Source organism: Gymnogyps californianus, chromosome 3, assembly GCF_018139145.2.
Source record: "Gymnogyps californianus isolate 813 chromosome 3, ASM1813914v2, whole genome shotgun sequence".
NCBI classification, from domain to species: domain Eukaryota; kingdom Metazoa; phylum Chordata; class Aves; order Accipitriformes; family Cathartidae; genus Gymnogyps; species Gymnogyps californianus.
The window spans coordinates 53,828,928-53,973,106 of record NC_059473.1 but is presented as its reverse complement, the minus strand read 5'-3'; the positions used below and the strand labels follow the sequence as shown (position 1 = coordinate 53,973,106).

Sequence of the window (144,179 nt, the reverse complement as noted above, 5' to 3'; positions counted from 1 at the left end):
GACAAAAGCACTGCAACACCCTATGTAATGAATACTTTTGCAGCAGGTTGATCTCAGCCAGCCACAGAGTATACTCCACTGTGGTGAGAATAAGCAGCACAGCAAACTTCACCTGTCCCACAGAAGACATTTCCAATAAGAGGCAGTTGCGAAAACCAGTGACTGTCTACATGGATTCTCCCCAGCAATTTGTATAATTGCCTGCTGAGCAGATGAAATGACTTTGCTTGGCTGCTGTGAGTCATGGAGCCAATCCCTACCGTCTTCTGGACTTCACTTGGCTAGATGATTACTTCCTGATCCTATAATCAAACCTACGAAGTAAAAAAAAGGGCCTGTCCTCAGGATCAAGGCAGATCAAGGCTGTAGTATAAGGGTGGGGCAAACCTGAGAGTGCTTATTATAGGAAGAGCTGGCAACGATGCCTCATATTAAGGTCATCTTATGCTTTGTCTTACATACCTAACATGAAAATGATGGGTTACATCTTTCTTTCATGTTCTTTTATTTTTAGAGGAAAAAAAGGTAAGAACCTTCTAAGCAGCTAACTGTCCAAACTTGCAACAGCCACATCTTTTACTTACTCCCCACCGAACTTGGGTTAAGTGCTAAGAGATTTAGAGAATCTATTTGGCTTGCTCTTAAACATCTACCACCTCTCTCAAACAGAAGTCTACACAGATGGCAGGGAAATAAGGTCTTTGGAAACTGGGTGCAGACAAACAAGGTTTTCAACTGGAAGTTTAAAGAAAGAATACGATTTCTTGTGAATTAACAAACTCATCCTCCCAATCTGTATCTTCTGTGGCCACAAAGTATGTTTACACTAGTATGTTCCTTCTGAAAAAAGGGTGTGGCCCAAATAAAATTGCTTTTCTCTCAGGACCACAAGACATGCTGTACCCCCTCAAAGCATGACATGCATATCAGGAGTAAGGACCCTTACACCTTAACACCCTGAATAATTCCTACCTAGCTACAGCCCCCTGAACATTTGGCTTCCATAGCCTGGTGAGCAGAACCCACAAAGGCAGGCTCAACACCCTGCACCTCTGGGAGAAAGTTCAAGTTTCTGTGAAAAAATCCAACACATTTTGCTCAGCGCTCTAGAAGCCTGCAGGGTGACCATCAGCTGAACACACACCAAGAAAGGCGTTAGACAGGCACTACCAATAACACCAAAAGGCCTATTTCAAACTGGCTGGCAGGAAGCATTTTGCCGAGGTGACGGCTTTAGCAAAGCCCACTGCCCAGCGTCCCCCAGCGCCCTAGGCGAGCCGAGGGGCTTGTTTGGACACAAAGCAGCAGCTGCGTTCGGTGTGCCCTCCCCGCCCAGGCCCTGCCCTGCCCACTCCATCGCCTGCAGTGGCGGCCCATTCGGGCTCAGGAAAGTTTCACGAACGGTAACGCCGCTGCCAGGAGACGCTGGCTCCCAGGCAAGCTAGGCGGGGCGGGGCAGGGCAGGCAGGGCAGGCAGGACCCAGGTTCCCCCGAGGGCACCTCTCCCTCACAGGCTGGGCCGGACAGCAGTCCCTCTCGCCCCACACCAACGGCCGCCAGGCCACGCGCACAGACGCGGGCCCGCAGCCTCCTGCGGACGGACTCCGGCCGCCAGCCGCTGCCACCGCCGCGCATGCGCACAGGCGAGAGCGGGGGGGACAGGCAAGCGCGCAACATCCGGGCACTCCGCCCCCGCTCCATGACCCCGCCCCTCCCGGCGAGGCGGACGCGCAGCCGCCAGGGAAGAAAGGCCGTGCCGGCGCCGCGCGCGCTCAGCCCGTTGCCCCGCCCTTCCGCAGCGCCGCGGGGGAGCCCGCGCCCGCCGCCCCGCCCCGCGTGCTCGCCGCCCCGCCCCGCGCGCTCGCCTGCCTGCCCTGGCGCGCGCGCCCGTCCGCGCGGCCGTTGGGGGCGCGGCCGGCAGCGAGGCCGCGCGGGAGCCCGGCAGCCCGGTGGACGGTGAGGCGAGGCGAGGCCAGGCCGGGAGTAGGCGAAGCGAGCGCCGCGGCGGCGAGAGCCCGGCGGGGGAAAGGGCGAGGCGCAGCGCAGTCTCCCGCGCCCTCCTGCCTGCCGAGCGACGGGGACGGGTGAGCCGCAGCTGTCCGCGACCGGCGGGGCGAGCCGGGGCCTGCGCCTCCGGCGGGGCTGCGTCCCGCTCCTGGCCGGCGGCGGCTGCCTGGCAGCCGGGTGGTAAACAAATGGCGGCCCGGCAGGGGCGAGCGCCCTGGGTCGCGGCCGGGCGGGGACGGCCGCGGCCCAGCGCCGGCTGGGTCGCGGCTCCCCGCTGTCCCTGACAGGTCCCGGCCGGGAGTCGGGGGCGGCGCTGCTCGCAGCCCCCGGAGGAGGCCGCGGGGGGTTTGGTGTGCGTGCTTCGCCGGTGTCCCCTCCTCCCTGCCCGCCCCCCGGCTCCCGCAGGGCCCGAAGTGCTGAGTGTGTGCCGGTGGTAACGTGCCATGTAGGGTGGCCGCCGGCCGCCCCGCCCCCGCGCCGGGCCCCGCTGCGGGCCCGCGGCCACCGGGAGCGGTTGGCGGCGGCGGTGGCGGAGCGAGCCCTGCTGCTGCCGCTTCCTCTTACCCCGCGGTGCTGCCAGGGCTATCCGGGGTGTCGCGATAGCACGTGCGAAGGGGTAGGGCCGGGGTCTGCCTGGTGCTGTCGAGACTGCAGTCGGAGACTCTCCTTTCTGCATGGAAGGAGAGGGGAAGAGAGCAAGTAATTCAGAGGTATGGGTGAAATCCTTCTCTAATCCCCCGTGTTCGTGTATTTCGAGGAGCTGTGCTCAGATCATGCAAGAGGTGGTGTTTTGTCTCTTCTCTCAATTCCTTTTATGATGGTTGTTATTGATGGGCACTGGAACCTTTTTTCCCCTCCTTTATGAAGGTAAAAAAGGTTGCGTAGCTGTACTCCTGTAATCCCACAGGTTGGCAATCAGAAGTGTGTAGGGAGATGACAGCAGCTTGTTGAACGGCACGCGCATTGAAACGGTCATGTGGCCTCACTTCCAAAAGTTCTAGTGCCGCTGTTGTTTGCAGCAGGTCTTCTGAATTCTCCAGGGAGAAAACCCGTGGGCTGGAGAGACGGCTTTCTTTTGTTCTGTAAAGTTCTGCTCAGATTTGGTTGAGGAGCTTTTCATAATCCTCCTTTCCCTTTTGCTGATTATGTTGTTAATTTGCCAAAATAAGTGTGTATTAGCATACTGGTCCAAACCCGGGCCTGTGCTGCTGTAGCAACAGCATCACCTTGCTTGTGCTAGCGCTTTAGGCAAGAGATCTCCCTCTGCTTTCTCTAGAATCGGTGTGTGGCACTTGGTGGTTAAGTCCTTTCCCTGGACAGCTGCTGCCTTCTGCTGCGTGTTAATGTCATACACCTTAACTTGTGGTGTGATCTGGAGGGTTAAGGTTCATGCATCCCTGCTGATGAGAATGTTAGTTATGCTTATTTATGATATTCCCCTCTGCACCCCTCTCCCAAAAGTACAAAAATATTATTAAAAGAACTTTGGTTGGTAAGCAAGTTAAATAGCTGGAAGACTGAAAAATACACTGCCAACTTTAATCTGTCTTCCACTCTATATGCATGTAAACATCTGTGCATAAGTTCTCCATAGTGGTCAGGTTTCATCCAGAGAAGAACTAGATTCAAAGGATGAATGGGGGTTGTATTGCAAGCTGAGACTTTTTGTGGGGTCTCTGTCTCATTCTTTTCCAAAGTTAGAAGGTGTTAGAGAACAGGAGAATCCCAGCAGAATGGGCAAAGGCTATGCAAAAGCAGTGGTTTTACTTTGCTTCTTGAATATTCTTTCTTTTGCACTAAATTCTTCTTTTACTCAATTAACTTCTTAAATTTGGATTATATTTCCCTTGCCTCCTGCTTTGATGTTAGAAGTCTAATGGGCAAAATAAGTGCTGAGTTTAACTAGCAATATCTGGTTGGAAACCTTCTGGGCAAGATTTCTGCATGTTTATTGGATAACCACGTTTTTGACCTAGGTCCTAAAGAGTGTCTTGTAGTACCTTTGTGAAGAAGAAAACGTATGGCTATTAGTCTTCAAGTGAGCTCCTGTAGCTGCTGTGGATTTCAGCTTTGTAACAAACCTATGCTTTTTATTCAGTCCAATTGAACTAAAAATCACAAATAAAACTTCCCTCATATTGATAGACCTATTTCTTTGGTGAGCTCTGTCTCAAATGAGGCAAATGCTGTTTGCCTCTGGTAATGAGATCCAGTGGTATAGAGATGGGAGCAGGGAATCATTTATCTAGTGATCATTGTACTGGTGACAATTCTCTTTCAGTTTCCTTATCTGCAAAATAAGAATAAAGATAACTCAAGTATTTGTTGGTGAGATGGTGAGTTTGTATAAGGAGTAAGTATTCCTGAACAAACCACAAATAAACAAGTAGTTACATTACTGAGGGTTACAGAGAAATCCTGTGTAAGCTGTCCTTAGTGTCTGGGCACTATCTAGTATCAATATTGAATGAAGGAAAAAGACTGAAAAATCTTGTAATATAAAGTGGTCTAAAACAGGCCAAGAGAGTTAAAGTCACAGGGGAGCTCTAGATTCTGACTTACTTTGCAAGCTACTGTTTTTAATAGTTTCTGAGGTGACACTTGATGTCTTGTTTTAATTTTATTGTGGTCTGATAATACTACTTGAATCTGCAATACCCTGCAAACCCTTACAGTCTGTAGAACATCTAATTGAGTAGACTGTGCTGTTGTTTATCAAATGCCAAACATTCATCTAAGCTCTTACTGTGAAATCATGATGACAACCTGATAGGTTTAAACTTAAGGCATGAGAACGAGAGGCGCGGTGAGGTAAAATTCTAATTGGTGTAGTTACAGCTCTTCATATAAAACTTAAGGTAGTGGTTCAGGCTGATCGTTGAATAATGATACCTGGTTCAGACTTGGTTACATAGGTGCCAGAAGGTGGGTGGTGTTTTGTTTGTTGAAGTTTAAGCTTTGTATTTGTCTGTTCAGAAGCATCTCTAGTAGAAACCGTAGTTTTCCAAAAGTCCTGTGTGACAGAGAAATTTGTTGGAGTGACAGATTCATTGCAAGTAGGATCTTTTTAGGAGTGTGCTTTATTGACATAGCTGTAATGCTCTTGCAAAACCTTGTTTTAGCTGAGTCACTATTGTTACCGGCTATGGAATGTGTTTGGATGGGAACGTTCAGCTGGAGTCTTTGGGGAAAAAGTAATAGCATCAAACCCGTTGACATTTGGAAAAGGCAATCTAAATGATATTAGACATCAGAAATTGATGACTCATTGTACGTCCTAAAACCCTGCACAAACTTGTAGTGCAGATCTCGGTGTTTTCCAGTTCTTCATTCAAGTTAAAAACATATTGAAAGAGCTGGTATAACATGCTCATTATGAGATATATTCCCAGCTTCCTGTCGTCACCTATTTGAGATAGGTGAGTTTTTGTTTAGAAAATAGTTTTTTTTTAAATTGGATATTTTTTACTAGTTCCATTGGTTTTAAAACCAAGCAGCTTGGAAAGGGAAAAAGTCTAACAGGTGCTGCAAAAAACATCTTTCATTTGATAAGTAAGTGAAGTACCTGAAAATAGAATAGGTTAAAGTTGTTAATACTGTCTCTGTTCTTGTTCTCCTATTCTTTTTGTTCTACTTTTAATTTTCTAAAATATTTTAGGACAAACTTCATCTTTTCTGCTTTAGTATTATCTGGTGCAGTATGTGTGGGGGGGGTCTGTTAAATTTTTTTTGTGTACTATCTACTTTTGCTGTGCAGTGGTCAGGCCGTCATCTACTAACAAGGGTGTATTTTTAATAGAAAAAATAACCTTATATGTACAGAGTACATGACAACTGCATTTCGGTCTGGGATCTTGGAGAGAAGTTGTGTTCACGTTCCATTTACTTTAAAGTTGTTTTCTTATTTTGCTATGGGAACTGGTTAAACTTGTGTAGTAAGACCTGAAACAGTATATTAACAAGATTTTTGGCCTGATCTCTGTAAATATACAGAGGTCAGGAATTCTGCGGCAACATGTATGAATTAAAATATTATGTAAGAAGAAGGATTTATTTTTGGTTTCTTTTGGCTGGCTAAAACTACCTACTGTAATTCAGAATGCATTATTTTTTCCAGTAGTTCTGTTTCTGTTTTCTGAGAAGTGGCTTATTCTCTTTTTTGTTTTTCTGAAGGATTTGTGAGACGATATCTGGGGATATCATTGTTCCTTTGGGTATATCACCTCAGTTCCATCTGTACAGTTTTAGTGATAATCCATGGGTATGAACACATGGAAGAAGCAGCGTGTTGTAGTAAAGAGCTTTTTAATATTAAGCAGTTAAATAAGTTCTCATGTCTGAAGACTGAAGCTGAACAAATTTTAACTAGGCTAAAATGCAGTTTGTAAAAGAATCAAACTTTAAATTTATTTATTTTTTTTAGTTCTCCAGCTGTTGCAATCTTTAATTCAAGTTTGGTTTTTTTTCTTAAGTGGTTCCTGGTGGGCCAAACCAAAGAATTAAGTGAAGTAGGTCAGAATAATAACTTTTAATAATCTCTTCTAGCCTTAAATATAAATAGATAACCATCTAGTGTGACTAACAGCCAGCAGTAAGCTAAAATGACAGAACTTAGGTTGCACTTGCAAAGTCTGTTAAAAACTTGTTTATTTTTCCATAAAACCTGCAAAATATTTCAACATTTGTAGCTCCAGATAGTGTAAGCACACGACCTTTTCAGAGGATTGTACATACGGAAAGCAATCTGTACACCTGAAATGAAACCTTACTTCTGATCTCATTTCTTGCAGAGCCTGCAGCAATCGAGGAGTCGCACTGAGTTCAAGTTCAGAAGTGCTTTACACATGAAATCTACTGGCTCTCTAGCTGATTCTGCCCTGTCACCATCTCAACAGGTAGAGTGCTTTTGTGCCTGAGCCATGCAGCAAGCGTAGCTGTTCCTGGTGTGGTTGTCCTGTGTCAGTGTGTGGCCAAAGGCACATTGAGGCCTTTGGGCTTCTTCTTTGGGGAGTGTGTCAAGGAGACAAGAATGCATGGCAGATCTGTCACAAAAGTACTCTAAGGAAAAGCCTAGTAGTTTTGGTTTTGATTTTTAACACTCGTAGAGTTTAATAGTGATAGAAGAAAATGTTCTATTGTTACATCAGAGCGTCTATTCTAAAATGTAACAAAGCCAGACACATGGGGCATCAGTGGAGCGTCCACTTCAGTCAAAGCAGTGTTTTGCTTTGGGTCATTTTCCCCTTGAATTCTATTTTTTTTGGCTGCAATGATTTGGGAGGAAATATGTCACTTAATTCTCTGAATGGGAGGAAGATGGTTTGCCGCTAGGGAGAAAGGAACTCCTAAAGTGTTACTCAAAAGAAGGCAAAATACAGGTCAGCTCCTGTAATAGGATGTTTGGGGCAGGAGTAGACATGGAAAAGCTTTTCTTTATAAGGTTGACATAAAAAAGTTGCACTTCCTTTATAAGTGCTCACTATTTTTGCTGTAGTTAGAAGTTTCTTTTTGTGTTGGTCTGGTTTGTTTTTGAGGTAGATGGATAACTTTAATTTATGCTTCAAAAGGCAGTTAGTACATACTCCTTCAATGCTAGATCACTGATAAAACTACAATGTTTTGGGAAGTATGTATCCCCCTGAGGTTTTTTTGTTGCAATAAGAAGCCATGTTTTGAGCCTGACCTTTTTCCACCTCTTTTGTGTAATACGTACAAATTGCTGTAGACTATGATGATAATGGTAGAAGTAGCATCCTACTTGTATAGTAGTTTGGGGTTTAGTAATTGAAGCTCCTTCTCATGTGTTCAGTGATTAACAGAAAAATAATGTAGACTCATTCTAGTGTGTCCAATATGTGCAGTCACTACCAGGCAGGGAAGATGCTCCCTTCTTTGTTGTGGATGAATTTATGTTTGAGAATGCAGTGAAAACTCATCTATCCAAATGTTTTGAATATAGTTTTAACTTCTCTGATCTGCCTAGTTGTAACAGAATTCAGAGTTGTCTTGATGAACTTGGGGGTGGGGGTGGGGTAATTTGTATCCCGTAAGGTTGAGATTTCAAGTGTGGCATCTGAAAGGATTCTACTTCCTAAAAGCATGTCTGATGTAAGCTAGTTTGAAGAAATAGAAGGCTTCACAAAGTTCCTGTCAGGACTTTCTCTTTCAAATAGGAAAAACTGTATAAAAGAGAACAATTGCTTAGTATATAAGATATTAAAATATGGCCACATGTACTACTCTATTACCTGTGCAACTGAAGCACATACCTTTAAATTTGTCACCTGTTAGTCATGTTATTTCACGTTAATAACTAGCAGTTTGTAATGTTGTTTGTTTTTCTTTTGAATTTACCATTTTAAAGAGTAGTTGGAAATCAGTGTAGCATTACATTAACTTCGCTGTATGTCCCTGTTTCCTGCCTTCCCAATGCTATGGAGAGACATTTAAGCAGTATTTGAGGTACTCAGCTCCCTAATATGAGGACAATGGCTGCACTGGCTTTGGAGAAGCCTCAGGATGGGACTATTTAACATTAGACTTTGTGGAGTCTTGAGGAGTAGAGTTAGAGCATCCTCAAGCAGGGATTGCAACTAGTGGTGGCACTTGCCATTCTCCAGTTGAAATGGTGTCGAAGACATCTTGCTGAACCTCCAGTTCATGTTTTTAATCAGTTATTTGAAAACTGATGAATCAAAAAAAGACCTCAGACCAACCAACCCAGACACCACCACCCCCAAACCCAAAAAGGGAGCATAACATGCATAGCATGAAAAGTTAATGCGGCCATGCTATTGTAGTAATAGGCTGAGGTGTTGGTTTTTACATACAAAAATTGTTACACTTTTTGTGCAGCATAGGGATGACAAGACAAGAAAAGGTTACCTTCTAGAAGACTGCAAAGCTTGTTTAAAGCATTTGATAGTTAGACCTGTTAGTCAAGGTGAATGATAGTTACTCTCCTATGCATGGTAGGGTATAGAAAAATAAAATAGCTTGTTCAATAACTATCTATAGTACTGCCAGTTCTATTTTGGCAGAATATTCTAAAGCTTTTTTTTTTTTTTTTTTAAATACTGCTCTCTGTCTCTTGCCCTATTTTTCCTTACCTGTTTTCTTTAACCACCTGTCACTTAAATCTCTCTCTCACTTGGCCATTTCCTCTCTGAAAGTTTCTGCATCTTACCAGACTTGTTAGCCAGTCCTTTAGCCAGAGACCTGGGTAAAAGATGGAAGATTCAGAAACATGGCAATCTCTTCTACAATCTCCAAAACAAAAGGGAATTTTTTTTAGAGTGGTTTGCATATATTTGGCTGCTTGTGGGTGGATCTGGATGCTCCTAGGAGTTTAAACCTGTACTACTGCTTGTGTCTCTATTCTTCTACTTCCTTGAACCAGTAATTTAAGAACCTGTTGGCCTATTTAGTTGAATTTGATAGAGGGAAGAGTCTCAAAGATAGTTGAGCTTTATAGGTTTAGTGAATGAAAGGTGGCTGAGTAATGGAGGGTTCCAATAGCAGTGATAGTTGCTGTGATTTCCTATCTTACTGGCACCAAAGAATTCATGTGGGGGAGAGTAAGTAAGCAGACTTTCAGTTTGATAATACTAAGTACAGCTCCTTACACTTTGTAGTGTAGAAGAAAGTGAGAGCTGAAGTATTGTGTGGTGACTGAAACCCTTATTATACTATTTTAATGTTTGTGTTACAACAGCAACTGAAAATCATGTGGCTGTAGCAGCTGAAATTTAAATCCTTTTAATTATGACAGATTTTCAAAGCATGTTCTGGCTGATTTGGTCAGCTGACTGTTTAGTATGTACAATAACATCAAGTGATTGCACAAATTCTGAGGGCAGTGGTCACCTCACTGGAACAGGATGTATTTATAGGTTTCTCTGCTAGTAACAGTCAAGTGTGTATACTTAAGCATCTCATATGAACTGAAGCTAGTTGCTGACACTACACTATCAGAAAAGGACAGCTGTTCGTTCTTGCTGTGGTCATTGATCTGACAGTATCGTCTCACCAAATTGTGGCAAGGAACACAATGGGGTATAAACACTGTAAATATTATTGGTACATGTTTTAATGACAGGTATTTTTCCTCAGGTCAGCAATGACACTCGTTGCTAGCCCTTTCAGTTTTCTGTATCAGAGGAAATGAAAGCACTTTGTTACCTCCAGCAAGAATTTTCTTTATGTCCCCCTTACCCAACAGTTTTTTCCTTTACAAGGCAATGTTTGGGAAGAGCGTGGGTTCTGTTCTCAGTGTAGTACTGGTGATGTATTGGTTATGGTTCTTCAAAGGAAAATGATTGGTATGTGGATGCTCTTAATCAATGAATCAAAGAGGTGCTAAGTTCTGTGGTTCACAAAGTTAGCTTACAAAATGAGTGACCATTTGTTGATTAATGAATGTGCTAATTCTTGAGGTCTTATCCATTTATTTCACCAGTTTGATAGGGTCATTTGGTTTTTTGCCTTTGGACTTAATTTGCAATTTGATAATTGAATTATATCAAAAGCCTTAACTAATTTAAGTAGTCTGGGAACTCATGACTGCCCAAAACAGCTGTTGAGTTTGAAGCCCAGGTATTAAAATTAAAAATGCAGAAAACGACATTTAAGATATATAAAAGGACTTTGTAGTAAGCTATAAATAAAATGTGACATTCTGACTAAATTGAAGTTCTGCAGCAGGTGCTGTGAAGTTAAGGCTTGTAAGCAGGCCACAGAATTTTAGTGAACGTCCTGCTGATGGTCTGCTGATGTCCAAAGAGATTTTAAATTATATATTTAGTTAAGGAGCCAAAGGATTTGAATTTTAAGAGAAATGGCAACTAATATCAAACTTCTTAGTGACCAATAAAATTCTTCTTTATGGAAACTGAGAGAATAGGTTACTTCAGCTATTTAGTTGATCACGTGCATAACTGCTTCTTCATAAAAACAGTTGTAATAATCTGTTACAGAACTAAATTAGCATCTACCTGTTGGTAAAACATAGTATTTTAGTGTCTGCTCTGGCTTTCATATACTGTCTGTTAGTGATATTGGATGTTTTCATCAGGTTTTGTCTTCTTACAGACTTCAAAATTTCATTTGCTTGTATGAAATCATTAGGTTTTGATGAATATTAGCTTATGTGTGAAAGGAGTCCAGGAGCCTGAGAAAAGCCGGTATCATCATGCAACTCGGGTTTCACAATCTGACTTGTAAAGACCAAGATAGTGTGCTAGGGAGGAGGATGTTTTACTGTCTTAATAGAATGTTCTTCTGTGTAAGCTCACATAGGCTATTTAAAGATAGTATTTAATGGTGGTTGACTAATTTAGGGTATGTCTGCACAAATGGTGCAGGCAAACACAAGCTCAGTTTGACTGCGTTCTGAGCTGTCTGCATGGGGGCCAGCTTTGGCCTAGAAGCAATAGAACAGTGGTAGCATAGCAGTGTGTGCTAGTTAACACACCAGCCTTCTGCTCTAGAAGTGGCTCACTTCTGGCCATCTTAAAGTGAGCAGGGTGCATAGCTTTTTGCAAAGTAGGTAAACAATATTTTTTTTTTTATTTTTTTATTTTAAAACATAATTGTGGGTAACTGATTAAATTAAGCCTTGCTGCTAGCAGACTGCTTGTTTTATGGAAGCAAGACTGTGTTTAGATACATGAAGCAAGGGCTGGGCTCTATCAGGGCTCTTGCATTATAAACTAGCAATTGTCTTTTTCAGGGCTGTTTCCATTTTATGTTAAGTGCTTTAAAATATGCACATAACCTGAGAGCTTCCTTTTGATCTCTGCGCACCTGTTGACTTGAGGAAAACTAGAGTTTGGTTTCAGTATTGATGCAAAACTCTGAAATTTTCTTTGGTTTAGCAACAGGTAGGCTGCTGTATTTGGCAGGAATTACTTAGAGAGGGCTTTGCGGGAAGAACTAAAAATATCTCAGAGAAGTCAAATAATTTTCTCTTTTTCATTCTTTACTGAACATGTTTCAGCTCTTTGCAGTAGATGCTATCTGACTTAAGATGCAAGTGGAAAGCAGGTTGTGCGCCAGAAAGGTTTGCTAAAATGTTTAGCAAGTCAGTCAGTCACTGAGTTCAGTGACTGATGCACTAGACAATTTATTCAAAACTTGCTTGTTACTCAGTATATAAATACTAAGGTATGGTGGCGAAAATTCAGCTGTGTTTTGCCTGCTAAGTGTAGCACATATGCTTCTTTGTTAGAAGTGTTCAGGAGAGTGGGTGGCTAAAATATTTGAGTTATCCAGATTACGACGGATGGGGGGATGAGGACTGATTGCTACTTAAAGTTGGCATGAATTTCAAAGCATTAAAAGAATACAAGTGAGTGAAATGTCACATAGATTTCTATTTAAATGCTTTAAATTATTTAAGTGGAGTGTCTAAAAGGCAGTTTTATTTCCTCTCACCTTCAGTTTGAACAAAAGGAATAATACTAAGCAGTTTCATTTCTACAGTTTAGAGTATTTTTAATTTAAAAAGTTCTAATGCGTTAAAACTGAAGTGTTTAGTCTGAAGACAATGCATGAGAGCACTTGTTAGCTAGTAGAATAAGATAAAGAACCATTTCTATTAATCTTAAATTCTGTAAGCATTTTATTTTTCAAGAAAATTGCTGGAGGGTGGGGAGTGAGGAAAAGATGGAACTGAGCAATGTATTTTTGACACAGTATTTTGAGATTTGGCTCTGTGCAAATCATTCTCTGAACTGTAATCCCTAGTGGTATCACTTCTGAGAGGGAGTTTGTTAGAGCATAGGGGAGAGCTTGGTCACTTGCGTGGGCCTGCACCCCAGCTAGTGAGCAGTTCCAGAGCTGCTTGAAGTGTGGTACAAAGACACAAAGTTTACTCTCTTACTTTTTTTTTTCTTTTCTTTTTTTTTCTCCATACCACAACAAAGAGTTGAATTTTTTGTTTTTGTCGATGTGTTATCATAGATTATGCAATGAATTTTATTTGGATTTTTATTGCTGTTTGGCCTTGTTGTAGAAAGTTGTTGTGTTACCCTTACACTTTGAACTGCTGGTATTGTAATCAGGATGGCCATAGGATGCATTAAAAAAATTACCTTTTGTGGGTTGAACTGGCAGTATAGATAGGACCATGTTGGGTAGTAAAGTTTTATGTAAAAGTTTTCAATGAAATAAAAGGACTTAATGTGTAGTATAATTGCTACCCTTGTGCAACAACTACTGTAAAAATAAGGGATGAGCTATAGGCTATAGATGATGAAAAAAAGAAGAGTGAAGAGCTGTTGTAAAGGACTGCTGTCTGTCAGAAGCATGGGGTGGGGGAGAATGGGACACGACAGGGGACTGAGATACACGCTGAGGCCTGCAGATTGCCTTAAACAGAACTGCATGAAGAGGGTGTCAGAAGCTTAGGTGGTAGCAAGCAGCCCAGGGAATAGGTTGCCTCTGTTTAATTTAGAGAACTGGAGATGAGGATGAATCTGTCTTCCTGTATTTTGTCTCTCTGCTCTGTAGAGTTGTATGGTTTATGATTTTAGGTAGTAGGCCATAATCAACGATCATGCTTTGTTTTTCGTTGAATCATCTATTTGCAATGGGCAGGGGAAAAGAGCTATTCCAGAGAGAAGGATTATACAACATTTTTACCTAAGTTGCATATATTATACCTGGTGAATAAATGCATAGACTGTGTCTTGAACTCTGATACAAATGTGTATCTTTAATTTTCAGGTGAACTTTTAAACACCATTTCTTTGAGACAAAATGTCACATACTTGTTCTTTTAAAATGGCTGCTGATCAGTTCAGATTGTGTTAACATGTATCTCTCTGTACACGTAGAGGATGCAAAACTGCAAATAATAGTAAATATTAACAATATTGAGTTAATATTCTATGCTTTTGTCTCCTTTCTCTTCTCTCAGAATTGGATTTACAGTCATGGAGGAGCATCAACAACATTTACACTGTGTGAACTGTGTCAGCCGTCGTTGTATGACCAGACCAGAGCCTGGCATTTCCTGTGATTTGATTGGCTGCCCGTTGGTTTGTGGAGCAGTTTTTCACTCATGTAAAGCTGAGGAACATCGCATGTTATGTCCACTTGAAAGAGTGCCTTGTTTGAATAGTGGCTTTGGATGTCCCTTCATAGTAGCCCGAAATAAAATTGCTGATCATCTAGAAGTTTGTCCAGCAAGTGTAGTGTGTTGTACCATGGAGTGGAATAGATGGCCAGTTAGTTACGCAGACCGAAAATCTTATGAAAACCTGAGTAAAGATGTTGATGAGGTGGAGCAGCTAGATATGGCTTTAGCCCTTCAAGACCAGCGCATGTTATTAGAATCACTTAAGGTAGCAACTATGATGTCAAAAGCAGGTGATCAAATACCAGAATCCAGAGAGCAAACCTCTGTCAAATCAAGTGCCCCAGATACAGTGCATTCAAATGGTTTGATGCCTGTAGATGAAGAGTCCTATGGCGCACTTTATCAAGCTACTGTAGAAACAACGAGGAGTTTAGCTGCTGCTCTGGATATCCTGAACACTGCTACAAGGGACATTAATATGTTAAGTTCAAGGCTCTGCATTTCACCACATGAAATGAAAGAAGATACTGAGATTAAAGAACAAGCTTCTAATGGCATTATTCAGGATAAAAAGTCTGACCTTGAATATCCAGATGAAGATAACATAGGAGCAGTTGGGGGAATTAACTTTGATAGCCTGAGTCAAAATTCACAAATGGAGCAAAATGGTTCTAGTGATATTTGTTATGATGTAGTGCAAAAACATGACTTAAATGTGAACCTCAGTAACTCCTCACTTTTGTGTAATGGCTTTCATGTAGAAAATGAATGTTCAAAGGTATTGGACCAGAATGAAGATCTTGGTGTATCTAATTCAAAACCATCCAGTGTAGCAAATGGTGAATGTACTGCATCTCATGATGATGAAGCATTACAGTCTTGCAGCTCCTTCCCTGTAACAGCACAACTTAAAGAAGTAATACCAGCTGATCACTTAGTTAACGGCAATGTTAATCATGTACTACTTCCCCATAATGCTAACGAAGAAGAAATGTTAGAGAGACAAGTGGAGCAAGAAAGATTGAGAAACGTAGATGCGTTTTCACTTTTACGGCATCGATCATACAAATTCCTTGTTAATCACTATTGGTCTACACCAAAAGAAGACAAAGCTGTTGATACATCAGATTTGGAAATAACAGAAGATCCTATGGGTCTTCAGGGGATTGATCTAATCACTGCAGCTCTGTTGTTTTGCCTAGGAGACTCTCCCGGAGGTAGGGGGATATCAGAAAGTCGCACTGTCGATGTGTATCACGTTGACTTTGGGACCCAAACATTTTCTCTCCCGTCAGCTATATTGGCCACAAATACAATGGTGGGGGAAATAGCTTCAGCTTCTGCATGTGATCATGCCAACCCACAGCTCTCAAATCCAAGTCCATTCCAGACCCTTGGACTGGATTTGGTATTGGAATATGTGGCTAGATACCAAACAAAACAGCGTTCAATGTTTACATTTGTTTGTGGACAGTTGTTTAGGAGGAATGAATTTTCATCACATTTTAAGAATGTGCATGGTGACATTCATGCTGGCCTTAATGGCTGGATGGAGCAGAGATGTCCTTTGGCATATTATGGGTGTACATATTCTCAACGAAGGTTTTGTCCTTCAACACAAGGGGCAAAAATTATTCATGACCGCCACTTACGGTCATTTGGAGTTCAGCCTTGTATATCCACAGTATTAGTAGAACCAGCAAAAAGCTGCTTAATTGGACTACACAATGACCATCTGAGTAGTCTGCCTTTCGAGGTTCTGCAGCACATTGCTAGTTTTCTCGATGGCTTTAGTTTATGTCAGCTTTCAAGAGTGTCACATTTAATGAGAGATGTGTGTGGAAGCTTGCTTCAAGCACGTGGAATGGTGATACTGCTTTGGGAGAAGAGAAAGTACCCAGATGGAAGTTCTTCCTGGCAGATAAAAGAAAAGGTAAGTTATTTTTTATTTTGAAGGTGAAAGGGAAAGTATTAAATTGGTTATGTCTCTGCTTTTTCCCCTTAATATTTTCCCTGATCACTATTGTTATTACTGTTTTTTGGTATAATACCCCTTCAAGAAACAGATTGTCTTATAGAACAACAGTTAGTGAAAATTGCTAGCAGGTTGGTTCAGTCTTCTCCGTACTTGAAGAAGTAGAAGTTGAAGTAGTGTCTGTCTAGTGTTTACTTGATGTAAATAAATTAACCTCTGTTTTTCCCAAGATTTTAAAATATTAAATGATTACTTCATGATTTTCTTTAATATCAATATTCCATGGAAGTGGGAAAGTTGCCTACAAAGTTTGCTTTTCTTGCCTTTATACTGTTTACAGCAATTTTAATTTTTGCTAACCTGTTGAGATCCTATCCATTGCCATGATATTGAGTGCCTTAAGTATGTAAATAATTCTTAAAACCTTTGGGTGACCTTTGTATAGTACAGTTTTCACCATTTCCCAGCCCCGCCCCCCCGCCCCAGAACTGCAGAGTATCTGCAGCAATCATTTGGAATTGCAGAAGTTGATCATTTCAGAAATGGATTGTTGTGACTGGTCATGCAATACCTCGTCATTCAGCTTCTGATTGTATCTACTTTGTAGATGCAAAAAATATTGCCTGTCTTTCTTCCCGGTGTTCAGAGTTGACTTGGAATCTGAATCAGCCTGGGACTGACTATACAAAATTGAGCATTGTATGTTTTTGTCATGTTGATTTTTAGTATGATTTATAGTAGATGCAAAACATTGCCTGAAGGTGTTATAGTACAAACATTTAATTTCCTGCTCTGAGTTCAGGTATCTTAAAACATTTTGAGCCTAAGTGCAACTTATTTTCTAGGTTTGGCGCTTCAGTACAGCCTTCTGTACTGTGAATGAGTGGAAGTTTGCTGACATCGTAAGCATGGCTGACCACTTGAAGAAATGTAGCTATAATGCTGTAGAGAGAAGAGAGGAGGCTGTTCCGCTGCCATGTATGTGTGTAACACGAGAACTCACTAAAGAAGGACGTTCACTGCGCTCTGTTTTGAAACCAGTACTTTAAATATTGCAACCACTCCAATTGCACATACACTCAAGCACCTGATATAACCTCGGTAATATTACATGACACTTTATTAATGTACTAAAGATACTTTCTAGCTAAATCTACTCTGTCACTGTGTATATAAGGTTTGAAGTGACATTTATTTTTTATAATATTGTTTAGCTGGAAAGTAATGAAAGTTGCCTTAACGTCTGAAAAATTCGGAACTTGCTGGACAGGGTAGTTTTATCTAACTTATATAATTTAAGAACAAAATCCTAAGGTGTGTTTTCTGATTCACTGGTGCCCATGTTGCTGTTGACTGATAACATTTCAAAAATGGCCTCTAAATGGTATGCACATTTAGATAGGAAACACTGAACTGTAGTAAGACAAAATCCTGACCAAATGTACCTTCTGTATTTGGTCTATTTTTTTTAACAAATTATAATCCAAATATTTGAAAGATAAGGAGGAATTCAAAACTTTATAGTAGATGTCTCAAACACAGCTTTTAAGCATATCTTTTCTCATTAAATCAGTGTTCTAGTGCTCTTCCTAGTTAACAGGTGATCTAGGATCAGCTTTTTTTAAAAATTTTTTTTTAGGAATGATCTAAGCGGACTGAGATTTACAGCAGCTTCATTTTTAGTACAACTTTCTTTTGACATGTCAACAATGATTATTTTTCTTCTGAACTATTAACAGTTATTTCACTTTTGGGAGCAAAACTTTTAGAGCTAAAAACATGGAATACTAGTTTTTACTCTCGCACCTACAATGACATCGATATAAAATGTTTAAAATGTTTTTCCTTGTCCTGCAGTTGGCTGAGGGTTAAATTGCTTGAGCAGTCAGAAATTCAAAGTATGTGATGAACAGTTATGAATTTATAATGCAGCTAATGAAAGGGCTTTACTTGTTCTATGGTATTGTGAGATGTATTGTCTCCTTTTCTGTTAATTTGTCTATAAAAATGCTGCTTTTTTGAGGAGCATTTTAAATTACTGGTATGTATAGCAAATGTATCATCTTCATAAGATGAGACATGATTTGTTAATTGCATAAGGCATATCAGAAATGTATGTTCAACCACATCCGTTAAACAAACAACTCCAATTTGCTTCCAGTCTTCCATAATAAAAGATCTTACAAAGCATTTGTGAACAGAAAATACATGCTATGAAAAATGGCCTGGTACAGCAAAACTGTAATAACTTGAACTGACTTTCCAACTTGTTTGTATTAATGTCGGTGTCTCTAGCCTGTTGCACTTAGCAACTGTGCCACAAAGCTAAAACAGAAACAGACCAGAGCTTGGAACAGAGAAATACAGTACGTATTTCCATTATAGGAAAAAATAAGAGATTAGTAAGGAGGAGATGTTTACAAAAATAGCTAAATTTATTACTCGTAATTTCTGTACTGGACACTTGTTTATGGCTAGTCTGGCTGCAGTTCACAACTTTTGTATCTGTGCATTTCCCATTCTGGGTCCAGTCCAGCTAAACATTCACTGCCTTTTTCTATCCAGAGTGCTACAGGTGCCCAGAAAAAAATTAAATCTAGTTCTTCAGTGCCATGAGTTGAAATTACAAGAGCTCAAACAGAAGTTCTGCCTGGATCGTCAAACTACATGTTCTCTTTCCACACTTTCTCTTTTTTTGGTTGGAGACAGGAAAGGAGTAAACCCTCTACAGAAGTTAGCAATATTTGCAGTAATTCTTAGCTGTTACCACAGTTATCTGGAAAGGAGAATCTAGATTCATGTACAAATCTGACTATACCAACTGGGTTTTAGGTAGGGATTTTACACACCCCCACCCCCCCCCCCACCCCCATGTTCTCCAAGTGCATTGAAATGCTCATTACCCACAAATTCTTCAGTACAAGGCAGGAGACAAACTTTCATCAGTTCTTGTCTTTTAGCTCTAATGGCTCCTTGCTGCTGCTCTCCAGTGTTTAAAAGTAGTTCTGTGACTGGAAGGATCCTGAATGTTGAGGAGTTTATGTTTGCATTTATGGCTAAATCTACTTTAAAACATCTGTCTTGGGTTACTGGTATTTTTTAGTCACGAATGTGGTGGTTTTGGTACTCAGCATTCTTTGTAACTACCCAGAACCCTGCTAAGTATGGTAGGCAAGGCACATGTCTCAGTCATTTAGGAAAAGAGGGTGCTCAGTTGGAGGAGCTGGTGTTGGTAGAATCTCGCTTGTAGCACAGTGCAGATCTACATCTAAAGTATCATCAGTTGTTGATCTATTAAAATGAACTTTTTAAGTACTCAGTGTTCTTCTTAAGAAATAACACTATTTCTCAATACATGCACTTTTGTTTTCAAATGTAGATACAGGCTTTTTTGTTAAAATTAGTTTATTTTTTATGAGAATCCAGAGCTATTAAAATATCAACATTATAAACAAAATCTCTGCCTTGTAAACTGCTCCAAATGCAGGAATACAATACAGTTAAGATAAAAACTTTTTTTTACACTGCTATGCAGTTTGTAAAACATCTATGGTGTATAGTCAGTCTATCAAAATGTGGCTTGTTCACATTTGCCCTTGAATTTAAAAAATGTCGTATCCCTTTCCTGGTACATCTTCCTTACAGCATATATAGACAGCTGTTCCAGTCTTTCTTTTACTTGATACCACATTGCTACTTTGTTTAAATGTTATGTTTTCAATCATTATGCAATATTTTTTTGCAATGTCTGTTGAAATCCTAATAAAACTTTTGGAGTTTCTCTTTTAGTATGATTGTACTTTTTTTAAAGCTTATTGCCAGCCTTCTGGTGTTCAGACGTGGTGCTCAATGTCTGCCTATAGGATTCCAGTAAGTACTTAAAAAATCGAGTTACATAAAGGAATCTGTTTACAAACGTTTAAACTTGCATAATTTGGAAATGATTAATATGTATTCACATTCACTTCAATATGAAGATCGGTCATTCCTTTTTAGACTATACACCCATTTCTATTGCTTTGGTCTATTATGCAGCACAGATTTCCTTCCACAATTAAAGATTTAACTACATAACATTGAAGACTCATATTGTACCTTGTAGGTTTAATTGTTTTTTTCTGAATAATAAATTGGAAAGATTATCTGATCAATATGATACACACGCTAACAGTTTGCGAAGAAAACATTTTCAGTGTATTGTCTCATGAGTAAAGTTTTCTGTAGAAAGTTGTTGCTTAAAATGGTACAGAAGCAAAAATTTAGGGTGATTTTTAGATAATAGTTGTAGTTCAGACTGTTTGTGGAATGGCAAAACATAAAACTAAACCTCATTAAAATAGAAAACTGCCCAGAAATTGACCTTTTGCCCTGCCATTTGCTAATATGAGTATGCTAATATTCTTTACAAATAAAAATGTACCTATACTAGATAAATCTGATAATAAATTAATCTAAACTGTGTCAAGTAACGTGGTGTGACTCATGGTTTAATTTCAGACGTTACAAACTTGTGGCTATTTTACTTTTTAGACAGGCCACATTAACTTTTTGTTTTTCTCTCTCCGTAAGTGGTTTAGATATTCTGCTGTGTAAGGAAATATTTTTTGTCTCACTTTAACTGTCTTGATGCTTAAAGTATTCTAGAGGATTTGCCTGTATGTTTTAGCTTGCTTTTCTGAGAATACTACTGCTAAAACTATCTTCATAGGCTCTTATATGCTGAATGTACTTTCCTAAAATGAGATTTAAGTTCAGTGGAGAATTTGATGCTTGCTGTAATATCAGAAAGCTGATTTAAATTCTTTCAGTCAGAATGTCTGTTCAGGCATCTTTGGTCATCTTCAGATGAGCAAAATCTGGTGGTTGTTTACAACACTGAGGAAAAAATAGCATTCAGATAGTGTTTATAAAAAGTTATGGCATGTAAAGCAGACACAGTTTGAAGAATGGGATTCTCATAGTGTGACTGTTTGGCATGTGGTGAATATCGTAGCAGTAATCCAAACTGGAGAGGAAAACTGAATGGAGAAGTAGGCTTAAAATAACAAAGGCATCCAGTCCCAGCATAGAGACTCTTCTGAGGGACTGTGTGTGAGAGTGCTGGGAGTTTGACTTGTGCATGCTGCAATTGTGTTTCACTGATGGTTTATCAGTCTTTCCATGATAGCGGGAGTTACCCTGCTGCTACTTGAGCTCTAACGTGCTTTAGTTGTAAACTGTCTCCAAGCGCTGCCTGCATTCCTGAATCAAGTATTAGTTAAGCTGAATGCAGTCCTCTCTGCTGAATGCAAGGTATGTATTTGGTGTAGGTGCTACATGCTGGTGGTGTCAGAGCAAATATTTGGTAAGAATAATAGAAAAATAAGGTCCTTCGGATACGGAGGATTCATCTGCTTGGTTTCCATCAGTATTTGCCAGAAGAAGGAAACAAAAATGTGTTAGGGCATGCAAGGAGCAAAATAAGAAGACCGATAGCATTCAGTATAGCTTGCTAATGGCCTGGTAGTCGAGAAAACGTTATTAATCATCATTAGATGCACTATGAAATGTGACAGCAAAAGTCCATACCTCTGCCATTTTGACAAACCAAATTCTGCAACACGTGCAGTAGTAGGTATGTAGACTGATTGTAGCCTCAGGTAGTAGAAGAATGTATACAAAATAAGCATGTATGATTTTAACTGCAAAATATAGGGGAAAAAAAAGCTAGAATTTCATGAGGTATGAATTCACATAAGGCTAGATTTGTCGAATCAATCAGAAGAACGTGATCTCTGCCTTGAGGATATTTCAGTGTTCTGGTGCTTAGTTTCATCCTAAACTGTGCTGACATTTATTTATTTATTTTAAATTGTAATATGAATGAACTGCAGAAAAATAGTAGTAGGAAAAGTTGCAATGACCTTACAAAATTATTTCAGTTTGACAGTGTCATAATGTAGTATCGAACTGAGAATTTTACAATATAAAAAAATGGAACACAAGAAATAGATTGTAATATAAGCTTTTCATTTAAGATTTGCCTTTTTTTTTTTCCCCTAAGATATGTTTTCAAGCATGTAACAAAAGAGCTATCTTCAAGTTTATTGTGATTTAAATGGAGAGAATTCTGCTAGCAAGATGAAAGTTGGGTTGCATTAGCATTTTCACGTGAACATCCCAGCAAAGGGGTAGGCTGGAGAACAAAACTAATCTGATTATGTGACTGGTTAGCAAATGAACAATCAACAACCTGGCACGAATATATGTTGGACTTTGTTCAGAAGTGTTAATGTTTGGTCGCTAACGTGTTGTGTAATCTTCTGAATATTGTGTACTCTTTAGTATTGTAATTATATAGTTATGTTCCACGTGTAATTCTGGAGGCCTCTGCAGCAAACAGGAAATAATGTGTTGCTTAATGACATTTGAACCTTGGTTAAGGTGAAATATGACTGTTATGAACTGTGGCAGCTGTTTATGAGCATCAGCTGTCTGGAGTTTCACATCATTGTGTGTTTCAAGAGTAAGGGATGAGTGGATGCCTTGTTGCCTAAGCAAGGTGGCTTTACTTCTAAGAAAGAAGAGTTTTATATGGTATTTCACTGTGCACATGTTTTTCGAAATGCAGATGAGCAGCATGTCTTGAATTAACAATGCAGTAAGACTAACTTCTCGGCAGATGGGATTGTACACAACACAAAATTGCTTCCATATTTTGTGATAAAACAGGTTCAGTCTGAGTGACCTGTGACCTGGACTTCAGGTAACTGGAGTTGCAACTTGTAATCATATTTTTCAGCTGATGCCCTTTTGGATAAACACAGAAGCATTTATGTTAAATGTTAAAAACCAAACAAACCAACCAGAAAAAAAACCCCACCAAAAAACCCCACCCCAACAACTAGGAAAATTCTCAGTGATGGATTTCTGTCCTGTTTCTATATATAAACAGTGTTCATTAATGTTTGTTAGGAGAGCCTGGCAAGTAAATAGAAAACTCAATTACTATGTTTTGTTTGCATGAAATCTACTGCATATAGATAAGAAAGTGCATCATTTTAATGAAAAACAAAACTGAAATGCATTTACAAAAGCTGTGTGATTGGCAGTGTCACCTTTTTACTGTCCTTTTGATCTTCAATTGAAGCTTAAATGATACCAGATTTTCTGATTTTATCATCCAGATGTTTTGTATTCTCTTTGACTAGTTCAAGTATGTAAATAGCTGCAAAAAAATCTCAGGGCTTTTATAGGTGTTTAATGGGCTGAGACAGTTTCAAGTACAAGATTCTACCATTGATCTTTGTCATGATTGTAGGGGGTCTTTGCTAAGATTCTGGTGGTTATGGTGTACCTCAGATGCAATGAGATGATCTTTTCAACCCTGTATTGAAGATCAGGGAGAAGGGCAATTCTCATATATAGCTATGATCCTCCATACCATCTTGAAGCTCTTCAGTTTTCTGGGAGTCATGTTGAACCTACAAGAGTCTTGCCTCATGTCAGTGCTTATCTATTCAATGTTTTGCACTTCATGTCTTTTTTTATTTCAAGTACTGTCCAGGTTTCATAGGAAAAACTGCTTTTATACTTAGCAGGGAAGTTGACACAAGAAAACCCCAGAACACTTAATTGTCTCTATGCTTGAGTGTTCACATTTCAAGTAATTTGGAACATGTGCCAGATGGGTATCACAAACTAATGTTAACCAATATCAAAATCATTATCTTTTCCATCCAAAGTGGGGCGAATCTCTGGATCATTAAATTTGTTTCTGATCATCTGATTAGGATGCCCGAAGAAAGTCTGTTTTTTTAAAGCAGTAGGGGGAAGAGGCAGATTGTAACCAAAAAAAATGGTTCTCATTCTGGCTGAGGCAACAGAAACCTGCGTTATTTTTAGAACTTCCTGGAGTCCTGCTCCTCAGTTTAATCCATGAGAAGTTCTGTGGGTACTCCTCCTTAAAGTCATCTCCTTTGGAAAGTGAGTCACGGCAGGTGAACTCATGTTCAAAGAGTTAAGCACGCCTGCTCTTCTCCAAAATAATTGAATGGAGGCAAAAGACTAGCAACTTGGTCTACTTTGGTTAAGTTGAAAAGTTTCTCTCCAATGCTTAGGTATGACACGGTCCCTGTGATCTTTGGTTATTGATTGTGGTCTGAGAATGGGAAGCTCTCCAAAGTTTAGTAAAAGTGCATTTAGTAGCCCTTTACTAAAGTAAAGGGCCATTCTGTGTTTTTGCAGTCACGTCACAGGAAAATTTACTCAAGGACTTAGCATGCTGCTTCTGCTTGCAAACTCCGTTCATTATCACCAGGTTGATCTGATCTTGTCTCTTCACGAGGACGTTTTCTGAGCGTGTGACCATCTGCCTCCTTCTGTTGAAGCTAACAGCCTTTTTGGTGGCTATGATTTCCACTGAATGATTTTAGAAAATTCAGCCTTTACGGCAGATTCTGTTTATGCAAGGTACCTTCCCTCTCCCTATGTAAATGTTGCCCTGTGTGCATGCTTCAGATTCTTCCCTGGGATATTGTTTTGCTGCCGCTGAAATCAGGAGATGACTCTACCTGATTCACCCTAAGGTATGTGTATCCAAGATTGAGGCCTTCCTCCTTGAGGGTGTAAGGCATGCTTTATCTTGAAGAGGACTGTGCTGGGTTTATGTGGCAGGGGTTTGGTAGCAGGGAGGGTGGGGGTGGGAGGGGGGAACCTCTGTGAGAAGGGACTAGGGGCTGCCTCATGCTGAACACAGTTAGTTCTAGATGGCTCTGCAATGGACCCAGCGCTGGCCAAAGCTAAGCCCATCAATGAAGCTGGTGGCACCACATTTTAGAAGGGGTAAAAAACACTGTGCAGCAGCTGTGAGAGAAGAGTGACAAAAATGAGGGAGAAACAGCCCTGCAGACACCAAGGTCAGTGAAGAAGGAGGGGGAGGAGGTGCTCCAGGCGCCGGAGCAGAGATTCCCCTGCAATGAGTGGAGAAGACCATGGTGACTCAGGTTGTCCCTCCGCAGCCCATGGAGGACCACATAGGAGCACGTATCAACTCTGCAGCCCATGGAGGACACCATGTCAGAGGAGGTGGATGTACCTTGAAGGAAGCTGCAGCCCGTGGAGAGCCCACACAGGAGCAGGCTCCTGGCAGGAGCTGCGGCCCACGGAAAGGAGCCCATGCAGGAGTAGGTTTTCTGGCAGGACCTGTGACCCCATGGGGGACCCACGCTGGAGCAGTCCGTGCTGAAGGACTGCACCCCGTGGAAAGGACCCATGCTGGAGCAGGTCTTGAAGAACTGCAGCCTGTGGGAAGGACTCATGTTGGAGCAGCTTGTGAAGGACTGTCTCCTGTGGGAGGGAACCCACTCTGGAGCAGGGGAAGAGTGCAAGGAGGAAGGAGGAGCAGGGAGGAGCTGTTACCGACTAATGACAACCCCATTCTGCATCCCCCTGTTTGGGGGGGGAAGGAGATAGAAGAGTCAGGAGTGAAGTTGAGCCTGGGAAGAGGAGAGGGGTGGGGGGAAAGGTGTCTTTAGTTTTGTCTTTGCTTCTCACCATCCTGCTCTATTTTTAATTGGCAATAAATTTAATTTTCCCCAAGTCAATTCTTTTTTGCCTGTGATGGTAATTGGTGAGCAATCTTCCTGTCCGTATCTCAGCCCAGGAGCTTTTCCGTCTTATTTTCTCCCCATCGTGTTGAAGAAGGGGAGTGGCTGAGTGGGTGTCTGGCAGCCAGCCAAGATCAAACCCAAGGACAAATCCCATTAGAAAGCACTTCATCTTTTTTTGTCTCTGGCAATTTGTTTCTCAGGTGTGGTTGTCTCCACTCAAAAGGAGAAATAGTATGTGTGTAGAAGAAGGACTATTCTGTAGTCACTGGAAGGCTACTTGAGATGTATCATCCGTATGCATGTTTCTGCCATTTCCAACAGGGCTTGGAAGCTGGAAGGAACGTGGAAGGGCTTGGGAGGCAGAGATACAAGGCTTACTGTGTTGATTTGCACCGTATATGAGATGATGAGGTCCTGTGACTCAGCAAGATAGGTGAGCACCACCCCTGCTACAAGTGAGATGAAAGGGCCTGATGATGTCATGAAGGTCCTGGCTCAGACTTAAAAAGTACTTGGTTTTAAATTATTGAATGCATATGTACTCATAGTATGAATTAGCAACAATAGCACCACTCAAAAGATTTTGCTTCTTAATAGCCAGCTTTTTTGTTTCCTCTTACTCAAGTCGTTGAACAGTTTTGACTCAGGGTTTTGATCCAGAGTAGGTTTTGAAGCCTTAATTAGATTTGTCATCAAGGTTGCAGTGTTAATGATGGAGTAAAGTGGGTTGTGTGGTTTAATGTCACTCAGCAACATCGTTCAACTGGAAAGCTGTAATTCTTTTTTGTTGAAAAAATGAGGTTTTTATCTATCTTCTCCTTCTGCTTTGGAATGAAACACAAACTTTTTGGTATGGTTTATGTCAAGAAAGCTAGCAAGATACAGATGTTCAGAGTAACAGCTGAATGGTTAGGGCATTTCATATGTGGGGGATCCAGTTTGTCTTGTCTCCAAATCAAGCGGAGATTATTCATCAAACATTCAATAATAAGGCACTTTCTCACATCATAATCACTGCGAGAGCTGCATCTGAGTTCTCTCTTGCTTTCACCTTTCTCTCCTCATAGAATGAACGATGTTAAATTATTGCACTACATTAAATAGTCCCAGAATAACACAGGGAAACCTGTATGAAATAGTTACCTTGTATATAGGTGTGTTAAGGTTGGACAGAACATCCATAGGTGAAATAAAATGTCAGTAAGAAATCTTCAAAATAGGTGGAGAATATGGGATAATTTATGCTTTGACAATTAGCCAAGATAAATTATAATTGGTCTTTAATTTTGCTCTGACCACAGGTATGGTCTCAGCAAAAGTGGGTTTGAGAAGCACTATTCTAGAGAGAGTCAGGGCACAGCCTGCCTTTGGAATATTCCGTTTGAACTTTAAGCCACTCTTAACTGACAGAAGTTGGATGAACAATTTAGTGTTAATTATGGGAGTTACTGAGAAGAACACACAAAGCGGTTGAGTATTCCCTGGCAGTTCTGGTAACCTAACAGAGCTCAGGGAAAAGTTAACAAGAGGCCAACCGAAGTGTGTGCTACTTTGGATCTTGAGCAAGTACCTGATGGTGACGTGAAGATCATATGAGAATGTTTTTCTTCGAAGTTGTATCAGGTTAGAGTGACCGCTTGCAGCCATGGAGGTAAAATTTCAGAGTTGTGCTCAAGCTGAAATGAAGCTGAGGAGAGACTGAAGAAAGTGTGGAGAACATTACCAGCTGCACATCATTATCTGGGGACTCGCCCACGATAAGGGAGTTACCTGCTCCCAGACACATGTGACCACGTAGCTTGTAATTGCAGGCTACTGCAGTATAATGAGTTAGCCATTAATCGGCTGAGACATCATGGTAGTGTGAGCAGATGTGTTATACTTTGCAGCTGGAGCAGATTGAGAGAATTTATCTGGTCATTTACCACAACTCAGCTAATGACACATTACTCCACAAATAATTTGATTGAGGAATTGCCACAGGATATGCTAGGAGCCAAAATCTAGCCTGTACCGTCGGTGATCCCATCATTGCCAAATGCACACTCCCAGCAGATCCACTGTCACTTTGGTTTCCCTCTGTGGCATTAAATGCTAGTCTGTTGGTTTTTTACATCAGTGTAAGGGGGATTAACAATAGAAGTAATGATTTTTTTCAAAACACTGATGCTGATATTAGAGACCTTTGAAGTTGCTGTTAGGCTTCAAGGGGATGTTCTGACAAACTCATCCATAATGCAAGTTGGGTGAGGAAAAAAAAATAAATCAGTATTTGTTGCTCCCTATGGATCATATAGATGTAATCACATTGAAATGAAGTGAGATGCTAAAGCTATGACTACAGTAATTCTGTGAAATTTATGCAGAGTTCATTTTATGCTTAGTTGGATCAGTATTATCAAACATGTTGGTTTCTATTTCCTTGAATTTATGCAGGTAGTAATGTTTGAACAAAGATGTGCTACAGCAAAACAAGTATTAATAAATACAGAATAATAAATGTAATACAAAACCACTTATTGTCTAGCGGTATGGACAGAAACCTTAACAGAACTTGTTTACTTAGGGAAGACTGCCAGCAACTTGTTCATCTGACTTAGAAGCACTCGAGTGAAAAGTGATGCCAGCTGGATTTGTTATGTAAATACAACTTTTAACAGATTTTTGAGTATTTTTGGTCTCAGTAGAACAGTCTTAAGTTTGTTAGCTACAGGGATATACGTGTTGTACATATTCATGTTCTGGCATATGGTAGCACTATTACTAAACTTACATAAAAGAGGTGTTTGTGGGGAAATGAGTGGATTCAGTTGACTTCCATGCAATTTTCAGACTGTTCTAATCCAGGTCATACTGGTTGCTGCTTAAAATATGTTTCAATTCTAGAACAAAGTACTAGTTCTCCAAGTCTGAAATAAGCTCTTCTAGGTGATAACGTGCAATTCGTCCATCACTCTAGTCAGCTGCCAAGTAACAATTCAGTAGCTTTCCCTTTTATAGTTCTCTGGTTGATGACAAGTCCCTGAAGAAAAAGTTGTTATATTTGCAAGCATTTCTGAAAGGCAGAGAAGAATGGCAATGTTCAAAAAAATTTATATAACATCCAAATCTGCAGCTGACGTTTAATTAGCCCCTTTAAATTTTGAGCTGATTGTATGTGAACTTTAATGAAATCCATAGAGCTTTGCAAAAAGCCTGGCTGCGAGCAGCAGCAGAAGAATGATTAGCCACTCTTGAAGTCTACGTAGTCCAGACAGTGAACAGTTTCTTTGTGCTATTCCCTTTTTTCTTAATTTCTGTTATCTTCCTTGCATTGTTCTAAAAATAGTATCCCACTGGCTGTCCCCAGTGAGACTCCTAATTTGCAGTCATACTAACCTAAATTACATATGTAAAAGACCATTATTTAATAGCTTTATAAACAGCAATTAGTTTTATCTTCATAAAGTCTTAAGTTGAAACTTGCACCAGTTAAATACCCAAATATATGGCTTAAAAGCATAGAAAATGAAAGGCATATTTCCAGAGGGACTTAATCCTTTATGTGCTGATAAAATCAATAGAGGATACTGGTTTATCTGTTACCTTTAATAATTAAAGTCTTAGCTTTAGGCTTCCAAATCAGATTGCTTTTGCTAGAGTCACTTTGAATCTTTCTACTAGTAAGTGAAGGCACTGACAGTCAGTGGTTTTTATTTTACACTTTTTAAATAGGAAGAAAGAAGCACATACCTTCTAAGGTTTAGTGTTTAAAAATGTCAGAGAACCTCATTTGGTAAGACAGATTGGTTTAACTTTCCCTACAAAGACATGGAGACCAGAATGATATGAATACTGATTTGTGCTCTCTCCTTAAAAATACTAAAAGGAAAAGCATTAGAAGATAAATCTAATTTAGTTGTGCCAACAGAATACGCCACCTTGGCTCAGTTACTTTGGCAGGCAAACAATGGTGGGCTCAGCTTTTGCAGTATTAAGTCTAAAAAGATGGAAGTGTCGGGCTTGTTCCGTATAGGATCTTTCTGGAATAAAATAATACTGAAGCTGTTCTCCTTTAGATGGTTGTTGTGTATGAATGTGGATAGGTCTGCGATTGCCCTCTCACCTGCAGTGCGTGGCTTTGAGTGTGCTGTAGCATGGATTATTCAACTGGTCACATGTGGCAACAGGCTTGATTTTTTTAAAGGTATTGACATTGGTAACTTTGCCAGGCTGTTTACTTCCATCCCACAGCAGAATGGTAGATACAGACAAACAAGTATCTGTAGATAGTTACTAAGGGAACATGCAGATCAACATGCAAATATTAAATGTGCCTTTCGTGTGCATAATCACTTCTTAGAAATACAGTTGAAGAAAACACTGTCAATTATTTTAGCTTTTTCATTATTATATGTTGATAGAATCTATGTAGTTTGAAAGAAATGGGTGTATAGCTGAAAACGAGGTAATTCAGAAAGCGAAGGCAAAGTGGTCTGTTATACTTGGAACGCACAGTCACTACCTCACTTAATATACTGTTGTTCCCGGTGAGGAGGAACTGTGCAATAGCACTGGTCACATTCACAGGTCAGGACTGATACTCTCTGAAGTTCTGATTATGGAAGCAATAGATTAAGTTATCACACCTAGACCTTTTCGAAATGCTGAAGGATACAATTTATTTTGTGTGCCATTTAGCGCAATCAGGGTAGTGAATAGTTACTGTATCAGTATCATTGACCACTAAGCTAAAAAAAGTTACTTTATTTGCATATTCATAGTTACAGTAGAACTGAAAATACAAAGCTTAATTGTTGCTTTCAGTGTAAGTCATTTGAAATGTGGATGCTTACAAAGGAAATCTAGTAACTGCTCATCAAGTGCTTCACTGTGCTGCCCCTATCAATCCAGACTGGCCATCACGCCAGTCTAATAGCTCTATTCCGTTTCTCTTTTCCTCCTTAAAAATATTTTAACTACTGGGATAGCTGTAATCAGTAATAAATTAAAAATACGCATAAATGTGTGCAGTGTAAAGAACTGTTTTTTAAACAAGATTAAGCTCTTGATAACTTGGGACACGATACTCTACTACATGTGTTTATTAAAGAACTACTACATGCTACAAAGAATGGTTGGTTGGCTGGCAGGAACTTAAAGAGGGCTTGAAGTTTGAATGGAACCAGTTCCATGCAAATTAGTTCCAACAATTCATATATAAATATATTTTTAAAAACTCCATTTCATTGTTTTATGGGTAGGAACCTGAAAAGTGAGAGATCAGATCAGGATTTATTCTACAAGTTTCCCAGACAAGGAATTTGCTATCAAGCAAAAACTAATTCTGATAATTTACGAAAATAATTCCACTTACCTGGAATTTGAAGTAATGAGTGACATACTCAAAAACTACTCAATTTTAGCCAAATTAGTGTCTGTTACTTATCTGTGCATCTATGAACTTTTCTATTTAGGTGTATCTCAGAATAGGAAAGGCTTTTGGCAACAATATTTTATATAGCACTAAGCCTTCCATAATGATCTTGGCTTGAGAATATTGTGCCTATGTAAGTGTGCAGATGACTTAATGTATACAAGTAAACCAAGAAGGAATATGTAAGTAGGACAATTAGATCTAGGTGCTATTTTTCAGTAAACTTAAAGCCACTTTGGGGGGAGAAGATGTAAGACATTTCAGGCAGCTCATATAATTATATTTTCATGCGGTAAGGAGCAAAAAGTACTGAGAAAGATAATGTCATTTGAAAATGGAAGTGTGCTCATAGCTGTTCAAGACAATGTAATATGTATGTGTAATACAAGTGTAACTCTACAAGGAGACTCTTTGAAGTAGGTACTGTACTTCACAGGCTATTGTAATATAGTTCATTAACACGACTGATCTATTTTTGGGCTGGTCTCCAAACTCCGTTATTCCTTCAAAACAGGTGAATAAAAACCCAAGTGGTCAGCTGGTGACTTAGGGGCCAGCTACAGCTCTTGAGCAGCCAGCTGTGGCTTCCATGTTGGGATTACCTTAAGGGACTGGCTGTGCTAATGGGAAGGCACCTGTGGGAGAACTCGAGCTCAAGTGGAAACAGGTCACTATGGTACACGGCAACATACATGCACCAAATTAAGTAGCAGGAGTCCCCTGTCCATGATCTAGTCTCCAAAGTATGTCATACACATCTTCTGGTTCTTGGCTGCAAGCTGTTGCCATGACCTGTGGAAGGTTGCTAAGTTGCAGGCTGTTTACACGCTCATTCTAGACTACAGTTCCTATTTTCAAGAGCTTCTTTATGGCTGGATGAAAACAGTGTTTGTTCCTCAGCAAGGATTATTTGTGTGTCAGGTAAGTGAATTCAGTGAAGCTTGCCAAATCAGCTGAAATAAAGTTTCTTTAAAAGAGAAACAAGAAATGTACAGTTGAAAAATTGGTAAATACATGGAACCAAGATGAGGAAGCAGCAGCAATGTATTGGATACAGTGGTACAGCAAGATATTCGTACAAGGAAATGGAGCAGATACTCTGCACACTATTATACACTTCAGCATTAAATCTACTTCTTTATTAGATTTGGCTGATGATACAACCTCTTATTTTTTGTGGGTGGTGGGACTGTCAGGTAGGAATCAGGGTGGTTTCTGGATTTTTTTTTTTCTTTCTGTTGCCACTTTACCTAGACTTTAAAGATAATTTGTTGATCTAAAGATAACTTCTGGATTTTTTTTTTTGATCCAGTTTCAGTCTAAGAAAAAGGCTTTAAGTTGTTATTATTTTTTAATATAATTGGAGAAAGAAATTGATTGGTAAGGTCAGTCACCAATAAGTTGGATTTCTTGTATTATGAGGAGCATATAATAACCACTGAGAACAGTATACTTAAATGAATAATCATCTCTCTACATTTCATCCTCTGTTCCCTTTTCTGTTATACAAGTCATGACTTGAGGGATAGCATCCCTCAGTTTGTGTTTGCTTACTTTTTTTTAAAACAGTAAAGGGAACAAAGCTGTTTAATTATTATACAATGAAATGGTTTATTTCTAGCCTCCTTAAAATCTAGTCAGAAGACTTTTCTGCAAGACTTTGAGTTTTTTAATGCTGTACATTAAGTTTCAGTCAGCTTTGGAGCTAGAAATGTATTGCTTAAGAGCATATTGAGAAGAAACTTTTGTTTAACCTTCTTTCCCATGATTGCTTCGCAAACTAACAAGTACATTCTCTCACCTTTTACACAACAGCAACTGGATTTTTATTGTTCCTGAAGTCAGGATCAATAATTTAGTAATTTATATTCTGAAGACAGCAAATTATGCATAACTTATAATACTTAAGTGGTGCTATGATCTTAAAAGACTCTGCCAAACCTTTTGCCCTCTAACACTGTGTGTGACTTTCTGAAATATTGTTGGTCACACATAAAACACTTGCAAGAAAAAAAGTCTGCATAATGAAAACTAAACAGTAACTTTTTCTTAAAATGGTCACAGGAGTATAACATACAGGAACTTTCTATCAACTAATAATTTGTTGGGGGTCCTAAGAACACTGAAACCATGCTCAGTTACAGATGGTGCATTAGACTGGAGCACAGTTACTAGGGTCTGTGTGCATCTGCTTTTGAAAGTGGAAGGATTATGTAAGTCTCCACAAAAAAGGTACATTCTTCTACTTAAGAATTCATCTGTCCTATTGCACATCAATTTTGGGTCAGATGATTGCACTCTCCTAACTAATGGAATAAAGTTTTGGTATTCCATACAGTCAAGTGGTTTTACGCTGTGCCTTGTTTCAAAAGGGCTGAAACACTTTTTTTTCCCCTGAGGTAGGTATTTTAATGAGAAACTTCATATACCATTGGTGGTAAAAGGCTGGTTTCAAACAATGTACCTTATAATGAGTTGGCATTGCAATGATTTACTGTTACATACCATTTTTCACTCAAGAAGCTCAAGGTACTTTGCAATCATCAAATCTTTACTCTCCTACAGGAGTTTACACAAGCCCTCCTAGTAAATCCTTGGCCTCTCTTCTGTCCCTTTGTGCCAGGCAGAAGAGCCACATTTCTGTCAGGGCTACCAGAACTCCGGGTTTGCTTGGGGACATACTACCCTGGTGCAGACGCTCCACAGATATGTGAGGCTGGCCTGGAGCGTCCCTCCAAGCACTGTGTGGGTCACTTTGAAGCAGGAAAGCAGCTGTGTGCTGGGCTTGTCTGCGATATTTGTTGATATCTGGGCATTGATGAGGCTGATACGGCATACTGAAAGGGCCCCCTGCTGAAATATGCTGGGACTTTCTCCAGCTCCCAAAACACTTGAGGCTGGGGAGGGTGCAGAGATGGCTTTATATTTTTACTGGATTTTGAAAAAACAAACCTACCAGAACAGTTATTCCTGTATGTGTTCCCATGATGTTTACTGTAATGTTATTGCATATTTATGCTGCCTAGTTAGTTCTAAAAATAACAAACTTTTTTTTTTTAAGGAAATATGCTGTACAAAACCCTGTGCAAAAGTGAAAATAATCTCCTGTAGTGTCCTACCTATTATTACAACATAATTTTCCAACACAATTCCTAAAATGGTCAGTCATGCCAGAACTTCTGCAGCTTAGTCTGCATAAAAAGCTGCTACTAGCACTAAGCAGCTAAAACAGTTCATGCAGTTATCACTGCTCTGACACAGCGCCTAAAACCAAAAAATAAGAATAGCAGTGCTTATCTGGTAACAGATTCTTAAATTGCTTAGTCTTCTTTCAGTCTTCAGACTGCAAAGGTAAAATCTCACCTTTTCTTTTCTTAGCTGCTGTACTGTCAAATTAGAACAAACAGTGAAAGTGTTAGTTCATACTTCTATCAGAATTATCACGAGAAGAACAGTTAGACTTCAATTAGGTTTGGATCCATAGATCACTGATTAGTTTAGATTATTAATCAACATAATCAACTTTCACTTAAAACAGTGGTCTTTATTTGCATTAGACTAGTTATTTTTATATTTAGTTCAATCTCTCTGAAGAAACATACGCTAAATTTTTCAGCAATGAACATTTTACCCAAATCACTAATACATCTAAATCAGTTTACTACATAATATAAATGTTTTCCCTTTTACAAGCAAGACTGTACAGTGTGCTGCCTTTCTCTTTTCTATAATTAGCACAAACATTTGGAAATTGCAGTAACACTTTCTCTGTATCTTTACAAGAAAGAAAATGACCTAAAAAGGGAAGAAAGGCTAGTCTAGGAAGGAGCACAGCTAATCTAAACATCACCCACAACTTGCAATCAGAGACACCCCCCCTTACCCTCCCCTTTTCCAACCAGATCCTTTCAGTATTTGTGTCTTGGTTTTGTTTTTCAAACTCTGTCTTCACTACAAATTTCCCTACTTGGAAATATTATAATTTGAGATCACTGTACAGCAACAACAGATAAAGCTGTGCCAAGCGGCAAACTGGCCCATGGTGTAAAAGTCTGTAATCAGTAAAACACATGTACGCTACAGACACAGGCTACCCCAACGTGGAAGTATTAAGTTCATCTGGCATTTTAGTAGTGTTCACATTGTTCAGATAACTGTGTGCAATTTCTATACCTAGTAGACACTTTTTGAATAAGAAAAGTGTGAAGAAAAATATGACTTTCTACTTGGAAGGTTGAATTTTGGACTGCTGTATACTGTCAAACTTCTTAATTAGTGTCTTTATTATAATTTCAGCCAGTAATACTTTATCTAAGTTTCCTGAATGTAACAAACAGTTCAAAACTCTGAGCTCACAAAAATACCAGAACAATTTTATGCCAGGAAGAGACAGTATAAGAACTCAGAGGGACTTCTGTAGCATAAGAAAACCATAAACATATCTTTCCTGACTGGTGAATCATCCACAGCAATGGGATTCGTATGAACACAGAATCTCAGCATTAGTATTTCAGTAGGGCCCTATGTAGACAGTTAGATTTGTGATTCTGCAAAAGTTTAGTGCACAGCAACAGAACATGCCTTTAAAAGTGTTTTACATGTATGTAAATATAATCACAGCTCCAATTTCTGGACATTCAAACTTTTCCTTAGAAGCCTTTTAGCTACGGTAATTAGGCAGAAACTGAAGACTTAACTGTCAGTGTTAAGTTGGTACACAGCCTCTGTGATTCCTCCTGTGAAATCTCCACCACCTGTACAAATTTTGGATAATAACCCAGACATAAAGGCTAATTAGCTGGAAATTACATACGGCTAGACCTATCAGTACAATTTAGGAGAAATCCCATGAAGCAATTGATTCTTGCAGAGATTGCGATCTCTAGAGCCCCTTCTTGGATGCTAATGCTGTGGAAAAATAATCTTTTTCATACAATTTTTCTGACTTAGTTAGAAACACAGTCAGCATTGACAAACGCCTGGGACAGTACCAGTGACAATAAACTGAAGGCTTTAAATTTGGCACTAAGCGCCACTGTGTTGCTAGTTTACTGTTAGATTTGAGGTAAATCGAGGCTTCCACTCAGTAGGTGCTGTAGGTTAAGTATATTGCTAGATCCTAAACAGGATGTTTAGGATTTGTGTTAAGGACACGAATGTTTATTATTACAATTCAGACAGACCATTAAGATGGTGGTTTGTTCCCACAGGAATGAACAGTTAACAATAGTTTCTGGGACAGTTAAAAGCAACTTGATTATTAGGGTTTTGGCCCCTTTATGCCAAAGCTTTTTGATGGGACCTGTAAGGCTTGCCAAGTTAGAATGAGGACTTAATATAGGAAAAAAAAGGAAATGGTCATGTTTAATTTTGTGGCTGCAAAAGATGACTGGATTATAGGGAAGGCTTTCAGGTTTGAGAACAGTGTTGAGGACTGCAGAGAAAGAGCACTGGTCAGGCAGTACTACGATAAGGGGTTATTTTGGCAAAGGGAACTAGTTTATTGTTAATTCCTTAGGAGGCTTAGGGTGACACTTAAAACTAAATTTAGGGCTATGGCAATGGCCCAATAGTGGAAGTACTTCATCAACTCCTGCAATCCCAAACAATAACAGTAAATGTAACACACACACACACACACACACACCCCCTTCCCTTTACTCTAGCTAAAATTCCAGTTTAGATGACAAATCCATAGACCATGCAAATCTAGCAATGGAAAAAACACACATTTGCCTTTGCTTCTGAGCTTAAACCCAAATCTTACGGTACCTATAACTCACCAGTCTCAGATCTAATGAGAATCCATTTTATCCTGTCTACAGCCCTCACTCAGTCCACAATTTCATCAATAAAAATTGCCTTTCTATTCCCACTATCCCCAAGCCATGGGATTTCTGAGTCCCAAGCCAATCTCCAGCTCTAGTTTTTATCCCAGTCTTGCAGGATCCAGCAATAAATCCAGTTTTTCAGCCTTTCGTGTTTGATCTCTTAATGATGACCCTAATCTGAACTAGGATTTTTGAGGAAAGAGCAGGAAGTCAAGTTTGTCACTTTCTGTCATCTTTAACCTTCATCTAACACCCAATATTGACAGGCACAAAATGGATTAAGGCAGAACCTGGAGAAGAAATGGACTGAATTTATTTTTAAAGCTACTATTTTGCAGATCAGAGTCTAAAGAACAATTTTTTTTATTGTTCCACATGGCTTACAGGTCTAAGATGAGGACTCGGTACTTACAGGCACAAAGAAGTTAAGGTTTGTCTAAAGGTACAGGTGTTGCTGGTTTCTCTTTACACTGAGGCTTAGACAACAGCCAGGAACTATCAATCAATCAGATGTATTGTTGGATCCTGCAGTTTCTCAGCTGGGACTGTGACTGGAACGAACAGAAGCATATGGTTTTACATAGACACAATATGCTGGGGTGCTTTTCGGGGTACTGTCAAGCTTGAACTTTGGGACAAACCTCTAAAGTTCATTGTTACATTCTGTATTGCCTGTAATACTAAAATGAAGGTGTATGGTAAAGGGGTAGATATTTGAAAGACAATTATGAGATAGGTTGTGGGTAACTCGACCGTAAGGTTGAGCAAAAGCAAAGATTAAAATGTAATGCTCTGTTCCACAAAGGCAGCAGTGCTACAGTGAGGGCTGGTGCTAGCAGAAATGCATGGAGGTCAGCCAGAATTCCCTTAGCTTTGGTTATGTCTGGAAAAGTGGTGGCATATCACACAAGTTCAATGAGGATCAGTGAAAATGAGCTAAAGCACTCTTAAAAATAAGTTTGGCAGTACACACACTTCAGTGTATCATCACCCCTGAACACAGGAAACAAGCAGCCATCTTTTGAGGCAGGATTTCTTTTGACTCATTGAAAGGCCTTCATCCTGTTCCCAGAAGTTGACCTAAATAAAGTTACCACTCCTCTGTTTGTCCTTAAACGCTTCTGAAATGGGTGTATTCAGACAAGGACCGCCCTATAAATGGTTGGATTGCATCCTCTTTCCCAGTCATTCTTTGCAAGCCCTGCACATTGCTACACGTAGGAGTTGCCAAATTACAGCCAGAAGGGCAAAACAGAATGCGGTTGGGAGCTACAAAATTTTTTAAAAGCTTTCTAACCTCTCCCAGTATTTCACATTTCTGATCTCACCACGACTGGCTGCCTGTCTCTAGAGAAGATATAAACATCATGGACACTAAGTGTTATTTGAGGCTAAACCTTGTTTGTAATGCTGCACGTATGGCAGTTATTTAATGATGCGTTTGCTGCGCTAAATTAAGTCTGGGCTCTCAGCAGTAATTGCAGTAGCTTCGTTTCACGAAGTAATAATACTCACTTGCGAAAGTCAGTATACATAACGTGTAGCCTTTTGCAACGTGGAAACCTAGTATTTACCTGCAGAGATAATTCTCCGTTCCAGTCCTAATTTTAGGCGGCTATCCGGGGTAGGTATTGTTTTAACTCCCGACCGGTATTTTGGGCGGGAAGTCCCCTCAGCTACGTCCGTGCGGGCAGGCAAGCACCGAAAAAAACCATACCGGGCAAAGGCCTGACGGAAGGAGTCGCTGCCCGGCCGCCGCTAAGCCCGGCCGCTACCGCCTCGCCCCGCGAACCGGGCGGCCGGGGCCGGCAGGGGCGGGGGGCGGCGTCCCGGGCGCGGCGTCCTGCCCCCGGCCCCGGCCCCGGCCCCCAGCCGGAAGTGCGGGCCAGGCGCGGCCCCCTGGCGGCGGCGCGGCCTAGCGGAGGAGGCTCGCCTGGGACGGACGCCGCTGCCCGCCATGCTGTTCCGTTTCGGCGTGGTGCTGCCGGCCCGGATGACGGAGGGCGGCGGCGTGCTCCTGGTGGCCGGCTCGCGGCCGGAGCTGGGCCAGTGGGACCCGCAGCGCGCCGTGCCCATGAAGCCGGCGCGGCCGACCGCCCCGCTGCCAGCCCAGGAGCCCGCGCTGTGGCTGGCGGAGGTGGTGCTGCCGGACGAGGACGCCGCCAGCCCCTTCTGGTACAAGTTCCTCCGGCGGCAGGGCGGCGACCTCCTCTGGGAAGGTAACGGACGGACGGACGGGGGCGCGGCGGCGGCCCGGTGCCTTCGCACCCGTCAGCGCTCGGGCCGCGGGGCCGTGCCCGCGCTCCCCGGGCCGCGCGCCGGCGGCTGGGCGGGGCCGCCGCCTTTGCCCCGCCCGCCCTGGCTGGAGGGAGGTGCGGCCCGCGAGGCGCCGGGGCTGCCGTTGGTGGCGGGTGGGGGTCCGCGCGCTCGGTCGTTGTCGCCGCGCCGTGGGGCTGGGGCGGGCGGGAGCGGTCAGCCGCCTGGGCGGCGGGCTGCAGTGAGGCCGGTGGGAGCGGGTCGGGCCCGGCGCCTGCTGAGGGCCGTCGGGGGTCGGCCTGGAGGGGCGGCTCTGCGGGGGCAGAGCAGCGGTGGGAGCTCTTCTCCTGGAGGGATCGCTTGTCCTGCTGGCGGCTCCGACAGCTCCGCCTCTTGCCCAGTGCCCCGGAGCATCGCCCGGGGGCCGGGTGGAGTGTCCCCCGTCAAACGGGCCGTACCCTGAGCTTGATGCTGCCGGGTGTCGGCGTCGGCGGCGTCGGCCGCCTCCTATACAGGGAAGGCCTGAGTTAAGCTTGCAGATAGAACCTTCTAGGCTGTCGTGACATGACATGAGCACTCGCTAACAAAAACCTTTTTTAACCGTGTGATGGAGGAGAGTGAACGGAGAAGGAAGCTGCTCTTCTGGGTTGGTAAAAGTTCTTTGAAACAGTTTAAATATTTTTTTTCTTACTTTAGGCATCCATTGTCCTGATGTTTTGTTTTCTTTCTTTCCCCAGAACTAAAGAACTCAGAATTTCCTACTTAAGTGTTAAGGTGTGATTTGTTACTTTATTTCAGAAAGCTGAAATGTCATGATGGCATTTTCAGGCTGGTAAATTTTACCTTTGGAATTCACGAAAAAAACCCAGCAAAAAGTTCTATCACAGCTTTTCCAGTCTTCTTGCTGTTTCAGTAGCACTTCCACCTTGATTTTCTCCTGTTCTGTGTTGTCAAATGTTGAATAACTTCAGTCAGTTTCCACATGGTGTTCTCGTATATTTAAGTATCTTAAATAAAAGAGAACACTCATACAATTGTATGCTGAGTCACATAAAGCTCTAAATATACCTCTTGTCACTGAGGAATGGATCGGACTTGGTGAAGGGAAGACAGATGACTAGGTAATTTGTGAGGGTTTTTTTTTTAACTTATAAAATAGTTTTATAATCCATATACCGAAATAACACATTGTAGAGCAGTTGCTCTTCACCCATATTAAGAATACATATCACGCTTTTAAACTGCCATTCTGTCATATAGACTAAAATGTGCATGTCGTCATAACTGTTGCATTTGTTTTTTCTACTTTATACTAATAAAAGACTACGTGTTAATAGTACATTCACAGAAGTTTACATCATGAAGTACTATTTACATCATGTAATAGTAATTGTTTTATTTAGCAGCTAAAATAAGTAGTATATTCTGCCTGTTTTAACCATGTTTTTCTTTTGCAGAAATGCAGGAAAAGTGAATTTATGGAATAAAAATCTTTGCATCTGTCAAAGGAAGCAGAATTGGGTCTCTTTTGAAGGTGCCAAGTTGTACATAATGTGCCAGTCGTATTGGTCCTTACCACACAGAATATAGAAATAATAATAGAGTGTTCCAGTCTGTAGAGAATCTGCAATTGTAAGGTGATGGTTACTGTCTAGTTTGGAAATAATGATATCTCAAGGTATTTGTCCATACCTGGGAGCGCATTTAGTAAATGTAGTCTGTTGAGTCACAAACATATTCTGTTTTGGCAGTAGTGCTACTGATGCAGTTTTAGGATTAACCTATGTGGGATTTTGTTCTTGTCATTGTGAATGCTCAGCGGTTTGAGCTTGTTGCTTAGCTAGAATGATAGAAAACAAATGGGCATAGCATCCAAATGTAGAGGGGTTTTTTAATTAGTCATTCATATCAACCATTTTTTTCTAAGTTATTTACTGGAAAGAACTAAATTTGCTTAAACCCTGAAATTTATTGTTCTTCATGTATTACATGAAGAGAGCTTAAGGATGTTTTTCTATCCAATAATTAAGCAATATCTTGCAGTCTTTTTTTATGTCATGTGTTTTAATGATTTTTTTTTTTTTCCAACTGTAGATCAACAAAAGTTTTGGCTGTCATCTGTTTATTCTTGTAAAAATCACAGTTTGAAAAGACAACTACCTTTTTTAAAAAGAGAACAAAACTTCTTCTGGTGATAAGCAAATGCTATGCTTTGTCTCTTTAGTATCCTATGTGTTTAGAATTAAAATGTGCTTTGGGAGACATTTGGCAGTTACAGAACATCTGCAATTTTGAAGACATGGTCATGAGGGATAGAAGAAGGTGTAGAATGATACTTGCTCTGAATTTATGAGTTGAGGCATTCATCTGTAACCAGAGAAACTCCTGTCCAATTATGGATGACAGATCTTTACATATATTGCATGTGAAATAATGTGCCATATTTAGGAAAATTACTCCCAATTTTTTTATTAGTATACTTCATATGAGAATTCCACTAGTAATGCATATTATTTTTATAATACAGTACATGTTGCGTCATATGTTTTAACTTTAGTTCATCCTTACAGCCATTCCAATGCGATTGGGAAACTGAAAGATAAAGTGAGAGTATTTGTTTCTGTGGGCTAGAAGAGTCAAAAGTCATGGGCCAGTGTTCTGTGGCTTTTGGGTTCTGCCATGTGGTCTGGTAGGAAGCCTTCAGGCAAGGCTTGGCCTGCGGGAGGGTTGCTGGCTTGTTGCTTGTGTCTGGAGGGAACTAGTTCCCCTCTCTAGGAGGATGAGGTGGGAGAGGAGACTCTCTTGTGCTCCTGAAGGGTCAGATGCTTACCTCTGCTGTCCCAGGGTGATGATGCCGGCCTGCATCCAGGGCCTGTCACTTACAGCCGTTGGGCTCTTCTGGCTCAAATCACGTGATTTCTGTATGCGCTCTGGCCCAAGTAAGGTTTCTTCAAGGGTGGTACTTTGCTTATCTGCTGTGAGCTCAGCTGAAAGGCCTGTTATCCAGGAGGGTTTTTAACTGTGCTACAGTATCTGTGGAGAACAGATTGTTTATGTTGAGCTTTAGAACCTGGGAATAGGTTTACCCGTTAGAAAAAACAAGTGAGTGTATATAGCTTTTTCCTTTTTTTTTTTTTCCCCCACTCCCAGCTGCATCCTATGTGTCTTTCTGTGTACTTTGTTTTTGATGTAGGTTCTTCAGAACTGGGTTTATTTATGTCTGTCTTCCAGCTTGGAAAGTAAAAGTGTATTGTGCCTACTGTCAAAACTAAATAAATGCAAGATTAAAGTTATGCTTGAATTTATTTTTGTGAATTTATGCTTGAACACCCATCTATGCCTTTTTTCCCCTTTAGTCTGGTCTAAATGAACTGTAGGTGCTATAGAAGATACATGTTCCATAAAAGGACGGAGGAGTTACTAAGGGTATGCCCCAAACTGTATTTTGAGATGATAGAATACAGTCTATTGATACCTTACATTTTGAGAAGGGGAAGAAATATATATAAAAAGTATAAGCTTATATTCTAAAATGTTGATCCCTTTTCACATAACCATCAGTTTGATGTAGTTGGTGCTTGCTTGAAGCTTGACAGATACAGTATTGCCAGTTAAAGCTGACAAGCACGATCAACCTACATTCTAGTAATTTGTACAGGTGAGCAGAGCTTTGTTCCTTCCAAAGAAAACCATCTCTAGTTTCGGGGAGGGGGGAGGAGAGAAGAGGAGGTGTCTTGTTTGCACTTACCTGCTGCTGCTGTTCTCTGTGGTTTCTTGGGGACCCAAACCAAACAATACAACACAGTTCAATTTAGAAACAGTCAGGTTACACAGCCTGTGGCTTGGTACGTTCGCCTTCCAACATTTCCAGTTCGTGCTCCTGTGAGCTTGTTAGTTACAGTTTAAGCCATCTGTTGGACAATGTACACTTCTGGTAATAGTTCAAAAAGACTGGTACTTCTATGGAGTAATAAAGGCTTTCATAATATTGTAATAAGTGAGCAAATTTTACTTCTGATATTTTCATAGCTTTCAAGGGTCAAGCACTTGATTGGCTGAAAACATTGGTGATAGTAAGGCACATTAAAATTTCATTTTTAAAGTGGCAGTCTGTTGAAGCCTAAAACAACTCACTTCTTCACCTCAACTTTGTGGAACAAAACGGGCATAATTTCTTATTTTAATGGGGGAGATTCTTTAAAGGCTGTATGGAAGGTTAATACCTAGTTGCCATTCAAGTTGGAGAGATTGTAACAGAATAAAAAATATTTGGGGCTAAGCCATAGCAGGATAAAGCAATGTAAAAATTCTTTGAGGCCATTCTGGAGAAGTACAGTTGGATGCAACATTATTTTTCTGTAACTGAGATGCATCTCTTTTTCTTTCTTTCCCAAAGCTAATCTACAGATCCCCAAATTAGGGAGCCGTTCTGTTATTAAAAAAAGAAAAGAAAACCTGGAGGGGGTAACATTTCTTCATACCTCTTTTAATGCAGATATTTTATGTAGTATTGTTCCCACTGGGTGTCGCCATTTTACCTGTATATAGCCAGTGACTGCCTAGTTTCTTGCAGCTACTTGCACATTTCATCAGTATTTAGTGCAGTCTGTTCCGATTTTGAGAATAATCCAGGGCTTTACTTGCTTCCCCCATCCCAGTCTTGTTCTGAAGTAGGTAGTGACTAGGAAGGAACATAAAACACAATTGGATGTTGACAGTTGAATAATTGTGCATAATATGCATTTTGTTCGTGCAAGGCTATTGCTTTCTGGTCAATGCTAGATGCCTTAACACCTTTTCAGATGTGAGGAAACTTTATGAGTAAAAGTGGATAACGTTGAAATCTACTACCCAATACCTCTTTAATGAATGGAGAGAAACTTTTGTTTACAAAGTGCAATAGCTCCTGGTGTTTTGTTCTTCAACCCTGTCAAGACATATACTTAGCACGGATTATGGTATACTTAATTGGTAGCAAGTTTTTCATTACTTCCTATCTGTGTGTCAGCACTAAGTAACTTATACTGAGCAGACTACTGGAGATCAATAAAACAATGAAGAGTTGCCCATGAAACTGCAAAATTAGAAGAATAAAAATAAGTATGTACACATGCATTCCTCTGGATTTGGCAGGTATGTGTCATTTCCTACCCACAGAGATGATCAGGGGCCAGCTCTGACTGCTGTGACAGCCTAATTAAAACATGCGTGGTTTTAATGGTAAAGTTACAATAAATGCATTGTTTGTGCAAATACTTCATGTATTTACCGTTTTTCCCATCCCCCACTTCACTCCCTGTTCTCACTTCCAAGTGACAGCAGCGTGCAATGTGGGTCAAGAATTTATTTTCAGTGGCAAGAAGTGCTGAGAAGTGATAAGTACCTGGGGTGATACTTTGGTTAAGATTTTGCCGTGGTTACTACTTTGATGTAGCTTGTTTCCTGCCTATGGTTCAGTAGTCTTCTCTGGTACAGTAGAAAGTAACAAACAGTAATATACAGTACAATGCCATGGAGAGTTTCAAAGCAGTTAGGAAGACTGTGTTACATTACACATTTTGTTGCCATCAGCCATTATTCTATCATCTGCATTTCCTTTATTCTTATTTCCACCATCTGTCTGAGAAGAACCTCTTTGTCACATGAGCTGAATTCCCTTTTAGTTGCTTTTCTCTGGCTTAATCTACATCATTAGACTGGGCATTTGATTAAAAACTCGTAGTACGGTAGCAGCTCCCACTGAGAAACACCTGTGCCTAAGCAGACCTAGAGAGAGAAATAAAACATGTTTTTGAAAGTTGCCTTTGAAAATTATTTTCTCATCTCTAATTTAAAAAAAAAAAAAAAAAAGAAAAAACGCTTGTTGATTAACAGCATTAAGTGCTGAGGAGGGCTTTCTTGTAAACCATTTAGTTCTAATTCTGGCATAACTAAAAAAAAATCCATAAAAAGAATTCTCTTAGGAGTAGACTAATAGACTAAAAAATCTCGAATTCAATGTGGATTTTAGTAGATTTAAAACTTGTTTCTTTGGTTATATGTATCAGCCCTACCGAATGAGAAGTTGAAACAGTCTGCTTTGAGTCTGGTAGAAAACAAACGTGTGCTGTATGATACAAATGGTCTTCTGCTTTTTGGATATCTCTTTTGGGCTGGCAAATGCAAGGAAACATTTCTGAAAATCAAACCAGTCATGAAGAAGGAGTTAGTGAACTAGGTGTGGCAAATGAACAGTTTTGTCTTATAGCAATATTAGATATTTAAGTAATACAATAAATTCATCTACTGTTTTCAGAATCTAAAGGGAAGACTGTTTATTGACAGCGGAAGAGGTAGCATTAAAAAGCAGAGTAAGTATACTTTTATTAAGCATACGAGTAAAGGTTAGTACGTGACATACAGAATTCCAGTGTGTTATTTGTCAGAGGTGTAAAAACAAAAGGCAGCTATTCAGGGGCTTTGCTGAGACTTCGGGAAGGTGGGACTCCAGTCTAAGAGCCTGTGGCAGACTCAAAGTGCCAAAACGCCTGACCTCGTGCAGTTCCAGTGAGGGGAATTCAGCCTCCCCTACCTCTGTTTTTTAACAATCAGTAGCAATTCAGCCTTGGTGGCATTGAGACAGGTCCTATTTCAGGACATCAGAGATTGAATTTTGTTCAGACACTTAGGCGACAGGGAGACTTTCATGACAGGATCTGGTGTAAAGGGTAAGTAAATTTGAATATTGTAAGTGTAGTGAAGGAAGTTCAATTAGAGTAATGTCTGATGATGACAGCATGCAGTAGCACATTCAGGTCACACTCAGAATTGTGTCCAAAATAGGACTTGAGGCTTTTCTTCGTTGTAATGTTGGTATGAAAGATAAGGAAGCTAGCAAATACTTAACCTTTTAAATCCTTCATTTCGGAGATTTTTCTTCCCGTATGTTTCCTTTAGTTCCTGTTGTTCTATTACTATTTTTAAAAAAAATCTTCTATTCCTCAACCCCTCCCCATTCCTCTGCCCCCAGAGTGTTGATAGTGCTTATGATGTTATTAAACTCTGCCAGGGGAATGTCTAAGCATGAACTCAAGATGTTCATTTACCTTATTTTTACCTCATTTAATATTGCAAATGTAATTACTTACAATATTTAGGCATACTTAAAATCTTGAATTGACATATAAAGCCTGCTGGTTCACGGAAAATTTATGACAAAGATTAAAAAAGTAAGTCTTTGCTCTTACAGATTTGTAAGTAGGTGGTCTGAAAATTGGCTGGCTGCCTACTGTTTGGATTTGTTAGTTGCCATTGAAGCTAATGTGCATATCTGAGGTCATCTAAGCAGCCCTGTGGTTTTTCAAAGGTAGCAGTGAACTGAGAAACACGCTGACCGTGCTGGGGTTTGGAGGTTTGGAAGTCATACGCCTATGGTGTGGGGTCTGGCTAAGGCAGGGATGAGATACGCAGCACCTCTATGGCTGCTGCTGTGCCCTGGAGTTTCTACATCCCTTCCCTCACACAGGAAAAAACAGAAAAAGATTAAAATTTCCAGCAAGGTATGCAACAAGCCGGTAGCTGTGGCTGAGCAGTGCACTAAGTGGCTTTGCTGCAAAGAGCTCTGCGGAGACAGTGGAAGAGGCAATCTTATTTTTTTTGTTCATTCATGGTTTTTTTTTATTCACTACACTTAATGGTGCTGAGAAATTTCATTGACCCAGATTTTGTTCATTATCTTTTAAGATCAAGCTGATAATTTCACCAGTGTGACTCTTCCAGAACATTATGCAATCTGTGCAGTTGTACTGTGTCAAGATGAGTCTGTGCTGTTGGCAGACTGTTGGATTGTACTTTTTTCATCTCTTCAGTACACCTGTAATAAAATAGTTACTGAAGGTTTTTGTTTGTATTCTGTTACTGTATGTGATTAGATCAAACTTCAGAAGATCCTCTTCTGGTCCCTGCTTATCTTCTTCCAGTCCTTAATCTTTGGACATCTTTTTTTTGCTTACTGTCTCTTCATCTGTTTTTTCTTTGTTTCGTTCTTATCTCCCTCTTTTGCCAGTGAGATTTATCAGTTACGTGGAGATCTTCGGTTTTAATATTTTGTTTGGTTGTTTGTGCAGCCAGCTTCCTTCATATGCCACTTTGATCATCGTTCATATGCATTAAACCAGGAGCCATAAGTGCAGTCATGCAGGTTGGGAAAGAGCCCTGTGAGGCTTCAGCTGTAAGCGGGGCTGCTCTCCAGCAGTTCCCTGCATCAGTGGATTCCACTGCGCAACCATCCACAGTAGAGAGAGCAAAAAGTGGGTTGCAAAAGCAATGAGAAACTTTATAATTTAATGCCTAGAAACTTATGTTTGTGTTTCTCTTTCAGATAAGCATTTTTGCTGTGAAGAGCCACAAAGATGGAATTTAAATAAAATCATTCTGGACCTTATTGAAGGAAAGAGAGTGCTACCCTATCAGTTAAACTAGGACCTGTATCTTCTAATAAACTCTTCCAAATTTCTTTTGTTCTTTAATTAGGAAAGTCCACATGATTGATTAACAAGAGGATCAGTACTGTTCAGATATATAACTTACCCTTTTTTATGGTTGAATTTTACATGTTTTCAAATAATTGTGTATTTGCCTCCCAAAAATAAATAATTAAACCAATGTTTTGCTACTTGGAACAATATGAATAAAAACAAGATGAAGAAAAATACTAATTTAGAAGTGGTTTGAGCTGTAAAAACATGTATTTGCTGTTGTGTATTGCCCTTTCTCAAAGGGCATTTGTGCTTGTTTTCTTTTCTGCAAAGATGAACAGGTGAGTGGAAAATAGATTTGATTTTTCTTTGCTTTACTACTGGCTCTAGGAACAGAAAAGTTGAAATGCTGTTAAAATTCCCCCAAGTCTTTGAGGCTGCAAAATGTTTTCTTGACTATAAAGAAAATTAGAATTTCACCCAAATAATTGTTTAGTTCATATTAAAAGTACCTGGAAGCCTACCCAGTGGTCTGGTGGTGTGTGCTGTGAGCAACGTGTGAGTTCTGAGATCGGAGCTCTTGTCTCGCAAACCCTGGTGAGGAGGCGCACAACTGCTGTGCCTGAGCAAAGCGTTTACATGGGAGTTGTGATGAATTCCCACGCTGGAGACTGGTGGAGTCATGGGGAGTTTATTCAAAGTATCTTGAAGCCTTCGTACAAGGTTCGGGTAAGCTTGGGGAGACTAGTCAGTGTAAGGGGACAGATGTATTTACATAAACAGTTTATGCACCAAAGGGTTCCTTTTGGTGAGAATTTGCCTTGCAACTCCCCTAGGGATTCTGCAGTATGCCCTCGTGCTCAGCACTGTACGTTTCAAGCTGTTGCTCTCCTAATGGAGTGAAGTCTAGAGCACCCAGCTTGTAAAAGGGATGTGAAGTCCTCCGGCTGTTCAATGTCTGCGTGAGTGGTATGTGCCGGGGACTGGCCAGCAGTGCACACTTTGTTGCTGGTAAGGATGTGATGTGCACTTGTGGTCCTGGAAGCATGCTGGATTGCAGCAAATTAAACCCTGGACCTTCTCTGTTTGTGCCATGCCAGCCAGTGATGTAGAGGCACCCTGACACGGGGTTGCCCAGCACAGTCAGGATAGCCTTCACAGCTTGTAGATGGGGCCTTTCCAAGCTTCAGGTACAGAAACTAAACTTCAGCACGAGGCCTTCAGTTTTGGTAACTTTAAGAAATGCTTTGTGCATTTGAGAAGTGAGCAATCAAGCTGAGCATAGTTTCTGTGGGGAAGGGCTGCTGCGTCTGACTTCTTAGCGAAGTCGCTTAGAAAATCCAAAGGTGCGGTGGCCTTTCAGATAAAGCAGGTAATGGTGACCTGTGTGGTAAGACAAACTTAAGGTTTCAGTGGAGTAGGAAGTTGGTGTGGGTATGAGCAGCTTCACACATGAGCAGGCATGTCCAGACTCTGCATACAGGCAATCTCACGGCACTTATGTCTGCACTGGCCACTATCTTTTCTCTCTGGTGCCTGAGCAGAAGGTAAGAAATTAGAAAGGGCAGCAACACGTTTCTGATGCACTGACAAGCGTCAGATTCTGCTGAGCTTGGTCCCACTGCCTTCATCACGTGCTCTGTTTCCTCCCAAACTAACCAACCACACCAACAGCCCTGGACTAGAGAGAGAGCAAGGAAGGTGGTAGTCTTTGATCTGTGGTGCTGTTGATAACTGCCTGTAGCTAAACACCCTGCGCAACTCGCTGTCCTGGGCATGGGAAAGTCTCCATGCTCCAGGGATCCAGATCCAGAAAGGACTTTGCTTGGCCTATTGTGGTGAGGGAGGGGAGAGTAAATGTTTCACTTAGTGTGCCAGATTTTTATCCTGCCTCTGAAAGCTATTTTGTTCTTGGCATGAGCTCTTCCAGTGCTTGTGAGAAGTCTTGGGCTGGCTCGTCTGAGTCCGTCGGAGTCACGTAACTCTACCACAGAGGAGATGCAAGGAGTCTGTTCCATCAGGAGAGCTAAAGGGGCTAAGATGAGACTAAGGCATGTTTTGCCTGGATGTACCTCATACTATGAGGTTGATGCACCTTGCTTCAGACAGAGGAAACTCATGAGGAAAGGTTTAGAAAGATAGGGGTGGAAAAGGAAGAACTGAGGGTTATCCAGCTAATGATTTGTGCTCGTCACTCAAGCCATGCCCATTTTCCTAGCTGTATATATTCTGCAAATATATAACAGAACATGTAAGTGATGCTAATTGTTTTCTATTTAAAACATGATTTATGATAAGTTACCTTGAATTAAAGCTGGTTTCATTGGCTGACTTTTATTTTGTATTAAATGACTCTGGAAGATAAAAGTTGAGAGAATTCAATCTTTAGCCCTTTTATAGCAGCTCTAAGTTATCGATGAGTTCTACATTACTCCTCCAAACTTGTCACCTGGCTCTGCTTCTGAAACTGTTTCCTTGCATTGTTGTTTTATGGCATCCAAAATATTACCGTTTTCCTGTGACAAACTGTGCTAGCAGAAGCATGATGTGAACCGATACAACAATTTTCTCTTTTTTTGAAACTTATTTGTTAAATGCGTTTTGTGAAGCAAACTGTGGCGAGAAGCACTTGTGTATCACTTGAATATTACCTGGGTGGTGAGATCCTGATCATTTGTGGTAATTGCCTTCTTTCATAACTCTTGCAAGGGGAATAGAGAATTCAGCTTCCTGCACACAGTTCAGTGTGATCATACTGTTCTCTAAATTAGTATTTCTTGGAGATGGTAGCACTCTCCCCTTCCTGTCTGAAATTATATCACTGTATTTGTTGAATTTACATTCAACAAACACATGAATATATATATATGCACATGAATATATGTTGAATGTATATTCACATACATTCTGTTGCACAGACGTCATATTTCAGTAAGAGGGTTGTTAATTCATAGATCAGTATATAACGTAAGGAGTAGTAAAGAGCTATGCAATTCTCATGAAAACCATTAGGAATGCAAGCTGTTATTGTTTACCTGAGTTTTACAGCCAAAATGGAAACATACCTTTTGAGATTCCTGTTTAACTGTAGGCCACAGCAGGGAGGTGAGGTTGAGTAGTGCAAAAAAATCAACAGCGATAAATAACGATTAGAGAAGGGAGCTTTTCAGAATGAGATTTGACAAAACCTGTTTGAGGGAACAAATGAAACAAACGTCTCATGGCAATTTACTCTTGGCCCCACTTTCATGTGTAGTTGTAGGCTAGGTGAGAGAATGAATGATGGTGAAGGTGAAAAGGTTACAAGGCAAGGAGGTTACTGCCATTTAAGAAGGCAGATGATAGAGAAGGAAGGAAAAAAAGAGCCCAGAATTAAAGCAGGAGGAGGAGGATGGACAGTAAAACTGGCAAATGACAGAAGTACATGCATCTCAAGCAGCAGCAGCTGGAAATGGGAAAGTAGGAAGCATGTAGTGGTGCAGTTGAGGTCATGAAGACAAAGAAGAGTGAGGCTTTGTTGTCTTGTAGGACTGACTAACACCTCAAGGAAAGAAGAAATTAAGCAGGAGGGAGAGATCATAGATTGTGATTGCAAAAATTCCTGCAGAAACCCTGGTGAGAGAGGAGGAACAGCTGTGAGCAATGGAAGGGGCAGTCCTTGGGGGAGCCAGAGTGGGTACAAGGGCACCTGCGTACAAGGAAAAATAGGGCTGGGAGTAGCAAAAGAGCCAGAGATCCTGAGAACATGGTTCAAAACTGCCAGGGTGCAGTAAGGGCTGGTGGCTGCCTGGGGGCTTGCAGGGACACCCCGTGGGGCTGGCAGCCAGGAGCAGGCAGCCGGGGGCACCAGGGCAGTCCCAGCCCCGGGCATCGGGCACCTCCCTGGGGATGGGGCTGAGGCTGGGACAGGACATCTGCCCGTGGGTGGGTGGGGGTCAGGATCAGACACAGCCTTGTGATGGCAGGGCAGGGCCATGGTGATGTGCATCGCTACAGACGGTTGTCAGAGAGTAAAATGGGAAGGCAAAATGTGGTGTTTGTCGTTGTAAAGATTTTGCCGAATACCTGAAGTCATTTAAGTGTCATAAACATCCATAGGTTTTGTTACGCTGTTGTATTTGTCGATCTATACTGCTGTCGTCAAATATTGTTTACAAGTGGTAAGAATGTGTAAACAATAAGAAATGTGAGATAAAAATATAGTGGTGAGATTTGCAGCTTCAGGAGCTATATACTGATCTTGCTCACCTTATTTGTCAAATGCTGTGTCCTACCATTGCATATGATTCATAATGGTTCAGCATTATAGAAAGAGAAAATAGTTTTCTGCTTAGTATTTTCTTTTTCTTTTTGGTAAATAACAATATTTCACAATTATGATAAAACGTGCTGCATGTCATCTGGAAATAAGGAGATTGTTTGAGCTTTAGTATTAAATATTAGTCTTATTCTCTAATCATTGCATTAATACATCTCCCAAAATGCTCTTGCATCTCTAGCAAATTTCCCTAAATGTGGTGCTTGGAAGCTGGTCATGCATTTACGTGCAGTGTGAAATTGATGATATTCCTTTGGGCATAATTTTACTCAGAAATGTTCTAACATCATTAATAATGTATAAGTGTAACAGGCTTACATTAAAAGCAAGCCACAGACTGGGTCACTTCTAATCTGCACAGTAATTCCTACATGGCAATTAGTATTACAATAAGTATGTAAAAATGGGGTGGGGGGAGAATATACATGTACTGTATTTTTGGAGGCTAGATAACCTTTTGATTGATGACACGACCTGGTTCAATTCAAGTTGCTTACTCTGACATGGTATTAAAAACTGGTTTTCTGTACTAAAGCTTACACTATTGCTGTAAGAGAAGAAGAAGGGGTAATGGATATTGGATAGTGGAAAACCATAAGAAAAAATTCTAACTTTAGACAAGGCCATTTTAGGTAATTGTGATCACTCGCCATTGCAGATGTGACTGTCTCTCTCTGGGTCACTTTGGGCAACTTTTACTGTGTATGAACAGACTCTATAAGTTACAGTAAATTACAGTAAGTTAGAGTAAATGACAATAACTGTAATTTATCAGTTAGCAAACATAAAAGACAGGTAGGTTTTAATGAGCTCCTAGGCTGGGCATCGCTATGCATCCTGTCCCTGCCAGGACACCTGTAGAGTCTTTGCTGCCCAGGCAGCTGTGAATGAGGTGGAGGAGGACCACCCTTCTCTGCTCCCTGAAACAGGTCTTCATTGCTGCCGGGTTGCTGTCTGCCACCTGCTTGCTTTTCTTCTTTGGGATTTGATGCCTTTCCACGTTGGTGTTTTTCCTTTTGAATCCTTAAGCTGGTAACAAATCCAGTGTCACCAGTCCTACCTTTGTTTGTGGTTTTACCTTTCTGATCTTGCATGGCCGTACTCTGCGCCTTCTCCGAGGTCTTTCTGGTAGCTTGGCAATTTCCTTAGAAGTAAGCCTGAGGCAAGGTGACGCTGCTGTGCCGTGGCAGAGCTAGACCTTAGGCCACAGCAAGCCGGACCCCCCAGAGGGAGGTCACACAGCAGAAACGTTAGACGCTGAGGTCACGTATTATCGGACATCAAATGAGGAACTTAAATGAAATTAATTATTCTTGAAATTTTAAGTGCCATGGTTGCTGATTTGGGAGTCTTATACAGCTTTAATTTTTTTTTTTTAATAATTTGCAAAAATTTGTTTTAATGCTGAACATTTGCCTTGTGGCAGTGCTTCTGTTACAACTATTTCAGGTTTTAATAATGTGTTAGGAGAAATGCAGTTTGAACAGGCAGCAAACACCACTCCTGGCCTTAAATACTCAGTTCACATCTCCTGTAAATATTTCGGAAGATTTTCCGGATACACAGCCTGCAATTGTTCTTTCTTCTATTCTAGGTAATGGGCCCCATCATGATCGAAGTTGTGTTTACAACCAGAGCAACATAGTAGATGGAGTTTACTGCCTCCCAATAGCACACTGGATTGAAGTCTCTGGACATACTGATGAGATGAAACATACAACTGACTTCTATTTTAATATTGCAGGACATCAAGCTATCCATTACTCCAGGTAAAAGAAAAGTGCAGGGCTTGGCTGGTGTCAAGTATTCAAAGAGAAAATCTGTACAGACACAATGTCAGCAAACTTTGAATTTGAAGTGGTGAATGGTAGTATGTATGTAACAGTAAAATTTAACAAAGATTCAACACCTCTTTGCAATTAAATGTCACTTTTGGCAATAAAAAGGGGAGATTCTGACTTCAAGGATACCTGCAGCCTGTACAGGTGTGTTAAGCTGCATCACATCTGAAACCGACTAGTGGTAATTTCTGGATAAATTTATGAGGAACTGTCATTTTCAAATGCTTGTCCACATACACATGTAAATACGCATGTATGTAATGTGTTTGGTTTGGGATTATTTTGCTGAAGAACGTCTCCTGGGAAACAAAAAGAGTATATTCCAGCATCAGAACTTTAGGGTGTCACATTATCGCTCATGTGCGGCAGCAACTGCAGTTAGTGACAGCTGTTACAGATGACTTCTGCCTCTGTGCATGCATTTAAAAAAATACCAAAACTTAGACAGGTCTTAAAATGTTTGCACTTCTGTGGTGTTCACTTGAATCCACTGCCTCACCGTTGAAGCATCCTGGCCTGAATTAGGAGACAGTAAAACTTAAAGAGAAGAGGGCACCCACCCTTTAGGGCTGCAGATAAAGCACAGGCTGTATTTAGAGCAGCAGCCTTAGCACTGGAGGTTAACAAAGTGGCGCTGAGGAATTTGGGACCATTTGTCACTTTTTCCCCATCTCCAGTCGTGGATGTGGCAGCAAGTTTGTTGATTGATAATGGTTGTATGAATGCTGGCAGCCCTGATATGCCACGTGCAGCTGGTGTTGGTTACAGAGCAGTTAGTGATCCCAAAGGGATATGTATTTTTTTGAAGAAATCAAACCACCTCGTACTTTCATTAGGTCTTGGCATCGCTTCGTGTGAATTTCTCCAGATTACCGTTTCAGCTACACCAACCTCACCAACTTGTCTCCTCTTTCTACTCTTCTGTCTCCACCCTCCCACAGGGTAGGAAGCGGAATTGTCTTTTTCTTGTCAGAGTTGCAGTGTATGAGGGAAAGATTTCCTTCTCTTGGTATCTTTTGGAATAGTACGGATTCGTAAACAGTTAGGCATGTAGGTATTCGCGTGGCTTGGTACCTTTTCCCTTAGACCCCCTCAAGCTATATAATACACCTGAGAGAATATACTGTTATCTGTATCTTAAGCATCCGTTTCCAACACCCTATCAGAGAAAAGATCTTGTTTATTCCAAAGCACGGACTTGTCAATCCCAAATAATCTTTGCTTGGCAGAGGAAGTTTGTGAGAAAGAAGAACAGCTGTCAGAAAGCAAATATCTAAGTACCAAAAGCTAACTTATCTTCCCTTCCAGAGGCAGCGGTGATCCATTTAATACTGCCTTATCTGCGTGACTGTATGTTTCCAAGATTAGGTAAAAAGCTGCAGATTCCACTAAAGAATATTTGAAGAAAATTTTCTGAGTTGTGTAGTCTTTTCCAGATGCGGATCTCCTCCTCTGTTCCCCTCTCACACACACACCTTCATTGCAAGGCAACTTTATATGTACATCTTCAGTAATTCTTATCTCATTTCTTTGAGCTATATTAAGTGAGCATACCCCATAACAGTCCTGTTACATAATTATTTTTAATACTTTGAAGATATACAGCCTTCAATGACTTTTTAATTATTAACAGCTGGGGGCAGAGTCACCATTCTGCTGGTTATAACAAAGCAGCCCAAAAATACTGGTTAATTAAGATTATTTTTTTGGCAGAGCAGCTGAAGTAAGTTGATGAAAATGCCTTTATTTTGTAATGGATTTATTAATTTAGAAGAGTACTATGGAGATTACTATCACCAAAAAGAAAGAAAAAAATGACAAAAAAACCCCCCAAAACAGAAGCAAAGAGCCAGTCCCTCTGCCTGTACAGTTAAAAGCTCAGTGTATGATTGGATTATAGTTATCCAGCTAAGGTTAGTTTTTTCCATGCAGTAACGGAGGCAGCAGTACCATGGGGAGCTTTATGAGCATGAATTTTGAGTCCTGTCACCAGCTGTAGGATCCTTACAGAACGGTGGTGGCTGGAAAGAAGTGATTTATCAATGAAAACTTTTGATGTGAGCCCCTTCTCTATGTTGCTCCACTTAATAGGATTACCATGCATGAATTAGCTGGAGAGGAAAGTTTATCTCTGTCAAAATGGCCTCCCACATGAGCCCTTGGACTGATTTTACATGTCGTCTGTCTAATCACAACAATTAGAAACAGTTGCTCTGAGCTTCGCTACCACCTTGTCTCTTCATAAAACATGTGCTTCAACTTTAAATGGGCTGCAGCACGATGAGAAGAGCCTGCTTCCTGCTGTTGCCAAAAATCATTCTGAATAATGCTGAGGCTGATGGCAATGCTCTGAGGGATCAGATTTTTCTTGTTCAGTATAGATATATTTGCTCGTAAATCAGTGAATTTATGTTTAAACTTATATTTAGAGAACTCACTTCGTGTTAGTCATTCAGGTTGGAGAGTATATGATGTGTTTTTTAAGCATAGGAGGATTTGAATTAATTTTTTTTAAGTGTGAAATGGAGCTTGCCCACAGCTACAGAGTCATGACTGATACCTCCGTGGCGTTTGTGTTCACTTGTTTTGGACATGTAATGACACATATCACTGAAATCTGATTCAGGAAAAAATAACAGTCCCTTTCTCTTTCGTGTTAGATATTACTGCAATAAGATGCCTTCAAATTGCAGGAGAGTTCACTTAGGACACAGTAATTTTCAAAGCAAATTAGAGTTATTGTAATCTTGTCTGGGAGAAGATGACTTCAGAAAATTTGTAAATATGGGGCATGTTAGCTCTGTTTCAGTTCCATCTGTGAAAGGTGGAATTTCCCAATTCATAGGTGTTATATACCTTATTATTTATATAAAAACCTCTGCAATTCTCAGAAGAAAGGCATTGCATAGGAGCAAGAGAGGGAGTGACACCTGAAATTACAAAATCCTTAAGTAATATGTTGGAGACAGTGATGCTTGATGGCAGAATTAGGTGCTATGGGAATGAATATCACCAAGAGGAAAAGCCATCTAGTTACAGTTTTTTATTTTCAGACTAATTTTAGGTTCCCGAATCCACCCCTGATAAGTAGTGAGTTCCCATAGTTTTTGCCTACTCATTTGAATATGATATATGACCACCACCTGTTCATTTTAGGACATACACTTTGATGCCATCTATGGTGTCTAATTTTTAATAATACATGTTTCAAACTTATTGTCTTCATAACTGTGATTTTATTCATTGTGTGTGCTTTTTGTAGGTCATATCTCCTAAATCTGACAAAGAAAAATATTTTTTACATGCTTTGCTTGTAAAATGCAGCTAAACTGGATTCTGTAAGTCAATTCCTCAGACACAACAATGATAGCTAATACCTAAATGAAGTATTGTTACAGCTGCTAAACATTTTAGAGGACAATACGCAGTCAGCTTTAAATGTAAAAGAATGTAACGGGGGAGTCACTACATGAGAGTAGCTGTGGGTCCTGACAAGAATTTTGTGAGGTACAGTTTTTATGGTAGCTTTTTTGCACGTAAATATTGAGGCCATTAAATATTGATATTTCATGTTTGTGGAGCAGGTGGGATGTTCCTGTAACTGGATATAATCCAAGAATTTGTGAAGTTGAGGAATGTGTTGCTACCATCAGTGTTTATGTCCCTAATTTTTTCCGTAAGACAAAATAAAGCAAAAGATAAAAAGAAAATAAACTCTTGTGCTTGGAAATACTATTTTTGTTTGTTTGTTTCTTGATGGTTGCAAATTAAACTTAATTTATGATGTAGTCTTTATAAATACTTTGTAGCTTGTTGGTAAGATGGTTTCCTTCAACACTGCCATAGTAATGTAGGTTGTAACGCAAGTTAAGTGTTAAGTGGGGATGATCAGGAGAGTCACATAAAATATGTGCTCTTGATTTGTACTAAAATGTTACTGTAGGTAGGTGAGTGGATGAGGAATGATCCAGGGCAAAATCCAGATGCTTCTTGTTTACCTTCTGGAGGCACTGAAGCAGTATTTTGCTGATGAGCACTGAGTAGTTTCCTTTTGTCTGTAGTAATTCTCCTGTGAAGAAAATGAACATTTACTTGATTGACATGCATCTTTAATTGGGGTGGAAAACAAGAAGCCGGTTGAGTATATTTTTATGTGAGAGTCACTGGAGAAGGGAAATAATGTAACTTCTGTTAATTTATTTGGGTCATACGAGGCGCAGTAATTGCTATTTGAATGTTAATACACTGCTGGGATTGATGAATGTAAAGATATACTTAAAGACATCTGTGGTAGGACTCAGCTTGAGATTAAGACCAGTAAATTCGTATGTCTGTATACAGAAATTCAACCCACTGGCGATTAGGTGTCTATTTTAGAGTGAACTGAAGAATTGAATTGGTCTCCAAACTCCACTGACGATGCTGATGAGATCTCTATTGATTTGTAATGAGACATTAAACATCCTGTCTGGTTGCTTGAATGTTGATGTCTAGTGTCATTGGAGATGCTCTAGAGTTTACTGTCTGGCCTCCAGCTGCTGCACTACAGGAACATGGTTTCTTATAGCTTGTTGGCTGTATCTGTGAGCCCCATCCAGTTGTTCCAGATGCTGTAGGACATCTCAGATGTCAGTGGGAAGCTGTCCTTAGGCAATGCATTGAACATTGCTGTGCCTGAAGACACCTATTTGTAGATAACCAGGGCTAGGTGTCTTCATCTTGATCTTGTATCCCATCCCTGGCCTGTATTAATGAATAATGTCCATCTCAGTTCAGTATGAAGTCAGAATTACCTTTGAATTATGTGACTGGAAAAAATACAAGAGAGAGCACTTTTATTTATTTTTACTCTTTAACTTCTCTTCTGACTTACTGGTTTTAATTCATTTACAAAATAAAATACCCTTCTGCTTTAAGTGTAATTCTGAAGTAATTTTTTTATTACTGAATTATAAAAAAAGTTTTAAAGAGGAAGCTGTCACAAAAAAACCCTAGAGTGCAGTGAACTATGCTACTGTAGTAGAAAGCTGAACTGATACTTTGTGCCTACGTTATGAATTAAGAGAAGAGGTGATGATGTCTCCAGAGATTACCATAATTAACATTAAAAGCTGAGAGCTAGCTGTCCCCTGTGCCTAAAGAATACTTGGGGTGTTAGAGAAAAGAATAAGAAATAATGAGCTCCGGAACAAAAGTCTTCAATTATATTCTAGTAAAACAATCCTGATTAAAAATACTTAACATCAATAGGAGTTTGGCCTTTGATTGCAGTACTTGGGGCTCTAACTGTAAAGTTATCTGGCCATTTTATACATTAAATAATGAAAATATTCTAAGACACATTTTGTGATATTTTTATCCCATAAACTAGGACATTTGACCACTCATTTGAATATTGTTTTATTATACTGAGCTATAGTCTTAACTAGTCTTAATTAGAGCCATTTTTTACTTACCAATGGGAATCATCTTTTATAGAATGGTTTAAAGATTAATTCTATTTTTTGTCCCTTGTATATCTTCATTTTTTTCCTATATCACCCTCAACTGCAGCTGTGAAATGCTTTTACTAGTCTCTGCTGTGAAGAAAATGGGTTTCAAATCAGTGTAAGAAGTGACTTTTAAGCAATTTTTTATTTAAGTTCTTGAAAATTAAGAGGAGTGTGAGGAAATAGGAGCAAGAGTGAGAAGACAAACATTATGAGGTCAGAATTTTATCTGTTTTTAAAGTCCTTACTTGTTTACATTTATTTAATTTGGATGTATCTCTGTATTGGGTAACAAATGCATTTCTCTTCCACATATGTTGCCCATCCAAACAAAGTTTCTCCTTTCATGAACTCCCCACACTGTGCCCTCCCTAACCATGGCTAAAAACTTGAAAACTGATTCTACTTTTCTAAGTTTTGTGATTTTGCATGGGCAGGATGCCACCTGGCTGGGATAACCTCAGCCAGGCTATCGGAGAGTTAGCTACAAATCTCAGTCCCGTGAACTGTGAACAGAAATACAGTTAGGACGTGCCAGCAGTGCAGTCACAAACTGTGGTACCTGTGTCATACTGTGGATGAACTGGATCGCGGGAACTCACTTTTCAGTCATTTTGTTTTTCTGAGTATTAAGTATTAATTAAGTATTGCTGTGTTGTCAGCCCAGCTCTGGTTCCCTTGCTGTGACCTACCACCTGAGCACTCGAAAGGAGCTTGAAATGGGAACTCCTGGATCTCAGCTACTCATTTCTAATCACATTTCTTGTGAGTGCCATAGTAACAAGCAAAATCTGGCATTTAAACGGATGGTGTAAATTTTGCCAGAGGAAAAAATCATGGAGCTTTTAGATTAAAGATTTTTGCATGACTGTCATCAATGTTTGAATTCCCAGTATTACTTCTACCTACAGTGACTGGTCTGTTAAATCTGATGAATGGCTACTAGCCAGCATGTTGCCAGGTTTGTTGTGTACTTTAGTGGCTGAGGGACACAAAATACTGTCTGCATTGGGATGACACTGTTGAAGTAATGGCTGATGAATGGTAAATTATCTCTGTAAATAGGATAAAATTGGGGGAGGGAATGATTTTGGCCGCAAACAGGACTGAAAACTAGCAAACTTGTGAACTATTAATATTTTTATGTCAGCGATTTTTCAAATGGCAGGCATCATTAATATTCACCAGCTTTTCTGAGTGTTTTCTCCTCTTTCTATAAAGCCACGATATATGTTGTCAGCATTATTGATAAATTAGTAATTTTGAACAGTTCATACATATAGTCTAAACAGCATGACATTTTGTAGGTGATTTATTGTGGAATTTTACATTGCTTTAGGTTATAGAGCAATTAGAATAATTCTTGATAGCCAATAAGGGCAAATCACACTGATATGTGTATTTCACTTTCGATGAAAACCAATGTATTTCTAATGAAACACAGAATATATTCACAGTTCAGAAATTACTGAATCCCCCAGAGTAATGCCTAGCACTCATCTGTACTAGAAAGAAATGGCTTCCATGGCACCTTCATTACATCTTGTTTGCCTTTGTTATACTCCTCATGGAGGAAAGCAGGGTTGTGAAGTTCTTTCCATTCCTTATCCCTGCAAAAAAAGATAAAGGAAATCTTTTGGATGTTACACATCTGAAAAAAGGTTTTTTTTCCCCTAATGGCAGTCTGAATCATACTAAGACGTAATGTCAAGGCTCTTCAAACTGCCCTGTGGCTCAGCTGAGGAAGAACCAGTTGGCTTCCCTAAACTTTGATGGCTAGAGAAGTGGTATGGATATGCAATAGCTTCCTGATAGTATTGCTAAAACCCCTAAACAGTAATGCCCCCTGGGCAAAAGAGAGCTTTTGCGGCAACAAAGCCCTTAATGTACTTCCATCTCAGAAGTTAATATCATTTCGCCTGTCGCGGGGCTGTGCGGGGCTGTATGGGGCCTGCGCAGTGCCACTGCTGGGCTGCCAGCGTGCGCGTGGCAGCAGGAGGAGGAAAGGGACGACAGCAAGAGTCCTGCCGCTTGTAACATCACATCGGCACAGAGCTCTGCAGGGCGGCAGTTACCAGATGTGTCATTCCCCTGGAAACCAAGTAATTTATATGTACACATTATACATATGAAGTGCATTAGGCATGGCTCAATGTGCTTCTAGTCAGCTTGGTGAATATGGCAAATTTTAAAAATTTTTGAAAATCATTTTCAAAACCTGGTAGGACGTACATAGCTGAGTTGGGCCGAGTGTTGTGAGACGGCAGAAGGAGACAAATCTGCAAAGACTGGCTGCTGCTTCGTGGAAGCAGTTGGCTTTCATTCACATACCAGGAGCTTGTGGCTTGCACGATGCTTTAAAAGAAAACCTGAAATGAAGGTTCAGCTCAAAAGAGCTAGTAATTTAACCAAGTAATTTCTAAACAGGGAGCGGGCAACAGGACACAACAAGCTAAAGGGGAGCTTAGCATGCTGTCTGGATAGTCTTGTGAGTTTTATCTGGACTTTTTTCTGAATTTTTCTTTACCATTCTGCCATTCATATGTGGCATTTGGAATGGGCATTTGATTGAGAATTATTTAGAGGAGTGATTGTTCAGGAATGAGTATTTCCTTAATAAAATGGCAGCAAGCAGAGACTGGCTGTTGATGGCAAGATGAACACCTTTTATCAGCTGGCTGGTAATGGGCAATATTTGCTTAAAACCACTGTTTCTCTTTAAAATGGATCTTTTCATAGGTGTGTTGCTGCACAAAATGATTTCCTTACTTCTTAAGAAAAACTTATAGTTCTGTGTCATTCTGGGAGCAAAAACCAGAAGGAAGACTGGGAACCCTCCATGAAAAAACCTTGAGAAAACATCATACTTATTTGTTCTGTTTTTCTCTGTTGGGTATAATGGACAAATGTTGATAGTCTAGTAAATACGAATTTTATGTGGGGTATCACTGTTAGGGAGCAAAAACTATTGTTGCTTCTGATTTCTCTTTCTGTTTTACTGTGCCTTCCTGTCCCTTGTCTGGATTTCTTCTGGAGGTCTTCCGCCCTTTTTCCTGCCTCTTTACTCTTTAACATTCAGGCTGTCAGCGAGGGAGTAAAGTTCTGTCTCTATTGGAAAGCAATTTGCCGGTGTTGCCGGCTGTGAACAAAATTGACTGAGATTGTGAAATCCTGAGCAATTTAGCTCACAGCTGGGATGACGGGGAAGGGGCAGCATCGCTCTTTCACCGAAGATGATGTTCCAGTTGTCTTGCAGCTATTTATTTCCTCTTAGTTTTTACATGCATTTATTAGGTGCCCTGTAATCACTGGCATTTCTTAATACAGTTTATTTAAAGATAGCAGAAGCTCTTTTTCAAAAGCAGAGACTGTGTACTCAACCTTGTTGCTATTTAGTTTACCAGGAGGGAGTGAATTCAGATATTTGGTTGTTATCAGAAGAACTTCACTAAGAGAACTCCATAATTTACAACTGGTGAAACTGTTGAACCAGGGACTTGTGTTTGCAGTGTAGACCCACTCTGCCTACCCTTCCCGTGGTTTTTCGCAGGCACAACTCCCAGGGCAGGTTAGCCCAGCCAGCCTGCAGCTGACTCTTAACAGAAAAAAAGCCTCAAAACGAGAGCGTTTTCAGTCCCCAAATGTGAAAGGTGACACCATCAGATAGTTTATTACTACCAGCTGGTTTGGTGTTTGCTTGCTCAGTGTATACTGTATTTCTGAAACAGGTAACCTGTAAGTCAGAAAAATCTGAAATAAACAACTGCATAGTTGTTTCAACTCAAATGAAATGGGAAAAGTGTAAAAGATACTTCATTTAAAAGAGTAGCAAGCTGAAGCTATTAAGTTATGAATTCTACCTCTATCTTCAATAATTTTTATAAATGCTGAGATATAAATGCATGTTTTCATGCTTAAATGCTCTAGATATTTACAAGATAATTTTAAAAAAGCTCCTCCATATAAAAATATGGAGAATCCTATTTAAAGGATAAAAAATGATTTATTAGAAAGGCAACTTGAATGTAGCTCTAGTTTCTTTGAAGTTTGTCTCAGAAACATAAGTATTTTATTTCCCAAGAGTAAACAGAGATTATCAAATTGCTGCTGTATTTTCCCATATATAATTTTCTCTCTGCAAGAAAAAACAAAAAACAAAGAAATGAACTGTGTTTGTCTTCCCAGGGAATATATTAAGAGGCTGAACTGAAAATCTCTGGTTCCCTCCTGTAATGCTTGTACTTTGGGAAGTTTAATTTCAGGGACTCAGGTACATAAACCCTGCTATTGTTCAGAAGTTTAATGTATGTCCTCTTGTGAACTATGATGAAAATTGAGTCAAATGTCATAGACGTTGCCAAGTTATAAGAAATATGGATTTCCTCTTTATTGGTTCAATAGACACCATGGTTTGTAAGTTTAAATGAAATGTCTTTTTTCTTTGATGTGAAAAACCTAAGAATAAAAAAGATGATTTTAAGCATACAAGAAGAAGAAGGGGAAATATGCATTTCAGTTTTAATACAGAGACAAGAAAATGTAGAATATAAATAAAATCAATAATGAAGTAGAAGCTTTCTCTCTCTTTTGCTTGCTTGCTTGCTTTCGCTTTCTTTCGCTCTTCCTTCCTTCCTTCCTTCCTTCCTTCCTTCCTTCCTTCCTTCCTTCCTTCCTTCCTGTCTGTCTGTCTACCTATCTACCTACCTACCTGCCTACCTACCTACCTATAATTTAAAGTAATTGAATGAAGAGCAGCAGGAATAGGATGGTAGCATTGATGCAGAAAGTCCATTCATCAGCTGTGAGCCAGCAGCAACACTCTCCATGGATCTGTCTTTCAGTCCAGGGGCTGGATGCTAGGCGCTAGTATATATGTGTGGATGTTGGTGGGCTTCTAGAGCCTTTTTTATTTTTTAATTATTTTTTTAGTTTATCTAGCTTCTCCAGGACTGCCTTTTCAGAACTCTTCAGAACAGTTATATCCAGTGCCTTCACTTTCCCAAGGTGAAGATCTGATAAGGAGGATATGCAGCTTCCCTAATAAAATAATTTCTTTAGTGTTCCTTCTTTCTGCAGTCTGGCTGCCAGCTTGAAGGGTTGGCAGTGTGCAGGCCATTCCTAAACACAACATTAATGACTGCTTTCACTGCAGAAGACAATTGCTCAGCTTCCTGTAATGCTGAGTTTCTTCGATCTGGTGAGATGAAAGGGGGAAAAAGCTTCTCAAATATATTTGCGGTCTAGGTAATAAGGCTATCCAGTATGAGTAATGTTTTACAAATTTACAAAGTCAAGCTTCAGCTGAGAATGTAAACGCATTTACATAAACTTTAGTAACAGTAGATCACTTTAATACATTTGTTCAAATGCCTGCAATTTCAATTTCCAAGCAGGTGAAATGATACTGCTAGGAAAAGAAAGAAATCTGAAAAAAAATGGCAGTTTAAAAAAATAGACAACCCGTGGTAATTCTTGTCAATCTTTGGGCTCCAATAAAACCTGCAGCATTGCTTGTTCATAAAATTTAAGTCAAATGATTTTTTTCCCTTTTGACATCCAAGACTTCTTCAAGAGATCCCACTATACTTTGCAGTTTTGTGTTAAGAACACTTACACAGGTCCTTCTGAGGCCTCTCAGTAGCTCTGTTACAGTCTCAGCCTCAACCTTTGAGGTTGGCAACTCATCCACCAGGGTTATTAATTTTATGTTTATAGTCTAGTAACCAGGTATGTTAGCTAAAATGAAGTTTTCTGACAATTTTATTATGGTAGCACCATGCAGCTGTTGTCCCTTTGATTTAACTTTGTTGTGGGAACACATTTTAGATATTTGTGTAGCTTACTGTGGTGATGCATTGGCTCAGTTTTTCTCAATATTTCTAAGAGGTTGTCCCCCAGCCTGTGGTACTCTAGAATGTGTCTGTCCCTCTTTAAAATTAATGTAACTGAACTGATGCGGGTTTAGAAATTCTGGATAAATATCTTAACTGGAATGAACGCAGATACAGAGCCCATGAAGACTGTTGTATTTGGATGGTACCACAAGGGATGAATGGGCTTCTTCCTCTGACTGTTGCAGTTCTGAGGGGATTCCAGCATTTTGTACGTGTGCATATGCTGCCATGTGGATCACAAGGCCACCTTGCAGTAAACTGTGCTTTGCAATTATGTGCTTTTCATGGCTATGTGCTTGTTTCTGAAGCATTGGAAAGCATTTCCATTGGATCTGAAATGCTACATTTTGAAAAGTGGTTTTATCTTCTATTATTTTTGCAGTCTAGATTTCTAAGCAGCTGCTAATAAGTAAATGCTGAAAGAGGACAAAAGATATTTTTACCAATGATTCCTGAAACTTCTTGAGCACTAACTTAAAGTTCATCTGTAGCTGTTTAAGTCAATTTTGTTAAGATGCTTTAACTTAAACGTGCCAGCAGTGGCATCATTCCCATTGCTAAGCATTAATGTTAGAAATTCTCATTCCTAATGCCAAGAGATTCATGGCTTAGTTTAGCAGCCTGTTGTTCTTGTGTTTCCGAGTATTTGTTCTAATTCGAAACAAACGGGAATGTTGGCAACCTAATGGAGACATATGTAGGAAGTAACCATTGGCAACCATGGTTGTATGAGACAAGATTCTATAATTGGAGCATTTAAGTATTAATCCTCACAAGCCAACGGAAGAGTCCTTTCCAGGTTGTTCAGTACAAGCCTTGGAACCTGATTCTCTTCTCAGGCTGTATTTTTGTAATAATTGGCACATCGTTTGCTTCGGGTAATGTTTATACAGATGAAAGTACAAGAGTCATTCCCTACAAAGGCAAATCCTGCTTTCTGCTGCATGCAGTGCGCTCCTTAGGCATCAGTAGAAACCTTGCGTGTATGTTTGAAAATAAAGTCTGACTAAGTCCTATAAGGCTAGATCTGGACACCCTGTCCTACAAGGCATTGGTGTGCTTATGAATGATTACTTTCTTATGTTCACAGTAGAAATACATAGTGAAATATGACATAAGATATTTCGCTTTGAATACAAGGAGGGTAAAATTTTATCTTCCACAATTCAGTTTTGGCCATGTACATAAAGTCTTGCGTGATCAAGTTATTTTAGATCATATCTAGAATAGAGATAAAATAGATTGTAAAAACTGTATAAGATATAAATTCATTGGCTTTAAGCTTTTTAATGGAGTGAGGTGAATGAGAAGGGAGAAGAGTTTATAGTGTTTTTTTCCCTTTATAGAGTCAAACGTACTGCAAGCTTAACAGGAGCAATTCCATTGAATTTATTCGAGCATGCGCACTTATCCCAGAGACAAAATTAGATAAATTTGATCTGTTATTGTGTCAGAAGAACAAAGATGGTTTAAAATCCCTTTTGCACTTTCATTTCCCAAGGGGGAACAAGTCTGGAACATGTTCTAGTCCTGGCATGGAAGAGATCAGCTGTATCAGGCTGGTTTATCTCATCTATCAGTAATTGACCTTTGAGGTAATGGTGCAATTCCTGTTAATGGGGATACACTGCCTCTTTTGTGTTGCCTTCTTCACAGGAGCTTTGTGGTCAGGAGATATCCCACAAAAAGATTCCCCAAGGTTTCTTGTTAGGAGAACTTTATATCCTCTTTGCATCACGGGAGGAATGAGAATAGCAAATTTGGTTTTGCAAACCCATTTAAAATACAAAATGATGTAACAGTCTTTTTTGTTTCTGTGTCAGGGATTCCCTGACATAAGATATGCCTTCATCACAAGCCACAGTGAAAAGCAGAGATACCTGAGCTAACTTGGAATGAATGAGGGCATTTTCTACAGGCTGTGCAGCTTTTATGACACTGGAGTTGGAGCAAAATAAATTGGCTTGCAAGAAACTCTGTGCTACCATAGCTTGACTACTTCTGGTGTCTGAGATATACAGCACAGTTAAATGAAGACTGAGAAAGAGGATATATTACTATTTGTAAAAGACATTCAGGAATTAGTACAAAGGAGGAAGAAGAATTATTGAAATTGCACCTGCTTTAAGATCAAATGGATATTAACTGCTTCTGAATGAATTTAGAGTGTAAATTAGAACAAGGTTTCTGACATCAAAGGAATGATGTCTGAATTCTGGCATGACCTTTCAAATAGGGCAGGGAGGACAAGGAACCTAAATTATTTCAAGAAGGAGCTTGATAAATTAATACAGGTAGTGATCCCAGAGATGGAAATTAAAGTTTATGATTATAATATCATAGATCATAGGCTCAAAGAGACCTCAAAAAGCATCCAGGCTATTTCCTTGCTCTTAGTTACATTTAAATCATTCTAGGTTTATCCAGCCTGATCTTAAATATGATCTCATCTCAGTGATGAGACTCTACAGCCGTGTTACTCTTCCATTCAATTACCTCACTATTCCTACCATTAAAAAGCTTTCCTAATCTCAACGTAAGTCTTCCTAGCGCAATTTAAGTTCATTTCTTCTTGTCCTCTCCACAGCAGACTTGGAGTACAAATTAGTATCCTGCCCCTTTATAGCCATCACTTATATGCTTGGAAACTCCTATCCTTTTTACCAGAATCACAGAGTGGTTGCGTTTGGAACATGTCAGTATTTTCATTTTGATATTAACCCTTGGTTCTTTCAGTCTTTTCTCTGAAAACTTGTCTTCTAGATCTCTGATTATTCTGGTGCTCTCTGCTGGGCTCTCCAGGTGTTTCTCTTCCTTCTTCCCATTCCTCCTGATGACAGTCTACCAGTACTGAATACAATAGAAGGATTATTTTGTGATTCTCAGGCATAGTGCTACTGCTTATATATCCAAGTATTATTGTCATTTTTGCGATGTGGGATGTGGTTTACTTCCCAGTTGTCTAGGTGTTTTCATCAAATACGTTCCCTGCTGTGGCAGGATATAAGATGTTGGAAATGCCCTTGATCTCTGCAGCTGTCCTTATGAGATGGTTTTGTGAGTTTCTTCTAATAAAGCTCTTTTTATGCTCCTTGTAAGGGAATGTTTGGGGTTGCTGTGGAAGGGGAAAATGGGCCATAAACAGAAAGCTTTGTGGATCCATGTAGACTAAACTTCTCTTACATGATTGACTTTAATTCTACTCACGTGAATTCTTCTTATCCTGTATCCCTGGTGCATTCAAAGCCAGGACAATCCATAAAGCAGACATAGGCTACAGGCCTCCCCAGAGTCAGAATCCACCAGAATGTTATGAATGAGGAGGAGAGCTGTGCTGTGCTTAGGCATTAGCATGGTTGCTTCTTATCTTATAACCTGAAGAGTGCACCATACCACCTGCTGTAAATGCACATTGGTGGGTGAAGAGGGGACAACCAAGCCCTTTTGTGCCATCAAGCTTATGCTACGGAAATATCTTTCTAAGACAGCAGAACCTGAGGGCACTGTACCACTGGAACTGCTTTGTAGCTGAATGTCTGGGTAACCTTATATTTCAGTTATGGGTTTGATATTATTCTTACCTTTTTTAATTTTAGTGCATTGTCAGCTTGAGGTCAGATCTTAATGGCTTATTTGCTCTGCATGTCAGGAAATGAGGTAGTTTGATGCCACATTCATGCATAAATTTGTGAACATGGAATAAGTAAGATACTATTAAGCATAACACTCAGAATTCAAGGGCTTGAGAAACTGCATATTGCTAAGCTGACAAAGTGTTGTTCTAAAGTGATAAAAGCAGGTGTTTCTTTTTAGTTGCCAAGTCTGCTCCCATGTGAGAGGCTAGATAAGTAGTCCAAATTACATCTAAGAAGAAAATTTGCCAGAGCTTAATTACTTTTCATCACAGTGCCAAATAAGAAGAAGAAAAAAATCACCTTGGAACTACATTGCACTCTATTTAATTCTCCTCATTTAAAGCCCTGAGGTAGAATTCTTAACTTCACAATAAACTGCACTCTTTCAGTGGTAAAACAGAACAAATCTATAAGCAATGACTTGTGCTCCTTCTACATTTGTGTCCTAGTTTCAGCTGGGATAGAGTTAATTCTCTTCTTAGTAGCTGGTACAGTGCTGTGTTTTGGATTTAGTGTGAGAATAATGTTGATAACACTCTGATGTTTTAGTTGTTGCTAAGTAGCGCTTATCTTAAGCCAAGGACTTTTCAGTTTCCCATGCTCTGCCAGCAAGCAGGTGTGCAAGAAGCTGGGAGGGAGCATAGCTGGGGCAGCTGACCCCAACTAGCCAAAGGGGTATTCCATACTGTAGAACATCATGTCCAGCATATAAACTGGGGGGAGTTGGCCTGGTGGGTGGATCGCAGCTCTGTCATTGGTCAGTGGGTGGTGAGCAATTGCATTGTGCATCACTTGTATTTTCTTGAGGTTTATTGCTCTCTTTTTTTTGTTATATTCCTTTTCATTACAATTATTATTATTATTATATTTTTATTATTATTAGTTAGTATTATATTTTATTTTACTTTAGTTATGAAACTGTTCTTATCTCAACCCATGCGTTTTACTTTTTTTTTCGTGATCCTCCTCCCCACCCCACTGGGAGGGAGGAGCAGGGAGCAGCTGCGTGCTGCTTAGTTGCTGGCTGGGGTTAAACCATGACAATTTGGCCTTTAAGGAAAAGCAATTTTCTGTTCAAAAATATAAGTAGTTTTTACAAGGTCTGCAGCTGTGTCGTTTCAGTAGGATATAGTTTTATCATTAATCAATGCTTTTCTCTGATGACTTCTGCTAAGATTATGGCCATTTATTTCATCTTTAATGATAAGAGTGATCTTATTAAGCCTGGCTATTAGATCTTGGTGTTCTGTGAGTTAGACCATAGTATCATCAAACCTTGCTGTCTTACTCTGGCCAGTAGTGCTTGTCTGCATGCTGGGCAATTGAGTGCATCAGACTGTGTTCAGCCAATCCTTCTTAAGTCAAGCCTCTCATCACAAAGCCTCCATCAGCTTGTCTTCTGCAAGGAGACTTTATGAGTAAGTCAGCAGGAGAAGGGATTAAGAACACAGCCATTTACCGATGTGCCTTGTGCAATGTGCAATGAAATGTCAGTGTCGTAACCCCTCAGTTCTACATTATTATTTCATTGGTAAGGAGGCATTTTGCTGAGAGACCTCTCTGTCCTTTATTTAAAGAGAATGTAATGAAACCAGAATTCTTGTACAAGACCAAACCAGGGACTCCTCTGTTTTGATATCTGCCTGGGCTGTCAGTATTTTGGAGGAAGATGCAAGAATAAAAAAAAAAAAAGAATAAAAAAAAATCTGCCATTTTTCTCATCTCTTGGTAGTTGCTTTTTAGGTGAAACTATATGGAAGTTGAGATTCTTTACCTCTTTTATGCAGATAGAGCCAGTTGATTTGCCCCTCCCATGTATTTTATCTTTAAGCAGTCATCCAATTCCCTCTTAAAAAGGCTAAATTATTAGTCTGCCCTCATATGAAAGTATTTTCACAAAAAATAGCTGGCATGTACTGTACTTTGAATGTTTTCGTTTTTCTGTATCTTTTTTGATACAATAAAATAGTTAATAGAAAGTTCAAAGTTTGAGTGCATAGAATGGGATCATTGATTTTTAGGAGGTTACTATAAATTTTCTGTTATTTTCAGTTCACTTCTTTGTACAGGCTAATATTACCACTTAGGCCTCTCTATAAAGCAACACTTTCACCAAGCATCACTGCAAGTATGTACTGTCTCCCTTTCTAATTGATTACAGTTAGCTTAAAACCCAGTGATGTGTTTGAGTGGCTGAGATTATTTGTTTCAAGATGTATTACTGAGATGCATTCATCAACTGTGAATCTCATGTGCTCCTTTGCTGCATATTCATTTAGCTTTATTTGATACCACTGGCAGTTGTAACTAATAAAATCTTAAATAATTCTGTATGGGGCAGATTTTACTCTCTCCTTGAGTAGGCTTGTCTCTTGTGAGAGATCTTAACTTGAAAACAGAATTCCATGTTGAATATAGGTCAACAGTGTCATGCTGCAAAAGGACAGTCAGGGAACTATAAAGAAGGATATAGCCTTTGAGGCACAAGAAGTAACTAATCTTCAGTTCTTCTCAGAAATGGTAAGACCTCTTTCCAGTACTGGGCATAACATCTTAAGAAGGATGTTGACCAGCTGGAGAGTCCAAAGGCAAACAAGAATCATCAGATGCTTTGAATATATGACAAGCAAGTGTGTGTGTGTGTGTGTGTGTGTGTGAAGAATACAAGGCTGGCTGAGTGTGTGTTAGTAATTTTCAGATAGGTGAAAGGATTTTGCAGAGTGGAAGGGAATAATTTGTTCTTTGTGTCCATTATGGAGACAAGAAGATGTCACTGTGACCTGTGACTGCACTGTTCATATTGGACATTAGGAAAATATTTCTGAAGGCAAGGATAGTCATCAGCGTGCTTTCTACATATCAAGCAACATTTGAAAGTGTTCAGATCTTCCACTGGAGAGCAGAATTTGGTCATTTGAAAATCTTCCTCTGTAAATGCATTTCAGGACATCTAAGTAATGTTTCTAGATTGCTCTGACAAAGGTACAGGAACCTCATCTGATTTCTAGCAAGTGCTCTTAGTATTTTCACTGTCACAGGTTCAGGAGAAAAGAACAAGGAAGGCCCAGAAGAGACTTGTCTAATTTGGTACTTCAGGGAAGGCATGCACGTACCTAAGAATAAGCTGCTATATGTTGTTAAAAGGATGCCAATGGCAAAAGAAGGAGCACATACAGGATGATAGTTCTGGGTCATCATAATCCAGCGGTATCACCATTTAAAGTGATGTGCCTTGTCACAAGGCAGGGGGTAGAGAAAAGACGAAAGAGCATCTCAGCTACAGCTGGTAGGATTTCCTATATTCTCATTTTGAATATGCCCAAAGGAATACTTTTGGAAATCTCTTTTGTGTCAAATGAGAGAGAGGGAAAGAGAGGTAGGAATTTTTTGCTGCCATCCCTCTGTCTCCCTTTATTTCTCATCAGACATTTGGTCTTTGAACTAGTTTAAATTTGGTTAAAAGTAGAAAGTTTCAATGCAAGCTTTTGGTTCAGACAGATAATTTTCCATTAAAAATCCACCTTATAAAAAAATCCGGAACCAGTTCCTACTCCAGTGCCATCAGGGGAGGAAATAGGAATGCACTGTAATTGGAAGCAGTCTCCAGTAGTTACAGTGCTGCAAAAACATCTCTTAACTGAGTTGTACTTCACGCCCACATTCCCCTTGGGCTGCTTGCTTGTAGTGGTGTCAGGGTAATAGCACTACATCAGTACAAAAACCACTCAGTATGCATACGAGCATCACAAAGTGCTGGGGGTAAATTGACTGAATTATATATGTTGCTCTTCTGGGAATGCAGAGTAAGTTTTACTGCAAGTTACATGTAGCTGTAGTTGCATGCTACACCTTTAGGAAACAGAATAATAGAAGCATAGAATCATAGAATAGTTTGGGTTGGAAGAGACCTTTGATCCAGTCATCTAGTCCACCCTACTGCAATGAGCAGGGACATCTTCAACTAGATCAGGTTGCTCAGAGACCCGTCCAACCTGACCTTGAAGGTTTCCAGGGATGGGGCATCTACCACCCCTCTGGGCAACCTGTTCCAGTGTTTCACCACCCTCATTGTAAAGGGGGACACAGCTGATTTAGTCATTATTTTGTTTGTTGTTTCAGCTGAATTGCTTTGTCTTGTTATATGTATACATTAGCGCTCATCTTGCTGTCATCAGATGCTTAGTGGGATCTAAGGAAGAGTGGTGCAGACAACTGAAGTGAATTGCAAGCTTTAACATCAGGCTACATCTTGACCTGGCGCTGAAGGATGAATCAATCCATCACTTTTCATTTAAAATAATATGCTGGACCTTGGTCAAAAATATTACCAATATAAACAAGTGGCATGGTTGATGGATCACTCTGTTGCCAACAACCAATGAAAAATACCTTAGTATTTTTCCTTAGTTTGGCAAAGTTGTCTTTCTTGATTAAAACTGGCAACTATAGGGATAAAAGGACATCTGAAATATTGTACCTGATAGACGTTCTGATGAAATGAGTTCCCCAAATGCTTGAATCCTACCCTTTTCTGTAAGAACTGTGACTCCTTAGAAGGGTTGACTGATTTTAGGAGACATTGTGAGATGCCTGCTCCTAGTACACTGATAGTTGAACAGATCTGGAAACAGTACCTGAGTCATCCCAGCTTACAGCTCAGCATTTTAAGGAAATTTGAATTTGGTGCCCGTTTGCCTTAAACCATTATAACAAAAGTAACACAGGAGCTGCTTAAGAAGCAGCGTAGACATCTGTGTCATGGTGGAGGAGCTGACCGCCCAATGCAGTAACCTGGTATCTTCCCCTAGGTCAGGTCATCCTCCCTGTGAATCGGATCCCTACAGCTACAGTTGCTGGGTTGGTTTTGTACTATCTGTGGAGGTCTAAGACTGAAAGGTGCAGCGCATCACGCTTTGGGAACATTTCCTCTAGCCTGAAAATACAATCTGCACCAATAAAAAAAAAGTATCAGAATGCTGATCTTTCATTGCCTCAGATTCATTTTCTCCTTAAGGATGGAAAGACTATTTGCATATGCATTGATTAAACGGAATGCACTTGTTGTTTCAAATGCATTCATAGTGAATTGTTATAATTTAATCTAGGCTGTGCAGGGTCCTGGGGGGAAGCAACCAAGTGCAATATATATCTGCATCATTAAATATAATTTAAGTGTGATAACAGCTGGAAAATAACCATACAAGTGATTTCAGGGTATTCCATATTTATTCCCTGGTAATGATAAATCGTTGTTGGTTTTCTCAGTTTACAAGTCAAAAGGCAGGTTTTTAACACGTCAGCCTTCAGTCTGGGCTCTGTAAGCTAAGTAAACTGAGCAGACACCTGCCTAACATTTAGTCCTTGTTACCACAAATTCAGGCTTCTAACATCCATTCATTCATTTAATCCCCAAAAGTCCCCTTAAGGTACGTAAATATTGTCTCCATATTACTGATGGAGAACTGAAGCGTAGGGCAGGCTGAAAGTAACTTTACAGAAAGTAGCTTTAAAGAAAGGGCTTTCAGACAATCTACAAGTCTTAATCTCAGAAGTTAGCTGAATATTTTTGATGTTACTCTAGGTGATTTCTTCATTGATAAACTGTCTCTGACTTAATTGACCATGTCTTCTGGGACCAAGCATGGTTTACTATCCTTAGTAACACAGGGAGTTAACAGGTACAATGACAAAGTGCCATTTTTATATTAAAACAGAATTCTAAGTAGAATTTTGTTAAAACACCATCCTGTTGTGATATTTGGGGAATATGACAGGGGTTAACAGCTGAACAGATTATAGGTTTATCGATCACATATAATCCCTAAACGGTTTTTGAACTGTACGTAGGGATCACTTAATCTGCTGCTGGAAAACAACCACATGTGAGCTGGAAGGCAGCAGCTGTCGGAGAACTCAGAGCACTGTTACATGACAGTTGAGAGGGGAAAGTAAAAGAGGTCTCTTTCCCGTGCCAAATACTCTTGTGGCTAAAATCTAGCTACCTACTGAAGTACAGTGGCAACTTAAAGAAGAAAAGCCACATTGGAAAAGGAAAACTAAAAGTCATATTATCAAGGAAAGAGATGTAAAAATGAAATTACTACATTCTTGCTTTGTTTAATATGTAAGTTTCTCTGGTCCTCAGCATAATTAAGCCGTCCGTAGGGCTGTCAAAAATCAATATATAAAATATAGCTGCTTAAACTCTCCATCAGTTTCTGTACTCGCATGTGCACTGACCCTTTCATTCTTCCCTTCTGATGTCAGGCAAAGTCAAGGTATGAACCAGGTAAAGCCAAGTGGAAATACAGGTACTAGGCAGTAGGATTATCCCAGAACTTTTTGTCGTGGTTTAACCCCAGCCAGCAACTAAGCACCATGCAGCCGCTTCCCCCTGCCCGCTCCCAGTGGGTTAGTTCAGGTCAGCTGCCCCGGCTATGCTCCCTCCCAGCTTCTTGCACACCTGCTTGCTGGCAGTAGGATTATCCCAGAACATAAACTGGCTGATAGGACAGCTCTGCAGCACTGTTTTCTGCATGGACTCTTTTCCTGGTAAAAGAGTGGTTAAGCCTTGTCCAGCAAGACCAAGACTTTACAGTTATTTGGAGGTGGGTAAATAAGGGGCTTGAAGACCAAGGTCAGGGCTGCATCTTGATCCTCTCAACGGCTGAACTCTAGGACCTGAGCAGAAAAATAATTCACAAGAATCGGCTGTCCTAAATACGTTGTTTTGGTCATTCTCTGAATGCCACCACTAGTTTGGTTAATTACAGGGAAAAACAGTGATAAAAACTTGGTAAACCTATCAGATTGTTTGGTAAATGCAATTATTATTGTGCAATACAGGAGGTCTTGTCATGGACAAGAGTCTTTAGGCTACAAGAACAAAATAAACAAATGGTGTATAACCCTGTGGTCTTGCAGATAGCACAGCTGTGATGTTCGCCCACTAAATAATCATTGGGGAAAAAATTATAAAGCATTGATTTTTCTGTAAGCAAGAGTACTACCCAGAATTTTATTTACCTCAGGAACGCTTTAGTCACTCCTGATTCAATCAAATGCTAGAAAACACACTTTTGCTCTCCTGTCAAGGTAACTTACTGTATTAGATGTTTCCCAAAATATCAAGAGAATTACATATGTATGAGTCTCCAGGAAAGTCTTTGAAGGAAGGATACTAATGTTCTTGTTCTTGAAAGAATATCCTCATATTGTCACAAGGTATTAGTGATATTGCCATTTTTCTTTCCCAGCTATGGAGTTTTGTGAGCATTGCTCATCTCCGGCCATTCATCAGCGTCTGTTAGGGCACTTTAACTTACATTTGCCACCTTGAAATGCTCTAATCATTGTGGCAGATTCCTGTGGCAGAAGCCTGATAGCGGTCACTCTTTCAGGTTAGGATGGGATTTGCTGTGGGGCTGGCATGTGGGAAGTGGGGCAGTGAAGCAATTGTTGCAGTGGACCTTTGCTAAGCCCTCTGGTCGGTGGGAGTGCTCAAGCTGGTTATGCTGGATTTTGGGCAATTCTGAGAAGCTCCCTTCCTGTACCAGTATGTGGGATTGTGCCTTGAACATAATGGTAATACACAATTGTTGTGCTTTATTGCATTTCCTTCAGGTTGCTGTGGAGTCCACTGTTGACTGAGTATTGATATTTCTTAATATATGAACTGAATTTAATTTGTAGCTTAAGAAATCCATAGCCTGTGTATTAGAACTTCTTTCTTTCCATGTCTTCTCTCCTTTATAAAGGTAGTGTTCAGGAGTGTGAGAAAAGCGACAAAGGAAACGACTTCAAGGTGTAAAACTTAATTTCTGAAATTTTGGGTTAAACCTTGCTTGCTGCTTAGGAACAAATGCATTTTCTATTAGCAGTGGGCAATACTCTCACCGCAGTGTAGACCAGAACATGGATGTGAAACAACAACTAAGTCAAATCTCTTCAAGCGATCTCACTGTTGAAGACACGGTTGAAATGGTTATTTGCTATGTAATATATTTGTCTAAATTGGACTCAGTTACCATATACTGAGATCAAGTGTGTTGTCTTACTGAGACAGGGGCTGTTAAGGCCAAAGACTGTGCTTGTGTGGCTGGTATGTAACTTGCTGTGGATGCAGCTGAAATACAGGAAACAATAATAATAAGTGCTTCCTGGATCTGAATTTTTCTTTTTGACAGTCTTTCGGTATTAACATAGCAGGATTTAATCATTGTCAATTACAGGTCATAATTAAATGTTAGTAAGCACTTACTACTGTGATAGTGGAATGGAAATAGCTACTTGATGATTTAAGGGCTGTTTATAGGAGTAACTGCTCCTGAATAAACATAAAACTGTCCTTATTTGTCTCTGAGATTAAAATTGGAAAAGACCATAAGAAATGTATGGCAGACATTTTATTTTTGAGGATCTTGCTTTTGTTGTAGATTGGCTTCGGGTTTTTTGCAGTTAATAATGTTTTCAAAGTTGTATGTTCAACTGCAGGGATATTTTGCGTAGTTTGTGGATTGCATGTTAAAAATAGAAGTTTATGCAAACAAAAAAAAATTGAAGTAGATCACTAATAATTTGTACATGTAAATAATCCATTGTAGATACCATCAGTTTAATTGCATGTGCAGATTAAAAATCCTCATTTGAAAACAAGCCTCTTAATATTCAGTTTATATTTATGTCAAAATCTTTTGAGACATACAGTAATTTTATGATAATTAACAATGGAAAAACCATAGAAGTCTTGAAGTTTGATTTAGATAAGTACCAGAAATATGGATGTTTATCCATCCTACACATATCTCTTGAGTTTTCTTGCAAAATTTCTGGTTCTTCAGGCCTTGAGGGAAGCTAGACACGTATTGTAATTCATTGTATCAAAATGTATTCAATGTAATCTATTGGTTCCCAATAGACTCCACAAGAGCAGAGAAAAATGAGAAGACAATTACTCATTCATTTTTGAGTTTCCTCACAGCAAAGTAGTTTAAGTTGGGTTTTTTCTGGCTACTTTCCTCATTATAGTGGTAGCTACAAAGCTGGAAGAGTTCTATGTGTTTGACTTATTACTAAAGTAATTCAGATCTGGATTATGTGAATCTTTTAGGTCTCTTTTTTTTTGTGCAAATTGCATGAATCTTTAGACTTTTCTTATTCTAATCTGTGATGTTAGTAAACTTCTACTGCAAGCTTAATGATGGATGCCTTGGAGACCTGTGCTACTAATTATGCTCTGAATTTTTTCTCGGACTGTCTGGCTCTTTGTGGTGGGTTAGGAACTTGATCCCCAGCATCAAACCTTACCAACCCAACTGTAATGAAATAAGAAGCTGCTTGCTGCATGACATGAAAAGGCTGCGCTTAGCAATGTTCATGTGATGATGCTAAGCAGGTTTGGAGCTGGAACGCCGCTGAACTTGGCAGTTTCCTTGTTAAGATATTTTAATCAATCCCACTGCAATGTTTTCTCAATGCTAGAATTCTGCCAAACATCTGGCTGGGAAGTTGCCCTCGGCAGCTGGAGCATGTGACCGTCAAGCTGAAGCATGAGCTGGGTGTTACGGCTGTGATGAACTTCCAGACCGAATGGGACATTGTTCAGAATTCCTGGGGCTGCAACCGCTACCCGGAACCCATGAGCCCCGACATCCTCATGAAACTGTATAAAGAGGAAGGTCTTGCCTATGTCTGGATGCCAACCCCAGACATGAGCACTGAAGGTAATGCTCAGGCCACTGTTGCAGTAAATTAATAGTAACAAACCCTTTGAGTTACTAATCTGTCACTTTCATGACTGTTTTTTTTTTCTGTGTAGATTTTGCCTAAAAATATAGCTAACACACAAGATGTAATTTCTCCGTATGTTGTCTCTAACAAATTATTCGTATTTTCTTGTAGGCGGAGAGGCCATGTAAAGTGCTTTGTGTCTGGCAGTATATGTGTATTTGAGTTTAAAGCCATCTGACATTGATAACTGCTTGACTGTTTTTGCTTTCAGCTTGAATTCAGCCCATATAATGAAAATATGCTGTGTAGGTGGAAGACTGCAAGCTTGCACAGCAGGACAGCTTGCCATCCTTGCTGGTTAAAAATGGAGAGACAGTGCTGTATGTCTGTCTCTGCTATTCCCTTCCCCCGACAAATAGTTTTTCTTTAACTATGGTATCCCAGTCTGATGAATCTTCATAGCGTCATTTATATAATTATTTGTAATTAATTTAGAATACCCATAGCACCTGATGTTGTAGCATAAATTATTATTATTTTTAATTCCTCCATTGGAATGCTCAGTTCAAAATCTTGTTTCCAACCAGTAGGTTAGAAAGTGTGTGTGTGTTTTCAAGTGAGTAGCCTACCAGCAGAAGGGAGTGCTTTCAATAGAGTGAAATACTGCTGCCACAAATAGAGAACTGTCATATCAGTAATAGAACATCAGGGAAGACAGGAGACCTTAAAACAGGGATTTGAAAGGGCTTAATGTCAGTGCTCATCTGTGCCATGAGGAAAAGTTAGGCGCTGATGTTTGCAGCTTCAGTTCCTGGGGTAACAGGGAAAAAGGCTTCAGGAAATACAGTATATTCATCCCTTTGGGAGTGAGAAAGGCTGTTCTGTGTTGTTTAACCATATGCTTAGTACACAATTAGATCGTAACTTAAGTTGTAAGGATTAAGTTGTACGGGAAAATACTCTTCTGCTCTCCCTCCTTCCCTTATTATTGACATAATGGCCGTCATTACAATGTTGTGGAAAGCAGCAGTACGTAGGTATCTTCACAAACCTCTGGTACTAAAAAACATTTCATTTTTGGCTTGCTAACTTGAATGCTATGTAAGATGTGCTGTTTGATATAATTTGCTGCCTTGTCTCAGTCCCTGTGAAAATGAATATGCCACACACATCCAGCGTTAATCAGAATGTATATTTAGAGAAGACTTGGGGCATTTTACAGGTTTTGTGTGATCCGAGTCTATGTTGCAAGAAAAAACAAAGTTAGGGTAGAAGGTCATTTGAAAAAAAAGAAAAGAAAAAACTCAAAATATGTCAGGTTTGCCATTATGATTCTCAGTTTGGCAGGCTGTACAGACATTATCTCAACCATGAACCTAGCTTTCTCAAATGCAAATGAACGTGCCTTGTTTTTAACCTTAGGAAGAATACAGATGTTGCCACAAGCTGTCTACCTCTTGCACGGGCTACTGGAGAATGGACACACTGTCTACGTTCATTGCAACGCTGGCGTTGGCAGGTCTACAGCTGCTGTCAGTGGCTGGCTGAAGTACGTGATGGGATGGAGCCTGCGGAAAGTGCAGTACTTTTTGGCTTCCCGGAGACCAGCTGTCTACATAGATGAGGAAGCTCTGAATTGTGCCGAAGATGATTTCTACCAGAAATTTGGACATCTTCATTCCTCATGCAAAATACAAGAGTAGAAAAGCAGAAGAGGAAAAGGAAGGTGAAGAGGAATCCTTACATTTGAACCCCAAGGACTTAGAAATCATGAGCCAGATGCCTGCCTCTCCTCTTCAGATTATAATCTTGTCATAAAAGTTGTGGGAATTTTGTTTAAAAAGTGCCTTGGAGGGTTTTTTATTTGCTTTCTTTAAGCTGATATGATTCATGTTTTCAAGCCTTTCGCTGCAAGTATGAGACCTAGAAACTCTGCAAAGGGAAACTAAGATTTTCTTTTAACTACTTGCCTACAGGAACTGAGGTTTTAGGGTAGACACTAAATAAGACGTGAGGTGAAATAGTTAGAGTTGGCAATATTTCAGTGACAAGAAAGAGAAGGCATTCTCAGAAAAACGGATACAAAGGTTGACTGGATTAAGGCTCAGGTTAGGATGGAGCTGATCATCGTCAAAGCTGCTCAGTTATTTTAGGTGGAGTGTACATTATATGAAGTGTTTTCTAGTAATTTTGTAGACAAGTATTAATGAGAAAGACCAGAAGGAAACTGATTTTTCAGCTCAGTTTCTTAAACAAAAAGCTAATGTCTAATGCAGTGAACTAAAATTTGCTCTCTTTGCCTGTCTAGTTAATATTAAATATTATGAGTTAGAACTATATTCTTTTATGACATTGGGGTTATGCTGGGGTGTGGCATGAAAAGAGCAAACAGCTCCACTTACTGCAGTCTTACTCTGTTGCGGGGAAGGACTACTATTTATTACATTATCCTAGGCTGTGAGATCTCTAAGTCAAACATACATTTTGCTTTTCTGGTCCATGCGGTGCTGTACAGTGGGCTCCCTAGGTGCCAAGTCAATCTAAGCAGTAACCACTGGGCTAAAACAAGACCTATAGGAACTACGTGATAAGCCCCTGTGCGTGACTGACAGCACAGCCTCTGTGTTGTTGACCTAGATTAATTTCTTCACTATAGCAAAAGTCCCTCCTTGTGCAAGCAGTGTGTGGATGTTCACAGATGCTAGATTGAGCCGATGGAGGCTGGTGCTGGGCTATCTCTGGGGTGAATGAAGTGAATACATTCCTCTATAGGGGCAAAGAGCAACTCTGGGGAGGGTTTCTCAGGAGCTTAGCCTCAGTAGCCTAATGTTGGCTTTGTGGATGATCCCTAATGTTTTCCAGTGCTGCTTAGTCCCTTAGCTAAACTAAGCAGTGGCACCAACAGCTTCCAGCCTTGCTCAGGTAAAACCAGTTTGCTGTAGGTTAAGTCCAAGAGGGAAGGGAGAGAAAGCATTTCCTAAGGAACAGAGGATTAAGGATGCATAAACATTAAGAAACCTAATTTCTATAGGTTTATTCTTCAGTGAAATCTCATTTTTTCCAGCCAACTTGTCCTCTAAAGACCCAGTCAGTGCCAGAGTAGTTTAGCTGATATATTTTGATTATCTGAATACTTAATGGAGAAACTATTAGATATGAACTGTTTATGGAGAATGTCCAGAATAATATAATATGGTTTATTTATCCTATACTTCAATCATCTTCAAAAGGAAAAATGTTTATTTAAGTTATTCTATATGTGTGGTTTTAATCATGACTTTGTTTCTGATGTTTTGAAATAACACTGCCCATTTAGAAAATGGATGAGAAAAGTTCTCTATTAAATAAAAACATAATGACAATTCTAGCAGCCTATTTTGTCATATGTCTTTGGCTCTCAATTTCATGAGTAGCAAAAAGGGTCATGACTGATATTCTATATAGAGGTGGGATCAGCCACTTTAATGGTAACAGCCCATTTCTTGTCTGCTATGCTGTGTCAGTTTTGATGGGGTGTTGAGGATGAAATCTCAAAAAACAGCACAGCAAAGATGTGTGGATGATATGGCACCTCTGGTACCTCCAAAGACAAAAAGCTTTCTTCTCCTAGCCCGATGCAGAGAGCAGAGGGAGTGTGTCCGTGCTGCTGTCTGGCTGTTGGGCTCTCGTGCAAATGTGCAGAGCTACAGCTGACCACCCAGGAGTTACCTTGTTTTGACTGAGTTTAAAGTAAAAACGGTGAGCTTTTGCTACCATGTGCCTCTCAAAATCAAGCACTGAGAGGAGGAGGATGGCATAAGAAGTAGAGAGTATAACTCGCTTAAGTTTTACGTTTCTGTTGAGATATATTTGAAACCCTAAGCTTAAAATGTGTTTCCAAGCAACCCCGACAGACAGTCCTTTCCATCAGATGCAACTTGTAATATATGTTGGGAAAAGTGCTTGTGGGTTTGGTTCTTGTTTCACAGCTAACTATATTTCTCTTTTGGGGCTCTTGGGACTGAACAGTGTGTAACATGGCACGAACAAGTAAGTATATGACTAAGTAAGTATAGCCACGCTGTATCAGCTATTTCCTAATTCTGATTTTATCGGCAATGGAAGCAGACTGGTGCTTCATTTGTAGGGCAGGAATTCAACCGATACAGAAGCCACAGATTCAAGGAAGCCCTGGCAAGGGGTTGTTAATTTGTTGTTTATGGTCATTTCAGCAAGGGGTTGTTGATTCATTGCTTATTGTCATTTCAGTTTGCTTGTCTGCTGAACTGCTGGGGGACTATATCATATACAGCTTGCATTAGCCGATGAACTGCATGAAAATAACTTGCCAACATCATGTTAACAAGGAATGCAAAGAGATCCCATGGCTTGCAGTCCCTTTGTACCTATTTGTAGCATACTTTTTTCCCTCATTGCCATCTTCCTGCCTTCCTCATTGAAGGCCACCCTGTCGAGTAACATTCATTCAAAGCCTTGTCTGTTGAATGCAAGTAGGAATTTAAATGGTAAAGAGATCATTGCAAGAGGCTACAGCAACAGAAAAAGCAATCATATAAAAATATTCCATTTCTCCAACTGTATAATTACATGATAAATCTACATCTAGAGATTATCTATTAGAATTCCAATTTGTAATATGTTCTTATGCTGATTGGATCATTTCCACAGACTAGCCTCTTGAAGCAATTTGGATGAAAGGATGAAGACAGTCTGTTGTTTATATACTTGTACATTTTCTTGCTACTTTAGTCGTAAAAGTGCTACAAAATTTAGAAAAGAACAACTCCTGTAGCAAGAATTAGAAACAGTTGAACAGTAATGGTAATTTTAAAGTGGGCCCAAGAAGCCAAACTAATACACACACAATAATGGGAACGATGTAGAAATATTTTCATAACTCATCACTGAAAAGCATCAGTTGGGAAAATGGTTTTCTGCTGATATAAGCATCAGTATTCTCTACCCTGTTACAGCCAGGTTTTTACCTCTGTTAAATTAAAGAAGAATGTAGAATTTGCTGCATGAAATGGGAACATTTATAACTCCAGGTGCTTAGAGCATCTCAATGTCATTATTAGGCCAAACAATAGTATATGTTCTTTCCCAGGGCTATGTACATGAAAGAGCTAAGCAATCCTAGCTCTTACGAGTGATTTTGTAACAAACACAGGCCCTTGAGGGATCGTCAGGCTTTGAGTGGTATAGTTCTGTGAATATTTTTCCTTTTGACATCAGAAAAGTACTAATGAGAATCTTCTGCATGACATTTTTAGGTAGGCAGTGCAGCCTGGTGAGAGGAGACTGGGCTGGCTGGCATGACTGTTGAATACCTTCCTTTCTCCCTTACTTGCTATTTCAGACTTTGAACTTTGGTCCCTTTGGCACTTGTCTGCTCTAGTTGCTTAGGTGGTAAGTTTATGGTCTTCCCTCTCTGTTTGTATAGCACCAAGCACAGTGAAGCTCTGGATGTGGCCGGGACTGCAGGTTTTACACCAGGCTGTACTCTGGAGTAGTTGGAAAGCCTCACACCTGGCAACCCAGTTGTGTGTGCTGCACAAAAACACGTGCAAAACAGTGTCTCTGCTCTGGGGTGGAATTAAAATTTGAGACTGCCAGCCAAGCCCTGTTGGGCAAAGATAAAGGAAAAAGATAGGCTATAGGTTATGCAGGAGCAGGTAATAAAATCCCTATTTCAAACAAGAATGCAAAAAGTCAGTCTTACTCCATTGCCTACTACGATGGCCTTTTTGAGTTCTAATTTATAAAACTCAATGACTTTACTGGTCTGTAATTGAGAAAAAAAATTTGATTTGAAGTAGTCAAAGACATTTGCCATAACTGTATTACCCTGTTGCTTCTTCATTCTTCATCATTAAATTGCAGTGAGAGGTTTCAAACCAATGATAAAGTTAAAAATAATAAATAATATGATTCTTTAAAAAAATACACTGGGACTGTGCAACAGGAAACTATGAAGAAATATTTAGAAGCATAATAACTACCGCAAAAGCATATATTTGGCAAGCAATCCCTACCTTCTTGAAGGATAATGAACATCAGGCTGCCCTCAGCTAAAATGGAATTGGATTAATGTAGCAGAGGACAGGATATAGATGACTGTCTCCAACTCTAACTGTTTACATTCTCAGTGGTAAATCAACACCTCTGCAGTCATTTGTTTAAAAATATTCCGCTGGAAAAAATTGTATTTTATTTTCCACATGTATACAGCTTAAAGGGAAAGGGGCTGCTCTGAGGGAGCAGACTTTGGAACAGTGGAAGTATAAAGGAATTAATCCTTTTTCTGTTGCTCAGCAACGCAACGACATCACCAACAGCAAGACCAAACCATATGACTTCATCATTGATCTTCTTCCTAAATTAACACAGGAAAGCAATTTTTTCAAGGGCAATGACATTACCATATATTAGCATAATCGCATGGTTGTGATATAAGCAACCAAAATACATGTTGTTGGCCCTTCAGTTATGCTAACAGTGAACCTATAGGGTGTTCATTCTTAATTAGACATGTTTTCCTCTTGCTCTGCCCTTTCACCTCAAGATCCTTCATTCCAGTCTTGACTGGTTTAGAAACCGTTTTGTGGCTAAAAATTGCTATATTTGTAAAGATGAGTAATAAGTATTTTATTAAACCTTTTTTACATATCAAGGCTTGTCTGGGGATAAGGAAGTAAGAACTGTTAATACCCTGTAAACCAAGGATGATGACACTGTGAACGTTAGCCCTATATAATTTAACCTTTTTGTGCTTAAACATGTTGTCTTATTTGGGAGATTAAATTTATAAAGATTGCAGGATAATGTCTGTGATTTGATAATTACTTCAATGCTGATGTTGTTATATTTACATCAAGGAAAATAGAAAGTCTGTTTATTCCTGAGCTGGTAAAATATTAAATGATATCTCATTCTTGATTTAGATGATGTGAGGAAAAAGCATAAAACAGCTGCCAAGAAAAAATTTCTAATGCTGGGCAGGTTTCTATGGTCTTTACTTAATGTCATTATAACAAAATTTGTTTTGTGGTAATGCAGTTTCAGGAGGGAAATAATTAACAGTCAGACCATAATCCAAGGGTAGCAGCCATGGTTAAGTTGGGCAGCCAGCCCAAACTCACTGCAACAAATCAAATGCTGAAAAAGAATCCAATCTTCAAAAATTCAATAAAATACATAAATACAGAGGTTAAGAAATGAATATAAAGACTGTATTCGGAGAAAGGCGAAAATATATATAAGTATAATCCTAGCTAATGTCAAAGGGAAAAATGTTTTGTAGTGGGATAGCAAACACCACAACTCACTTGAAAACATAATCAATGTGTTAGATAAAAGTATAGCTGGTATTTAAAGTTCACTAACCAGTTAAAGGGGTACCACCAAACTATTTAGGCTTAAAATGCAGTTACAATATTTAGCTGCATAAAGAAAGAAATGTGGAAGGGTAAGCTCTCAAGAACAGACCAGTTGGATACCCTCTCTTGGGCAACTCATGGAGTGTGCTCAAGCTGGTGAAGCTTTATCAGCACAAAAGTGGTTGCTGGTGTACTGTGGTTTGGCAGTCAAATAAATCCCTTGCGTAGAGAGGTGTTGTTCTGAAATAGGATCGATAAGGCTAGAAGAACTAATGGGAAGGGCAACTCTTAAAATATGCTTAAATGATAGTTCCAGATGGAAGTCTAAACAAACGTATGTCTTGATGGAGTCTTTCTCTCCACATGTGTCTTGCTGAAACAGTAAAGCCTTCTTAGAGGTCTTTTGCCCCGCAACACCTGTACTGACAGCCAGAGCACCAGAATGGGAAATTGTAACTGTGAGTAGCAGTGGCCCTGACACCAGTTAGACTCTGCAAGTGAAATGGATTATTTAATCTCTATACTTGAGTTATTCTGTTTCTTAACGTGACACAGGATGCTTAACCTCAGTCCCCTACCAGTAACTGGATGGGACAACTGCTGTTCTCAGTGCCTCCACCCCCAGTGGCTGTGTGGGTGCCTGTGAGCACTTGATCAGATGCTATTTCAAGTACTTTGCAACTCCATGTTAATATGGTCTAAATGATCGGCTTAAATTTCACTGGGAGTTGCTTGTCCATGTCTCCAACATACTTTCCTGGCATGTGTGTGAGTATTGCAGTTTAATGGCACTAACAGGCAACACATGGTCTAGCAATAAGAACCAGGACTCTGATCTGGCCTTCTTCCCAACTGGGATATCTTACTCACCTGGAAATAAGGATGCATGAACAGATGCCATCATCTTCAGTCAGACTTATTGTAGTTTTCTTGGTGCCTTATACGGCACTTTCCATCCAAGTGCCCTCTTCAGAGAATAACAAAAGCAATCACGATAGGGTGTTCTCAGCACCACTGAAAATCTCATTTGCGGTATGGTTTTAGGTTTGTTTTTTTAAAATTTAACTTAATTTAGAGACCCAGCTGTCGTGGTTTAACCCCAGCTGGCAACTAAGCACCACAGAGCTGCTCACTCACTCCCCCCCTGGTGGGATGGGGGAGAGAATCAGAAGGGTGAAAGTGAGAAAACTCATGGGTTGAGATAAAGACAGTTTAACAGGTAAAGCAAAGGCCACGCACGCAAGCAAAGCAAAACAGGCAGTTCATTCACCTCTTCCCATGGGCAGGCAGGTGTTCAGCCATCTCCAGGAAAGCAGGGCTCCATCACGCATAATGGTTACTTGGGAAGACAAAACGCCATCACTCCGAATGTCCTCCCCTTCCTTCTTCTTCCCCCAGCTTTATATGCTGAGTTTGTTGTCATATGGCATGGAATATCCCTTTGGTCAGTTGGGGTCAGCTGTCCCGGCTGTGTCCCCTCCCAGCTTCTTGTGCACCCCCAGCCTACTCGCTGGTGGAGTGGTGTGAGGAGCAGAAAAGGCCTTGACTCTGTGTAAGCACTGCTCAGCAATAACTAAAACATCCCTGAATTATCAACGCTGTTTTCAGCACAAATTCAAACCATAGTCTCATACTAGCTACTACGAAGAAAATTAACCCTATCCCAGCCAAAACCAGTACACCAACTATGGGCAACTAAAATAGAAAATGCTGCTCCGAATTTCTGACATCTTCCACTCTTCCTAAATGGTAAAATAAATGCATTATTCTGCAGTAATTTTCATGCAAAGGACTACAAAACATTTTGTAAGGCAATAACTAGATATACTAGACCACCAGAGAAAGATTTAGAAGCAGGAGTAGGAAAATATGTGAACTGCAGAAAGGAGTGGTCTGCTGAGATGAGGCAGAGCAAATGGCCAGGTGGCCTTCCTTCCAGTGGTCTCATGTCATGTGGAAAGAAGCAGAGGAGAAAGTGAGGGCTTGCAACACAGGCTGAGGACAGGGAGGGGAGGCAATCCAGGCAGAGCTGTGTGAACCAGGAGCAACTGGGAAATAGTCAGGAACCGGGGCAAAGGCTCAGAGATGAGGTGTGAGCAGGGCTTGCTCTCTGGGGGCAGCGGTGCAACCACTGCAGTCACATCGTCACTCTTATTTCAGTGTACTTGGAAATATCTCATTCAGCAGTTAGCAGACACAAGCACAGGGAAGGAGGAAATGCGGCAGCGAGACACAAATACATCTCGGCAACCAGCGATCACCAAAAGCACACAATATCCACAGGAACAGCAAAGCCTGGCAAGCTGTTTAACAAAATCTGCCAAGATCATTATTTTTGAGAGGAAAAAAATTGATTAGGTCTCTCTTGATTGCTGCGAACATGACTTGAGTACACTTTGGAAAATGCTGAGCTCTGCCATTTGTGTATTTCTGCTTATGGAACTGAAATCAATAACTTAACTTTAGTTGTAAACATGGTATTATTTTGCTTTCCTGAATAGCAGTAATTTCAAGGTGTCTTTCAGTGACACCCTGATTTAAAAAGAAAAAAACCAAACCCCCAAAGAGTCATATTAGAAATTGATATAAATGATATATGTCTAGGGTAATTTCCGTGCTTTTAACGATGATCATCCTGGTTTATTGGGGTATCACTGAGCTTAGAACGTGCAGTTATCTTCTTTTTACTCAACTACTGTCTTATATTCCAGACTAAAACATATGCTTGGGTAGCACAGAAAATATAAAAAATAGCTAGGTTTGAAACTGTTTCTGAAACTGTTATGGTTTTTTGCTGCTGTGAAGATCCTAGGGTTCACCGTGTTAAAATTTGTGTTAAAAACCCTACACCTGTAGAACAAACATTGGTGAGAAATGCAGTAGTTACCAGAATGTTTATCCTGCTATTATCTGCTTTTCATTTGACAAGGCAGGAGAGAAAATGATTTGGAAAAAGTTGTTAAAGTCAAACAGAAGACATGCTTACGCACATCAACATACCTTTCCTCCCTTTTTTTAGCAGTGGGTTCAGGCAGACGATCTGCTGATTCTCCTTCTGCGCTCTGAAAGTCTCTGCTCAAGGGACACCTCCTTTAGATAGAAACTGATCTAACAAAGCACTTACTGCTTGTGGAAATTTAAGGACAAGAATAGTCCTGGGGATTTCAAGTTGAAAACTTTACACTTGGTGCCTAAGTGCTTTGCTGCATTCTCCACCTTGATTTTTGATGAGACAAGTTCTAAATTGGTGCATTGCTGCAACCAAAATGCCCCCAGCAAATGCCACGAGTTGTGAGCCCTTAGAAAAGGATAAGGACACTCACTTGTTACATGACTCTGTGACTCAAACAAGCTGTGTAAGGTGGCAAAGCAAAATCACTTTCTTTTTCAAGGGAATGGGTGATAGTAGGTGTTGGAACTTCATTACAAATACAATATCTGACAACTGTGTTCTGCACACCAGCAGAGTTGTCTGAGCATCTGTGTTCATGTACGACACGCCTGCCTGGAAAAGAAATAAAATGAAGAGCAAGCCTAACAAAGATCAGAGTTTTCAAGACTGCAAATTAAAAGAATGAATGCGTACATGTCAGATACGTAATGGCTGGAAACGCAAATGAGCTCTGCAGTGTCTTGGGGAGAGCCTGCAGTTTTTAGCAATATTTCTGTTGTGTCATGCATGAGTGTGATTTTCTCTAGTCTGTACACATTTACTCTTACACGTTTCCACTTGCTTTCTGCCCCTGCTTCTCCTCCCATTTGAAACAGACTCAAATACTACAGAAATTATGAGGAAAAGTCTTGGACTTGTGGAATTTTTATTCTCCATGGGCTTCCTTACCCTATCTCGGTAACTGCTCGTTCCAGACTTGCCAAATACCAGAGCAATACTGTACGTACTTCAGTGCCACATCTCCTTCTTTTCACCTGTTCCTTTATAGTTTTTGAACCCGGTGGGGAGAAGCACAAACCTGTGTAATGATTCTGCATGGCTCTGGATCACCTCCAAGAGGTGTGCAGAAATCACAGCAGATAGATAGATAGAAATCTCCCTGCTGAACAGTCTGAAAACGACAGCTGAGCATGATTTTTCCATCAGTCCTTCTAGACTTAATTTGAACTAATGTGGAGTTTTTTCCCACACCAGTTACTACTCAGGAAACCCTTACATGTTTCCTTCTCCTTCAGTGAAGAGAGCTAATCTTGAAGAACACTTGGCAACTTGCAATGGTTGTGAATGTTCTTTTGGTCTCTTCAGCACACAAATACTACCAAATTCTGATGTGTGCCTCAGACAGAGCCCTTTGGAGACGCATACTGGATACAAGAGCTACAGCAGTTTCCTATGAATGGTTCTCTGTTTGTTTTTGTATTTTTCTATATCTAGTTCTTTCATTGCCTATGTTTTGGCACGGATGTGTTGAAGCTACTCACTGATTACCGTTAGTTGTTATTCCCCTCTGCTCGTGGCCTGTAATACAGTTTCTTCAGCCAGTGTTCATGGCTGTTGCCAACAGCAGTTCTGCACCCAGCGGAGTGTCTCGGCTGCACAGGAGCAGATTCCCCCAATTGCTGACAAGTAGGGGTGTAAGTGGGTACCTGACCCTGACAGAATCAAGCTCAAGGCTATTCTGCTGTTTGATTTCATAAAATATTGACTCAGATTTTTAACAGTTAACCCAGCACAAATGCTAAGACAAGCAGTCCTCTTTACTAGAGGTGTGTTGGCATTTTATAACCTAGTGACTTCTGAGAGGCGTTTCGAAGTGCCGCACAGTAAGTGGGCTGCGTTGAGTTTGCTCTGTACTCCGAATTATGCATCCTGGAGGGGAAGCGGCAGAAGTCCAAGGACCGCTGTTTGGCGGTGGAGCTTCAGCAGGGCAGTGGGTGGCTAACTGAGGACAGTCAGTGAGAACTGATCACCAACAGCTTGAGATTGCTTTGAATTGTACCTGGTGTCTCCCAGGGGCCTGTAAGAATAAGATTTCTTTCCTGACTTCTGGGGTGATTCCTAGGCCTACCTTGTTTGCTCAGCTCAGAAACATGAGTTGCATTCTGGGGATATCCTTGAAACAGGGTCTGAGACTTAATCTTGGCTTCTGTATTTCTAAAGCGAGGCTAATAATGTTGTTCTCCCGTAGGCCATAGCTGCACAGAGCGGTTCACTTACAGAGCGGCTGCATGAGGTCACACTGAGGGTTCACCCAGCCCAACACCCTGACTTGGATGGTGGCTACAAGCAGAAGCCAAGGGCAGAGGTAGACCAGGGCAAACATAGAAGGTACTATGCTGCCCCCAGGCTCTGACCATTTGTAGCTCAAGGGATTTCCAGAGCTGGTGTAATTTCTCTGTTTAGTAACCTATAATATGTCTGTATTCAAGTGCTTGCACTGACTCCTGCGGGCATAAGCTTCAAGCATTCACAGTGGCCTCTGGCAAGAAACTCCACAAGTCTGCTACACACTGGAGGAATAACCACATTATTTTGTTTGTTTTGCGGTGCATTTCGTATCCCCTAATTTTTGTACTGGAAGAGTCAGAGTGTAATTAATCTCTTCTCTACCTTCTCCATCAGAGAAGCATGTGCTCTGTTAAGCACACACATAACGGAATATTAAGTGCTTGATGAAGTCCAATGGGAATAAACAAAACCGTAGCCCAAACGTAAACACAAGCTCATCTGCAAATGCTTTGCTGAGCATGAGGGCTCCAACAGCGTTGCTGCAGAGCTAAACTCATTTTGTTCTGTTTTAAAGTGGAACTCCCTGCTCTGAGCCTTTGTGTAGGTGTAGACATTTAAAAGGTCACTTCTAAGCCTCTGCTTTCCTTGAGACAAACCTTTTTCCTCTATCCCTGTTTGTTATCTGGTGTCTCAAAAACCTTCCAGTTTATTAAAGTATTAAATAAAGTGTGCATGCCATTCCCACATAGCTTTCATTCTTTTAACTCTTGCTTACCTCTGATTTGCATTTGTTCACTGCCTCTGGTCAGAGGCCACCAGCACGAAGAGGGAAGTGAGCACCTGCACTCATTTGGCCATCTCGCAGAGGCCTGAAGAAGCAAAAATCCTGCAGGCACCAAATGTGCTTCTGAGTCATTAAACCACCAAGTGAAAGCAATCATTACATTACCATTGCTGTGTGGCTCCTCTGGTGCTTGCACTACTGTAATTCTGGTGAATTATTTTATTTATAAAAATCCTGTTGCATATCTGCATAGATAAAAGACCTAGAAGTAATGGAGGATAACTTAAAGGAATGAGAGTCCTCATGTATGTGCCCAAGCATGTTTCTGATTAATGCCTCCTAAAGTCCATGTCGCAGTCCCTATCCCTTTCCCCAGAACTTTATTTCTGGGTATGTGACCTGCAGCAGTTGTAATACCCCAGCTGCAGAGCAGGCAGCAAGAAGGTTCTTAACAAGCTTTTTATTACCAGCTAAAAACTGAATCAAACCACATAAGTTTTAGGGACCAGATGAGACTATATTGTTGGGTATCCCAGCGCCCATGTACTGCCTGCGTGCTGACTGAGGAGTCACCTGGAGATACCTAATAGAAAATCAGAGGGCAGAGGCAAATCTGATGCCTGCCCCTAGCTTGGGAGAACTTCAGGTAAACACCTCTGCCTGCCTGGGACACGGGGCATAGCATCATCCCTGAAGGAGATGCCTCCCCTTTGTAATGAAGTTACTGATTCACCCTTGTCTTTCAGGGTGGTGGGGAGGGGGTGATGGCTATAGTGCTCATCATGATTGTCCAGGGCTTAAAACATTGGCCTAGAAAATGGGACCCTAAGATCAATTCACTCCTTAGCCCAAAATGTTTCAAGACCACATCTCCCAAGATGTGGCGCTAGACGCTGAGCTGTATAGCACGTGAAGGCACTTAAAGAGCCTTAACAAGCCAGAAACATCCAGGAGAGCAGGAAGGACACCACCAGGCTCCTTGTCAACCATGAGCGTCCTGGTCTCCAGATCCCACCATCAACATCTCTGTTGTGCTTTCCCTCTCCCTGGCCCAATGAAACTTCAAATCTATTCTGCACACTGGCACAGCTCTGGTGTGATCCTGGGGCTGCGGGGCAGTGGGTGACTTGATCCCACCATACTGCAGCCTAGCCTAGAGCTTATTGGTAAAGCAACTTGCAGATTTTATGCTCATTTCCAAAGCAAATGTTCTTATGAGCAGGCTATTATGAAAAAGATATTACAATAATCTCTGGTATTTCAGAAGAAATGAGAGAAGTGGTGGCATATGCTCACATCAGCATTTAAGGTACCCACAGCCAGTAAGTGATATTTGTTCTCTGAAGCCTAAACTCTCCAAAGTGTCTACAGTGTTGTAAATCCTGTCCTCAGTGGCTGATGTATACAAAGTGTGGAAGTGCTCCATGCTAGCACCGCTGGTGCCCCAGAACCTAAGAGGGTTTTTGGAACTGAGCTCCTTCTGAGGCTGTCATCCGTCGTGAGAGGCAAAAAAAAGTGTGTATGTACAATCTCTCTTTTATTCAACAGCTTGCATACATTTGCTAGAATGAAAAAGGTGAAGAAAAGATATATCATAGTGGAGGACAGGGAAGGTTTGGTGCTGCCTCACCAAATGGGAAATGTTTCCTTTCTTCCCCTTCTCAGTCCATAGAAGATACTCAAATACTGCCAGCAAAAGCTATAGTTCAGAATAGAGAAACATAGGTTTATATATAGGTTTATAAAGTAAGGAATTTGTTTTTCCTGTTGTCTTTTTCTTCTTTTCCCCAAATGACCGAATCATTTAAATAAAAATTTAAAGGGGAAACTATATATTTATTTGCAGAGCAGTCACAGAAAACACCAGTTTACTGGTGGTTTTCTAAAAATGATAGCTTTGGGGGAAAGAAGGAAAGGGAAAGGGCACGTGCCTTTGCAGCCATTCCCACACTCTTCATCTGCCGCCCTCAAACAGCTTGTGCCGCGGTGGGGGAATTCTGAACTAGGCTGAAGTCCCTCAGGAAATGTATTCATGAAAAACAGGACATACAGAATCATGACCTGAAAGTGGATGTCAAGGTGAGGGATGATTTTTTTGGTTGCTGTGGGAGTTCATTGCAGCTTGGGAGAGCTCCATCATGCACAGACGGGCCGTGCCCTCCTGGTGGGAAGCACCCGTGTGCCAGAGGAGCAGATTTGATGGCAGCCTCACAGCAGAGACCGGCCCCTCACCTCAGAGCTATAAACGATCTTTAAATATGCTGGGACCAAGCTGCTGAGTGCCCGCTGCAGCGGTGTTGTGGGCACGGGCGGTCCAGACTCCTCGCCTGGGGCACGTCTTCCCCTCGGGGAGAACGGAGGGGAGAAAACTAGAGCAAAGCCAGCGTAGGGAGCCCCTTGCTCACCGCGGCATGCCCCTGCATCCGTCCATGGGGTTTAGCGTTAGGGAGAGTTTATAGAAATGTCAGCTGTTGCAGCCTGGCACAAAAACAGAGACATATTAAAGCTTAAAAAAAAATCCACACGAGCCTCCATGTATGAGCAAGGTTTTGAGAGTTGTCACAAAATGTGTTTGGGATATCGCGATGAAATCCTGCTCAGTCTCCTGCCAGTGTGTTTCGGAGAGCAGCAGAGAGCCCAGGCCTCCTGCCTGCCCACCAAGCCGACCCACTGCCCATCTGGGCAGACAGACAAAGAGAAACACAAAGAAAACTTGCTATTTAATTTTGTAAAAATGGGATAGCTGGAGAAAACAGCTTGAAAAGGAAATGAGAGACCTGGAAAGTGAGGCAAAGCACACCAGGAGAAGAAAGTATGCAAACGCCTATGTGTGTGTGTGGTTTAGCAACTCTGTCAAAATGTTCCCAGCATCTCCAAGAAGGTAGGGAGAAAAAGGCTCTAGCTTTGCAGATCCTTGTGTTTGTGGGTTCCTAATAAAAATGTCTGCCACCCGCATACTCATCGAAGTCTGGTGCCGAAACCAGGACACTTATTTTTTTTATTTTGTTCTGAAAAATATACATCATATAGGTGAAACCTAGAAATCCACAGAAGATCCTATTTTTAATATTACCTTCTGTGATGATTACAGTTTGCCTTTGCCATGGGCTTGTTCTTCTACAGTGTATCATAATGCTTTTGCTCTTGGCAAAGAGCAGCCATTTACCCTGCAACAGCCATATTGTAACTGACGAATTTCCTTAAATTCAGCTGTATTATCTTCTACTTTTCCCCCAAGATATTCCTGAGGGAATAATGCATTCTCATATCATAATATTTCACATTATAACATCTGTAAGTTAATACAAAAGGGAGGAAGGATGAGCCTCCCCTACAGTTTACCTCATATCTCACATAATTTCTGTGATTAACTCTTTAATGGAGAGATCTTGACAAGAGAGCCCAGGGAGCTCTGATAATGTTTTGCAGGGAAAACACTTCGCTGTGGAAAGGGCAAGTTCCTGAAAGACCCACCTAAGAGCACCTTCGTCTTGATCTCACTTGACAGAGCAGACTGTGCCAGGGCTACGTGTCCCCGGGGCACTGCGTGGTGTGAGAGCAGGTTTCCTCCATCTTTGCTCATCCTCTCTCCCTGGAGATTTCAGGTCACTGACCTCAGCAACACAGGATTTATTTCCTTTGTTCCTTTTACCTCTCCAAAACTGGGTAAAAACATGTACCTGTAGAAACCCAGATTTCTTTGTATGGTTTTGGGCAAGGACAATTTTTTCAGCGCTCTGTCTACAGAGCAGCCAGTGCAATGAGCTCCTCTTGTTGCTGGGGCTGGATGGCATGTCTGTAAAGCAGGTGGGGATGTTGGGAATGCAAACGCTGAATATGTCTCAGATGCTTATGCAAAAATGCAAGCAAGCCCCTTATAATCTGAAAAATCCTGTTTCAGTCAATATTCGCCACACTTGAATTGGTCGTTCCTGGGCGTACTGCCCTTTATCTCTATCATTTCATAGTCAATTCGTAGAATAATGTCAAGCTGGCTGACTGGAAATCTTTGCTGTAATATATATACAAAGGGCAGATCTGTAAACCTGACAGGGGAGCAGATATTCACACAATTCATTGCTTCTGGCTGGACTGGAACTGGTGAGGTGAAGAGTTGCTTACCACTGGGATCAGGGAGTTCATACCCCACCACAGGTGGTTGCTTTGCTCAGGATCATAAAGATTAACACATGGAAACATAATGATATCCTGCTTTGTAGTTCGGGTTAAAAGTTTCATTGATCTCACAGGACTTAGCACTGCTTCGGATGTGCAACATCTGGCCTATAAGAAATCGGAACACATGCATGTGAAATAGATACAGTGTAAAAAGCGAGAAGTAAAGGATAAAGCTAAAATAGCAACGCTTTGCCAAAAGTATTATAGATTTAAATGTTGATCTACACATCAGCACCTTCTTTCATTACTGACTAATGTGCAGAACTGGGAGTCCCAGAAGAACTGTCGTAACAGCATTCATATTCTTTTCTTAAAACGTCTTCCAAATTAACTTGACTTAATCTCTGTCTCCCCTCTCTCCTTCCCTTCTCAAGTGTTCCCTTGCTGTGCATTTATTGAATTTTTAAGTCGCTGCAGTTTCTATTGGTCTTTGAGAAAAAAAATATGCAGCACCCACATATGAGTTTGAACAGCCTGACTCTTAGGGCTCCATTTTTTAAGGACATAAGTGACAGTTTTAAAGAGTTTTACTTGTGGGGCTGTTGAAGATCTTTTTTCTGCCTTCACAAGAATGTTCCTCTTTTCATGTTTTTAAAATGGAATTTTCATTTTCATTTCTATTGCTTGAGGAAAATGAAACTGAGCACCAGGGAAGGTGACTTTCCTCATTCAGATTAGATTTGTACGGTTTGTCATAAAAAAAAAAGGCTAAAAAAGGATAAAAAAGATAAAGTACTTGACAGTGCACCCATATCAATCTTTCCAGATCTTAATTTTTGGGAGGACGAGAGGTTTCTGTGTTAGTCTTTCATCAGACTGTCAGGACATTATTTTCCCTTATAAACTATAGGTTCTGTTTGCATTTCTGTGGCATCTTCAGTCCCAAAGGACTGACAGCATTTCACCTTCTATCCATCTGGTCTGTCTTCACCCTCTATTGAAGTACAGCTGCCACAATCTCAGCACAAATTGGAAATGTGTTTAATTGTGTATAACAACACTGTCCCACTGTGAAGGACAGAAGCAAAGCAGAATCCAGCAGAAACAACAGGGGACCTTCAGATGAAAGTGTAGCTAAAAATGAATATTCAAGTAATACGATTTTCTGAAAATAAATCTCACTTCATCTCATCCCTTACCGGTTTTAATCTTACTTGTATTACAGGTATCATGTGGAAGGTGTCTGGTCTACCTGTCACACCCTATAGCTAGTATTTTAATCAAAACCCACTAATTTCTAGTTGCTTCTGAATTTGCTTACATAGGATATGCTTTCTGAGTCTCAGAGGTGCTCATGTCCTTGCAGAAAATCAGTGGGTACTGATGGACCCCAGCTCAGATACTCATCCCACTGAAATCCAGGCTCCCTAGATAACCCAAGTCAGGAGCGTCAAGTGAATGCTTGCTCCTGAAAATTTTGATCATAACAGCAGTACCCTGCTAATGCATGACGGACACATGTCAGAAAATTGATCAGGATCATAACAGCCTGTTCTAGCTAGTAAGGCAGTTCAGAACCTGAGATAGATAACTGCAGGCATTCAGGGTTTACAGCTGCTATAAATGATGGCACTTCTAATGACATGATAGCAACTGTATTCTGGGACTCTAATTCAGCAACTGGATGGTCAGTGATATAATTTTGTGTAGCTTCTGCATTGCTGTCTGCAAGAAAACAGGGCAGCAAGCACAGCAGCCCAGAGCATACCTTCAATGTTCTTGCTTTTCTCAGGCGGAGGCTATTCTAGTGGTGAACGGAAGAAAACAGAGCAGCGGTGTGCTGACAAGCACAGGCAGGGCTTCTTGGCAAACAACCCCCAGAGTAAATGGCTTGTTACATGGAAAGATTTCAGCCCCAATTAGCTGAAATCATAGGGAAGAATGTTTAGCTAGCAAAAAAGAGTTCGAAGGACAGAAATTTGTTGGAAGTCAGTGAAATGCGGTTTGTTTAAGGCAGATGAAAACAGTAAGGTCAAGCTTGTAGAAAGCTTTTTGAGAGTCCTGTTTTCACCAAGGTTATTCTGATTTAATAACACCCTGCATCTCCATGCTGAGGCCATGTGTGTGGCAGTGTGTGCTCTAGAGTCATCTTTAGCATTGGCCATTTTTCTAATCGTTCCTGAACATGATTTGTAGGTGAGTCAATCTGCAGAGGAGATTTGGTATTCATGGTAGCAATCCCCTTCCCTACCTTCCAGTCATCTCGAAGGACTCATTTGGTGATGTCTATCACATACAATTATGTTGGAACCCCATTAATTAATTAATATTAGTTGCTAATGGTTATGAAATTAATTGCATTTGGAAGAATATAAAATTGAGTAAATAACTTCAAAATGTTGAGTCCTATTTGGCAAGCTAATACAGCTCATCCTGCCCAATTACACTGATAAGATTTTAAACTAATTGAGCTCACACTGTGCCTCTCCATTACCTGACATTCAGCAGCACACAGAGAAGATTAAAGGGATTCAGGGGGTGGTGTGCTTGTAAAACCAGGAATAGTCACTCCTGGTTCTCATTTAAGCATAAATACATATTAATTCACAACTGAACAATACTTTACATGGAGGTTGCCATAGAAATGAGCATTTTGAGAAGTCTGGGGCTTTTGCTGGCATTTCAGGTTAAAAATAATGACCCAGGTTACTCAGGACCTCATTACACAATGGCAGGTGCATATCCTGCAGTCCAACCGGTTGCTCACCATGGCACCATAGGAGCAGAGGGCTCACCATACTGGATTAAATCATTTGTTCATCTAACTTGACATTTTGCCTTCTGCACTGATATTCTTGAGGAAGGTAGAAGGCTCCCATAATGCCTATTACCTATCCAATTATGCTATGTGGTGTACAGGGAAGAAACATCCTTCCAGAGCCCTGCAGGCAATTAGATTACACCCAGAAGCGTGATATTCAATTACCCTTATTATTTCAGCATGCCAAGCAGCAAGAGGTGGTTAATGATTGCATGAAATTATCCAGCCTTTCAAAAAAATCTACTCAAAGTTACCAGAACCTTACATCGCACGCCAGCAAAACCCATATGAGGCCCACTAGTAGCAGTAAAACTGAGGGAAGGCAAGTGACAGATTATTTACTTGCATGGCAAAATTTGTCTTTTTGAGCCTCTTGTTCATACCCATGGAATCAGTCCTGAGGGACATTTTACAGGATGATGATGTTCATCCAGAAGCAAAAGTATCAGTCTCCCCTACTGAAGCGCTTGGCTTTTCATTTGCTGTACAGAACTGGCTATTTTTCAGAGAAGGTTTTGGACTGCTGAACTCTCAGCTTCTGTTGCAGCACTTTGCATTCAGAAGTTGCTGGTGACCATATCCATGGTATGCTGACATCTTCTGCCAGTCACCAGACTCCCAGCAAAACACCCCATAATAATGGAGAGGATCTGATAAAATCCTTCAATGTTGTGAAAAATGCTTTTGGAGGATTAATTATTTTTCACTGAATAAGAATGGGTGGCTGAACTAATTAACAGATTAACTCCTTGGAGAAGAAAACTGAAGTTCCCTAGGCAGAACAAACTGAACATTGAAAATTGAGTTATCTTCCAACAACTGTCTTTTAAAAAACTTTGCAGTAGAGTTTGCACTTGAACAGGTATTTCCATTGTCATGGAAAACTGGGGCCAAAGATGCCAAGCTCCATGTAAATTATATAGGAAGACAGTATAAAAACATTCCTATTGATCAACAGTGACTGGGTACCATATCAGACCATACAAGAAAGGAGGTAGTAAATAATGAGTGTAAGTAAGTGCTGTGAGAAATTATACATTTGATACCTATTTAAACCAGACAAGAGATCTGGGCTGGTAACTTTATGTCCTTCAGAGAAAGCATAAGGGAAATGATGATGAAATGAGTCTGCCATTTTTTATGTTACCAAACAAGTGCTGAACTTCGTCAAACTGATGTTACAAATGAGCTGCAGGTGAAATTTCACAAGACCTTCAGTCTCTGAAGGACATATACCCTGATTAAGATGTATTGAATCATTACTTATTCAGTAAGAGACAGTTAAGTTCTTCCTGCTAAAAATTCAAGCAAAAAGCTTTATCCTTAAGGCTTAAAGAAATTAACTTCCTTTTAAGTGTAAAACTGTCTGCTAAAACCAAAGGGGGGGGATGGGTGCCTCTTATGGCTGCAGACTGTCATCCAAGTATTTAGGGTGTCAGGATGTTAGTTAAAATGCAGTCCCATACTTTTCACCGGTACTGATTGGATCAAATGTATATTCTGTAAACACATATCTCTCCCCTGATGTCCATGGCACTGCCTCTGTAAACACCAAGACTCATTTTGGCCTGTTTGACATTTACTAAGTAATCATTTAATTCTACAGCCTTTATAGAAAAAGACTATTTGACTAAACGGGCTTTCAAAATGGACTAGTTAAGGAAAGTGAATTTTAGTCTCTGAAGTGGATGATGGTGTTTTGGGCACAGTCTTGGGATTCACAAAGAGGGTGTCGTAATTCATATTCCCCGATGATAGACCTATTGTTCATGGCAGACAAAAGCCAGCTGCCTCCTCATGGGTCACAGCAAGCACACAGAGACAAAATATCACCTTGCCAAACTTACTTGATTATTGCAAAATTCTTTTTCCCTAATATCTCTGTTTCCTGTAGCAGGTGGTAGGAAAAAGTGAGACTAAGCAGGTAAAAATGCTTTCTTTTCCACACGGGGATTAAAATTTCAAGGTGTGTTATCAATTCAAATATTCTTGAATACCTACAACTGTAGCTTATTGAATAAAATGAGTGTAAACTAGAAAAATGGGTGGGTTTACTTCTCTCATTAATCAGAGGAATAAATTGCATTAAGATGTTGATGTTTTTCTGGAACAGAAAAGAAATTATTCTGTGGAAGACATATAGGAAATAACACCGAACTACTGCAAGTCTTCTAGCAACCGCTGCCAAGAGCCGCAAACATCAGAGGTAAATGAATAATCACCAACAGAGCAGAACAGCCATTAGACATAATGATAGAAAACCTCCTTTAACACTCACAGACATCAACCTTTCTGTGCAATTACGAGTTGGCAGAAGCAAACAATTGGCTTTAAAACAAGATAAAGAACTACAAAAAGAACCTGGCTTTTTACTTCCAGTGAGTGGACTGCGAGTGAATTCAGCGGCTCTGCTTGGAAAAGGGAACAAATGAGAGCATACCCTCTTGCACCTTTCAAAGAAAATTCAATGTAAGAAAAAAAATCAAACTATTTTAAATTCTTGCTTCTTAATAAATCAAGCAAGAACTACCCAAAATGTCCAACTCTTCTGCAACTCTTTTGAAGCAGATCTTGTAGGGCCTCTCAAGAGAGCCTTTAGATTTATGTCCCTCTTGAAAGGGGTGCAGAGAAATGGGGAGGGGGGGTGTATCACTAGCTGATGAACAGGAAGAGCAGGATAAGGGGGAACACTGTCAGTCTGTGTCTTCTTCCATGGTATCGATTTTGCTCTGGTGGAGTGCTATTGATGTCTTATGCATCACTCACACCGGTCAGAGGAGAGTCATTTCATGTCCTGTGTGGCCCAAAATACTTTAAGCACTATTTGGTTTAGTATTTCATTATGAGTTATTTTTATTTTGTGAAGGAAGTTGCCAAAGAAGACGGAGGATGTTATTTGGGGGGCACGTAGTAAGAGATACTGACTAAAGAAGGGAGAATTTACAAACAGAGGTAGTGTGCTGGAGACAGAGAACAATTGATCTGCTCAGTGTCACAGAATAAAACCAAGATAATGTGACTTTGCAGGGTGATTTCCCTGTGGATGCTTTTCTTTCTGTGTGGGTTTGGGAGTTTGAGATACAGAACTGTGGGATTCATCTGGTTTCCTTTTTGTTGTTGTTCTAAATTTCTGCTAAATTCTAATTTCCACATCCTAAATCCCTCCAACGCCAAGTGCATAGCAGTGTTTCACTGATCACCATCTTTGACTGACTCCAGCTAATTCATGCTGAGAATATTAGAAAAATACAAACCATATATCTTGTCACTGAGCAAAAGGGCTCAGGGCTGCATTTTCTCTGTGCTCTTAAATGTTTTATTTTTATATTTAGGAAAGAAGATAGACTTTTACTTGAAGTCCTCTTCATAAAAATGAGAATACCTGGAGGTTTAGAATAGAAGAAAATAAATTACATAGTACCCTTCAGAAACAGTTTCTGGTTTTGGCCATTCCAAGCTGAAATTATGGTTCTGGCAGTCTTCTAAATTTTAATGAAAACTTTAAGGCATTTTGAAATTTCAGAGTTAAAATTTATCATTATAAAACTCCTGCAGGGAAGCAGTTTCCTAAAGAATAAGTGACAGAGAAGAACAAGTTGGTGGGCTCTCAGAAGTCAGGCTATTCCATAAATTACAATGGAAAAGGAGATTCTTTTTAATTTTAAATGTATTTTGACCCTTCTTGCTTACTGTAAGCTGTATGCTAATCTCTCTCAAACAAAAGAAAAAATGTTGCCATATCATAGAGCTATAAACCATTTGTTCTATGCTGAAACACAACATATAGGGTTTCAGTTCAGAAATAATGTTATTTTTCAGCTCAGTTTCAGAAAAAAAAAGTTATGTTCTCTGCTGCTAAAGGATTATCATATTATGAATAAATTCATTCTCTTGGAATTCAGACCGTTGTGCTGTGTGGAAGCTTTAGTTTCAGGACTTCAGTAAAATGATAAGTTGACCAGATGTTTTTCAGTCACTGTTTGCATAGTAATATTTTACTGATGTAGGGCCTTTACTCACACGGTTACACTCCCCAGCAAGTCAACAAAATAGTGTATGTAAATGAAGAGAAATATGACATTTGATTGTATGAAATGGCTTTTTAGATAATCACCTTCAGAGTGTCTAGAAACTTCAGGGGATTTTACAGTAACCTGAAAAATAGTGTTCAAAAAAGTGTCAGCGTGCCAGAGATGAGATCTATTTTTCAGAAAAAATTTAATCAGTATTTCTAAAACACTGACTGATAGAACAGGCTAAAACAAGCCAGACTTGTTACAGGCAACTGAGTAAATAATATGCATGCCCGAAATTACTTTATGTACTGAACTACATCTTTACCTGCTGGTTCTGATGGCTTTGCTAAGAAGTTATTGCCTGTCAGGAAAGTGGTCATCACCATTTCCACCTCATCTCTAAACAGGACTAAACACGATCTTCTGGGCTAAATATATGCAATAAGAAGCCACCACAGAGTTTGCTGACAGATGGTTTTTGAAGCTCTGTCAGTCGTGGTGTGAGAGGAATATCCATGTATCTTGATAATTTCATCTCCAGTATGCAAGGTATTTCCACACAGGTACAAAACTGGTTTATAAATTTCCAAATTATACATGTGGTTTTATATATGTATAATTTTCCAAATTATATATGTGGAAATTCTCAGGGGTGCAAGAAAGGCAGTGAAGTTTTCTGTTTTCTGTGTAGTTCCCACAGCCTGATACCCGAAGACCCAATGCAGTAGGTGCTATGTAAGAAAGTAATTTTCACTTATGTGAGTAGACCAGTTGAAATCAGGGCTACTTGTCTGAGCTGTACTTGGCACAGAGATTTATTTACAAGAGGAGAATCTGGGGGAAAGAATATATTCTGTTTATATAGACCTATCATGCAGTCTCTGGCTGAATGAATGTAAGTTATTTCTAAAATAAACTAACATAAAATAACTTTCTTGTTATACAAAAATATCTTTCATGACAAAATATTTTTGTCAAGTTGTAGTAGTGTAATGAAATACTGTAGAAAATGTAATTTGATTATGATGCTTTACTACTGCTTTTTAGCTGTATTTTAATAGCATGGTGAAAAGCACTTTATTGCCTAAATACGCAAAAATTACTTTTCTGGGTTGGTTGGTTTGGCTTATAGTGTTCACTGAAGGAAGTTCTAACACAAGTGTGTGGCTGTTAGCATATTAAGGTATTGCTGTATGGGAAAGCAGTTAAACACTTAAGCATTTCATTGAACTGAAACCACACAGTGTAAAATGGTATTACAAATTGCCATAGGTAAGAACATAACGCTGGAGTGGATGGAAACACTTAGAAAGAATGAAACTTCTCAAAAGAAGTGGGAAAAGATTAGATGATGTTCTTTACACCAGAAAATAAGGAGAGGAAAAAAAGAAAGATAGAACACAAAATAAATTCCTGTCCTCTTACCGCAAGAGGAGATCAGCTTGATCAATGCAAGATCAGACCCAAAGGTGCTCATGGAGCCCTGCTGAAATCATTGCAGAGCACACCCTGTTAGCTGGGCTTTCTGCTACAGGGATGCCAACCAGCTCTCAGCCACCTCTGCTGTCAGAGTCCTTTTTAAATGCTGGTGAAAGTTAAATAGACAAATTCAAAAAGTAAAATTTCTTTGGAAAAGTTCTCCCCTTCCTTCTATTTTGAATTCAGTGAAGTTTTTCAAAAGATAGGCTTCACCACACCTTCTCTGTCAGGCTGCAGCAAAGCCTTTCCCAGTGAGCACTTGCGTTAATCAGTTATCATGGGTAACTGACCTGTCTTTGTTAAGTTTGAAACTGAAAAAAGAAAAACAAAAACGAAATACTAAGAGAGAAAAAATTAAATGGAATAGAAATAAAATTAAGAGAGGGGATGATGTCTAACCTGAGATTTTAAAAACTGCTTGAATTTTAATAGGTTGGGCATCCTTGCAGTCAGTTTGCTTTGTGGGTACATTGAGGGATGATGCCAGCACCTCTGAGAAGGAAAACTAATTGCCTGAGCTCCCTGGCTCTCAGTACTTGCCCTACGAGTGATCACCCTGACCCTTGCCATAGCAATGTCAGAGAAGGACGTGGTCCCTCGTCACTCCCGGCTGACCACAGTGGCAGCTGTGCCCGTCACCCATGTATCAAGACAACGCTTTAGGTGCATCAAACACAATTTGCAATTCAAAGATTTTCTCTTCCTACTGCTGTGCTAACTCAGGACCCCGAGTGAATCCCCGGAGTTCAGTTTTGCCATTGAATTCTCCTTGGATTGCCTAAACCAGGGAGAACTGTTTTTCTTCTGCTTTGTCAGGAAATGGCTTTTGTCAACAATTTTACAGGACACATTTGCAGGTTGAGCTTGATTGTCTGTTGCTTTTCTCATTTTCATTCAGCAAGGCATTTAAAACTCTAGCAAATTTTTATAGCATTTGCGTGCCCTAACTGTAGCGATTTTTGTAGGGACTTATAGTGTAAACAAATAATAAAACTGGCTAGGACCCCTCCTGTGAAATTTGACTGTTCTTCTACTCTTACATTACATTTAACAGTATGTAAGCTCTACACAAAATGAACTTCCTGTAGGCTTTGAGCTTGGTTCTCTTATTGGAGAAAAAGTATCTTAATTTCCCTGACAAATATGTAACACCTTCCTTGTTAAATATAAATACGTGTATATACACAAAACCATATTTTATATATATTTACATTTAATTTTTTACATGTTGGTAATGGATGACGTAATTCCTTACTTTATGCAATAACTCCCTTGGTAAAAACACCTTGTAAGTACTTTTGGTTTTTCTCTATTCATTTGTTCAAACCAGCACAATAACTTGGCCTGCATCACTAAGTTACTAAACTACACTTACTAGATCCATATGTGCCAGGGCCCAGGGCTCCTGGAGATAAAATGGTTCCTCTACTCTCCTAAAACAAAGAAATCTGAGAAGACCAAAATCAAGCAGGAGCCTCCTAGTGTTGTTTGCTATTTTGTCAAAGATACCTGGCATTTAAAAAAAAAAAAAAACAATGTCTTTAAATGTGTCTTGCAACAGATCCTTCGTGATTGCTGAGACAGATACTTTTCCCCAGAGAGAACAAACTCTGCACAAACAGGTTTTAAAGATTCAGACTTCTTCAAATTTCTCTCTTGTGCATGGCACCTCCTACAATTAAGAGCGATTAGCATGTGTCAGGGCTACCCCTGGGTGTGCCAGGAAAGAACGCAAAAATGCTGTGGCCAGAAACAAGACTTGTATCTTTTAAAAATGAAAGCTACAGACTTCTTTTTTAAATATGTGTTCTCACTTTCTTTTCTAAATCTCAGCCTCAGGATCTCAGAGCTGTAGCAACACCTTGGCTAACCTATGTTACCTGGCGCTCTCTCTCTGGTGGGTATTTACATCACCCAGAAACCAATAGAAAAGTACTTTGATATTTGAAGTTAAAAGTGTTATTCATATCAATAGCTCAGAGACATTTGATAATGAGATGTTGGTGCAATACATTTAAAAATCTTTAATTTGCTACTGGCTTTTAACTTCAGAGGAACTGAGCAGCAGGTGATATAGTGGTTTTTTTTCCTCCTGCTTTTGTGCATGTCAAAGTTTTTGAAACAAAGATCTCTTTGGCATTAATACACTCAGCAACTATGATGGCTCTGCTTTCCACAAACTGGCAGCCAGTTTGTCTCTCACCACTTGCTGGTTCACCACCACATCCAGAACTCATTGCTAGTCCAAGCACCACCAAGCGTCAGCAGCATCAGTTCCCCGTGCTAAAGCAATCATGCCGTTAGAAGGTTCCTATTGCCCTCATCATATCTCTAATTTCTGCATGATTTAAATGTGCACTTGGCCCTGCTGATTAGCTGGACCATGCTGCTGCCCTGGGCACCAGTGCCTCAAAGGGCGACAGTTTGTTCCCAAGCTCTGAACAGCCCTAGGCTGATACTTTAACACCTTTTCTGAAAACCGTGGTGTGATGGTTCCTTTCAAGGTCAGTTTTCCTGAGACATACACAATACACTCCTAAGTCTCTGTGAAGCCATGGAAGTGGAGACACATATTTTGCTCAAAACATGACATGAAATTAAAGAACAATGTCACAATAAGTAAGGCACTGTGAGGCAATACCTGTGTGTAAAGCTGCCTCCTTGTCTGTATTTGTGATGACTGATTTACTTTTGTAATCTCTGGCTCCGTTTTCCAAAGGAAATCTCTTAGTCAGTATGTTTCTTCTACTGTTTCCTGCACCCTGCGTAAGTGCTGGACTAAATGCAGAAATATAATTTTCCTTGTGGACTTCTTAGGTTGCTCACCTTAGTATTTGAATGCATCATATATTTATTGTCATAACAACCGGGTAAAATCGACTGCTGTTGTCACCCTCGGTTTACAACTGGGATACCGAAGCAAAAGGGTAGTTAACGTCAAAGTGACCAGAATAGCTAGCAATCATGTAAGCTCTGAGTGATGAGGGGCCCTAGGGAGACAGCTGGGGACTAGTTTTCAAGAGTCTTTAGCACCCCCTGTTTTCTGCCCCTCCTGCTGCTGTGCCGCCCAGCGGCATCACCCTCTCCTGTCACCTTTCACATCTTGCTTCGCTCTCTGGCTGCTGCAAGAATCTCCCTCCTAAATTTAGGCCGGTCGCAAAGGCTGCAGTTTGATAACCTCATGTAAATTAAAGCGCTCCTTAGCCCAGGCGATCCTACTGGCTTCAGTAAGAGTAATAGTATTGGACTTCATATATTAATAAACAGGAAAAAATAATAAATAAAGGAGTTGGAAATATATTTTGTATTGCAGCTTGGCTGTGAAACAAATATGCATTTTCTAGTAGTCAATTCATATTATACTGACCACTAAATTAAACATATCAGATGACAAGACCTGCACACAGGCTCATATTTGCAGGCAATAAATCAAGCAGGGAGTGAAGAACTGTGTGATACTGTTTCAAGAAAACACAATCATCATGCAGCCTCGGAGCTCGCTGTTGGATTAAATCCACAAGTTCTGGAAAAATAAGGCATTTCTTGATCCCAGAATTCATCTTTTCGTCTCATTATTTATTTGCAGTTTGTGTATGCTGAGCTGGGCTGACGATAAGGGGATGGTGAACAGCACTGAGTTGCAAAGAGGAGCCTTCCAAAGCTGGGCTGCGCTACTGTTTGGATGTGACACCTCGAGAGCAGCAAAACTTTGGCGTCTTACTTGACCGGCTAGATCCTAAATGAAGGACTAGATACAAACTCTGCAATAGAGGCTTGGAAGGTCCATGCCTTATTTGCCCTATTTCTTATAGTTTTTCCCTAAGTATTTTCTACCTTTCACTGCTGGAGTTGGGATAGTGCACTAAGTGGACTCAGCATCTTATATTGTGTTTGGAGGGAGGGAGGGTCAATGCCTACTTTTTAGTCCAATCTAAACTCAAAAGCCACTTCAATGTTTTTATAGCCACATTAAAAATAGTAAAGCAAAAGTTTCAGTTTCCATATCTCTTAGTTTATAGCCAAAGTTTTAAATAATTTACCAAAACTATTTGATTCCTGTGTTAGATCCTCTACTTCTGACAAGAAGTGGGAAAAGGCACTGCCAAGGTAATGGCAGAACTGTATGCCACAATGTCCTTAATCAACAAAAGGGGTTTTGCTTCCCCCCAGACTTGCACGATTGAGTTAAAATTTAATTGGAAATATCTGTCTCATGCTTCAGGACACAGATTTTTCATAAACAACTACGGTTAATGACTACAGTGATCAAGACAAACTTCTATATTGAATATCCATCTATTCTGATGTTCTCCAGTGCAGGAAGGGGAAAACCTCTCCCTCTAGCCTTTTCAATAACATGCCAGTCTCTTGGATATCTCAATGCTAGGTGAAAATGCTTTGTTGTTGTTGCTCTCCAGTCAGGTAGCCCAATAAGAAACTTGGTTTGGCTGCATTTTAAGAGCTCCAATCAGATAGGCATTCTAACCTTTTCTTTCTACACTTGCAACTCCAAAAAGACCTACTGTTTTCATTTTTACTGTGTATGTAAAATTCAGAGTGCTGTATGTAATCGAAGCCTGGGAATTTACACTCAGTTCAAATATAGTGATTCTCCTTTTTAAAAAACAGCTGTAGGTCGGTAAACAGTTCAACATTCAAATCAGAGAAAAGAATCTACTGCTTCCAAGAAAGAAGAAAGTGATTGGCAAGAGGAAATGAGAAGAGGGGCAGGAGCAGCAGAAGAAAGGTTATTGTATGAAGCGGTGGCTACCTGAAGAGAACATAAGCAGGGTTGCTGCAGAGCTTTATAGTGTTTAGTAGTTTATCATGAAACTGTTCAGGGCCTAAGTCTGCGTCCCTGGTATTTCCAGGCCACTCACCTCCCTGAACTACCTTGGGATGTATTCAAGCCCCAGACCGAAGCCTTGGTACCCTCTCTCTGAGTTCAGCATCTTTCTGCTGGATGCCAAGAAAGATAGCTTGCATTTCCCTTTGCAGACCAAGATTAGCCATCCAAAGTCAACACTAGCCTCTGGCATGCAGTAATGCATCATTACCAGGGTTGTTGAACTGCCCACAGAGCTGGCAACAAGATAGTCATATCTCCTGATATTGTTTAAAGCTATAGAAATATTTTTCACTCCAGGAATAAACCATCTGGCTATACTTCCACTCTCAAAAAAGGGGATGCTAGGCCAGCTTTTTTGGTGGAAACTGCTTTAGGGGAGATGTGGACGAACTTGGCATCTTCGTAATCTTGGATACTTTCAGATAAGCTTTGATCTTGGCACTCCATGAAATTAATTTTGCTGGGAGACTTCACAGGAATGCAGAATTAGACTGGTATCTTGCTTTTCTAAGGTCACATAGATGACTAACGTGACACTTTAAACACATCATTTTTACATCTCTAATTACGAAAAAACACCTTGGTTAATTGCTTATTTCTAGATATAATATATAGTCAGTGATGTTAACTGCTGCATCTATATTTGGAAGGTGATGATAGCAACAGGAAGGTCTACAAGTAAAAGAAAAATGATAAAGGATATTCATACTAAAAAAAATATGTAATCCTCTCATTTCCCCAGGAAAAAAGCTTAGATTGCAAATATAGGTACTAGATAAACTGACACAACTATTTACCATTTAAATGTGCTATTCTCATAATTCTAAAACACCCTGATATTAATACAAAATCACCTCAAAGTCTGTTAAAATAATGCCAAATAGAACATGTAATAAATATTTTGGACAGTATGGTTAAGCATGTTTTTTATAGAGTCCATCACGTATTAAAAAGTCCTGTTACACCACAGAAACGCTCCATGTCCTGAATTGCCCAAGCCCAGTGCGGAATAAAAGACAACAGTGAATACCAATAAGGCTGCTGAAGAAGCCCATGCATAAACAGTGCATACATATAAAGTAGGGGTCACATTTTGGTGGTACAAACAAGATGATCGAGAAGAAAAAGCTTGCCTTTTCAGGCTTAAAGACAGCCATGAGAAACACTATGATTTTATTAAAATTAGAAATAAGTCTATGTCTTTTTCCTTTTAATCATTCAATATTTAATTCGGTCATTTAGTGGCTTGTTCAAATCTGTCCTCAGTTATTAAAGGATCTCTGTCTCAAGATGTCTTAACAGCCCAAGGGCTTGCCTTAAATATGTACTTAATACTAAATAAAATTGAAACAGAATATCTGCAGTCCTTCATTTTCGTACTTAATGTGTACAAAGCACCACTTAAGTAAAAGGAAGCAGAGGGCTGAAGGGTGATAATGGGTCCATTTGCTGTTGTTCCACTCTGTTTTGCACCTGTACCGACAGCATTACGCTTGCCTGCTCTACATTATGCCATAAAGCCATTTCAAAAAGCTTGGAAAGAGCATGTTTTTGCTGTAAACATCAGGACAGGAAGCTGCTGACTGCAGAAGGGTAAGAGTTTCTTTAAAACAGGGATGCAGAAAACAGTGTTTCTATCTACGTGCTCTAAACAGACAGCACTTGCTCATGCAGAGGTGTTGGCAAACTGTGGTCCTGTAGAAGGAAAACGATGCTGGTGTGCCTGATGTACTGTATTTTGGTGCCTTCTGTTATGATTCTCTCCAAGATGGATGTAAATTAATGCTTTCTACTGTTTCATCCATCTTGTTTAATGGTTAATCCACAGCCACCTGCAAAATGATAGCTGATGTGCAAACTGAGACATCCTTTAATTTAAGGTTAACACACACCAAAACCAGGAGTGGTGACATCAACCTGCTCGAATGTATCCCAGGTCAGCAGGTGGGGAAAACTTTGAACCAGTTAAAAGATGTCACACAGAACACCATTGGCAGGGCAGGGAAGAGCACATGAATGATTTACTGAGCTTTCATCCCTTGAAGCACTGTCCCCTCTGTTTAAACTAAATGTAGCTTTTCAGGACATGATGGAGAGAAATTTGTACCTTTTCCATTTTCCTGCTAAATAAGACTTCATGTCATTGCCTTAAATGCTGTAGTTTTCAAACAACAGAACAAGCACTGAGAGAAAATGGGCCCATTATCCCTTTGTTCACGGAAGAGTCTGAAAAATGCCCAGCCTGACTGGTGTGCAGCCTCAGACATCTGCTCTGCTAATGTGGAGTAAGGAGAGCTGACCCGGCGAAGAGCTTTGAAAACTCAGTCTCTGTTTAATCTTGCTCGTGGTGTCCCGTACCAGGTTGGCACTAGTGTTGCCTAGCCTTCCCGGGTTAACCCCAGTTCCACAATGATCACCTCAGGCTCTTGTGAGGTGAGGTGATCTCCTGCATCTCCTGCACTTTTTTCCCCATCCCGAGATTTTTTCAGAGTTTCTCGCATCCACAGTTTTATACTCTAAGCTATATTACTTCCTAATCAGAGTCACCACTTACGACAGCCTTTACTGCCTCTGCCAAAATTCATATTGCCGCTCCTGTGGCCAGGGCATTTGAAATCCTTTCCAGAGAAGATCTAATCCCAGCAGTCAGCACGGCTCAAACTCTCACTACTCTCCTTCCCCAACCCCTTGTTGCCACTCCAGCTCATGGTGCAGCCAGTACAGCCAGCACAGGCCCTCCTTTGCAACCCACGTATGGCCACACATCCTCTTCTCCTGGGGTGGGCATCTGGGATATGGAGGCAGCAACATTGAGATGCAGGGAGATGGGAGGGTGCATTTCTCCCCCGGCATGGGCCCAAACCTAGAGGCAGCTGTGCTTAGCAGAAATGTGGATAACGCTGCCTGTGGACACTCAGAGGCTCACTTTGTCTTTGTGAGTGCGTGTGTGCATCATACAGGTCTGATGTGCAAAAGCTGAATCTCATTGTTCGTGCCCAGCTGGGGAATTTCCTCCTCGTCAAGTTCTGCTGATGGTGGCTACTGGGATTTTCTTCCCCTGCACCAGTTGTTTCTGGACGCTGGTCAGGTTTACTCTCAGGGTTTAACTGGTCCTCGGGGTTCACTGGTGTACTTGCTCGACAAAGTAGAAGAACCCTTTGCTGGCATTGGGGCCAACAAATATCTAAAATGTAGGAATGCAAAAACATAGGAAAAATTATTGCGTTATTTCCTTCAGAGCTCTATGGAAAAATGAACTAAACCAGGTCCTGTAAGGGCTATAAACTTAGATATTGTTTTGAAGAACTCAGGGTTTCTCTGTGGGGAACAGGGTATGGTGCAGATCGCAAATGCAGCAAATTCAGCTTTTATATTTAACAGGTCTGCTGGATATCACCAAAGCTGTGGTATCACTCAGCCCTGCAGCAGGGCAGCACTACGCGTGGAAGAGGCATTCCTTGCGTTCCACATTCTTGACTTTGTGCCTATGCCCAACAGTGACTTGACTTCCTCACACTTTACCAGCTGGACATTAAAATTTTTCTAAGGTTTTTTGTGTTTCATGATCTTATCCTTGGTTCTTGATATCGATCTTCTTTTTTTTCCCTGCCTTGTCTATCTTTTACTTTCTTTTTCATACCTCCCTCCAGTCCATATAGCTTCTCCTCACCTAAAGCTCCTGCTACAGGATTTTTCAGCACCACTTCATAAATACAATAACTAAGGGGAAAAATACATTTGTTCATCATTTTCAGGGTTTTTTTTGCTGGAATCAGTTTAACCATGGAAACTAGTGTGACACTGTTATATATTTCTATTGAGCTGGACTCTGGATGTATGGGAGACACATACTATTTTTTGTAAGTTCTGTCCAGCTGCTCTTTTTGATAGCTAACTGTGGTCTCCCACTACACAGCGCCTCTGAAAGCAGTTGTGTATCTCAGTGTGGCGGTCTGTCTGTCACAGGAGTATTGTAGCCAGGACAGACTAAAGACATAAGTAAGAAGAGTTTGATATGAGGTTCTTCTGAAGGCAACTGAAATAATTGGATAAAGTAGACAAACGTTCAAGAGCATAAACAGTTCTTCAAGAAGGCTGATATGTCCAAAAGCTCATTTGATTTCTTTTTCCCATTGCATCAGTTATTTTATTGAAAGATACTACCTCACCCCTCAAGCCGTGCCTTGTTGAAGCAATCTCTGCAGAAATCAGACTTCAGGGTTTTTTTGAGATAACTATCCTGTTGCTATAACAACCCTACCTTAATGTTTCACCCAGTCTTCACAGAGTAAAACGGAGTGCAATTTCCAATTGTTTCCTCTCTTGTATCCCGATATTGTGTCTCCAGTGTGGCCACAAGTGAAACTTGTAACTCACCTAACTATTCTGCTACTGCTTGAGTTTGGACTAGGGTGAACAGGTTTCCACCATTCCAGCTAGCAGTATAGCAGCAGTATGATACCAACCTAGGAGGCAGTAATGAACAGAGGCAGCAAAAAGCCAAAAACCTGTTTGTTAGTTCTAGCTGTTTGACCCAGCTGATGGAAACGCCGTACTGTACACCCCAGGTAGCAGATATCAACAATTGTACCCAGTTTGCTTTCCTCCCAAGGCCAATATGCACTCCCTGCTCTACACTGAAATCTCAGTTCAGTTTTGAAGGTTTCAAAGTCTGAAAGTTTGAGGTCAGAAAGCAGAGACTCTCCTAGGAGGTACTGTGAAACTTCTGAATTCTCCACCTGGAGAGCTGAGCTCTCCTTTTTCCTGATTACAGAGCTCATTCATGGTGTCTCATTCCCTAGATTCAGTGCAACATTTTGGGCTGGGTGACTCCCACGGAAGAAGGGGGAGAAGGAAGCATTGCTCTATTGTATATGATGTATGATAGAATACTAAAGGAAAAAGCTTAATGTCCAGAAAATTTCTTTGAATCCTCCAGTTCTCAGCAGAGGCAGCAAGTGCACTAGGAGGTAAATTTTCAGTTGTTTTTTTTTTTTAAAGAAGTGATTGCAAGCAATTAAAAACCAACCAGCCAAACCAGAAAATGAGACATCCTTTCAACTACATGTTCCCACTGTTGCTGAGTCCTTTCACACCAGAAAATGCTACAGACATTTACCTCTCTGCCATTTCCCAGCTTGGTTAACAAAACCAAGGCCTGAGACAGCAAGTGGCTGTGCTAATGTGAAATGTTTCAGCAAGCAGTTGGAATGGGGCAAAAGCTCCCTGCAGGTGAATTACTTCTTTTTGCTTGGAAGGACCATGGCAGTCTGCTTACCTCAATGTACTTCATTTGGCAACGGCAACATTTGCTTTCCTAGAGAGAATTTCAGAGAACAGGTAAGTGCGAATAGGGTCTTGTGAGTACAAATCTGAGGGACCAGCTTGAAGCACGTGAGCTTCTCCACTAGCACACTGAGTTCCCCTGTGATCTGTGTGGTCATCTGCACCCCGAGGAGATTAGGCTAACACATACCCACATGGGCATGGTGTCTTCTGCCCTCATTTTATAGCAATAGAAATCACTTGGAAAGAGCAGCTGATTGCAGACTACAGGTCATGGCTAACTATATTCCATTTCCCTCCCACCTGTATGTTGTGTACCTTTACTGACCCATGTGATCCCGTGCTATGCCATGTTTTGGAGAACGTGGTTCAGTGTAAAAATGAAGGACTGCTCCTTCTCTTGCTGCCTGCTCTCTTCACTCACACCTTCCTCCACTCCTCAGCTGCACGCTGTTGAAAAGTCTGAGGCGGAGCAGTGGGTTTCAGGAAGGTGATGATATCTCTTTATTCCAGAGAGGTTAAGCCATCTTAGGATCTTGTTTCCTGAATGTAACCTTCCAGTTATTTGAAAGAGACTGCCACCGTATTTGAATAATCTTTTTACATAAACCAGTGTCATCTCAGAAAGCACGCCTTCCTGCAGCTATAAAATCATTTTTTATGCTTCTAATTCTGCAAAAAAACCCTAAAGGGAGTATTTTTATGTTAAGGTAAGCTTGTAAATTTTAAAAAGAAATAAGGATTAAATTTGAGATATAATTGCCAAATGTCCTCTCTAAATCTGATAACTTGACACAATCAGGGGCCCTAGGAGGGGAATGATAGCGAGTAGCTGACAATGTTTTAAAATTTATTGTGAGTGCAGCTGAACTTTGCACAGAGGTATAACCGCCATCTCCACATGCATGTGTATAGTCTGCCTTTCACAACAACAAGGGATCAAGATGCTACTTACCTTTAATAATTAAAGATCCAATGACATTTCCTACAAGCTTAGTTTTAGCCTTTGTGTTCTGGCCGGGTTCCACTTCAGCTAATCCAACCTGACCTACGGTTTCAGGCACTTGCCGAGCCCTGTGGCTCTGTGATGCAGCGAGACTGCCCGCGGCACTGCTGTGCCCTCCAGGGCACTTCCTTGGCTGGGCAGAGGGTGTGGGTATGCGAAGGGTCAGAAAGGTACTTCTAACTCAATTTCTTTTTGTTGTTCATCAAGAAACAGCTTCTGTCCGTGAGAATGGCATGGTACACTTAGTGAGGAGGACAGGGGGCAGAGAATGTCAAGGGCACAGCAAGTTCCTAACTGTCTTCTGATGAATAGTGGGAAAAATAGGAATAACCCTCTGTGGAAATCAGTGGGGCGGATTTACCCTATTGCTGGCAAGAGGGGAATGATTCTCACCCCCAAGGTGTCATTGCTAACACAGGCATCTGGTTTATAGCCTGGTTCCTGGCATGTGTTCATGAGCACTGTAGAACTATCGATTGGAAAAGAGAGTTTTTTGCCTTTGGTCTCACCTGCTATTGCTTTGTGATTTTGTTTGAGTGTTTGTTTTGCAGACAGGTAGATCCTTTCCTCCCAGTGCCACTGAGCCATAGACAAACACCATGGTATCGGGACACTACATGCTCAAAGAATATGTTTTGACAGTTTAATCAAAGAGGGTGGGGGCGAGCTCTGGGCTGCTGGCATGGTCCCAAGCAAATTCATTTTTTAACCTGATATTTCTTTGTTAAGCAGCTTGTATGCTTTCAGACTTCCCAACAGCTGCCACCAGTCATGGCCAACCCTGCTGTCCCAAAGGCTGCAGGTGTTGGCCTGACTGGGTCAGTGAGAAGCCCCACTGGGTAAAGGAACCTGGAGGGTCTTGGGTGGTTCCATAGTATTTCACGTGGAAGAATAAAATAAGCTCAAAATGAGCTCAAAGCCTTCAATCCTGCCTTTGTGCCAAAGTGAGAGGCCTTTGCAGAGACGTTTTCATTTTCATTTTCTGTTTATCTATCTGACTAAAGGTAGAGATGATGGGAAAACAGATTTTTTACCTGGAGGGTATTTCCAATATTTTGGGTTTTGATTTTTACCTTTGAGCATGTTAAAAGGTGAAATAGAATTGTTTGTCACAAAGGTGTTCCTGGAATGAACTGAACAATTTTGGAGCAATGAGTGCTTCTGGCTGTGCTATCACAGTGTGCTATCAGATATATAGTCTAGGCAGTATGTCCAGAGACTGTGAGGTCATCAAGTACCTAACAGCAGCACCCATGAAGCACTGAACAGCTGAAAAAGACACAGAAATTAATGCTGAAGCCATGCAGACAAGTTGTTTAGCTTAAGTCTTCTGGTAGAAGAAGAATAGAATTTACTATTTTTATTTAGAAATAACACTTGACGTGGCAGGGGTCAGATCCCGTAATACACAGTCAGTCAGGGATGCCTTTTTCTTTATTAGAAAGGTCTTGGTCTTTGTTTCTTTCCTGACTCTTTGGACACAGCCTTGGGACTTTATCAATCTTGGAGACCAACCAACTCTTGCAAATGTGGCCAAGAAAGCTCTTGCTGAATACATGCAGTGAAGTTTTCTCTAAGGCAGGAGGCAGAATTTACTGGCTCTTTCAGAATATGGTTTTTTGAACCTTTTGCGTGTATTGTAGTATTTCTTCAGCTTTCTTTCAGCATCTGACTAGACAGTGGACACCAGTGGATTGTTAGGGGATAGTTCAGGCATAGGGCTAGTCACTGGAGGGGAGCTGCACGGACCCAAGTGGCATTTTCTCTTTTCTCCATCTCATCAGGTCACTCGCAGGAGACCTGGAGAAGCAGTGGGCAGGGAACCACACTTTGGCAACAATCCTTTCAGGTTTATTCTATTGTAGCACATTATCCCTGGGGGTCAGTAGGGTTGTGGTCTGGAGTTTATTTGATTTCTTTATTTGCTTTTCTTGCTTTCTAAAGCGGGGATGGCAGGGCAGTTTCAGGAAGGAGACAGGCTGTGTGCTGTTCCTCATCCCCCCTTTCTGTGTTCAGGATGGGAGCACACGTCTGCAGTGAGAAGAATGAGTGCAAGTTACTTTTACATGTCTCTACTTTTTGTCCTGCCAGGGGACTGCATGGTAGAATAGCCTGAAGGTTGCTTTTCCTTGGATACTGTGCTGTACTGAAGAGAGTAGGTGTCTGATAGAGGTCAGCTTTGCTTGGTGTCACGGTTCTTGCTGCTCACTTTGTGTAACTGAAAGCCTCTGCAGAGCACTATAGTTGGGTCTCACAGGGCTGTGATAGAGCCCCTTGAAAACCTGGTAGGCATCCTTCCCTGGAGAGGTGGGACAGAAATTAGACAGAAGTGCCTGAGAGAGGGCTCACCATGGGCACTTGGGCAGCCGGCACACCCCTGCTGTGTAAGCTCAGCCTTTCTGCTTGTGCTACAGGGCAGCATAGAGGCATCTTAGCCTCACAGGACCACCGGATAATTCAGATTGGAAGAGGCATCAGGAGGGCTCTAGTGCAACCCGTGTGCTCAAAGCAGGGTCAGCTGAGGTCAGACCAGGATGCTCAGGCCTCTATCCAGGCATATTGCCAGAGAGACTCATCATGTGTGACAAACAACTATCTTTTCTCCTGGCACTTCTGTTTCCTTTTCTGAAAGCAGTAATATTTTCAGGAAACTGTGACATAAAAAGCAACAGAAAAATACTTTAGTGAAAAGCCCTGAAATTTTTTCTGTTCTTTAAGTGTTGGTATGTATATGCTCTGTCATATCTCTGCAACCTTTACCGCGGTGTACTGCTCTTGGGGCAGAAGATTGTTTCTTCCTTTACAAAACAGCCAGGTATCTATATTTTGAACATCTTCCTCAGTCCCCCTCTGACTATGAAGGCATTTATTAGTTTGCATGATGGATGTTTCATATGGGCTGGAAACAGATATGGAGACGAATCCTGATAAAGGCTGGAAATCATCTGTCAGTTTCAGTAAGAGTTTAGGTGCTCCATACCACTTTTGATTGCCATTTATTTTAGATTTCAGTACCACAGTCAGATTGGAGATATGGAAATCACCATAGGGAGCTAGAGCACAGCCAGGAACTGGCTGCAGGGGAAATAGTTAGTTTTAAAGAAGAAGTAGCAGGAGGTTCCTAGAAGATCTGACCCAGTTAGTTTCCATTAATGACCTTTACACAAACAGGATGAGTGCAGCACTGACAGAATTGGGAAGCATCATCATACAGAACAGTAAGAGAATATCAGCAGGAAAGGATGGAAGAAGGATGGTAGATGTGGCTGAAAAATATTTCACTACAGGACATTAAAAAAATCCTTTAGGACAAGAAAGTCTCTGATATAAACTTCCACTATAAGCTGATCAGGGAGAAGTGACTGAGGTAGATTTGAATCTACTTGTAAATGACAAGTGACAAGACACATGTAGGAGAGACACAGATAGGAGAACATACCCCTAGGATTCTTTGGGAAAGATATTTCCTGGTTAGGGAAGTTTAAATACCACTGGGCAATGTCCTGACGAGCCCTCCCCTGAAATACAGCAGTCAGGAATTTTGTCATCTGTTTTCAAGACAAATGAACTGAAACCAGAGGAAGTTAAAAAATTCTATCCAGCTAGTGAGAGAATGAGACAGCCTGTAGAGGAATAGAAAATAATGAATGAAATGCAAAAAGAAAGGCTATGTGATTGTAGAGTATGCTTTTACTGTATGAATAGAACCAGAAAATACATACTTGACATGGTTACATGCTTTTCCTTCCTGTGCTCTCCTTGTTTCTGGGCTTTTCACAGAACTAGCTGGACTTCAGCAGAGCCAGGAGCAGCAAGAAAACCAGTGGGAGACACTCGTATTTAGTAGGTCGTTCCTATTGAGATTAGGGTATTAGCAAGCCACTTCGTGTTTATCTCCATGTCTTTTGTTCTCCTTTCTTGTCAAAGCTGTTGTAAAGCCATATTACTGAAGTCAAATAATGATATTTGTTTGGATCATTTTTGGAGAAGCTTTCTGATCTTATGTCCCGCTTCCCTTCTCCTTGTAAGTAGTTTCCATTTAGAAAGTACCACATTTGATTTGGGGGATTTCCTAAAAATAGCCCACAAATACACCTACATCATGTACCAGGCTATTTCTGGTGTGGAGACTACTCCCACTTCCTCCCTTCCCATACTCATTTGCAACCCTCCTTAAGTTTTGCTCTCTTCTCCAAGGGACTAGCTTTAATTTCCATATCCTCATTCCCATTCTATATATTGCTTTTGCCATCAGTGCATCCATCCTTATTGAAAATCTGGGTAAATTGTTCCTTTAGTTTTGGGATCACACCTAGACAATCTTTAATCTACAGGTTACCAAATCATCAGGACTAGCAGGCAAACTTTTTTCCTTGTTTCCTTCTGCTGTATATTTCCAAAGGGCATTTTGTTGTTTGGTTTTGTATCCCTTGCAGGATCCAGCTCAGATTGATTTTTGGCAGTTCCTGTTTTTTACCCTTGTATGTCTTAACCTGTGAAATTAGCTTTACTTACTGAGCTGTCCTTTTGCCTTTCTAGGTCTTGTAAGCTTTTTGCTTATATCCTTTGCTTATATCCTTTTTAAGGGTATAATATATTTTTTAATATCCTTTTAAAAGTGGATATTTATTTACATAAGTGTGGAATCCATTTCTATAAGTTTTTCTTCTGACTGAGGGTAAAGATTTCTGTTACTTTTAGCTCTTCAGACAGTAGAAAATTCCTTTCTCCTTCCATAGTCAAGCTGCTGTATCATCTCAGTCCAACTGATTTTACTAATCAGCTTCCTTAGCTTGTCTAAATTTGCTTTTCTGAAATCCAAATCCTTAGCTAAAGACCTACTCCTATTTATTCTTTGATTTTAAATATAAGCTGAATCAATTTGTGATCATTCTGCAGTTGCTTTCTATTATTCTGTTCCATTAACCATCTCTCTTTTAATGCCCTTTTCACTTGCTGAAATCCCACAGCGTAACGTCTCATTGACTGTCTGTAATTGTGATGAAGAAATGTGTTGGCTAATATATCCATGAATACCTTGTCATTACTGGTATTGATAGCATTTGTTCTTCAGCCAGTATTTTGCAAATTCAGCCTTCCCATAACGCTACAAGTGCCTGTAGTATTTCTCTGAAATGGAATGAGAGCTCTCTGTCACAACCAGTCAGACCAATTTGAAAGTGCAATCCCTCCACTTATATGAAAATTCAACCAAAACCCGCCAAGCACCTGGCCTTGACTGCTGAAGCACCAGATCCCCAGAAATACTTGTTCCACTTCCAGTGACCTTACCTACACGTCATCCTGTAGTACCAACTGTTGTACAACCTGACTGCTCCTGTTATTAAAACTATAAAACATTGCTTCCTCAAAAACCTGCAGGAGGTTTGCTTCCAAGAAGAGATTTCATCTGCAGCAGAAGGAAAGTGTCCAACTGATGAAAAAAAGACAACACGGTGCCTGGGAGGAGGGGGGTCCCATCAGCGATATCAGGGTCTGGCAGTCTTTGTTAGTGCTCACGTGTCTGTATTACAGCTCGCTGGCCTTCCTGGTGCCCCCTCCCTCCTTTTTGCCTTGCTGCACTAGTTGCAATAGGTTTCTGTGGGTGATTGAATGTGGTGAATTTTTGCAACATGTTACAATTAGAGAAACACATGCACTAAATTGTGCTGTGCTTAGAGACTGTGAAAATGCACACCGTTCAACAGCTATCATCATCATTCACTTTGTAAGTCTGGCAGTGCTGCTACCCACCATGGGCTTAAACATACAGGCCAGGCTGGTTAATGACCTTTTAAATGGACAAATCCTGGCAGATCTGTCTCTGTGCTTCGGAGCGGGGTGTGTCGTCCTTTGAAAACTGGCTGGCTATCCACTATGCTTCCAGGGTTTCTTTCGCTTGTCTCGCTCATTTTTCCTACATGTAAAAAAGAAAGCTGCTCACTGTCGGAGAGAGACATTAAAGCTTTACAGAGGGTCGTTTGGGAGGATGAGACCAGGCAGAGCCCAGGCCTGGGCTGAACCATGAACTTGGTCATCAGTGATGGGGGATTGCTGTGGACATGTATGGCCACACGTTCAAGTCGGGTACATTGCTTGTGCCCTGCTTGGTTTAACTTCCCCATGGGTATTTAATTGTGGAACTGGAGATTGAATAGGCAATTTAAGGTAAAATGGAACAGCAAATGGTGGATTTTTCAGCAAATACTTTTCAGTTAATTGGATCAGTGTTTAGAAAGCATAACTATAAAAAAAGGGCACAGAAAGAGATTACTTGAAAGCTTAATGCATCTGGTTTTAAGACAATTCTGGCTGGATATTTTTTAGGATTGTACACAGTTGTAAAGAAACAAAGAATTCTGAGAAACCCTTTTAGCATAATATTAAGAGTTCCTGTGGGTTTTTCTAAGGTGACAAATTAGGATCTCTTAAGTTAGAAAGCCTGGTCAAGTGTTTTTAGGCTTATGAAGACTGCCTCATTTTCCTATGCAAAAGATAGATTTTTAAACAGATTTCATGCATTTTAAGTTAGGAGAAGCCAAATAAGCTGCAAAACTTCAGAGCAGGATGGTAGAAACCCAGTAAAACTCTAACTTTGTGGCCCCAGGGAGAATTTTGTCGTCTTCTTCAATAAAAATGCTTTAAAAAAAGTATCAAATAAGCAAATCCAAAACCAAGACACCATTTGAGAGTTACCAAGGTGTCCTCAAAAATGTGCCATCTTAATGTGGGAAAAAGATTAGAACCCCACTGTGGCCAGGAGGTTGAGACAGTGCTGTTCTTTGTGTGCAGCCACGATGTGGTTAACATAATCTGTCATAGGCATTTTGCAACATCTAGCCTGTGATCGTAAAAGCTTCAAACTACATTCTTTGTATGGTCTAATTCCTGTCTATCTTTGCTGTAATCACTTTGCTCAGAGCTGTAATTTCTTTTTTTCCCTTGTAATTTTTACTATGAGAATGTATTTGCCAAAGTAAGAAAATGTGTCTGAGACTAGTCTATTGTGATGTAACTATCAAGTAACAGTATTATTGTTAAAATACAGTAACTTGATATTTATTCCGACTAGAGATGGAGAGGAAATAGGGGTTCATTATGGCTTGCATGAAAGTCTTTTTCCTCGGGATCTTACTGTGGTCAGGTGATGCTTGCTGCCCTGTTCACAAATTCTGCCCAAGCACAGCCTCCTCAGTTGCAATCCTGAAATGGACCTGTCTTGTCATAGCCTCTCTCAAGAGCACTCTGATGCCTCAGGTAAAACGTCCACCTCTCCTAATCTCTTACATCTCAGAAACATCTGCAAGGGCTTTCAGTGACAAGAAAAGCTGGAGGAGTTACTGTGTTGTAACCTTTCTTGCTTTGAGTTTGACATGCTTTGAAGATGACACGGGGTACGTGCCATTTGATTCTTTTAAGGTTAAATTTCAAACAGACATTGAAGGACAAATTGAGAGCTGAAAGTAATTACTGAGAGCAGTTCACACCTGCTTCTGGACACCTGCTTGAAGCCCCTAGTGCTGACTTCAAATGGGTTAATCCTTTTCCAGAGACCAGTGAGCTGCTTGAGGGCTGGATTTTGTTAAATGAGAAAATAAGTCAGTTCTGCAATGAAAGGCAGGGGTAATGGAGGGAAGAGATTAATTAAAACACACACTGTAAATAGTTGCAACAGCAGAGAAAAGACTCCTTTCTCATCAACATTTTCCAGTTGACTTATAACATAAAAAAAATCAGACCACAGATTCACCACGAATTTATAGCTTTTCATTAGGTTATAGGATGGTTTAATGTGTCACTGTTTTCATAGTGGGTACCTAATTTTGTCAGTGTCCTGGCTTCAGCATAAACACTGTAAATTTAATACTCACATAGATGATTATCAAGCTTTGCCTAAGCCTACACCTGCATCTTTCTTCCCCTTTCCCATCATAGTCAGAGAACCAGTACAGTACCACTAACAAGAGCAGCAATGAGTTGTGGTGTGGACAGGATGCTTGTGTCCAAACTAGTGCCTTGCCCAGTCCTTTCTGCATGAGCATTTACGTTCGCTGGAGAAGAAACTTGCAGGGGAACTTTGCCTCAATGTAAGAAGCTCTAGGGGAAAGTTCCCGTGACTTAGCTGTCTATGGATCCACTGTGCTGTTCCCATGCCTGCTCATTTTGAAACTTTCTTCTGATTTTTGGGGGGGCTAATTTTACAGTCCAAAATAAGTCTTAACTCGTATTTTTATTGCAACAGAAGAGACAAGTGGTATCCCAAATAATGACTCCATAGTAGAAAAATAGGAATGTGTAAAAGAATTACCAAAAGAAGCTGCTTAGCACAGGAGAGCTGTAGTGACATCTTGTGATAAGGGACATGCCATGGACATTTGGGTTTACTAGTTACTGCTGAGTGACTCCTGTTTGAAAGCTGTCAAAACCATTATGTAGTGCCTGTCACCCTCCCGTGCCTGTGGGAGTGCACAGAAAGCCTGTCTTTTCAAAGCATTGTAAAGTGACTAATGGAAGAAAACAGGAGGAAAAAGTCTCACTTAAAATGTGTCATTAGCATACAGGTGCAGAAATGCCAAAGCCCTTGAATATAGTGCCATGGGAACACATACAGTGTACATTCATGGCAGAGACAATAAGTGTTTCATAACCAGCTTGCCACCTGATACTTAATTAGCACAGGTACTCTGCTGAGTGAGGAAGACATAGGAGCTGAACAGCTACCAAGTGCAAAACTAAACACTGACCCACTATCCACACAAGAAGGAAAATGCGCCTGGACCTGGGGGGCCTATACCAGCTGATGCATTTAGAAAAGCAAGCCAGCAAGTAATGGAGAACACACTTCATCTAAACACTTTAACAGTTAGGGTCAAAAGCCAAACTATACAGTAAAAGTAATTGCTTGTACTTCTACAATGCCTTTCACCCAAATATTCCAAAGCATGTCAGCATCTGGTACTGCCTTTTCATCTGCCAGTCCAGCGCCAGGTGTGCTACTGTTTGCAGTCCCCCAGTGAAGAGAGGGGTATCAAAAGCGGTATGATGCAGAGGCAATCTGCACAGAGAAGGGGGATGATCTGTATCATCCCTGAGGTCTTCTCCATCACTAGTATCAATGTTATCCATTTTATAAGTGGGGTACTGAGGCACTGGGGATCTTTATGTCTGCTTTCACAAATAGTGATGACCCAGTATCAAGTGACTACTGCTTAAGGCAAATGGTTAAAAACAGTTAAAAAGCCAATGTAGGTGACATTGTTTATGGTTCACGTCAGTTCAGCTAACTCCAGTTTGGGTAGAAAGAGGCAGGCTGATCTGTTCAGTTTCTCTGTGTGTCAATGAGATTATCAGCTTTTCAGTGACATACTTAGCCTGTTTCAGAGGCTTTCCTTTTCTTCCTGTTAGTCTCTGCCAAGTTTCTGTAGACTCTCCGATCTTAGGTAAAGCTCAGAGAAGATTAATTGGCAAAACATCTTAGTATTGATAAACCTGTTCTTGCAACTGATGACCCAGCTGCTGTTATCTGACTCTTTATTAGATGTGAACCTGAGGTTTTCCTGTCTCTGGTATTTCACCTTTCCCAAGTTTAGCAGCTTCTTCATGGCCTTCTTGATTACTTCACAGAGATTGCTTCAATTCTCCACAAAAACAATAGTTAAGAGAACAATACTTTCTCAGGAAAGACAAAGATGCAATCTAGTATTCAGAGAGGGCAATCCCTGCTTTTTAACACAAGGTCATTTTCCTGGGGAATGGATTCTGACCTTCGTACACCCCAAAAATATATTTTCCTCTGTAGCAGGATCTGGCCCTGAATGGCTCATGATTCTGGTGGCTGGTGCAGTAAGTAGAGGCAGTAGGAGAAGTGTTTGTGTTCCCACATGAGGAAAACACATAGGGAGTCCACTGTCACTGACAACAAGCCAGTCAGGGAAGAGGAATGATGTAAAAAATACACCTTTTTTTTAATGTATTATTATTGTTGCCCTTTTGAAATTCCCTTTTGCTCCCAATAATATGTCTTTGCCTATTTCTCCTCTACATCCTTAAACCCACTTGCTAGCAGAAGATCACTAGCATTGCTAGTTCAGCAATGCTGCTGGGGTCCTCTGGCACAGGAACAGCCTTGTTCAAAACATCAGGCCGTTCTTGGATAAACTCAGCCACAGGACTTGTTTGCCCAGTATCACATACTTCTTTAGCCTGGACCACAAATCTTGTACCATTTTTATGTGAGGCCCATTTCATCACATAACTGTTCCTTGTTGCCCTCTATACGACATGTATTGCTGTAAATATTCAGGCAGCTGTTGTCACAACACTGGAGTGCTTCAAGACCTTTTTCCAAAGATGGCAGCTGCCTTATCGAGCAGGATCTCATCTATCATGTGATTTCTCAGCAATTCTCACTGGAGGTTTTAAAAATTTTCTTATATCATGGCTGGAAGAAACTCCATTCCTATTCAGAAAAACACCTAAAGCAAACCTCGTAGGTGTCCACAGCTCTTGTGGATGTATGGAACCTCAAGTGTGAGTTTATGAAATTTCCTCACTTGGGGGTCTGGCTGAAGGGCATGTCTCACTAATGACATGTCGGTTTTAATAATTTGGCCACATGAACAGCTTCCAGTTTTATCTGAAAAGTCCCTGTTGCTCTTCTTTCTTATTTCTGTCTTTGTCAAGTTTTCTTTGATGTTGGGAGTCTGTCTGCATTTCCCCTGCAAGCATATTTTACATGGTAGAAATGGCCATTAAGTTTTCAGTCTTGACCAGGACACTTACGGTTTGAAAGTTGTAATATTCGTGGTTCATGAGCAGAAAATGAGCGAAGGCATTCACATTCAAAGGTGTTAGGTGAAATTAATGAAAGAGCCAACCACAAAATTGCCTAAGGCTTGTACTTCTCAGAAAAATGAGGCAAAAAAGTCTTTCTTTAGCTTCCTGCAGTCTTGCCTTTCTGTGGAGCTTATTTACATCATGCTTTTGTCACAACACTAAATCTGGGTTTCCACTAATGCCTGGAAGAAAATTAATAATACAGAAATTAGAGGAGTTATTGAATGTAATTAAAATGAAAAGTTTCCATCAATGCTTGATTGCTCATTGTGGTGATTGGAGACACGATGTTTAAACTGAGAAGAAAGAGGCTGACCAAAGTTTTTCTGCCTCCAGGATTGTTCGCATGTAAAATACGCCAGAACAGTGTAGCAAGTTTTTATGGGCAGTGCAGAATGCCCTCTCTTTCTAGTATATGAGACACACTAAATAACCAGGTGAAGGAAAAAATGGTGAGGTCATTATGAGAAACAGTGGCAAACGGGGTTGCAGCTCTGATAAGATGAAGATGCTGACCTCAGTCAAGCAAGTGTCAATCCACTGGCTTACATAGCTGGAACTGACACCAACATTGGACCTAGGATTTTCAGTCTTTCTCAGCAGCACAATAATTGGAGGGGTTTTTTTAAAGTTCTGAAAATGTTTTAAAATTACCAAAACCAGTCCAGTCTGGGCATAGGCTTGAAACTAGGTGGGATTTTCACAAGTACCAAGTGATCTAGAAACATAACCCTAATAGAAAGCGAGCAGAACACATGCTCCTAATCACCTCAACAATTTGGAAGGTCCCAGGCTGGTGCTTGGGCAAGGGCTTTTAACATTGTTCACACAGCAGCTAGTATGAAACAGGAGCAATATTTGGTGGAATTCACGTCATCTTATTTTAGCTGTACAAAATAAAGCGTATAAAATAGGCTAGTTGTCTATAGTCACTGAGTAGCTGATGCAAAGAGACAAGCATTATTCAAGATCAGGACCTCCCACCACTCTTAACCATTTTAGGATGAACCAAATTGATTCTTGTGATGGAAATAGACATTCTTAATGGAGTGCAACTCGCCTTACAATCTCACTGACTGAAAAAGGAGCCAAGGGCAAGCACTCACCTCCAGGCAAGGAGGTGTCTAAAGTCAGTGAGATGAGTCCTGAGATAACTCTCTTTCCTGCACTTCGTTCAAAGCAGACTTCACCTTGATGAGTGTCCTTCCATCTTCCAAGCTGATACAGATGCTTTTTTATTTCCTGAAAGGGTAGAAGGATTGGGGAAAATCTCTGCTAAGGACTGCTCTGATGCTGTGGTCTGAAGCTTTGTTGTCCTCCTCATGAGAGATTCAGTTTTGCCTGAAGCTTTAACAGAGAGCTCATTGGACATATTTTCCTAGTTTCCTTTTGCAGACCTGGCAAAACCAGTGTGAAACTTGTCACTCTTTACTGAGAGGTACCTGGAGCGCTCTGGATGGGAGTAACAGTAATTGTTGCAGATCCCAGCCCAAGTCTGTTTGCAGGCTTTGGGCAGAAACAGGCAGGCAAGAGCGCTGTCACTGCCTGGCACAAACCTGACTGCTAATCACTACCTTTCACATGCAGTGGAGGTGCTTATAAAGAAACAAGATTAGAAACACCGCTACCTAAAGTCAGAAACAATGTGCTGTTGTATATGTATTTTTGTATAGTACCTGTCTTTCTTACATTAGAAATCAAACAAATTTCTCTGAAGGAAGAAATAATTAATGACATGAAAGCCTCCAAGTCAAACATTTCACCACTGTGATCACACTGTACCTGTTGCTATAACCTTAGCTTTAAAATGTTAAAAACACAAAAAGCTTGGGGACTGGACACCAGATGTTCTTTCCTAGGCTTTTGATGAGCAGACCTTGGTGCCACAGGAGGAGAGAGCAAACCTTGCCACTGCAAAGCATTCAAATGAACAAAATATTGAAGAGTCCTTCAGACAACCCAAGAACCCTTTCTGACTTCAGCTGTACATGAGTATTGATGCAGTCCCTGGGGCCTGTGGTAACAGTAATCCCGTATGTGATACTGCTTTTACTCTTTGCTTACAACATCCTTACTTGTGCTAACTAAGACTTGTTAGCACAAATTTTAGTCTGGTGAGGATGTGGCCCAACTTGGGACCAGCTATGCTGGGTTTTTGGCTCACTCCATTTTTCGATGCTCAAATCTGATTGTTTTTAAACTGTCTGCAAACCAAGATTTTTATAAGAGGGAGAGCTAGAATGAAAAAAGTAAAACATCCTAATTATGGCTTAGCATACACATTCTGTGGATTACATGTTTTGTATAGAGGTTTCTTCTTCCCAAGAGCACACAACATCTTGCCATAATATCCTTTAGAAAACACATTAGTGTAAAATGACTAATAGAAAGGGAAAAAAAAAAGAATAAAGCAGCACATGACTTTGTTTTCAAATGCAGTTACGTATATCTTTTTTTATTTCTCCACATGCAGAACTGGGAAACCCGAGAGAGTTCTGGTCATTAGGAAAAAATGGCACAGCATAATCAAATCTATCTAATCTTTATTGTTCATTTTGCACTAGAAGAGGAGAGCAACAAGCCCAGTTTGCCTTGTGTTCAGTAAAAGTGAAATGGACTGTCTGGGAGCTCTGCCTGGGTGGTTTTAAAGCCTTGCTCTGGAGCATGGGCAGGCTATTCCAAGGACACTGTGAATGCATAATAACTTTGGGAAAAAAAAGAAGTAAGGGTGTGATTTTGATCATGGTCCTTGACAACGTGCTGCTAAAAGACAACTTAGAGTCATCACTGATAAAAGTTGTCTGTCATGTGAGTCATCTGCAGTAAGAAAGACAATCCCTGGTGAGCCATAGGGGTCAAGAATTAACATCTAGCCTGTTGTTCCTTTTTTAGAGAAAATAGCTGACATTTTGTCTTCTGATTGTCAGAGAGAGAGACAAGAGTGTCACAGTTTGTCCAAATGACTCAATTTCCAATTTTAGGAACATAATATTTGTCACTTTTTTAGCTGCTTTTCCACTTTAGCTAAAATGAAGTGTGTTAAGATACTTTTGTCTCTATTAGAGTTTATGAAGTTGATGGATCCTTTGAAATGAGCAGGAGCCCAAGGTTGTGATATCAGTGCTATATCTTACTGTCTTTTTAAAAAAAAGAACCTGTCACCAATTTTTCACAAGGATTTTAGTGACACAAGAGTACATAGATATCTATCTCTTCCAGTTTTGGAAGCACTGATGCTTAACCCTCTTAAAAGAAATTATTCTGTGCTGTTGTGAAGATGGAAAGCTCCCAGCTGACACATGTACCTTCAAAGACAAACAGCTATTATTATCTTTACCTAATCAGGGTTGTTGTGTAGATAGACACACACATAAAAACTGAGTAGGCCCTTGTTAATGCTGTTTGCATATTCCCTGACAATACATCCCTTCAAAATCACTGAACTTGTCACTAGCTGCCAATTTTCATCAAGAAAAGCCTCTCATTAAGTTCACCGCAAGCATTTCTGAGCTGTGCTCACAGAACTGGCTTTGAGCTTCTCAGTCTCTAGCTGGATCAAACCCTCCTCTGGGAGTCTCTGCCCTGTTACAACTGCCATTGCTTTCCCCTTGCTTCAAGGCTTCTGCTGGTCACCTGGAGGGAGTGAGGAGGAGTGCTTTGATGCATAGCTTGTTTTTGCAGATGAAAGTGGGGAAGGTGGTTTGATTTCCTGTGACCTACTCTCCTAGTAGCTTCTGATCTGTTCTTACGGATCCAAAGTTTGGTGAGGTTTGTCTCGGTGCCTAGGGTGATAAATGTGGGACAGGGATGCTGTGGACCATTGTAAGCTGGAACTCTCTCGTGCAGTTGCCTGGAATGACAAAGAGTTGGTCTTATGTTCTTAATGTCTCTCTTTGAACAGGGAGAAAATACGCTATTGCTTTACACTTGCTATTTTAATAACCATTTTTTCACTCATCACCTGCAGAATAGGAGGTAGTCTGTGAGTCCAAGCTATGCTGTTATAGCCCTGGCTCTTACTGCCACCTGGGAACATGAAGGATGGATCTCTGAAAACAATGATTTTTTTCTTCTTGACACAAAAAAATGCTGGTTTTCAAGTTTTAGGTAGCTTGCTAACAACCTAGAAACTCTAAAAAAGTTAGGATGAAAACAGTTTATTTGCAGCAAACTATAATTTACAGCAGCTCTGTTATTAAGGTAGCAGTATGCTTTGTTGATGCTCCAGACTAAGTGGTTCCCCAATTGTGTTTGAGGGTGGCTGAAGCCAGTAAGTGAGGACAGAGAGTTTCATCCATGGCAAGCCAGACCTGCAGCATGGAACTCGTTTTTGGTGGGTAGGGGGAAGATATGGAAGAACAGCTCTGAAATAGCCCTGCATTCCTCTACTGGGATTCTTCACTGCCTGTGCAACAGAGGCAAGTGCTTACTCCGTTTCACAATTGCAGGGTATGAAGAGTTCAGTCACTCCTTGACCACATATGAAAGGCAAATAGTCCTCAGAATGTATATATATTACTGAGTGTGGCCTGCAATGAACTGTATGCACATAAATATCAGAATGATCCATTACAGTTATTTCTAAACAGTATCAAGTAATAAATGAAACAGAATATTTGATTGCATTGTGTGCAGAAAAACTATGAATAGGATTCATGGAAATTTATCAAATGTATTATCTATTTAACCAAAGCTCTGGGAAAAAATAGAACAAGATTTTAAGAGGTTTTACAATGCAAACAGCTATTCAAATCTGTTCTTTTTTTTTTTTTTTATGTTACAACTAAAATAGCTTTACTGGCTTATGAGTTTTCAACCTGCAGTTCCAGCCCTCGGCTCCAGCTGTGCAGAGCTGAGGTCACTGTTTGTTGCTTCATGTTCAAACAGAACATGTGTAGCAGAAAGGAAAAGACTGTGATGTTTTCTTCTCTTGCAAAGCAGAGACAAAATCTGGCAAGAGTAGAGAAATACTAACAAAGATTAAATTATCTGTTCCACTCTTACTGCAATATTCTTTCCTTCACTCAATTCACCAATTTTTTAATCAATTTTAAAATACCATGTTCTCTGTGATAACAGCCATAGAAATTTTTTTGGTTACGAACAGACCATTATCATCATCTAGTCTGACCTCCTGGATACCACGAGCCATGAAATTTCACCTATGGATTCCACTGCCTAATAACCTGTCAGAGAAGATAAATCTTGGGTAGAGTTTATTTCTGTATTGACTGGCAAATCTCTCCTGCTCCAACACAGAAATTTCAAAAGACTTTCACCCTGGCCTGCCACTTAAGTCAATGCTGATAAAATTAGATCAGTCTGTCCAAAGGAATTATTTTCTTTCGTTCTGAAGCACTGGATGACATTTTGCTTTTATTCATTTACAGGCTGAACCAAATACCAGTCACATCCTTGTTTCAGTGCACCGTGTTGCTCAGGTAGCTTGGAAACTAAATTCACATGATACCACAGCCCACCGGTGTAGCTGCCCAGAGTTATTTCCTCTAACATGCGCAAAGCTGACAAATGAGCCAACGGTTCAAATCAAGGGCGGATCTCTGCAGAGACATTGATAAGAGGTGTTAAGGTCACTTTCCCCCTAGCGTAAACTATGCCTTGCCAGCTCTGAGAAATTAATTGAGTAAAGACTCAGAAAGTTCAATATATCAGGCAGTAACTTTGCTCCTCTGTTCTTTCAGGAACTTGAGTCCTGCTGTGGTTTGCTTTTGTATGGGTTACCACTCTGCTTCAAGACAGCAAGCAAAGTGGCTTGTGACCCATTGCAAATGTGCAGGAGGATCCCTTGAAGGCAAGGGGATATTCAACAGAACATTAAATATTCCATTTTATGCACCCCGTGGGTGCCTGACAGACTTTGGTGATTCCTGCTTACTTAGAATCCAGAAGGATGTCTTTGGTACTCCAAGAACATTCACTGTTTTCTTTATCCTTGCTCAATAATCAAAAAGTAGCACTTAAGAAATACATTGAGTGTTCCTGAATCAGCAGAGCATATAGATTTTAGCTGTAATCAAAGAAAATGGGTCTTGATGCAGTGAGATGACAAAGTAGCTCTTCACAGTTCTTCCCTTGAGCAATTCTCTTGAATGCAGCTACCTTACTGTGAGATGATTATAATGAAGGTTTGTCCATATCCATCTGGCTAGCATTTGCCTTTCTGGTGTCTTATCTGTCTATTTTGGGGATCTTTCAACCCCTTTGGAATCACTAAAAGGTAGGGCACAGTTTCATGCTAAATATTTGAAGCTTATAGCAAGATGGAGCCGATGAATATTTGATAAACCTGTACCCTAATTGGTAGCTGTTTTGGGCACTTCAACAGGATGCTCATTCCTCTGTCGCCTTCCCTAGGGAATAATTTTCCTGTACGTTTTCCCGCTCACTTTATGCTATTCCATAGCTTGTGGTTGCTGACTGTTAAATATATTCAGATTTCTTAAAATTTAAAAAGTACAGAGATAATAAAAGCTGTGAATATGAACAAGACTTTCTTTAAAGAGTGATCTGAACTCCAAGTTCACCATTCTTGGGGAGTTGTAGCTGGAGGAGGACCCAGCCAGTGGGACTGTTGGGTCCTGGATGAGGACTGTGCACTCATCGAGTTGCCTCAGTCAACTCTGGAGCTGGCCCACCCCACCAGCCAGTGCCACTGAGGAAGTGCAGTGAAGTCTTTTGATCAAGTTTCTTTACGCGGACTTGATTTCCCATCAGAAAAAGGATCATCTGAAAACCTTTCTTAAAAAGGAGGCTTTAATGCAGTGTCTTAACAAAATGCTACAGACTCTGTGGGACAGTTAGGCTGACCGCAGTGAGGGTGTCCCTTGTTTCTCAAGTCAGTGGGACTGGGTTCCCCTGTTAACTCTTGTTTTGCTGATACAGATTGCTTACTTTGCTTACAACGTGCTCAGGCTGGGGGTCAGAAATGCATCTTAACTTCCAGGGAAGACTGACAGCTGTTTTTTACTTTCCTCAGTGATGAGGGCACTATTTGCTTTCCGGGAACATCCTGCACCTAATCAATTCTCTGCTGTTCACGACTCCTCTGGCACCGACTTGGTCTCTGGTATTCTGCCTGCAACATGCAGTTTAATCTCCTCAAAAGATGCAAAAGCCTGAAATTCTTTAGTTTTTCTAAAGCCTTTGGATTTAATATAAGATACCAGCATGAAACTTAATGGCCTATGATATTTCAGAGGGCTGACTAGATGATCTAATGATTCCTTCTGGCTTTAAACACCAAAACTCTTGGATTCTCACTTTGCTGATGACTGCCTCATATAAAATACAATTTAGAATAAAAATAACCGGATCATTTGTCATATATTTTCTTAACAGGAGAAAATTATTTCACTGCAGCAAAATCACAGAAAAAGGAATTTTACTCGTGCGCCTGTGATTTGGTGGAGTGTTCCTTAACCCGCAGCCTCATCTTGTATGAAGGATTGGAGCCATTTCTCTGTGCTGGATCTGGACTTCAGGTCTGTATCACCAGTGATATGTGGAATGTCCTATCAATAAAAAAAAGAGCAGAGCTCATTTGCTCAAGAAGAAAAACAAAACAAGGCATCAACTGCAATTTCTCTGCCAAAAAGAGTTCAAAGATTGAATGATGTGAAAGTTTTGGGGAGGATCAAATGAAACCTTCTAAATAATGACAATAACAATAAAAATGTTGTTTTAAAATTTATTAGAAAGGATGGCTGAACTAGGAGTCAGAAAATCTGGGCTCAGAATAGTGTATCAGGCAGGGGAGTCTGAAATGAGTTGTCAGTAGACTTTGGGCACTTAGATCCAAGTTTGTGACCAAGCTTGCCTAAGGCTGTCCCCAGCACGGCCGCAGCTCTGCAGCGGGGACAGCAGGGTGCTGGCCTGGCTTCCACCAAAACCTCTGTGTGAGCTGGGACCGAGGCAAGGGGCACAGGAGTCCCCTGAGGGTGCAGCTCATGAGGTAGCTGAAAACATGTCCCTGAATGGGACCAGCTCCCACAGGAAACACAGCTGGTGGCTCGTTTCCATCCCTGCCCATCATGTAGCTTAGCCAGTGATGGGAGCACTCAGCAGCAATGCCTCCTCCCTTCGAGACACCTCCTTTTCCAGCCAGCAGTGGTGTGCCTTGTAGACTGCAGAGGATCTTAAACCCGAATTAGAGCCAGAAGTCCAGAAAACATCCGCTCCACTGCAAGCAGCATGCTGTCTGTGCTAAGATACAATGGGAAGCAAAGGCCCCTGCGGCAAGAGCCTGGCAGAGGGATGGGAGCTCAGCATGGGCGTCTCCCCGCAAGCCCATTTTTAGAGGGGTTTATAGAGAAAAAATGTTAGATTATTGAGAACAAAGGACTGTAGCCCAGTCTATTTACTGCCATTTTTGTCTCACTGTTTAGGACACTGCCTGAAAGGGGATTATTTTTTTTCCCCGGAATGAAACCAGCAGGAATTAACAAGCAGTACCCTTTCAGGTGCAAACCATCATTTCCTCTCCCTGCTCCCTCTGCTTTGACAAACAGCTGTATGAGGCACGGATACGTGCAATCAATTCTGTTTCCTCTCAAGGTGGGTTCTTACGTAAATTCTGGTCCCCAAATGCCTGACAGTTACTTTTTGAGAAGGACTTAGAATTGCTTCTGAAAAGTCTCCAGTGTAGTCTCCATCTGTGACCGAGTTCATTAAACAAGTTATTGAGCTTGCTTACCAATGACATGAGGAACTTCATACTGTGATGAATTTGCATGATGATTTTGTTTTGACTTACTGACTTTTGGGTCACTCTTATAACTGGTTTTGCTACCTGTAACAAAACACATAAAATTGATTTTTTATTCTTCTTTTTTATATCTTTTTTATATGCTTAGTCACTATGTATGAAGTTATTGGTGTTACTAAACAAACTAAAATGCAGTAAGATTTAATTTTTAGGAGGACACACATATGCACACACGCAATTACTGCCCTTGTTCTTCTGGCACATCTGTGGCCAGTAATAAATAGTAATAGTAATTAATAGTGACAGTAATTAGAATAGTAATAAAACTCCCCTTACATGGAAGATGCTGAATAATGTCACCAGTCATATTACCTACGGTCTTTCTTGTCTATGAGTTGACTTAAACGACTTGAATAAAATTATAGCAATGTCAAAAGTAAAGATAACCCCATTATTTTTCCTTGTATATTTTGTAATGGACACAACTTGCCACACAACTGTTTGCTACTGCTTTCCAGCATCTGCTGCTGGTATTTGTATTTATTCATTCATTAAGACACTGAGTTAAATTGTTTGTTTAATTCGGTGGTACTTATTCTGACTTTCCACAAATTTTCTTTATCCTTTGAATGAACTTTTCTTCCCTTTCCCCTCTTTCATTTGGGAAAGAGCAGAAAATCAGCCTTGAGGGAAAATAAAGAATTCTTATCCTTTTGTTTCCTTATGCTGGGATTTGTGTCTCACTTCTTGCAAGAGGTTATACAACATATTTTGCCTGCCATCAACTTCATGATGGTATGATGCTTGATAAAGAACATTTGTACTGTAGGTGTGCACATTACTTCCCAGTTTAAATAGCATCCTGCTCATTTGCCTGCTGGGCCATGACATTCAGAGGATGATATTTTTCCTTTTTGTGGTATGTTCCTGCATTTTATCAATTATGGTGATTAAAATGTGGTTTCCTGGAAAACAGCATGAAATGCTCGGCTGATATTAGAAAGAATTTGGAGAGGAGTATGTAGCATTTGGATATTCTTTGCTCATAGCAGTGATGCAGTTCCGCTTAAAAACTAGGTTGGTGCCAAAGTGACTTCCATAGACTTTCTTGTGTAGTGTGAGCCCGGACCTTCCATTTCTGAGCTTTACTCAATTAAAACAAACAGTATACATAGTTTTCTGATTTGACTGAAAATTAAGTCTCTGTCATATCAGCTAGCATATCAGTTTGCTGGATCCAACAGAAAGATGGGAATGGGGAGGAGAGCCCCGGCATGGGGATATGGTGACAGCCCCTTTCCCCTGCAGCCCACTGCATGAGTCAGGGCCGAGCCGTTCAGCATTGCAGGAGCATAAGAAACGCACATTTGGATAAGACCTCATCTTCCTTCTTGAAAACCTGGCACTCTGACAGGATGAAAATAGCTTGATACTGATATCTCACTTGTATCATGGGTAGCTGGAAAACCACCTTAGGGTGACATAACTCAGTGCTGCTACCAAAGAGGTTGTACCGCTCGGTCCCTTCCCAATCACCTTTCCTTTGGGGTTGGCAAATCATTTGTGCCATCATTCAGTGAACTAGCTATGGGACTGAACTAGCTGAAAAATAACTTGAGAAATAGCTTGCTCCCAGCCAGGTTCGTTTTCTGAGTCACTTTGCAGTCTATGACTGCAAATTGCTGCAAGGAGTGGGTAGTCTAGGCATAAGAATGAGCTGCTGGGAGTGGGAAGTGAGCAGGATGCCAGGATGGGAGACTCCAGGATGTGCTCATTGAATGACTTCCAAAAAACAAGGACATTGAAGCAGGTTCATGTGGTAAGAGGAATTTGGAGGGGTTTTGTGTATAGAAAAGGACCTATCCAAAAGAGGGCCTATAAAGTTATAGGAAGGAATTCTTGCGGGTGTGAGACAAAAACAAGGGGGATGGCAGTTCTTAGGCTTTGCACACCTATGTGCTTAGCTTTCAGCCAGGTCATGAGGCTTGCTCAGAGCACAGAAAGTTAAGAACATATATGAAAGTCTGTGTAGGACAGATGAACAATTTTCTGAACTGTTTTTGCTTAACTCTATTTCAATTGTAGTTTAAAAATAATTAATATAAAGTGAAGAAAAAAGTAAAATACAAAAAAAAATCACCCTAGAAAATAACAATTTTCTATATTTCCTCAGCAAATATAAAAAATCTTTAGAGGCAATTGGCACAATTCTCTTTGGGTTTTTTTTTTTTAGCTCAAACAGGCTAAAAATGTGTTACTGTTGATTAGTTGAACATACTTCACAAAATATGCTTGTAATTATTTATGACCTCTTACCATGCAAGAACATGCTGAACAGTATTTCTGTCATTTATGCCCGTTAAGAGGCAGTTAGAGACCAGGGAACTACCTCTACAAGCAGGACCCAGAGTTTTCAACTCACTGCACGAACAAGGGCTGCCTGCAATGTATATTTCAGTGCAACAAGAGTAAACCCACTTTATCCAGTTCTACCTCATTCCGTTAAAAATCTGCCCCTCAGCTTTAATCCACTCAGGTCAGTTTTTCTCATCTCTTTAAAAATTCTATGCTCCACAATGTACGATATGGAGATTCTTTTTATAGAAAAAGTAATTATGGCAGTTTTCCAAATGATCACAATACCACCGTGCCCTCGATTCCCAAGGGCCCTCTCAAAGAATTTCTTTTAATTCAGAAAAAGATTACAAACATGGCATAATCTTTCTGACTGAAATTGAGCATGTAAATTTGTCTGGGGAACTGCATTCCTCCAGCAGCTCCCTGAGTCCCAATGCCAAAAGGTTCCAGCAGGTGAGCAAAATCATTCATTTTGGTCATTTTGGTCACACCAAGCAACACTGGCCCAGCTATGCAGCTAGTGTAAACTGGCTTGGCTGTCACAGGAGTGATGCTGATTTATGCCGGCTAAGGAGACTATTATATTCATTTTGCTTATCTGTAAAGCCCTTTTCTGAAATAGTGTGTGCTGATTGTCTCTCCAAGGTAGAAACATGCCAGGAATTGTAAATCAGCCATGTGTAGTGCATTTGAGGTAACACTTGGGTTTATTGCCTCTTGGTAAGTTATTAAGCTTTTATTGAAGCATATTTTGTATGAGCATCAATATTATCCACGTGCTTTGTACCTAATGTGTTTCACTTCTTTAGCACATTTCAATTAAGGGTTTTAAAATAGGCTACAAATGCTAATGAATCAAGCTTTGCAGCGCTCCAGTGAGGAAGGTAAGCGGCATGATTGCAGGTCTGCAGGTCAGAATACTGGGGAACGGAGTGGCTTTCTGAAGACAGCACAATAAAATTCAGATGATGGTTCCTGGCCTTCTGCTGGTACCTCGAGCCCTTTTCCACTTTCCCCCCAACAGCGGTGTAGGAAAGGAAGGCAGCTTGCCCACGGCTGCTGGCTGCATCCCCAGGAGCAGCGGGGCCCCAGATGCACCCAGGACTGGACATCACCCACCCTGGGGCCCAGGTACCCCTGGGAAGAGTTGGCCCCCCCGGCCTCACACCCCTGCCTGTGCCCACACTCTCACCTCGCCCTTTCATGCCAAGACCTGCCACACCAAGCGCTGTGATCCCTTGTCTATGGTCCCAAGCATGCTCTTGCCAAGGTCCTCAGCATGGTGCATCCTTCCAGCTATCCAGCTCTTGGCTTCAGCCCTCCCTGCCCCAGCCCTGCTGTGGTCCCCCTAACACCTGCACTTGGGGTCTCTCTCACACCCTGGCATGCATCCATGCACACTAAATAACTGTAGCTGTAATACAGAATTAAAGACAATCACCCCTGAGTGGGAGATCTTTTCAAGACTCTTTTTCAAGACATATTATGTCAGAGGACAGCTCTGCTGAGACCTCCAAGCTAGCATACCTTAAGCATGAGGGTCCTGGTGTTGGTGCAAATCTCTGTCCTTTATCACATGCTCTGCATGTGGGAACCCATTAGGAGTCAAGTAATGCAGAATACAAGGGAGCAGAGCTCTGCCACCAAAGAGCAGAGGGACCATGCTGTGGGCCACTGACATGGGCCCTGCATGCCACATCTGTGCCGAGGTCCTGGGGCTGCTGCTGGTACAGCTGCCACTCAGCCAACGCTTTTGAGAGGAAACCACGAAACCATTGATCACCATACGTGTAAGTGGGTCCCAGAAGGCTGCAGTCCCCTCCCCTCCAGGGCTGCTTGCTGCTGTGCATGGGGTCCCGGTGATGCAAAGCAGGCATGCATGCCCATGCAGCTGTGCAGTCCCTCCTTCTCTCTCCTCCCCTCGCCAGTCAGACCAGGGCCACAGTGGGTCCCAAGAGCAGCATCATAACTAAGCAGTTGTAATGTAGATTGAATTAGCCATTGACTACACAGGGGTGAGAGTTTTGACTGATGCCAGTGCTAAGGGCCAATACAGATGGAACAAAATACCAGCCATCCCTGTAGCATGAAAACAGTGGAGAAACTTCTATTAGGAAACTTACTGGTGCTTTCTTACACAAACACTTTTACATCCCCTGGCATTAATTTTTCTCCCCTGACATTGTACTTAGCTGGTATTTAACATTAGAAGTTCTTTTGTTCTGTGTGCTGGGTACTTCTTCTAACCCCCCTTAATTATGTTCCCAGGTCTACCTGTTGTCAGGAGAAGTCAGACCTGCAAGCTGAAATGTCAGGCCCATTGGGAGAAATTCCTCTTAATAAAACCAAAGTTGTTTTGTAGATCTTAAAAGGATTTCAAAATAGTCTCTTTCTCTCTCTCTCTCTCACACACATTTAGATATATACACAAATTCTTCACTGGATCCCTGAGAGCTGCTTTATCTTAAGTGATTAAAATGAGTTTCTGTGTCTTACGCCACTATAACAATAAGTCAAACACCTGGGGCAGTGTCTTTAATTCTGGAGCTTTCAGAAAGCCTCTAAGTTTTTATTTTTATTTTCGTTTCCTGAATACAGTGATCTGTAGAAGCCTTTAAATGCTTTCTATCAACTCTTACCCACTTTCCATTCTTCTCTCTAGCCAGTCTTTTCCTCCAGTGGAGCTGCTGCCTTCAGTGTGATGTGCTGTTGGGTTCCTTGACCCTCGAGTTTGAGAACTGTCACTTCTCAGGCCCCCTGATCGGCTACTCAGTAACAGATTCTTTACTTTTCAGGCTGAATCTAATTTTCTCAGTCTTTCTTTATCATGATTTATAAATTGGAGTGGAAAAAAACCACAACCCAACCCTTTTCTCCTAAAACACAAAAGGTGGATGTGTAGATATTTCTAAACTTTTCCTCCCCTTCTAGAAATTCAGCCACATGGGTGCATCCCAGGTTCACTCACACATCCCACACACCCCCCAAAGTTCCATGTCAGAGTTTAGTGGCTCATTTATCTATGTAATTTTCATGGATAAACTGTTTGTACAAGTCCATGTGGCAGGGAAGGGGAAAGCACTGTTTGGATTGCCAAGCCCAGGTTTTGGTGCTGTGGCATGGGATGGTGTAACCTCAGCCAGGGCTAGTTTTGCAGCTGCTTGCTCTACTTAAAGACCCAACAAAACCTTTTTTTTTCTTTTTTTTTTTTCCCTAAAACCTCTTGCCCTCATCTGTTTCCAGCAGTTCCACTTTGTGAATGTGTATGCCCAACAACATCTTCTCTCTTCCTTGCAGTTTCTTCTCTTGAAGGGAGACCAATTACATAATTTCAGCTTGCACTCCCTTATTTTAGATAAAGGGAAACAACAAACCAAGACACAACTATGTCTTCTGTAAGATGCTCTGACAACTGCCATATTACATGACAACAGTGCAGAGAGAGGACTTTCAGAAGTTTAGTATTGTGGTACTCAGGATGCCGGCTCATTACAAGCTTCCAGGGTTACATCGGGAAAACTTTGCCAGTCCATGACAACTTTCCTCTCACCCCAGGACTGAAGAATTGTTGCACTGAAAGAGGCAGCACAGATCAGCTCTGGCTGTACACCCAATTTTTTAGCAGACTAAATATTTCAATAACCTGTTACAATGAACACTGACAGGCAAGAAAGAAGATGAGTTAATCCAATGGAAAAAGTTTAATGAAGAAAACAACAACCATGCTAGGGTTGTGAAAAAGAAAAGGGAGAGAATAAATTTGAAACAGTGTATCATGAGTAGTGCATTGGAAATGAAGCCTATTAAAAAAAAGAGAGAGAATGAATTTTTTTTAAAAGTATCTCTGTGGAACAAAATAGCACTTTCATGGGTTGATACTGCCTAACAATAAGTTTCACAATGTACAGCATGCTAGCTCTTCTGTGCCTCTTGTCCTTTGTCTGCACACATCCATGGTGATTTGAACTGGTAGAATTTAAAAGAAAGTGCTTTATACCATTAACTGATTTTCAGAAGCCTAAGTGTCTACACCAGAACAATGAAAGAGAAATCAAATTAGTTTTTCATACAGCTTGTGAAAAAATGGAAAGCACCCAAAGAATGACAAGTAACTGAAGTTTCATATGGGCTGATATTAAAGTTCAGGGAGTCCCTGAGCTGTTGCCCCATCTATTAATGAAAGCACGTCTTCATCTAGCGGCCCGCTTCAGATTTTGAACATGCATGGAATGAAACCTAAACTATAGTGAATATTGAACCCTTTATGTTTTCATTCTCTGTGTAAGAATTCTTCTACAGATGAGTCGTATCTATAGTGTTAAAATAAAAAGAAGTTAGCGTTCTGTCCTTGATGTGTTGAGACATAGCCTTCTTCTCAACAATAGTATAGCAAGCACAAAATGTTTGATTACCTGTCAGTCTTGGGGATTATATCCCTTTTTGTAAATTAAAACATGTAGAGACCCAAGTGGTTTGGTGGTGAAATTCCAGATCCTGAAAGCAGCAAGACTGCCTGTGTTGGGTTTGTGTAGCAGGGAAGGGGCTACAGGGGTGGTTCCCGTGAGAAGCTGCTAGAAGATTCCCTGGCTCCAAGTCGGACCCGCCTCTGGCCAAGGCCGAGCCAATCAGCAATGGTGGTCGTGCCTCTCTGATAGCGTATTTAAGAAGGGGAAAAGACTGCTGAAGTAGAGAGTAAAAGGGTGGAGGAAGATAGAAGAAGAAGAAGAAAGAAGAAGAAAGAAGAAGAAAGAAGAAGAAAGAAGAAGAAAGAAGAAGAAAGAAGAAGAAGAGCTACAGTAAAAAAAAGGAGAGGAAGAAGATGATGGAGGAAAAAGAAGAGCTACAGTGAAGAGAGGAGTGGGATGTGAGAGAAACAACCATGCACACACCGAGGTCAGTGAAGAAGGCGAGGGAGGCAGTGCGCCAGAGCAGAGATTCCCCTGCAGCCCATGGAGGACCCCACGCTGGAGCAGGTGGCTGGACCTGGAAAAGGCCGTGACTCTGTGGGAGAGCCCACGCTGGAGCAGTTTGCGGAGGACTGCAGCCCGTGGAAAGGACTCACGTTGGAGAAGCTCATGGAGGGCTGACCCCCGTGGGAGGGACCCCACGCTGGAGTAGGGGAAGAGTGTGAGGAGTCCTCCCCCTGAGGAGGAAGGAGCGGCAGAGACAATGTGGGAAGAACTGACTGCAACCCCCATTCCTGCCCCCCTACGCCACTGGGGGGGAGGAGGTAGAGGTATTGGGAGTGAAGCTGAGTCCAGGAAGAAGGGAGGGGCGGGAGGAAGGCGGGGTTTTTTGAGATATGGTTCTATTTCTCATTATCCTACTCTGATTTGATTGTTAATGAATTAATTTGGTTTATTTTTACCCAAAATTGAGTCTGTCTTGCCTGTGACCATAAGTGGTTGAGTGATCCCTCCCTGTCCTTGTCTCGACCCATGAGCTTTTTGTTATATTTTCTCCTCCCCATCCCGCCGGCGGGGAGGAGTGAGCGAGCAGCTGCGTGGTGCTTTGTTGCTGGCTGGGCCTAAACCATGACACTGCCATATCTGTCTTTAACTACGGCATACTACTCTTAATAAAAGCTTCTGTGAGCTGTTTATCAGAGATTGGAATTGCAGTGAATGCTTACTGCTAACCTTTTAGAAGTCTTGCTTTCTTAAAGCTGCTTGTGAAGGCAACAAGCATAGATATTTAATGATACCACCAGTTGCAGCTCCCAGTTCTGTACTTCCCAGTGTGCCTGTGAGTTAATCCATGGGAGTGCAACAGATCTCAACTCTAACCTTCATCACAAACCATTGCAACAGCTTTTAGAGTTATGTATTGCATTAGTTCTTTGTCTTTGTTTCCTCTCTGGTGAGAAACTCTCTTTACAAAGTCAATAAAATGTTGATATATTCAGAGGTGGTATATTTAGGAGCCTTGGAGAGGATGGTGAAAACTCCATTCCCAAACCAATGCATGATTCTCTCCTGTGGATTTCAGACAGAAAGGATTATCCACTGACTGTTATTATTGTCAACTACAAATGAGCAGGTAGCCGCTTAGTCCAGACAAATCCACAGAATATTGAGTCCATACTCGCTCTCAGAAATCCAGACAGACAGTACTTTTTGCACTCTACTATAAACCTCAATTCAGCCATAAAAACTTCTGTGTCACATAGGAAAAGAGCAGGATAGTTCAAGGGTGTGTTGGCAATGTCCTAGGTCCCTTCAGTAGCAAGGAAATGTTTTAAGTGGAAATGCTCAAAACGATTCTAAAAAATTGACGGCACCTCCCACTGCAGAAAAGGCTGATGCTTTCCTACCATTATCACCAGTACCTGCCAGCCTGAGATACAAATACGTACTCTGTCCACTTAAGACTTTAATCTATTGCTACCTTAAAAGGAGTTCATGAGGCAGCTTCTGACAAGTGATTTGCTCTGAATTTGATTTTCCTGAATATTTTTTTCCCTTTGAGGAAATATTAACATCCATTTTCTTTGTGATGATGTTGGTTGCAGCTTCAGTTCTTCTGGTTTGACAGATTAATGGATTTCTCTTCCTTTCACAACACCCCTTTACTTGTTTGTAAACTTTGTGTTTTCTCTTTCATCTTTTATTCAGACTGAATGTGTCCAGGTCTCTGCAACTTCCCCATAAGCATTCACTGTCTGAAACTTTCATCATTTCTCCTGCCTGCCCTGATTTAATTTCACCTGGTTGCTTGTGTGTGGGTGTTTGGGATTTCCAGGGTAACACTTGCCACATGCTGAATACTTGCTTCATGGGAATTTTGGGGGGAAATAATGAGAGACAAAGGAAGAATTGGA

General features: G+C 40.7%; 2 protein-coding genes across 3 annotated transcripts; both read left to right on the top strand.

The window, feature by feature from the left end:
- Positions 1-2,021: 2,021 nt before the first annotated feature.
- Positions 2,022-19,846, top strand: FBXO30 (F-box protein 30). 2 transcript variants are annotated; one of them, XM_050894441.1, is made up of 4 exons: positions 2,022-2,084; positions 6,798-6,902; positions 13,928-16,022; positions 16,910-19,846. In XM_050894441.1, the coding sequence occupies exons 3-4, from the start codon at positions 13,944-13,946 to the stop codon at positions 17,111-17,113; spliced, it is 2,283 nt and encodes a 760-aa protein (XP_050750398.1). In that variant the 5' UTR covers positions 2,022-2,084; positions 6,798-6,902; positions 13,928-13,943; the 3' UTR covers positions 17,114-19,846. The 2 variants fall into 2 exon arrangements, with proteins under 2 accessions (XP_050750398.1, XP_050750399.1); XM_050894442.1 differs by lacking the exon at positions 6,798-6,902.
- A 19,012-nt stretch (positions 19,847-38,858) lies between these two features.
- On the top strand, positions 38,859-80,369 carry EPM2A (EPM2A glucan phosphatase, laforin). Its single transcript, XM_050894554.1, has 4 exons — positions 38,859-39,120; positions 53,526-53,700; positions 78,271-78,512; positions 79,942-80,369. Exons 1-4 carry the CDS (start codon positions 38,859-38,861, stop codon positions 80,220-80,222), a joined length of 960 nt encoding a protein of 319 aa, XP_050750511.1. The 3' UTR covers positions 80,223-80,369.
- Positions 80,370-144,179: the final 63,810 nt, after the last annotated feature.

Bases quoted from the DNA above. Each gene is read 5' to 3' on its own strand.
- EPM2A (XM_050894554.1), top strand. From the start codon at position 38,859: ATGCTGTTCCGTTTCGGCGTGGTGCTGCCGGCCCGGATGACGGAGGGC. The intron at 53,701-78,270 runs GTAAAAGAAAAG...TCTCAATGCTAG, and splicing joins CAAGCTATCCATTACTCCAG to AATTCTGCCAAACATCTGGC. The intron at 78,513-79,941 runs GTAATGCTCAGG...TTTTAACCTTAG, and splicing joins CCCAGACATGAGCACTGAAG to GAAGAATACAGATGTTGCCA.
- FBXO30 (XM_050894442.1), top strand. From the start codon at position 13,944: ATGGAGGAGCATCAACAACATTTACACTGTGTGAACTGTGTCAGCCGT. The intron at 16,023-16,909 runs GTAAGTTATTTT...CTTATTTTCTAG, and splicing joins CCTGGCAGATAAAAGAAAAG to GTTTGGCGCTTCAGTACAGC.